The sequence below is a fragment of the Balaenoptera acutorostrata genome, chromosome 10, assembly GCF_949987535.1.
Source record: "Balaenoptera acutorostrata chromosome 10, mBalAcu1.1, whole genome shotgun sequence".
In the NCBI taxonomy this organism is placed as follows: Eukaryota; Metazoa; Chordata; class Mammalia; order Artiodactyla; family Balaenopteridae; genus Balaenoptera; species Balaenoptera acutorostrata.
The window spans coordinates 87,579,328-87,704,951 of NC_080073.1; the positions used below are offsets into that span (position 1 = coordinate 87,579,328).

The 125,624-nt window shown below is 41.1% G+C and overlaps 4 protein-coding genes across 10 annotated transcripts; 3 read left to right on the top strand and 1 right to left on the bottom strand.

The window, feature by feature from the left end:
* Positions 1-943: 943 nt before the first annotated feature.
* On the top strand, positions 944-17,831 carry C10H6orf62 (chromosome 10 C6orf62 homolog). 2 transcript variants are annotated; one of them, XM_007197129.2, is made up of 5 exons: positions 944-1,996; positions 5,098-5,274; positions 6,292-6,414; positions 10,574-10,708; positions 14,975-17,831. In XM_007197129.2, exons 1-5 carry the CDS (start codon positions 1,955-1,957, stop codon positions 15,098-15,100), a joined length of 603 nt encoding a protein of 200 aa, XP_007197191.1. In that variant the 5' UTR covers positions 944-1,954; the 3' UTR covers positions 15,101-17,831. The 2 variants fall into 2 exon arrangements, with proteins under 2 accessions (XP_007197191.1, XP_007197190.1); XM_007197128.2 differs by having other exon boundaries at positions 946-3,348.
* Positions 17,832-18,541: 710 nt separating this feature from the next.
* On the bottom strand, positions 18,542-30,588 carry ACOT13 (acyl-CoA thioesterase 13). Its single transcript, XM_007197127.3, has 3 exons — positions 30,208-30,588; positions 20,466-20,650; positions 18,542-18,791 (listed from the first exon to the last, which is right to left on the bottom strand). The coding sequence occupies exons 1-3, from the start codon at positions 30,286-30,288 to the stop codon at positions 18,635-18,637; spliced, it is 423 nt and encodes a 140-aa protein (XP_007197189.2). The 5' UTR covers positions 30,289-30,588; the 3' UTR covers positions 18,542-18,634.
* Positions 30,589-30,601: 13 nt separating this feature from the next.
* On the top strand, positions 30,602-43,923 carry TDP2 (tyrosyl-DNA phosphodiesterase 2). Of its 2 annotated transcripts, none has more exons than XM_007197126.3 (7): positions 30,602-30,763; positions 30,952-31,037; positions 35,074-35,247; positions 35,982-36,073; positions 38,666-38,784; positions 40,104-40,274; positions 42,962-43,923. In XM_007197126.3, exons 1-7 carry the CDS (start codon positions 30,701-30,703, stop codon positions 43,241-43,243), a joined length of 987 nt encoding a protein of 328 aa, XP_007197188.2. In that variant the 5' UTR covers positions 30,602-30,700; the 3' UTR covers positions 43,244-43,923. The 2 variants fall into 2 exon arrangements, with proteins under 2 accessions (XP_007197188.2, XP_007197187.2); XM_007197125.3 differs by having other exon boundaries at positions 30,603-30,865.
* A 3,063-nt stretch (positions 43,924-46,986) lies between these two features.
* KIAA0319 (KIAA0319 ortholog) lies at positions 46,987-119,911 on the top strand. Of its 5 annotated transcripts, none has more exons than XM_057555653.1 (21): positions 46,987-47,117; positions 73,092-73,251; positions 78,362-79,125; positions 81,864-82,056; positions 85,041-85,139; positions 86,323-86,420; positions 87,301-87,388; positions 88,346-88,438; positions 89,763-89,895; positions 97,053-97,281; positions 100,596-100,719; positions 101,368-101,500; positions 102,863-103,011; positions 104,459-104,610; positions 106,258-106,396; positions 107,069-107,228; positions 111,294-111,436; positions 113,126-113,248; positions 114,797-114,887; positions 116,711-116,802; positions 119,343-119,911. In XM_057555653.1, the coding sequence occupies exons 2-21, from the start codon at positions 73,197-73,199 to the stop codon at positions 119,519-119,521; spliced, it is 3,237 nt and encodes a 1,078-aa protein (XP_057411636.1). In that variant the 5' UTR covers positions 46,987-47,117; positions 73,092-73,196; the 3' UTR covers positions 119,522-119,911. The 5 variants fall into 5 exon arrangements, with proteins under 5 accessions (XP_057411636.1, XP_007197192.2, XP_057411638.1 ...); XM_007197130.3 differs by having other exon boundaries at positions 78,377-79,125; XM_057555652.1 differs by lacking the exon at positions 46,987-47,117 and having other exon boundaries at positions 73,234-73,251; positions 78,304-79,125.
* Positions 119,912-125,624: the final 5,713 nt, after the last annotated feature.

Genomic DNA, 125,624 nt, shown 5'->3' on the forward strand with positions numbered 1-125,624 from the left:
GAAAATTGATGACTAATAAGAACCTGCTGTATAAAAAAATAAAATTCAAAAACAAAACAAAAAAAAAGAAATTGTGTTCTCAAAGTAGGGTTGAAATGATCCAAGCGGCAGGTTCGGCAGTTTTTCTGCTAAGCCACAACAGCAACGCTCCAACGGCGTCTCTCACCTTCTTCGGAGCTTGAGAGCCGCCCTCCCTCCCTGCGCACGTGGCGAGGTGGGGACAGAGAGCCATGTGCGACCAACGTGAGCCACTTTCTGCTGCACGCTGTTTAAATTCCAGGTATTGGAAATGAATTCTCAGCTGCAAGATACCGCGGGGCAGACCAGAAGGACTACCAATCAGGGGTTTAGAAATAAAACCACAACGAAATGAAATGAGCGTCTTCGCCTCCTCTTCCGACACACACTTCCCTTTTCCTCTCTCACTCCGCCTCCTTCACCTTCGCTTACTCTCTGCCCACCGGCTCCGCCCCGTCCCGCGACCCGGCGGAGTCTAAGAGGCGGACGAGACCAGGGAAGAGCGAATCCATCCTGCTGCTTCGTCTGGGAGGGCATAAGGGCGTGGCTTTATGACGACAGAGGGGGAAGGGCGAGGGGCCAACTCTGGAGCCCGGGACCTCCCGACAGAGGGGGCGGAGGGAGAATGGGTCGGCCCTGTCCACGCCCTATGGAAACTCCATACTGTACAAGAGGGGAGTGTCTATTCTCAAACTTCCCTTTGAGGCGGGAATGTTAACTAAGAAGCTTAAGCTCAAAGAGTCACTCTTTTAAAAGCTTGCTCACACCCTCTGCTCCAGCTCTTCTTTCCTCCCTCCTTTGACAACCATGTAAACCTTCCCCCCTTCCAGTTTTTCCTCCCTCTTCACTTCTGCGCAGATGGTGGCGGCCCGCGGGGTGCGCAGCCGCAGAGAGTTCGGGGCGGTGCCGGTGAGGGGCGGGTGACGCAGCGGCCATCGCTGCCATTTTAAGTTGTTTGTTCTCGCTTCTCTTCTCAAACGCGACTCGGCCCCGGACCCGGGAGGCGCTGAAGTCGCTGTCGCCGCTTCCGCAGACACCGGTGGGGGGGAACCGACCTGTGCCACCGCGGAAGCCCACCCTCTGCTTCAGCATCTCCCCCCTGCTGGTCTCCTCGACCTTCTTTCCGAGAGCCGGAACTCGACCCGTGCGGAGAAGAAAGACTCCAGAGCAGATGCTTGAACTGAAATAACTTTATTTTGGGGGGTTTACTTCGCTGACAGACCCCCCCCTTAGCGCAGGGCTCCCCTCCCCTTCCTCCCTTCCCCCTCCGCCGCCAGTACAAATCCGACCCCCCTCTTCCTCCTCGTTTCTCCTCCTCTCTTTCTCTCGCCGTTGCCGCCGTACCCGCGTCCTTCCAGTCCGCCGCCGCCCGGGGCGCCGAGCCAGACTATGGGTCCCAGGTGGGGGCTGAGCGGCGGCAGCAGCGCGGGCGGCCCGGTCACAGTGCGCACTGCAGCGGGGATGGAGGGGCTCAGTTGGCTGGTGGTGTTCTCTTGACATGGCTCCTGCCCGTGCTGCGAGCAGCGCCCCCGCCGCCGCCGCCTCTTCCGCCGCCGCCACCGCTCCGCCCGCGGGCTGCGGCTAGAGGGCCCGAACCCCGCCCGAGAGTCGGTCAGTGAGTCCCGGTCTCCGCGGGGACAGGGAGGGGACTTCCCCGTCACCCACCCCCGCCCTAGCTGCCTCGAGTCCACCCTCTACCCCTTTGGGAAACCAACTAACGACCCCGCCCTAAGCAATTCAAGCTCGGGAAACATGGTCTGTTCAACGTGAGAGCGGAATCCGGGAATTTAATTTTTTTTTCTTGGGGGGGGGTGGGGTGGGCATACTTTAAAAAGTAATTAATATTAACGCAACTATTTTCTTTTCTTCTCACTGATCCTTTCCATTTACCCTCTCCCGCCTCCTCTACCCGGGCGGGGATTGTTTCCACGATGAAATGAGTGAAAACCCGAGTGATCCAGTGTCTCCCGTGGTGCGAGTGAGTCGCTGCCGCTGAAGGCAAAGGGTGGGGGTGGGACCTGGGGGGTGGAAGGCCGGTGGTCCCCGGGCACTGCCTGGGATTTGGGAGAAGAGCCCGCCACCTTTGCCTCAGCAATGCTCACAAGAAGATAAGTCGCACTCCCCACGGTCTTGCACAGGGGCAGATTCATAGGGAAGGCTCCCTTGGGGAATGTAGGACTCATTGCAGGACTGGGGGTGTTGGGATCCCGGGCATTAATCAGGTCTAACCACAGAGCCGGAGTCATTACTGTATCGTATTCTGTACCCCCTTTCCCTGTGCCATCATGATTCTCCTTGGCAGCAGCATTAGCAGCCGCCTGAGGGTGAAAATGTGGGTGATGGGGAAGTTGGTAATGACTCCGCTGTTTTTTCTTATGGCTCCTTTGGGCAACAGCTGCCCGCCCCCGGTATACACTGTAGTTGATTGCAGGGAAACCCTGTACCTCTCCCCTTCCTTCTCTACCGATTTTGCACTTTTCTCTTTGCTCACCACCAAGTGTAATCAATAACACGCACTGACAATACATAGCAATAGTGAAATCTGAAATAACTAAGAATTAATTAGGTACTACAGCCATGGATCTGGCTGGGTAAAATCCAATTGGGTATTTCAGTTTCATTCACCTACCCTGTTTTGGGGGGGTTATTTTGGTGGCTTTGTTTTTTCCTTTCCTTTTCTTTTTTCTTTTTTTTTTTTTTTGACATTCAGAAAGCAAGGATCACAGTCCCCCTCCCCATTCCTTTTCATTATCCCTTCTCTGAAAAGAGGGAAAAAAATCCGGATGGATTTTAAGGATTGGACTGATGTCAGCTGTGTTTTATTGCACACCTAAATCCTATTAATAGGCTTTTCCGTCCCCCCACCTTTATTTTGGCAGTTAAGCCAAATGTGTTTTCCAAAAAGTTAGTTCAAGTATTTTCTCCTCTTTCTTTCCTTCCTTCCCTTCCTTTTTCCCATCTGACCCCAAACGTTATTGTCCAAACATGACTGGACAGCAGCTTTTGTTTCTTGACCCTGTAATATGACAGTCTGCTAATATTGCCAGAAGGTGCAGTTTTTGGGTTACAGTCGTGATTTTAGCTATTCAATCATATTAGCAGGAAAAAAATGACTTGTTTCTGTTGTACTTGAGTCTTAAGAAAAAGTGCCCATAGTTTAGTGACAATTTCCAAAGGCTTTAGTACCACCTGTATTTCAAAATGGGGGACCCAAACTCCCGGAAGAAACAAGCTCTGAACAGACTACGTGCTCAGCTTAGAAAGAAAAAAGAATCTCTAGCTGACCAGTTTGACTTCAAGATGTATATTGCCTTTGTATTCAAGGAGAAGGTAATTTAAAGTTCTTAATGTGAATTAGCACAAGTGATTTTTGTAAGTGTATATTAGGTTAAAGAGTGGTTGACGAAAGTCTACAATTTGTGTGCTTTAACTTTGACCCTTGTGGGTAATTATCTCAAAGGAGTTGCAGTATAACTATGAATGGAAGGCTTGAGTGCTCATTGATTTGGTATTACTTAATTCTAAAGCTTCTTAGGATCCACTTTTAGTTAACACGGGGTGGGGTAGCATTGTAAAACTCATTTATGTTTTATAGTGAATTTCATTTATGTGGAGTTACATAGAGAACTTTGATAACTGAATTTAAAGATTGTTTAAAGTATACAGAATGTTTGAAAGTAGTAAATTAGAATCAAAATGTTTATATGCTGAAAGCGATGTGGTTCATCAACTCTGTTACCTTTTCTCATGGTACATTTAATGAAATAGAATGCACTTTAATTCTTAGGAGCAATTGATTACTGTAAAGGTTTGATTTGTGTTTAGAAGTGCAGTTGATTAAAATTCAAAATGACCAAGTTTAAATTTTTTTTTGTCTTAATCAGAATTAATTCCACAGTTAAATAGCAAATAATGAGTTGTGAGTAGTCAAGGAGAACATGATAAAAGCAGTATTTTTTTGCAGCTTAAAATAATTGACAGTTTCTTAGATAATCGATCTCTCTTTGACATGAGGTCAGGTTATGAATATTAAGGAAATACTACTTTGATTTTGTGCTTAAATTATGAGCTAATTTCACATCAGAAACATCATCTTAGCATGGCAGCTCTTTAATATTTGAAAGTTTCCCACGTTTTTACCCCACTATTAAAGATACTAGTATTCAATATTTAAGAATGCTTTTAGCTGCTAGAGTATAGCATTTTAAAGTGGTTTCAAAAGTGGTTTGTTTTGAAATGATATCACGGATTTACTTCTTTTTTTTTCCTTTTTTTGTTAATTGCAGAATTGATAAGATGAGATTTTAGCTGAAGCCATTATAATGTAGGTTCACTAGAAATAAATACAAGATATAAGTAGTGAGACTAGATCTTTGAATTTAACGTGTGAGATGCCCCAGATTATACCATCTAGCTCTTCTAACACCTATGAAAACCTGCTTTCATTCTTTGAGTGGACAGTATCCAGGCAGTTGTCTGAGCAGTTGATAAATTTTATAACCTAAATTGATGATGAGCCCTTGATCTTAACTACGTTTGAAGATTTGGTAGACATTTTTTTTCCCTCCTCTTGAATGTTGATGCTTGTAGTTATGTAATATCCAGAAGGAGTAATGGCAATTGACCCTTTTAAGGAGTGAAGCAGTTAATTTGTCTGAAGAACTTTGATTTTAAACTGCTGAGATTTTAATTTGGCTGTATGTATGACCAGTTAAGTGAATTTACATCAAGAGTAAATCACTGTTTTGTTTTTTTAACCTTAGGGGTATCTGGTGTTTGTTTCTCACAGCATTTAAGAAGTATTGTCTAAAATAAGTACTTGCTGTGGTTACCATAATGCTATAAAACATGCAGTTAAACATTCTGATAACAGCCTGTTTGTGTGTGGTAGAGGAGTAAGGGGGCTGGGGGAAGAACAGAAGGATCCACCTATTTGAAAATCTGTGTTTTCAGTACAAAAATTACATCAGTTAAGAATTTTGCTGAGTTAGAATAAAGGTACATGACATTGTAATATGAACTCTGGGTATTAAGACAGTGTGCTACCTGTGGGTTAATACACCTTTTTTTTTCTTTTAGAAGAAAAAATCAGCACTCTTTGAAGTGTCTGAGGTTATACCAGTCATGACAAATAATTATGAAGAAAATATCCTGAAAGGTGTGCGAGATTCCAGCTATTCCTTGGAAAGTTCCATAGAGCTTTTACAGAAGGATGTGGTACAGCTCCATGCTCCTCGATACCAGTCTATGAGAAGGGTAAATTCTGTTTTTGTCTTGGTTTTGGTAGGTTTTTGTGAGTTAAACTTGGGTTTTTCTTCCTCCTAAGAATGGGTAGTTAACTATGGTCATAAATCTCTTTAAAAGTGGAATTTAAATAAAGCATGGATAACTTATGTGTTATTATGTTGGTAATTGTGTATGTTGTTGCTGTGATTCGTGGTTTATATTACTGTTCATTGGGATTTCCTTTTTCAGGGGAGAACATCATGCCCCTTATAAGTAAGGAATTTTGCTAAACTTCTGCAGCTCATTGAAAGAAAGTTAGTCTGGGCAAACTTGAACAAGAGGTCCCCAGGATTAGTGGGCTTGTTGGGGAGGCTGGTGATAACCATATACTGGTCTGGAAGAGGTTAGTTGGCCTCAATAATCAGCATACAACAAAAATAGCATTTCACCTGTGATTAGAAGATAGTGATTCGTATTAGAAGTTCTGATTTTGAAGAGTGGAAATAATGGTACAAGGACTTAAAAAAAAAGAAAAGACAAAAAATTAGAGCTTCAGTTGGAGTTTTCACCGTGCACTGAGTTAAGATCTTAATGTGAAAAACATTGGATTGAGTGATTATATGTGGACTCTATAAGAAAAATTAGAATTACGTCATGAGCTGTTCAGATTGTATACAGACTTCTTTAAAGACATAAAATGATACATGGTTGACCCTTGAACAACACAGATTTGCACCGACTGCCAGGATCCACTTATAAGCAGATTTTTTCAACAAATACATATACAATACTACTCAATCCACAGTTGGTTGAATTCACAGATGCAGGACTGTAGATGTATGGGGGGCTGGCTGTAAAGTTGTATGCTGAAATTTCGACTCTGGTCAGTGCCCTTCATGCCCAAGCTGTTCAAGGGTCAGCTGTATAGTGGACCTTTTGCACTTGTAAAATGTTTCTGTAGTCAAACCCTGTAAGTTGTGACATTGCTTGTTACGGCTTTGTTTCTTTGAAAGTAATTTTTTTTTTTTTTTTTTTGGCGTTTTATAGGATGTAATTGGCTGTACTCAGGAGATGGATTTCATTCTTTGGCCTCGGAATGATATTGAAAAAATTGTCTGTCTCCTGTTCTCTCGGTGGAAAGAATCTGATGAGCCTTTTAGGCCTGTTCAGGTATTTTATTCTAAAATAAGTGTGGTGAACATGTAAACAAGTTGAAAACGCAGAATAGGGTCCAATTTAAGAAATTCTTTGGGAATACGCTCTAATTTACTTCATGAGTCCCTCCTCGCCTTTTGACTGTTGTAATGCAAGAATAGAAAGCGTTTGGATTATAGAATCTCTTGAGAATGAGGTGGTTCTAACTATCCACTGTGTCCTTGAAATTATGGTCAGAGAAAATCTTATAAGGTAGATATTTGTTTATTTATAGAGGAGCCCATAGATGAACTTCAGAAAATCTCTTCCCCTGCACCACACACTCTCCTAAAATACTTTATACTTAACCCTGGTTGTCAAAGGAATCTAAGAAATGAATTAAGAAACCCTTTTCTAGGAGTTGATTTGCATATAAAACTTTATAGGAGAAAAGTAAATGTAATAGTGGTTCTTAATTAACTTTCCTTGACATCTTGCTATGTTTCGACTTGTCATTTGATGTGCTTGACAATTTCTAGTGCTTTATTTCAGGGCATTTACCTGGGTGTTGATGATTTTAATTTTATTTATAGTATATATATATATGAATGGAAGGAAATAGAACAAGATCCACCAAAGTGTTAATCATGGTTAGTTTTAGGTCAGATACAGCTAACTTTTCCTTTTTTACTTAAATATATGTATGTGTTTCAGTAAATTTCTATATGAGCATACTTATTTAACAATCAGAAAAACAAAGAAATAATTACATTTATTTAAAGACTCAACTTTATATACTAAGCTAAATATTAGAAGGCTTATTTTAAGCTAATTGCTTAGGAATATGAAAATTGTCATTGAAAAAATTTTGCATTTATCCATTACTATGAAGTATCTTTATAGTGCTTTCGGGTGTGATAGGCAAATTGGTATACTCCTCCTGTCCCCATGGTAATGTTGCTACGCATTAGCTCAAATTATCATTCCTTTTTCTAAGATTCATTTGACGGTAGTAAGTTGTAAAGATAATGCATAGGCGGCTAAATAGAGGTGAACGCATCATATATTTGTGTCTTTTGATAGATGACATCTGACTAACATGAATGTACTGGAGAATTTAAGTTGAATATAAAAGGCAGGAAGACGGGAATGGAAAAGGCATGTTTACATTGCTATCAGGGCATGTCTTACACCTGAACCGTAACTGCTCTCCAGAAGCACTACTAGGATTTTTTTTTTTTTTTTAGTTCAGAATTTCCCATTGGAAAAATTTAGGTCCATTTATCACAGTATATTTTTGAATTTCTAGTACCCTGTCTTTTCCTCTGAGACCTTTTTAAAAAAATCATTGTATGAAAATAGTCTTGTCTCAAGTAACTTTTCTTTAAAATCATGGCTGTTATATTGAGTGTTGACTGTGCTAGGCTGTCTCTTAAATATATACATTGAATCTTAGTCGTTCAAATAAACTAGGTAGATAGGGACCTCCTTTTGCAAAGAAACGTGAGTCAGAGATAAGGTAAATAATCCAAGGTCATGCAGTTAAGTGGCAGTCAAGACGTTAAGTCTAGACTGACTATAAAGCTTACGCTCTTAATTCGCTACCCTGTACTGTGGAAAGCCCTCCGAATGATAAAACCTTAACTTACGGACTGAATATAAGCAGTAGGGATATAGGTAATAGCTTTATAATTTTAGAATTCTACTGCAGTAAATAAGGTAACAATGTAAAAACAAATACCCTTCTCTGAAGTAATTTAATATACATAAATATCCTGAATGAGAAGCTTTAAATAAAAATAAGTTTTTTCTCTCAAGATACATGAGAAAAGGAAAAGTAAACTTTAACTCACACACTTTTTTTTTTTTTTGACTCGAAGCAGTTTAAAATCTGAATACTTCAGTCATGAGATTTAATAGGAACCAGAGTAAAGATTGTTTTAAAATATCCAGTTCTACTGTATTCATAGTGCTGTGAAGTACAGAGAAGTACTAGTGAAGTAGATCTCTGCTTTCCTCTTCATCCCTCATGCTGTTGCTTTAGGTTAGCTCTTCATCACACTATTAAAACATTCATTACTTTTCTTCCGGGAATTATTTCTTACATGGTACCTATGAGAGTTTTCTTTTGTGGACCATTTGGACCACAAATGGACCAAAAGTGTGGACCGTTTCTTCCCAAATCTTTGGATATTCAAATAGGATAGACTTGAAGTGCCATAGAAATACAGGCAAGGCCTTTTCCAGTCTCACGCAAATCTCTCTTCAGGGTGATACTCTACTGGCCTCTTCCATCCCCCCGATATTTGCCATATTGAAACACTTGAGGCTTGCTTTCTTGAGCAGCGTCTTGATTTTGGCACTTGTGTTTGTGTAGGTTCTGTTTCCTAGAACGGCATTTTCCAAATTACTTACCATTACTATTTTCCCCAAGGAAAATTACTGTCATCTTTGAAGGCCCAATCCAAAATCACCTCCTAATATTGCACTCATTGTCTACTCTGTTAATTATTTCTTCTTTCTTCCCATACCACTTTAACAGTAAGAACCCATCTTAGGTTTTTTACAAATAACCACATCTTATTGTGGGAAAGGTTTGAAGCATGTTAGGTTTTATATTTGTATGTGCTTTTCCTCTTCAGCAGTATGTGAGTCCCTTAAGGTTGAGATAGTCTTATTCATATTTTTCAGTATCTAATAACATGCTTTTTGTATTCTGAGTTCAATAAATACTTGAATTGTGCAGAGGTACAATTCAGTATTATATTTTACATACAATAGTACATAGGGGATACCATATCATCTTTTGCGTTATGGTTTATGAGAAAAACTACTGGGTAGTAAAATCCTAGATAGCAGGAACTGATGTTTTTTCCACGTTAGTATTTTCTGCTGTCTTTGACATAATAGAATAAAGATTGTTTGAACTGAATGGACTAATAATCATTTTTACAGTTCACTATCTAAATATCAGATTAAGGTTTCCAGGTTTCTTGAATTCCCCGTTAGCCTGGTGTTTTCACCTAGCATTTGGCCTCTTCACAGACATTTTGTGGGAGGATTGTGTTAATCTTCCTCATATTAAAAGATTAAAAGAATATTATGACTGACTTGATAACTGTTCTTCATAACATAAAAAAAAGTTTTTTAATCATCTGAAAAAATACATGTAAAAACGTTTTTTAAAAATTTGAGGGGGCTTCCCTGGTGGCGCAGTGGTTGAGAATCTGCCTGCTAATGCAGGGGACACAGGTTCGAGCCCTGGTCTGGGAAGATCCCACATGCCACGGAGCAGCTGGGCCCGTGAGCCACAACTACTGAGCCTGCGCGTCTGGAGCCTGTGCCCCGCAACAGGAGGGGCTGCGATAGTGAAAGGCCCGCGCACCGCGATGAAGAGCGGTCCCTGCACCGCGATGAAGAGTGGCCCCCACTTGCCGTAACTAGAGAAAGCCCTCGCACGAACCGAAGACCCAACACAGCCAAAAATAAATAAATAAATAAATAAAGTAGCTATAAAATTAAAAAAAAAAAAAAAAATTTGAGGGGTTCCTGTATCCTCAGATGCTCATCCTTGTGAGGATTGGAAGCATATTTCAGGTGTGGGCTTTACATTTCGTTTACTCCTCCTAACTGATGGGTTAGAGCCCTGTTTTAAGTCTAAAAAAGTTAAGGGATTTGCACAGGCTGTATAAGTAGTGAGATGTGCAGCTGGGATTGGAATATAAATAGATTTCTTTCCAAGAACCATCTACAGTGTTCCTTATATGTTATAATAGGAAGAAGGGATGTGTCATTGGGCTTAAAATACTAAGGTAGGAGTCTTGAGCTGAGTGGGTTTGAAAATCTGATTTTATGATATTGGGCTTAAAATCATTGAGTATTAGGATTTAGTCAGTTTGGTGTAGTTTTTCTTGAAGGTCAAATTATGAAGTGCTATCCAATAGAACTTTCTGTGATGAAGGAAATCTGTATCTCAAGAGACTAGAATGGAGGCCACAAGCCACATGTGACTATTGATCATATTGATATGTGGCTAGTACTAAAGAACTGAATTTTAAATTGCATTAATATAAATTTAAGTAGCCTCTGTTGGTTACCATACTGAACAGCACAACTCTATGCATGAGTGCAGGTGATGTTTCAGGTGGTATAACATGTTTGTGGTTACACGTAAACATTTATATTTCTTAATTAGGCCAAATTTGAGTTTCATCACGGTGACTATGAAAAACAGTTTCTGCACGTACTGAGCCGAAAGGACAAGACTGGAATTGTTGTCAACAATCCTAACCAGTCAGTGTTTCTCTTCATTGACAGACAGCACTTGCAGGTAAGCTGTTTTTTACTTTTCCTTTTTTTTTTAAAAACCACATAAGGGCTCATATTAAAAGCTTATTGGTTAGCAAACTGTTTTCTATATGTTACTTAATTCTGTTTTGCTCCTTCAACATGGCATTAATTTTGAAGTTACTTAAAAACCAAGAAACAGACGTCCTGACCTTAACCTAGAACAATGGTTCCCAAACTTTGCTGCATATTAGAACTACCTGGGGAGCTTTTTTTTTTTTTTTAAATAAATTTATTTATTTATTTATTTATTTTTGCTGTGTTGGGTCTTCGTTTCTGTGCGAGGGCTTTCTCTTCATCGCGGTGTGCGGGCCTCTCACTGTTGCGGCCTCTCTTGTTGCGGAGCACAGGCTCCAGACGCGCAGGCTCAGTAGTTGTGGCTCACGGGCCCAGTTGCTCCGCGGCACGTGGGATCTTCCCAGACCAGGGCTCGAACCCATGTCCCCTGCATTGGCAGGCAGATTCTCAACCACTGCTCCACCAGGGAAGCCCTGGGGAGCTTTTAAAAGTCATGATTCCACTGTGCAATAATCAGAATCTTTACTTTGAATAAAATCCTCAAGTGATTGATACCACATTATGTTTTGAGAAGCACTGGCCTAGACCTTTTAAATAAATATCTGAAAGGATGAGGCACATCTGTTTTTAAAAGGTCCACGTGTGTTTTAAATAAGTACTTCCAATTTAAGTAGCAATCCAAGTATTCCAAATTGATTTTTATTCTGTAAAATGTGGTTTATTCTTACCAATCTAAGCCTAAATATCATTACTTAGAATTTATAGTAGATAATAGATACTTTGTTATTAACCTTTAAAAATGGCATCATTTTAATTTATTTAACATTCATTCAACAAATGAGCGCTAAGTGCCAGGCACTGTATGGCAATGAACAAGTTAGAAATTCCTTTTGGGTTGACATTCCATTGTGGGAGACCTAGAAGTAGATAAGTAAAATATATAGTTAGATAGTGTGATAAGTGCTAAGAGAAAAGGGGGAATTACATAAACTGTTGGGTGTGAATTCTTAGATGGTGTCACCAGAGAAGGCCTCATTGAGAAGGTGATTTAAGACTTACTTTAAAAGTACACTATTAATTGCATTGTAGAACATTTTTGTTTTTATTTAAGAGCGAGTCTATGCAAGGTACTAGAAAAATACAAATGGGAATCATACTGCTACCTTCAAGGAGCTGATAGACTACTTGGGAAGATTGTACATTTTCCACCTTGTAAAAAGTTAAGTAATTATGGTGTAGGTACAAATAAAAAAACTGGGAATTAAGAAGAAGATTAATTTCACTGGAAGCATCTGGTAAAACTGATGGAAGAACCATACAATTTAGGTGGGGTGTTTTTGGTTTTGGCCTTTTTTTGTTTGTTTGTTCTCAGTTTCTTCTTTACCTCAGCTCTCCTTTGTTGAATACTTTGTAGTTGACTCGTTTTTCCTTTTTAATTGCCTGTAGTGTACTTTCATTTGAGTTACTTGTTGAGAAAATACTGTATAGCAGGGTATTGACTTATATTGTGGAATCCACAACAGAGATTTTTAGTCATAGAAGATTTAATAATAACATACACTAGTGTAGCAACTTCATTTTCACGTGAATATATATGAGGTCAGTGATACTGTATAGAAATGACTAGTGAATTGAAGGAGTTTCTTGGCTAAATGAGTTAACAAATCATCTCTTTTTATGTATCGAGGTCAGGTGTTCTTAATGCTTTATGAAGCAAACAGCTTGAATCCTTTTAATGAAAAGAAAATTAATAATAATAAGCTCATAAGCTAAATTTGGGTTGTAGGTAGGGTGTGACCAGTAGTCTCAGTTTGTCTGGAATGTCCTGGTTTTAATACTGGAAAGTCCCAAGTCCTGGAAACCCCTCAGTCAGTCCTGGGCACACTGGGATCACTGGTGCCCCCTAGTTGTAGATGAATTTGTTCTTCAGCGCTCTTAGTCCCCTTCTTCCACTCAGGCTCTGTTCTTGATCTTCATAAGCTGGAGATGTGTTGCTGTATTTGCATTATATGGAAGAATCAACCTCCACTAGTTCATGAGGGAATTGATATAATAGTGGTGGCCACCACCTGTAGTATACAGTTGATGCTTGAACAATTCGGGAGTTAAGGGTGCCAACCCCTGTACAGTTTGCATATGACTTTTGACTCCTCATAAACTTAACTAGTCTCCTGTTGACTGGAAGCCTTACTAATAATGTAAATGGTCAATTAACACGTATTTTGTATGTTATGTGTGTTATATAGTCTTACAATAAAGCTGAACAGAAGATGTTAAAATCATAAGAGAAAATACACTTACAGTACTGTACTGTATTTATTGATACCTAAGTTTATGTATTTTATTTACAAGATGAATTGTCAGTAACTACAATATTCTTTTACACGATACAAAACACTAGGTGTTATATTAGTAACATCTACTAATTATATTAGTAACATTAGACATCAAAAAGGATGATGTGAAAAAAATTCATATTTATTTACAGGTATAATGATCCATATATTGATAATGAAGTGCAGTATGGTTGCTTTGTGGCAGCCTAGTGTAATCGATACGATTGCTTCTTGGTAGCCTAGCTGTCCGCTAACGAATGCTAATGAATGAATCGTTATGAAAGTTTTATGGCATACAGTATTATAGTCATATTCATAATACAGTATTAGAAACATTGTAACATTTTTTTAAAAGCCACTTACCTGTGATGACAGGCTATGTCATTTCTCCAGTTGTGAGAGAGGCGTACTGTATGGTAATGTAATCCTTTGAAAAGCAAAGCAATAAAACAGGTAGAAAACTAACACATTAATTATATATTAAATGTCACTCACCTTATGCCTATGTAAGGATACACTAGGGTCTGCAGTTGACCCTTGAATGACACAGGTTAGAGCTGTGCTGGTCCACTTAATACATGAAATTTTTTCAATAAATACATACTACAGTACTGCACGATCCGCAGTTGGTTGAATTCGTGGTTGGTTGAATCTGCTGATCTGGAACCGTGTATATGGAGGGAAGACTGTAAACTATATGCAGATTTTTAACTGCAGGTAGGGTCGGTGCCCCAACCCGTGTTGTTCAAGGGTCATCTGTACATATATTTTACGCATTCATGACACTTAACTTTTTTTTATATTTCTAGACTACATGGTTTGTCTATTTTTTCAAATTACCACAAATCTCCAAAATTTTTCCAATATATTTATTGGAAAAAATTTGCGTATAAGTGGACCTGAGCAGCCCAAACCCATGTTGTTCAAGAGTCAACTGTATTATGTACCAGACTCTATACTAAGAGCTTTACGTGTATGAGCTCATTTAATCCTCACGGCAGTCTTCTGAGGTGTAGATCTTACTACTCCCATTTTATAGCTAAGGAAATCAAGAAATTAAGAAATTTGGTAAAAATCATCTAGCAGAGATCTTCTGCCCTTTATATCCTAATGTAATATATATGATAAGGGCTAGAGCAAAAAAGAATTTTGAATGTGCAGTGGTATAGAGGCACATGCCTAGAATCTGAATAGTCATAGGTAGCTAGTCTGCTTCAGACATTGGCAAAGGCAGTCTTTCGCCTTTTTTTTTTAAGAGGTGCTATAGTGAAAAGATGCAAAACTTTGAAGGCAGTTCTGGGTTCAGATTTCGTCTTCCACTTACTAGCAGTGGTTATTTGTGAAAGCACCTAGCACTTGTTTATCAGATGTTAGATGTTAAAATAGTAACTGCTTTTGAAAAAATACTTAGAGTTTGATTTAACTGTTAATACTTTGGCCTTCTAGTCCTTTCCCCCAGGATACGCTTAAATCTTTTTTACCTATTTCTAATCTCTCTACCGTCTACTCTCACCACATCTGCTGTCTTTCTGTATACAGATGTGATTGCAAACCTCTATTCAAATCTGTCTCCATGAAAGACAGACTTGCTACTTTAGCAAGTAGTCTGTGTTTGACTTTCCCAACTTTCAATTTTTTATTCTGCATAAACTCTGTAAACATTTAGTTTATAATCATGTTTACTCTGTTTTCTCTATATTTTGTATGGCAAGGTTCTGTCCTAACTAGGCTAAGGTCTCTATGGATGGGAACCATAATTTCTTCCCTTACTCTATATGCTTTGTTACTGTGTCCATAAGTGCTTAATAAATTGTGGGGGATGGACTTCATGTGATAATCGGTCATTTATGTTAAAGTCTTTATTAAGAATAGTAAAAAATTTTTTCCCCTTCCAGACTCCAAAAAACAAAGCTACAATCTTCAAGTTATGCAGCATCTGCCTCTACCTGCCACAGGAGCAGCTTACCCACTGGGCAGTTGGCACCATAGAGGATCACCTCCATCCTTACATGCCAGAATAGAGTGCTGACCAGCAAAATGGAGAAGATCAGAGAGTGCAGCAGCAGTTTTTTTTCTTTTTTTCTTACCACTTTATTCTTTCAGAGTTTAAAGAAAATGGACTCATGCACAGAACACTATGCATTTTGAAACTTGTTCATCCTGGATTTTTTTTTTTTTATCATTTGTTATCTCAGAACTTAAATTAGATGTCTTCTGCACAGACTGTGTGAAAGAAGATGCTTTGCATATTTGCTGCACTGCATCAACATCTTACTAAAAATGTGAAATGAAAGGACTATTGTACACTGAAATGCTTAAATGTATCTGAAAGCACAAGGTGATACTCATTTTTGATAGTCTTTCCATTTGTGCTGGTTTTTGCCTCTTTGACATCTGTCATCAGTATTTGGAGGGTGAGAAGTGAATGTAACAGGTATAAATAACATTTTAAAAGCTTACAGCTTTGCTATAATCACATTGTTCCAGAGCACTGTCAGATTCATTCTAATGACCAGAAGTGGTTGTTTAAAAACAAAAAAAAAAAGAAAATACAACCATGGGAAAGAAATCTTAAATGAAAAAAGCATCTCATTGTAGGCATTCTTGCCTCATATATTACTGGGCCATGTTTGTTTCCTGGTACTCATAAATATATGTATTTTGTTTCCAGATCTCTTTCCCCAAGTTGCTGTTATGAAAGAGCATTCTGCTGAGTGTGGATACAGTTACACATTATTAAAGCAGATTTGGAGTCTGAAGTAGCTAAGCAGCTATAAAACTGAGAAATACATTCATAGCTGCAGAAACCATAATAGGTAGAGGACTTTCCTTTTGGTTTTTGTTCTGTTTTTTTTGGTTTTAAAAAGAGATTTTTATTATAAAGGAAAAAATTCCAGTGAATTGTGCAGAAATACTGGTTTTTACACCACCCTAAAGGAAAACTTAGGGTTTTTTGAAGTAGAAAAGTTACTAAAGTTGGGATCTTAAATTGTGAAAACATACAAAAACACCATTGAGTGTCAAAGTTCTAAAAGGAGAACTCATTTTGTGCAATGAACATAAGGAAAGACTACTGTATAGTTTTGTTTTTTGGTTTTATTTTTCTTTTAAATGAAGAAAAGCTTTGCTTAAGGGTTGCATACTTTTATCGGAGTAAATCTGAATGATCCTACTCCTTTGGAGTAAAACTTAGTGCTTACCAGTTTCCAATTGTATTTAGCTTCTGGTTGGAATTTGAATAAATGAAAACCTAAATAAAATAGGTGAAAGTTCCCTGACTATTCAGGTGAATACACAAAACTCGAAGTGGCAACTTTTCTTCTAAGTCGCTTGGGTACCCGTTATTGATGACCTTAGGAAGGTTTATAAACATGGCTAAACAGTAAACTCAGAAGAGAAGTTGGGTTTATAATTTCAACAGGTATGGGAATCAAGGACATTTTGTCAGCTTTTAACAATTATCATCTTGGCCTTAGGCCTGGCTTCATGGAAAAGAAAAAAATATTCTTAATTTCAGAATAATTGTTCACATGTTTTCTGATCAATTGAAAATTAGAATCTATTTGAAATTAACACTTTCTCATGGCTGGGTACTGTTCTAAGCTCTTATCTTAACCTAACAACCCTGAGGGGATCTAGATGCAGAGGTTTAGGAACTTGCCCACACTCATTGTGAGTAGGGGAGGATTTAAAACCTGGCTGTCTGGCTCTGTAGAGTTAAAAGTTTTTATTTTAGAATAATTTTAATTGGGAAAGTTCTAAGTAATACAGAAAGCTCCTGTATAAACTTCACCCACAAAATAACTCTTGACATTTTGACGTTTTGTCTTTCTCCATATATTTATATTTTCTGAATCGTTTGGGAGTTTGATCCCTTCCCCCTCGGTACTCCATATATCCCAAGTACAAGGATATTCTTATTACCACAGTAAAATTATCAAACTCAAATGTAACAATGATATACTTTAATTTACCATCCATATTTCAGTTTTGTTGATTGTCCTCCTATCTTCGATTATGTGGTTTTTTTTTTAATTTCCCTATAGTTAGTACAGGATCATTGCATTCAGTTGTCATGTTTCTAGTCTCCTTTAATCTTGAACAGTTCCTCAGCTTTTGTTTAATGACCTTGACAGTTTTGAAGAGTACAGGCCAATTTTTTAAAACACAGAGTGTCCTTATTTTACATTTGAGTGATGTTCCTTCATGGTTAGATTTGGATTATGTATCGTGGCCAATACCCAATGTAAGTACCTTATGCCCCCTAAAGTTAATATCCAGAAACACACTGTCAGTGTACACTGTTGATTTTCATTTTAATTGGTCAACGTGATGTCCTATTTCCCTATTTTATAGTTATTATTTTATATCTACCCCTCCACATTTACCAGCATTCTGTTACAAGGAAGAGCTCTCCTGTCTCTGCTGTTTATTCAATATTATTACCTAAACAGTATGGACTCCCTTCCTTTTCAATGCTGTATAATTTTCATGCCTCTCGTCATTTTCTTGAGCACTTCTTTACTTTCAAAGCACAAGATATGTTCATCTTGTAATTTCCCTATCTCAGCCCCCAGCTCTGAAATCAGGTATTTCTCCAAGGAGCCCAAGTTACTTTTAGTGGGAAATACTAGATCTGGGTTTCCTGTGTGCTCACTGCTACTATCAAGTCTGCTTCTGTCCTTTCAGCAGACAGATCAGCATGTATTCTAATACAACCAAAGGATAATAAACCTTTAACTGTTGACTGTGTTTCCAGTTTCCAAAGTTGCTTTGGAACTTTATGATCTTCAGTCATGAAATGTTAATTAACTAAGACCCCCTGATGGCAGAAACCAACTATTATGAATGCCATAGTCAGTAGAACTTCGAGAAATGGACTAAACAATTTGTGAACTTGGTCTTTCCAGTACTGCAGATTGGGAGATCCAAGATCTGCATGGTTTTATCCTAGGTACTAGAAAAGGGGCTAATAGTATGCTCCCCCCACCACTATAAAATATGCCAATCCTGTAATAAATTCTCAATCAGAGAAAAGCAGTGCACCCACTGGACTATTTATCACTAATGTGCTTTGCCTTAAACTTTGTTGAGGACTACAGTCTATTTTATTTTCCAATGTGGCCTGTGGTTCACCTATTTTGAAGTTCCATAATCTTCAAATTGGGTTAAAAAAAATAACATTTTAGAGCTGAGAAGGACCTACAATTTGTTAAGGATTAATCGTTAATTTGTATTTCTCCTTTATCTTAATATGAATTTTAGTTTCAAGGTAATCTTACCTCAAAATGGCCCTGCTAGCTTTGCTTTACCTGTTTTCAAAACAGTCTGAGCTAAGAATGTTTGCATCCAAGTATCATGTATGATTACAAACTAAAAGAGGCTTAGAATATAGACAACTCTATCCTATATTCCACTTGATCTCTATGGCATTTTCCCCAAAGAAAATATTTCTTAGCCACTTCTGGTTGTGCTAATTTATTTTGAAAATTATATTTGTTCAAGTCAGATTTACTCTGGACATTGTTGAGTTTCTTTAGGTCACCCTGCTGTTCTCAGTTTCCCAGGTGTTTTGTGTGTCTGCCTTGTGCTATTAATTTTCCCGTGGCCTTGTTCATCAGATCCACAGAAACAAACGCAAGTGTTTTTCCTTGCTTCAGAACATGTGCTGTAATCACTATATCTTCTCCCATTTTAGCAGGTGACATGTACCTTGAAAAGAAACATTTAAATTTAGTTAACAGCAAATAGTTTTTAAAAGAGGAAGTTGTATGCATCTCATAACAGCCTTATGTTACTTATTTACTCCTAAATAGTTTAAGAGTAATATCCTTTCTAATTTGAATGGCTGGTCCTGACCGAGTTATATCTTACTGATTCCTTATGCACACAAATTTCTTTTCCCAAAAATATAGGAAGGGGTTTTCAACTGCCCCCGCCCCCCAACACCGCCCTTTTTTTTTTTTTAGTTTCCCACTTCATATTTATTTGGGGCTAGAGACTTCCTTGAGCTTTCACTTAATTGGCTTAACTTCCTAGGTGAAGTAACACTTGGTGTTAATATCATGTCATATCAATATGCAGAATTTACTCAACTCTAAAATGACTTAATAAGAACTATAAGGAATTAATATGAGGCCCTTTTGAATCTCAGGCAGCTCTTGATGGTGGCCAATACTTTGGCAACACATACTTTGAAAGGCCAAAATTACGTTTGGCTTATTAAAAATCCTTTAGGATTGTAGCAGCAGTATCTTAGAAGATCATGAAATGCAGTGCTAGGTTGGAAGATCTCTCTGCTCGTAATAGAGGGTCTTAAGGCAAAGCAGAGTCATCAAGTGGTCTTACCCTTATCATGTGGAATAAGGTAAGGACTACTGAATAGGCTCACCAGTGCCCGAGCAGATCCTTCTTTTTGTACGTCTTAATTTCAAAACACCATTTGCATCTTGTCCTGTGATTTGCTTACTGCACTCTCAATTTATTTCCATAGTAGAGAGGGACTGAAAGTTAGCCTAAGAAAAGGTTTAGATTGTTTAAAAACCTGATAACTGACATTAATTCCATTGCCCTTGTGATAATATCACATTGGCTTTCCCACCCTAACCCCTGCCTCCCCTTCCAACAAAAATCTTTCTTCTCTTGCTTAGGTGGAAAAATCAATTGTCTTGAAACTAAATCCCCGGGCCCTGCACTCTTTAGTGAGCGGGACACTGGCAACAGTACTAGTTAATGTGGGAATTTAATTTTTTGCATCTGGAAGTGTTTGACCCCTGCGGGCATTTTCACAACAGTGAGTGACAAACCTGACATCTGGGGTTCTGCTTCCTTATCATGAGAGCATGTCTGTGCAGTTGCAGGAAAACATGAAGTATTGCAAAACTGGACATTTGTGTTCACCTTGTTACAAGGCAATGGCAATGTATACGTGAAGGTTTCCTCAACTTTTCTTTGATTTTTATTCTAGCTTTTCTCTATAGGTACTCAGTACAACCTTCATGAGACATTTGTACAAGTGGCACTTTTAAGGATTGTATGAAAAACAGTTACAAACCGTGAGTTTGTGATGATTGTTTTCCCTACCAGTATGCATATTAGAAGCTGAATGTTTGCCTTTTTGAGTGTTTAGATCATTCCCTATTTATTACTGGTTATATTACTGATTACTTATTATTACTGATATATATTGTACTTGGAAATTAATTCCTCTAGTTCTAGGTTCTAAAACCATGGAATTATTTTAAGGTAAATCTATAGCTGCATTTAAGGATGACCAGCTAAGGGCACCTCATGTTTTATTTATGTTACAAATGTGTTTAGTCTCGGTTGTTTGAAATGAGTTACCACATTGGAAAAAGTTATTTGGGGTACAGTTTGTATACATACGTTATGTTCATGTCGACACTGACTCCGGGTGCTCCCCTTTCTGTGCACAGCAGAGCATATGTTGATACGACATCCACTAAGGTGGCTGTCATGCCACCATGGAGGGTGCCCATTTTATTGGTATGCTGCTCTTCTACTTTCACTTCACAAATCACTTTCCCAGGGACAGCAGAAACAACGGTCACCTAAGTGTAAAAAAAAAAAGAATTTTGAATATTTGGTGGTATTAGAAAAGCCCAAACAGCCTAACAAGAACTATCATCAGATTAAACCAAGTCACCCCCAAAAAGTTGATTCAGAAATTGAAAATAAAGTTACCAATCTCTCTCTGATAGAAATTAACTCTGATGTAAACTGTTTTGAAATAAAAAGGAATATTTAGGGAAAAACAGGAGTAGTTCTTCTTAATCTCCACTCCTCTGCAGAAATCAAACATTCCGTCTGAGCTTTTCAGCCTTATGTACAACAACCTGGCATCTCTTAATGTCTCCTTAGAAATTTTGCACCAACAAAGCCAGCTGGTCCTTGTGATCTGTTAACCCATTATAGTTTTAATTTGGATGTTCCCTAGTTTTTGCACAAAGTAATTTTTTAGAATGACTTCATAATGAATGGTTTAAAACCATTTACTGGAAGAAACTGAGTAATTCAATGCATTACTAGAATTAATAAGCTTATACCACAAACCTATTTTAATATAAAAAATGTTTGATAGAATCCAGCAAAGTTAAATTGCTGCTTTTAAGGTCCTGCCCCATTTATAGTATCATAATGAAAAAATTATATGAAAGATAAAATGTGGAACAATGCATTTAAAATGTTATATCAAACATCTTTAGAAAGGAAACTTAAAGAAAAATAATAGAAATATGTTTCTTATATCCTATCTAAATTACTAGGAAAAAACATCATAGGTAATATTTAGAAGCTGGAACTAAACTGTGAATGGAATGTGCTGCATCCAGCAACGTAATTCTCACCGTCACTAGAAGTGTTCAGGCAGAATATGGATGAATATTTGATGTGTCTGTTTGTAGATACAGGAAAGCATGTCTCAAGCATCAAATGGTTTAATTCTAGATAACTACCATTTATTGAGCACTCTCATGTCAGGCACTGTGCCAAAGTCTTTCCATATACTATATAACAAGGAAGGGGTTATTTCCAGTTTGTGTAACTTAAATTCAGAGTGGTTTACTCTCAAGGTCACCCAGGATGTGACAGAACTGAGATTCAGATCTAGGTCTGTCCACCTCCAAGTCTCCCTAGTTGCTAACTATAGAATCTCTAGGTATTCAGCGGCCTTTATGCTCCCACCAGGAAGACATTTCGGCATTTCACAAACTATGACTTTAGTTGTTTGCTGTTGTTTATCCCCTAGAAGGCCCTGATGTAAAACAGAAACAGAACTATAAAATATGAACCAACCTAAATAATATGTCATGTTTTGCTTAATGGGTAAATCAATGGAAAAGTAAACGTTAGAACAGGATCAAGTCTATTTATACAATAAATGACCTAGCCACAAGATGTCCTCATAAACTAATAATACACACCAAGCAAGCCCAAGGTGTAAACTCACCTTATTGGGGGCATTTACCTGAGTCTATCAAGCACTGCAACCTAAAGATGAACGAGATCAAATCCCTGCTTTTAAGGGGTTTCCAGTCTAAAGGAATAGACACACATGCACACTGCAGTAGAGCGAATTACTGCAGATAGGATAAATACAGGTTGCTGGAAGTAAGGATCTTACTTATCAAAGTATGTTTTCAGGGCAGAGACATTAGGAAAGGCATCCTGGGGAATTATTTGTGGATTGAAGGACGGGCAGGAGTTAGGCAGGTGAAGACAGGAAAAAGCCAGGCAGTTCAAGAAATAGAATCGAATAGGAAAGCATCATAGTCACCAAAGGTAGTTTAGTGTAATTTTAAGGTATGGTGTGTTTAGTAGAGGTCAGTTCTTAAAGTTCCATTTTATTATCTAACTTTGGCTGGGATGACAAAAGGTAAAACAAATGTCAATTGGATTTTCTACTGCAGACTACTGATTTTGTTTTTTGTTTTTTTTGGCTGTATCAGGTATTAATTGCAGCATGCGGGATCTTCGTTGCAGCATGCGGGCTCAGTAGTTGCAGCACACGGGCTTAGTTGCCCCACAGCATGTGCAATCTTAGTTCCCTGACCAGGGATCAAACCCATGTCCCCTGCGTTGGAAGGCGGATTCTTAACCACTGGACCACCAGGGAAGTCTCCCAAAATACTGATTTTAATTCTTATCTTTTTCCACAACTTGAAAGGACAAAGGACATACTAAGATACAAAACATTGAAAATGTACATTGGAATAGAGATACTTTTGTACTGGTCAGCCAGATATGGCAGAGAAATGCTTTTATGTGTTGCCAATTCTTTTTGCTTTTTTTTGGCTGGGCTGCATGGCTTGTGGGATCCTAGATCCCTGACCAGGGACCGAACCTGGGGCCCTCAGCAGTGAAAGTGTGGAGTCCTAACCACTGGACTGCCAGGGAATTCCCTGTGTTGCCAATTCTTGTCTCCCTCAGTAAAAATAAGTAAACCAATGGAAGACAACAATGAAGGGATGTCCTACCCAACCTCCCAGAACTAAGAAACAGTCTTGGGGTGGAAGAAACCAATGGAGAGCTACCTGTCTGATGAAGAATGGGGCTGGGGGGCGGACACTATTTAAAAAAAAAAAAATAGCTCTCAGTCAAGACATAGGCTGTAGAGAGCACACGTGTTTATTTGGTTATTAACTATGGCTAAATTTGTGTGACAGACCGTGCTCAGAAATGTACATGCATTGTCTTACAGGCATTGAGACCCTGTCTCGATCCTCACAAATCTTTGAAGTAGATAGTGTTTTTATCTCCATTGGACCCAGGTGTCTCTGGCTTAACCACTATGCAAAACTGCCTCCCCTCACATCTCACCTGGACTGCTGCAGACAACTAGGACCTCATGCATCGGGAGGAAGATGGGTGTGTAGCCTTTTATGATGCCATGGGATCAGAAATATAGCTGCCATGGCCCCAGTAATCCTGCAGGTTGGATGACTGCAGTAGATCGGCAAGAACTTCTACGGCTCAGCCCAGTCTGACACAGCAGACTCCTCAGTTCAGCATAAAAGTGGTCTTAAATGGACATGCGCTCATATAATCATCTGCCCCTTTTCTGTATGGCCTGCAGTGTACTGTCTCTGCCCTGCACCTCAGGCATTCACATGAGTTTATATGACTCATGCTACCACAGCATCCCCGCCCCCCGCCACCCATGACCTGCAGGCTCAAATTCCATCACAGAGAGATATGCTTCAGGGGACAAACACAGTCTCTCCTTTCCTCACTTAGCTTTTCAGTAAAGACATTGAGAAGGGATCCCTAATAGTCAACAGCAATGAAGGAGACAGTCCCTAATAGGAAGCTCTGCCCAGAACCCAGAATTATTCTTAGGCCTTGAGGTTTCCAATCTTTCTGGTCTTTAAGAGTCACTGCCTCACTGGGACTGCTGCTGATTGCTGAGCAGCACACACAGGGCCTCTGCTAATGGATAAAGAAACATATGTCTCTGGCTCTGTAAGGGTGTCTGTAACGGGCCTCAAGGAGTGTGGCACATGGCATGAGAAAACCTGCATGTATGTAAAAACGTGAGTCAACCAAGGAGACGGAATGCGAAAGACCGTATGTATGCACAAAAGCATAGAGAACATGATATTAGTGGATGAGAATTTTGTGTATTTGTAAAGGAGGCTGTTTTCAAAGCAATTTGCCCTGATGATGGACACAGCTGATTTCATATGTGAAACAGTACAGATACCAGAGGAAGTGTGTCTGAGGATGATGTAAAAATGCACCTGCATATAAGCAGGAAAAGAGGTAAAGAGTAAGATAGAAGGTGGCAGTGTGATGGAGTGGCAACGGCAAGAAAAATAGTTGGAAATTATGTTAAGGGGCCATAAAAGGGCATAAGCTATTCAAGAATTGTGGTTCAGCCATGCTGCTGTATCAGCCCAACATTTCAGTTTTATAATAAATGTATGTTTTAGTAGCTTAATTACACAGGTGACTAGACCAATAGTTAAGAGTACTAGCTCTGGAGCCAGACTTAGGCAAGACTCTTTTTTTTTTTTTTTTTTTTAATTATTTTTGGCTGCATTGGGTCTTTGTTGCTGCGCAGGCTTTCTCTAGTTACAGGGAGCGTGAGCTACTCTTCCTTTGAGGTGCGAGGGCTTCTCATAGCAGTGGCTTCTCTTGTTGCGGAGCACGGGCTGTAGATGTGTGGGCTCAGTAGTTGTGGCTCGCGGGCTCTAGAGCACAGGCTCAGTAGTTGTGGCGCATGGGCTTAGTCACACGGGCTTAGTTGCTCCATGGCATGTGGGATCTTCCGGGACCAAGGCTCAAACCTGTGTCCCCAGCATTAGCAGACAGATTCTTAACCACTGCGGCCACCAGGGAAGCCCCTTAGGCAAGATCCTTAACTGAGGTTTCCTAAGCTGTAAAGTGGAGATGATAGCACTACCCTCCTAGAGTTTTATAAAGATTAAGATAAAACTCAAATTAAGTTAGAACGGGGCCTGGCATATCATAGGTGATTAAAACATAATTCTCATCCTTATCAAAGTTGTGACTCCAACACAACCATCAAACTGAAAGTTGGTTTGGATAGTTTCACATGGATTTGCTTAAAACTGCCCAGCTGGAATTGTTTCTGTTGCCAAGATCAAGGATGACTTAATTACTAAATTCAGTGGATGCTTTTCAGCCTGTCCCTCACTTGACCTCTCAGCATTCTGCAACATCTACAGTTTTCTGGCCTTTCCTGAACTCCCACGTTCACACCTCCGGATTCTTTTCCTCCTCCACTAGCCACTCCACATCCCCTTTGCTGGCTCGTATTCTGCAATGCCCGCCAGGAGTCAGAGGGTCAACTAATCATTCAGACTCACAAGCCCACCAAAGGCTACGCTTGGTGCCAGTTTCACTCAGGATACAGGACAGTTTCTCTAAGGTTAGGTGCTATAATACAATGTTAACACACAGGCAGGGAGCGGACAGCTGGTTTTAGATCCCCCTTACTAGCTGTGAGGCCTTAGAAAAGTTAAGCTTCTATTTTCTCATGTGTAAAATGGGGATAATAATAGTACCTGCCTCATCGGGTTGTCGTGAGGATTAAACGAAATAATGTAGGTAAAATGTTTAGTGCAGCATCTGGCTCAGAGTGCTCAATAAATGTTAGTTATTACTGAAAATGCCAGAACTATGAAGATGACTCCAGCCCGCTTGCTTCTCAGAACTTTCACTCGGCTTATTTTTAGAGGCCTGAACAATCCTGAAGGTGCTTTTCTGAAGGTGAATATGATCCTATCAGATCCCCTGCCTTCTACTCTGCAGTTCAGTTCCTTTCTGAGCATGCCCCAATGTACCTGACTGATTGTAAAAGTCCCAGCTACCAGATAAACGGCAAAGTCCCCTGATATGAGTGCTCAAGATGTATGTAGCAACTCTACAGGAGGGGAATAGTGATAAATCTAATGAGTGATGTAAGCCATGACCAATTTAAGGTAGTTAGATAAAAGGCCTTCTCAGGGCAAATACCCCAGTATATAGAACTGCCCCAAACCCTGGAGTCATCACTCCTCTTTCCCTCCTATCTCACTATCCAACTCATCAGCAAAGCCTGTCAGCTCTAGCTTCAAACAAATCCAGAATGCCAATCACCTTCCCAGCCCCCATCACCTACTCATACTTCCACTTGAATCCAAGCCGTCATTTCTCTCCAGTTGTTACAGAAGCCTCCCAAATTATCTCCCTACTTCTGCCCTTGCCCGCCTTTTGTCCATTCTCAGTCTTAGCAACAAGAGTGCTCCTTTTAAAATGCAAGTCAGGTTATATGACTCTTCTGTTCAAAACTCTCTAATGGAACTCCATTCCACTCAGAGTAAAAACCAAAGTCCTTACACAGTGAAGCCATACATGGTTAGCTCATCTCCAAATCGTCCCTTCCTAGTCTCCTTGAGAATCCTCTTGAAACACTGCAAGCAGACAGTGTGGTAAAGTCCCAGGGCCTTTATATTTGCTGTTCCCCTGCCTGGATCAATCTTCCCCTTGGAGTATCTATTACGTGCTCAGATCTTTACTATTTCGGTGACATCTTCCAAGATGACAGTATTTAAAACTGAACTTTCAAAAAAATAATTCCACAGGAATACATATTTCAGGGAAAAATACTCTCCTGTCCCAATATTGCCTATCATTGCTCTCTGCTTTATTTTCTTTTATAGCACTTATTACCATCTAACAAACTATATATTTTATTTACTTATTTTGTTCAGTGTTTGATTTACCACAATACAACATAAGTTTCACGAGTGGTAGGGTTTTTGTCAGTTTTGTTCACTGGTATATCCCTGGTGCCGAGAATGGTGCCCGGCACATAGTAGATACTCAAATGTTTGTTGAATGAATGAATACATTCAAATCTGAAGGTCAACTAAGAGCATTCTACAACAATATGCCCAACATTTAGTAGCTTCAGCAACTGATTGAACAAACCATAGGGAGTATCTTCTATGTGAAAGACATTCTTACTAGGCACCGACAAATGCTTATTAAGCATCTGCTATGGACTTGCTCCCAAAGAGCTCTCAGTGAGGAGAGGGAAGACAAAAAAAGCAACAGATATTTTCAATAATGAATAGTAAGTCCTATGATAAAAGTTATCATAGGAAGGTTCTGGAGATGGATGGTGGTGATGGTTGTAAACCATGTGAATGCAATAATTACTATTGAATACTTGAATATGGTTAAGATGGTGAACTTTATGTGTATTTTACTACAATTTTAAAAAGGGGGTATACAACATCAATGTTTTCTGAAATTATTTATTCATAGGACTCTTTTTTCTCAGGGCACATCTGATGGGGCTGTTCCTTGGAACCCACTTTTTCTCCTCTCCCAGACGATAAACTCCTAGAGGGCGAGGAATTGTGATTGGCATTTATTTATAACCTAGAGTACTTAGTTTGTTGACTGATTTAAAAGTGATCTTATAGCAAGAACAGGACACTTTCTTTTTCTGGCTTAAAACAAAGTCATTTATTAGATTTTGATTCTGTCAGTTGGCAATTTAGGCTGGGCTCAGCCAGCCCGTTCTCCTTTCGGGCTTGCCTGGACTCACTCTTGTTTCTACAGGCAGCTGGCAGATTGCTAGGAGCTGGTTGACTTAGATGACGTAATTCACATGTATGGTGCTTGGTGCTGGCAGTTGGCTGGAGTGATGGGAGTGACAGACCACATGTAGGACATTTATTTTGCGTGTTGGTTTTTCTGTATCAGTGTTTTATAAAAGATAGGTTTTGTGGGTATTTATAAACACTGATAAAACAGAGGTTTTAAAAAAGAGAACAGGCTTAAATAAACAAGTTCTAATGTATGATCTCATGCACTGACTTGACATCTGTACCAGGACTAATTTTGCAATTTGCCTTTTTCAACAGATCATTTTTAGAGGAACAGAAAGTCACCATCATTTATCAGATTCTATATGCCAGGTCAAAACATCTGTCCAAAAAACAAAATCCCCACTGGAATATTATCAGCCAAATTTTCAAGTGTTATTCTACTTGATTCATTGACTTTGTGGGAGTGGGTGATGGAGCAAACTTGACACAATAGTACTGTACATCTCACTTGCTTCTTACACCCAGAAACATTATTCCTTCTCACCTTTGCAAAAGGAATGAGGTATAGAGGACAAGTGTGTCTGAGAGACCATATACCACATACATCTTTACTCCAATTTAGTTTTAACAATATTCTTGCATTTTAAAATCCTGCACTTAAAAGTGAGCATTTCTTGCCTTGAAAAATCTCTGGTGTCATATTTAAATCACCAAAGGGACAATTCTTTGACATAAAATAATTTTGTCAGTCAAGGTCCAGTGAGGCACAAAAACCACACTAGTTATATTAAGAGACTTTAAAGAATTGTTAGGACTTCCCTGGTGGCGCAGTGGTTAAGAATCCGCCTGCCAAAGCAGGGGACAAGGGTTCGAGCCCTGGTCCGGGAAGATCCCACATGCCGCGGAGCAACTAAGCCCATGCGCCACAATTACTGAGCCTGCGCTCTAGAGCCTGCGAGCCACAACTACTGAGCCCGCGTGCCACAACTACTGAAGCCCGCGCGCCTAGAGCCCGTGCTCTGCAACAAGAGAAGCCACTGCAATGAGAAACCCGTGCACCGCAAAACGAAGAGTAGCCCCCACTCGCCGCAACTAGAGACCCAGTGCAGCCAAAAAATAAACTAATTAAAAAAGAAGAATTATTAACCAGAGATTTAGAGAAAGACCACATTCTGTTCCATGCCAACACATGTAGAAATCGCATGATTTGAACAACCAACTCAAACTTCAGTGCAAAGACATGGTTTATATATTCTTATAAAGAACAAGAAAGTAGCAATTTATCTAGTTTTGACCTAGGACAAAATGAATAAGAGGATGGTTTAAGTCAAGTGTTCAAAACCTCAGCACTGTTGACGTTTGGAGTGGGTGATTCGCTGTCGTGGGGACGGGGGAGGGAACCTGTGCAGTGTGGGATGTTCAGCAGCATCCCTGGCCTCTAGCCACTAGATGCCAGTCCCACCCCTCCCACCACACTCCAGCTGTGATGATCAAAAATGTCTCCAGACACTGTCAAATGTCCCATGGGGAGCAAAACCACCCTCAAATGAGAACCACTGGTCTAGATCACGTTCCCTTAAAATTTACGGTGAAAGAAACGATGTTCACGACTGGATTTATAGATCACTAAGCATAAACCCGTACTTTAGCCTGAGCAACTCTTCCCACACGAAAAGTAGACAACTACAAAATCCATTTTTGATAAAATTAACAAATACAGAGCACCTACTATGATACTGACCTGTGCAGTTAACATGGTAGCCACTAGTCACCTGTCAGTATTGAGCACTTGAAACATGGCTAGTATGAATTGAGATGTGCTGTAAGTGTAAAATTCACACGGGATTTCAAAGATTAAGTACAAAAAGTCAGTACTCTTTTCTACTGATTACATGTTAAATATTTTGGATATAATGAGTTACTTAAAATATTTTACTAAAATTTCACTTCTTTTTAAAATGTTTATAATATTGTAATAACAACTATATAATGTTACGATTATAAAATTATTATTATAAAATACCTCATTCAAAATGGAGTTGGGAAGCCCTGAAGGGGGTACTTTCCCCCACTTACCACTCCTCCTAGCTTACTTTATAAACCCCAGCGGGAAAAAGGAAGATTTTCTCCCCGTCCAGCAACAACCCAGCTGCTGAGAAACCTCCGCAACTCAACCAATGAGACGACCACAGCCCCGCCTCTCCTCTCCTCCAGCGAACTTGTTCAAGACGGCTCCTCTCCTCGCTATAAAAGAACAGTTGAGGACTTGCCTATGGTTGGCCACAGTTTGCATGTCCCAAAGTGCAATTCCTCTGCTATTTTTGCTGGCTAAGCCACTTACGTTTTCGTTTTAAAGACAGATCAATGTAGGCACACCTAGCACATAACTGTGCTCCATTAAAGTAGTAATTATTATTACTAAGGTGAATTTAGGGACGCAGTCCAACAGAATCTAGCCAGAGACAATTTATTCAGCGCTCACCACGAGCCAAGCATGGTGCTTTCTTTCCCCTCATTAGAAACCGCGCCTTCGCCTCTAATACCTTTTCCAAACTTCTGTCAAAACCGAGAGCCTTGCCTGAGAACTTTATCGCCTCCAGCAGGCTCTTTGCCTTATAGCTCATCGTGGACCGTTCGCCGGCTCCCAGGCCCCACTCAAGAATGATTCTTGGAAGAGCAGGGAAGCCCGGAAGTTCGCAAAAGAACAAGGACAGAAAGGGCGAAGGGTTTGCAGCCTTCTGGGCCCGCGACGCGCTCCAAGTCCGCACTCGCGCGCACCCGCGGCCACGGTGCCACCGCAGCTCGCGCACTGACGTTCCGCGCCTCGTTGTGACCTCGCGCGCACGCGCTGTTTAGCCTTCGCCAGCCCGGGCCCGCTTTCCTGCTGCGCAGGCGCGCTATCGTCCTCCGAAAGCGGAGCGCGTTTCCGCAAGAGGCGGTTGATGCGCGAGCGCTGGGGCGCTGGGCGCCTGCGCAGAGCTCCAGGCGTCTCCCTGCTAGGCCCGGGTTAGAGGGAGGTGAGCTGGCGGCGGTCCCATGGAGCGGAAGGGTGGTCCGGACGGTGCCCCGGAGGCTGAGCGGGAGGAGGGAGAGCCCGAGGTGAAGAAGCGGAGACTTTTGTGTGTGGAGTTTGCCTCGGTCGCGAGTTGCGACGCCGCCGTGGCTCAGTGCTACCTGGCCGAGAACGACTGGGAGATAGAAGTACGCTTTCGCTGCTTCTCTCTTTCCCGCTCTTTACTTTGGTCCGTGCAGCGCACACGTTCCATCTCTGTGTCTTTGTTTTGCAGAGAGCGCTGGACTCCTACTTCGAGCCGGCCGTGGAGGAGAGCGCTTTAAAAAGCCATCTTGAAACCACCTGGGAGCCCGAGTTCTGGTGAGTGATGACGGGGCGGGGACCACTCCGGGCGGAGTCAGTTTGTACCGGGTTGCGTTGGGCATCCTGGGACCTGCAGTCGAGTTGGACGGGCGGGTTTGAGTAGAGGCACGTCTCGCCTCTGAATAGCCGGAGGCGGAGGGGTTTTGTTGGTGCGTGGGATGGAGACGCGTCCCAGCAGCGGGGCTGACGCTTCTCTCCCGAAGTCCAGGCTGTCACTTCGAAGGTACTTTGGAGTCGGGGGGTGGGGGAATATCTGAAATGTAATTTTTTGAGTACAATTTTAGGCAATATGTAAGCAAGGGTTTCGAAACAGATGAATGAGGCAAAATCCTCTACTGAGGAATGGTAACTTGGAAGTCTTCTTGCTGCTTATATTGTTGTTGTTTATTCTCTGCCGCCCGGCCAGGATAATAGTTTTTATAAACTGCACATCCGCCCCTATTATTCCAGTGCTCCCTCCCCAATTCATGCACTTCTCCTCTTAAAGTCCAAGTGCCTTACAGGTCCCTCCACGGTTTGACCATATTTCTGGGTTCGTTTCTTTTCACACTCTCTTTCCTACCCTACAAAACTTCCAGGCATACCAAACTTTCCCTTTCTCCAGTGGGCCATTTTTTCTTGCCTTTCAACCTTTGTAAAGATATTTATCATCTCTGCCTAGAACCCTTTTCTTCCTCCTTCCTTGCTAAGTAACATTTATCTTAAAAGTCCAGCTTAGACATGACTTGTCTTCAAGAAGCTTTCCCTGATTTCCCAAGTCTGGGTAAGGTTCTCCTCTTAAGTAATTCTATATAGCATCATGCATGACAACTTAGTTCATATTATAATCGCTATTTAGTATTTTATATCTCCCACTAGACTACACATTTGGTGAAGACAGTATCTGTTTCATACATTGTTGATTTCCCAAAGTCTCAAACAATATTTGTCATGTAATAAGCTCTCAATAAGTATGAATTGAATATATAAAGTTCTCCCAGCTGTCTGGGCAGCCTCTACAGTTAACTGTTCATAGTAGATACTTTTTTCTCCCTGTGAGCTTTTCAGCTGCACTGTCTTATAGATGTGATAAGATCATTTCATTAGGCTCCTTTCTCCGTCTGCCTGGCCTGTTGTTGGGGAATTGTCTACCCATCCACAGTGACATATCTCTGGCTCCCATGTTGTATTAGCTAGAGCCAGTTATATTAGTAGGTGTTCATCTAGCCCGCGCTGGCCAGTCAGATCCTCTCTCCTGGGATTAGGACCATGAGTGTTTAGTGAATCTTCCTGTCAAGCTGGGACTGTACATGTTAACTCAGTACCTGTGGGGGACCTATACCCATACTCTTGTGCATGGGGAAGCTGAGAATGCTAGTCTGCAGAGAGACAGTGAAACCGAGGGAAGTTGAGTAAGATTGAGAGAGAGCCTTGATCGAACTTCCGTAGGCATAGCTGTGTTCCTGTACTTGGCTCTGGGACATGATTCTGTTTCCTTGTGAATCCTTTTGTTTTACTCAGACTAGCCTGTGTTAGTGTCTGTTAGTTGTATCCTAAATTGTAGTCAGTAAAGAAGTTGGAACAAAGGAGGTAGAGTCCCTGAAATCGTCCCTCAAAAAAAATGTGGGTGGAGCTGAGTAATGGTGGGGTTGGGGTAGAGGACCATTAGGAGTCCCCTAGCCCAGAATCACGAATTGGCAGAAAACAAGCAAAGTGATTGATGAGGCTGTGGTCTGTTGTCTCTTGGAACTCAGATTAGATGCCAGTGAGAGTGAGGCTTTATCTATAGAGTAGAATAAGAATCCACACTGATATAAATACATTTGTCCAGGAGTGAAGGGAACACTTTCCCTCACAGTAGAATTCCAACTACTAAATGTTGAAGGCATGTTAGAGTTAGAAAAAAAATCACCATTTGGGAACTATCTTGATAGTAATTATCTCAGACAGGAATCATCAATGGGCACTAAAACTAAGGGACTTCCCTGGTGGCGCAGTGGTTAAGAATCCGCGTGCCAATGCAGGGGACACGGGTTTGATCCCTGGTCCGGGAAGATGCCACATCCCACCGAGCAACTAATCCCGTGCGCCGCAACTACTGAACCCACTTGCTGCAACTACTGAGCCCGTGTGCTGCAACTACTGAAGCCCGCACACCTAGAGCCCGTGCTCCACAACAAGAGAAGCCATTGCAATGAGAAGCCTGCGCACCACAACAAAGAGTAGCCCCCGCTCGCCCCAACTAGAGAAAGCCTGCATGCAGCAATGAAGACCCAACGCAGCCAAAAATAAAAATAAAAAAAACCAAACTAATAGGTAAAAGTTGATGAGAAACAAGACATTTACAAAGTCTCAAAGTACCTACCTGCAAAATACTTGTTACATGGGGGGAAATCATAACTGTGCAGTGCAGAAACCAAGGCATCAAAGTTAACGTGACCAGTACTGGGGACAAATCCAATACTGTTGGATCAGGCCTCCTGACCGGATGCACTGAGGAGGACACCCTATCACTTCTGTGTCATTCCTGCCAAAAAATACACATTCTCAGAAAACATCAGACAAACCCAACCTGAAGGACATTCTACAAAATAAATGGGCTGTATTCTTCAAAAACATCAAGGTCAGGAGAGACAAAGACTGAAGAACTATTCTGGATCAAAGGAGCTTGAAAGAGACATGCCACCTCAATGCAACATGTGATCCTGGATTAGGACATTACTGGCACAATTGGCAAAGTTTGAATAGATCTTTAAATTATAACATTGTATCAATGATAATTTTCTGATTTTTGATAATTGTACTAAGGGATGTATGTCCTTATTTTTAGGAAATGCATTCAAAAGTATTTATGCAAATGTTTCAGAATAAAAAGTAAAGCAAGTAAATGTTAAATAAGTAAAATGTTAACATTTATCTGTATGAGTGGTGAGTAGAATTCTTTTTATTGTTTTTCGAGAGTCTGAAATTATTTCATAAGAAGTTTAAAAATTAACTAGACTTATCATGGTGATCATTTTGCAATGTATACAAATATTGAATCATTATATTGTGTACCTGAAACTAGTATAATAACATTATCTGTTAATTATACCTCAATAAAAAAAATTTTCCAGGAGTTCCCTGGCAGGCCAGTGGTTAGGACTTGGCGCTTTCACTGCTGTGGCCCGGGTTCATTTCCTGGTTAGGGAACTAAGATCCCAAAAGCTGCGTGGCCTGGCCAAAAAAAATTTTTTTAATTAAAAAATAAAATTTTTTTACAGAAGTTAAAATATTGGTATTACATTTATTAAAATTATAAATGTAAAATCCTAGTTCTTAAATTTATGTATATTTTATAAATGCTTAGCAGTCGCGTTTTAATAACGTTTGTCCCTCCACTCAAGTGTCTGGGCCTTGGTGGGAAAGGTGGGGTCAGGCAGACCTGTGGGCTGGAGCCCATACACATGGTCTCTCCAGCATGGCAGTCTCAGAGTAGTCAGATTTCTCATGTAGCAGCTCAGGGTTCTTGTTGGACAGAGTGTTCCAAAAGGCTTGAGTGAAAGCTACAAGGCTTCTTATGGCCAAGCCTCAGAAATCCCAGAGTAATCCTTTTCACTATATTCTATTGGTCAAGCAAGTCACTAAGGTCCAGATTCAAGGGGAAGGGTATTAGTTGGACTTCACCTCTCAGTGAGGGGAATAACAAAGAATTGCAGTCATTATTTATGTGGCACAATGAGATCTTATTTCAAATGTGATTTAAAATGAATCCAGATAAATGTGGAAATCTTACATTACTCAGTCTGATTTGGGGTCATAGTTTATCAAATCATTTTAGTGACCTATGTCATTGAAGGATATTGAGTTGGTTCTAAGTAAGCAGACATTTGGATAACACAGAATCAATTTTTCCTCACTCATCAGACTTTTGCTGTTCTATAGGCAGATACTTTTAGGACTCTTAAAATTTATTTACCTGTAAAATGAGGGCTACAGAGACTCACAAAATAATTTTTAAATTAATCAGTTTATAGATTATTTGCAAAGTTGTGTTTCATTCTTATCTTGCCAGTGTTGACCTAACCAAGGAAGAAACAAGTGATTCCATTAGTTCTAAAACCAGCACATCTGAAAATGTTCAGCAAGAAGATGGCAGCATGTTCTCTTTCATTACCTGGAATATTGATGGATTGGACCTAAACAATCTGCCAGAGAGGGCTCGAGGGGTGTGTTCCTATTTAACTTTGTAAGTATTATTACATCTGTTTCATGGTAACGTGATAATGTGTCTTACCTGCCTACAAGGAGGGTAACAGTTAAAGGTTATGGGCTTTGGAATCGGTCCTGACTTCAGAGTCCAGCTCTCAGAGGAAACGTGTGAAAGAATTGGGAGTGACTGCCTCTGGGAGCAGGATTGTGGCTTGGGGTACAGAGGGAACACTAATTTTTGTTCACAGCCTTCTAGTACTATTTTATTTACTAAACTTTGTGTATAATTATTGCTATGAAAAGAAAATTACCAAAATGATCCGTATCTGCCACACACTAGCTCTGTGACCTTGTGGAACCACTTGTAAGCCACTTCAGTTCTCCAGAGCTCAGTTTTCTTCATCATGGATAATAACTGTCTCAAGAGGATTGAAGAAGACAATAACACTTAAGGCATCTGTTAAGAGTGAGGACCATTGTAGCCTCTTAATATTATTGGTTTCTAGTGTCAATGATTCCTGTTCTTCTAACTTTGAAAGGTTGTCATGTATATGTTTTTTTTTTTAATTTTATCTTTACAGTGTTATGTGTTAAATAGCACAGGTCTTTCTCATTTTATAGTTATCAAAGGTCAGCATAAATATTGAATATTAGGTGTCCTAGAGGACTATAATTTTGTGTTTCTTTTATGCTGTGGCATTTTCCTAATCTAGGTAGCTGCAAATGAAATGGTATACCTCATATTTTTCATAAATTGATGTGTTTAATTAGGTACAGCCCAGATGTGGTATTTCTACAGGAAGTTATTCCCCCATATTCTGCCTACCTAAAGAAGAAAGCAAGTAGTTACGAGATAATTACAGGTAACAGTTTTCCTGTTATTTAACTTGTCTTTTTCTTTGAAAAACAAGGTGAGAGATAAACCAAAGTTAGACAGTTGGAACATAGACAGGAAAAAGCACAAATAAAGTAAGTTTGAGAAAAAGAAGTCAGACACAGGATGTGGTGGCCCCCAAGCTGTAAGCTTATTCAGCTTTCTGCTTTCCGGAGAACTGCTTGTCTCTTTCTTGGTATGCACTCCTGACACTGCGGTATTGAGCGTAAAAAAGGAAGATGGCTTGCGGCCAGTTTCGTTCCAGGTGCCTGCTCTGCATCTAAGAGCCCCTGGTTGTTCCCCAGAAGAAGGAAGTGCTGCCCTGAGGGGGAAGTCTGTATCTCCAAAGAATGGCCCATAAGGCATGCTGACGCATAGATAGTGGCGCATAGATAGTGGCGACAGAATTATGTGGAAATACAAGGTTTACTGATTTATTGTCTGATAGTCATACAAGGTTTACTGATTTATTGTCTGATATTCGTTCCGTACTAAACCTATATATACATTCATGCTCTTTGAATAAACTTGCCTTGCAACCATCAGTTGTCTTGGCCCTTCTGATCCCATACTGGTGCTTTTCAGTTCCTTACCCCTCACCGACAGGAACTTCTAGCTTTCTGCAGCCGGTCTGCGGCAACAGGATACTAAAAAAATCATAGGAGGATATGTTACATATGTGGAAAAATGGTTGAAATGGATCATTTTTCAGGAAAATATAAATTGCCAAAATTTGAGGCACTAAGTAGCTTTTTGGTGAAATCAAATTGTTAGAAAATGTTTAAGTGTGGTGATTGCATTGTGGTTATGCTTTTTCAAAAAGTGTTTATTTCTTTTTATTTATTTTGTTCTTTTTCTACCTTTTTGCCCTGAATATTTTAGTTTTTGATTTTTCATCTATTTTGTTTTTACTAAGTGCATTTAATATACCACTTTGGCTTCATTTCATGACTTTTGGCTAAATCTCATGTTTTCTTTGACTTTCACTTTTACCTAGTGTATGATTTTAATTTTGATTTACTTTTTTTTTTTTTTAATTTTTTTAAAAAATTTATTTATTTATTTATTTTTGGCTGTGTTGGGTCTTCGTTTCTGTGCGAGGGCTTTCTCCAGTTGTGGCAAGTGGGGACCACTCTTCAGCGCGGTGCGCGGGCCTCTCACTATCGCGGCCTCTCTTGTTGCGGAGCACAGGCTCCAGACGCGCAGGCTCAGTAATTGTGGCTCACGGGCCCAGCTGCTCCGCGGCATGTGGGATCTTCCCAGACCAGGGCTCGAACCCGTGTCCCCTGCATTAGCAGGCAGATTCTCAACCACTGCGCCACCAGGGAAGCCCTGATTTACTTTTTAATCCAAAATTGCTGAAGAGAGAGTTCTCTCTGTCTGCCTTTCTCTCTCTCTCTCTCTCTGCGGGACAACTTTTCTGCATTCTCTTGGGGATTCCTTTTGCCTGTCTTCTGTTTTGGTTATCTTGTTTTCTGAATCCCATGCTTTCTTCCTTGGTTTACTTCCTCATTTTATTGGAGCACATTCTCTAGTCACTTTCTAAGAAGTAGCACATGGGGAGTGAAGTTTTTGAATCCCAGCCTATTTGGAAATGCCAATGTTTTATTCTCATAGTTCCTTGATAGTTTGGCTGGACAAAGATTTCTAGGTAGAAAGTCATTTTCCCACAGAATTTTGAAGGCATGATTTCAGTGTTTTCTAGTTTCCATTATTGATGATTAGAAGTCTGATGCCATTCTAATTCTTGATCTTTCTTCCCCCCCCTTCCCCCTCTGAAAGCTTTGAGGCTCTTCTTTTTAACTCCAGTGTTTTGGGGGTCTTTTTTTCATTTATTATGCCAAACATTTGATAGGACCTTTCAATCTGGAGGTTTGTGACCTTCAGTTCTGGAAAATTCTTTTTTCTGTCTCTCCTTTCCTCCCTCCCTCTCCGCCTCCTTTCCTCCTGCTGGACTCCCCACCTGCCATCTTTCTAGTCTGCTGCCCTCCTCCCTGCCCCTCCGTTTCTTCCTCCCTTCTCTTCCTGTTCCTCTTTTCCTGGTTCCCCTCCGTTCTGATAAACCAGTTACCACTTCTCCACCTACTTTGTTCTCTTAAAAACTTGGAAGCTTTCATTCATTGCCCCTCCATTTCTGTTCTCTTTTCTTCTTGCAAGTTTATACCTTTCTAAATTTTTTATTCACTTACTGTGATTTTTCTGGTGCTTCCCGAGTGAAAAGTAACTGCATGCCAAGTTGCCTCAGTTTAAGTCTCATCTACTCTGCCTTTCAGAAATTTTTCAAATTTTTATGTTTGGTATTAGCACTGTTAACTGTTTTGGGCACTTATGTAAATTCATTATTATTTTTGTATTTCTTCCATACTTCCAGTTACACTTTTATATTTCTTCCATGCTTACAGTTACAGAGGGACTTGGTTGACCATCTTCAACTATTTTGAAATAATAGTTTACTTTTAAGATTTATATCCATTTAAATATCTATACCTGCTTGTTATAAAATTTTCAGTAGGGGAGCTTGGGATAAACTTCAGATACCCCTGATCTCTCAGCCTAAATTCTTTTCCGCAAACATTTGAAGGTCATGAAAAAGGATATTTCACAGCTATAATGTTGAAGAAATCGAGATTGAAATTTAAAAGCCAAGAGATTATTCCTTTTCCAGATACAAAAATGATGAGAAACCTTTTGTGTGTGCATGTAAGTAATTTTTTTAAATTGTTTTTTTAAAAAAAAGAATGAACTATTTTTTTCATAGTTCCATGATGGTGTCCTTTTTAAAAAAGCATTGTCTTTAGAAAAATATTTACTCCTCACTTATAGGTTCTTTTAAATAGTCTTAAAGAACTTTATAAATTAAATTTTTACATACATTTCAAATATAGACAAATTGTAAAAATAAAATCCTTGATTCATTAGATGTTTTCTTAATATATGAGTTGGCTAACATTCCACAGTTGCTTCCTAAAGTAGTTTTTTTTTTCTTATTAAATGCACTATACTTGGTACTTTATTGTACTCTGTGAGTCTTACAAAAATGAGTCAAATAGATCTTGGTCTCATAGAGCTCATAGATTAGCAGGGGAGAGATTGTATGTATAGTACCTAAAATAAACGAAGGGCATAAATGCCATGGGAGAGGTATAATGATATGCCATGGAAGTTTAGAGAAAGGAAAGATGATTTTCAGCTACATTGTTTAGTGAAAGTTTCATGATGGAAGTTGTGTTTGAATTGGGCCCTGAAAAATATGTAAAATGTAGACATTAAGAACAGTGCAGGTGGCAGAACCACCATGAGCAGACTTTTGCAAATTGCAAATAGCAGGGTATGTATATATGAAAGAGAGCACGTATAGCTATAAACGAGCCTTCTATTCAGTTGGATGTAGAGGGCACAAAGGGGGTAGTGTGACGACAGGTTTGGTAAAGTAGGTTGGATCCAGATTATAGGAGATCATGAATGCCCAATGTGAAAGAATTTGAACTGGACCCTGCAGGCAATTAGTTTAAATAATGACAGATCTTACATTGCTGGTATCTTAATTGCAAATGGTAAGTGATTCTCATTCATTCATTTAACTGACATTATTTTGAGTTACCTATGTGCCAGGCTCTCGGTAACAGTAATAAATAAAAGAGCCATCTTTGCTTTCAAATGACTCAGGGCTTTGTAGGAGAGAGATAATTGTGCTGCAGATCGATCTAGGGGACTTTATAAACAGTCTACACGGCGCTGTAGGAGGATAGGGGAGGGAGCCACTGATGCCTGGGATGCTGGGGAAGGACTCACAGTGGAGTTGACATTCGAGGGAGGTTTTGAAGTATTAGTGGGTACTTGCTCAGTATTCTTTGGGAGTATTCTTTGACCTTTAAGGATAAGCACGGTGCTGATTATATAGTTTCACTTTAGTAAATATTGATATATACCCATCAGTTGAATAGTTACTGATTCTGTGAACAAAGTTCAGTGTTAATTGTTAGTGGATCATTTTAACAACTCTATTTATCTTGTTGCAGGTGAGTGTGTCAGGAAATGAACTTTGCCTTATGACTTCTCATTTGGAGAGCACCAGAGGGCATGCTAAGGAACGAATGAATCAGTTGAAAATAGTTTTAAAGAAAATGCAAGAGGTTCCAGAGTCAGCTACAGTTATATTTGCAGGAGATACAAATTTAAGGGATCAAGAAGTGAGTGATGAAGTCATTTCATTGTTTATGGGCAGATTAATGCTGTGGAAACTAATTTAGGTTTCTTTTGACTAAAGCTATTAAAACTAGGACTTTCATCTGTTCATAATGTATAAGTGACCTTGCACATGCAATTCAGCAAATGATTATTTAGCCTGTGCTACTTGCCTAGCACAGGGGAAGCAGAGGCAGAAGGGGCTGTTACATTATTGGGTGAAAACATATATATGGTATATGAAACAGACAACACAAAACAATATATATTGATTAACAAGAGGGGTATAGAGAAAATAATGATTACAAGAATTTAGAAAAGGTCATTTATTTGCAGTTTCTTAGTTGTAAGGTAAGAAGAACAGAAAGATTTGACCAACATAGTTGTCCCTAACTCTTTTCCTTCTGGATTTTCTTTTTTCAACCTTTTTTACCTTCATGACATTGGTTTTGGCAGTGATTTCTTGGATATGACACCAAAAGCACAGACAACAAAAGAAAAAATAGATAAGGTAGACTTCATCAAAATTAAAAACTTTTGTGCATCAAAGGGTATTATCAATGGAGTGAAAAGGCAACCCATGGAATGGTAGAAAATATTCACAAATCATATATCTGATGAGATATTCAGAATATTCAGAATATACAAAGACCTCCTACAATTTAAAAAAAAACACACAGAAAAAAAAAAAAAACCTCATTAAAAACTGGGCACGGGACTTCCCTGGTGGTCCAGTGGTTAAGAATCTGCCTTCCAATGCAGGGGACACAGGTTCCATCCCTGGTCGGGGAACTAAGATCCCACATGCAGCAGGGCAACTAAGCCCACATGCCGCAACTACTGAGCCCACGTGCTGTGGAGCCCACACACCACAACTAGAGAGCCCGTACGCCACAACTAGAGTGCCCACGTGCCACAGCTTTGGTGCCCACATGCTCTGGAGCCCATGCACCACAACTAGAGAGAAGCCAGCATGCCTCAATGGAGGATCCCGTGTGCCACAACTAAGACTCGACGCAGCCAAAAATAAATAAATAGAATTAAAAAAAAAAAATGGGCAAAAGATTTAGACATTTCTTGAAAGAAGATATACAAATGGCCAGTTAGTTCATGAAAAGATGTTAAACATCATTGGTCATGAGAGAAATGCAAATCAAAACCATGATGAGATACCACTTCATATCCATTAGTATGACTATTACAAAAAAACAAAACAACAGAAAATAACAAGTGTTGCAAGGATATGGAGAAATTGGAACCCCTGTGCACTGCTTCTGGGAATGTAAAATGGTGCAGCTGCTGTGGAACATGGTGTAAGGATTCCTCCAGAAATTAAACAGACTTTCCATATTATCCAGCAAGTCCACTTCTGGGTGAATACAAGCAAGCAAAAGCAGAGCCTCAAAGAGATAGGTGTACACTTGGGTTGGTAGCATTATTCTCAGTAGCTAAAATATGGAAGCAACCTAAGTGTAGGTGTCCATTGACAGATGAATAAACAAAATGCATATATTGATACATGAAATGGAATTTTTTTTTTTTTTTTTTTTTGTAACTTATGGCTGTGTTGGGTCTTCGTTTCTGTGCGAGGGCTTCCTCTAGTTGCGGCACGTGGGGGCCACTCTTCATCGCGATGCGCAGGCCTCTCACTATCGCGGCCTCTCTCGTTGCGGAGCACAGGCTCCAGACGCGCAGGCTCAGTAATTGTGGCTCACGGGCCTAGTTGCTCCGCGGCATGTGGGATCTTCCCAGACCAGGGCTCGAACCCATGTTCCCTGCATTGGCAGGCAGACTCTCAACCACTGCGCCACCAGGGAAGCCCTGAAATAGAATATTATTCAGCCTTAAAAACGAAGGCAATATTGACACATGCTATAACGTGAATGAACCCTGAAGACATTATGCTAAGTGAAATAAGCCAGTAACAAAAGGACAAATGTTCATGATTCCTCTTACATGAGTTTCCTAAAGTAGTCAAATTCATACAGACAGGAAGGAGAGTGGTGGTTGCCAGGGGCTGGGGGGAGGGTGGAATGGGGAGTTCGTGTTCAATGGGTGGAGTTTCAGTTTGGGACATTGAAAAGGTTCTGGAGGTGGATGGTGGCGATGGTTGCACAATCATGTGAATGTACTTAATGCCACAGAACTGTAATGTTAAAGTTGAAATTTTATGTGTACTTTACCACGATAAAAAAAATTTTTAAATCCTAGAGTGTGAATGGGAGGAAAAGTTAATGTTGTTAGTAAATTTCAAATAAAACTGAAGGCATTTGACATTATTGGATCATATAAATGGTATACTTCTAAATTTATAGATTAGAGTAACAGTTTTGCCTTCTTTACACTTAATGTTCATTTTTTTAAACTACTAATAGCAATAACTGAGACCATGGATTTTCAGTCTTCTGAGTTTCATCTGACTCCCAAAGTTAGGAAGCTACTTGTGGCAGAAGCGAAGGGGCAAATTTCAGACCTCTCTGTCTCTCTTGATATTTTTATATTACCTACTTATTACCATGCAGTAAAATAATTTTATAATATATCTAGTTGTATCTAGTTTTGCATTTGTGCATTAATAAATAATCTGTGGCATTCTGATTTGAAAAGTTGCACCTAGTTGTGGTAATGGTAAAGACCTTTTTAATAAAAGGGAAAAAAGACTGAAAAGAGTTTTCTTTCTTTTTCTTTGTAGGTTACCAAATGTGGTGGTTTACCCAACAACATTGTGGATGTCTGGGAGTTTTTGGGCAAACCTAAGCATTGCCAGTATACATGGGATACACAAGTGAACTCTAATCTTGGAATAGCTGCTACTTGTAAGCTTCGTTTTGATCGAATATTTTTTAGAGCAGCAGCAGAAGGCGGCCACATCGTTCCCCGAAGTTTGGACCTCCTTGGGTTGGAAAAGCTGCACTGTGGTAGATTTCCTAGTGATCACTGGGGGCTTCTGTGCAACTTAGATGTAATATTGTGAACGGCTTTTCAAATACGAGTTTTAAATGTTCGGAGCAATTTTGTTCTGTGTTTTTGCAAATGTAATTGCTACCTGTGTGGAAAGGTAGTTTAATATGGAGGAATTAATATACTGGATCATTGTAACAAAAGAAAAAAACGCCTGTGATTTTATTTTGTGAATTGTGTCCTCAGATTTCAGAACTAAATCTTAATGTTTATTTCAATAAAAGCATACCTGTGTTCAGAACATGAGGCTCTTAATGAAAGGTCACAAAGGCTATCAGCTATTACAAGCTCTGGCTCCTAAGAGTGCTCACAGCTGCTGGCTGGATCTGCATTTAAATAGATTGCAGCTGTCCTACATCAGCCTTTTTGTCAGCTAACAGTGACTAATTGGTAAGCTAGAAATGAACTCATGATTTAAAATCCCTTAATTTTTAAAAAATTCATGTTTGTAGTTATGTCACCAACAGAGGCAAAGTTAGGCTTGATAATGATTAAAGTCACTTTTATAGAGGCATTGGACTTTTTTTCTAAGACAAGTAAATGTGTAAAAAGAATTAGCCTTTTAGTTTTGCTACTTGTAAAACTGAATTTTTTTCAAGACGTGAATGAGGAGCACTTCTACATGTGCTTTAAGGAAAGATTTTTTTCCCCATAAGAGAATGTACTTTAAATAAAGAATTCTGCTTGCTTATAGTTTGTTTTAGTATGTTTTTGTGCTCATGATGGGATTGAAGTTTTTACCTGCTTCCTGTTTCTGGCTCTACTGCTACTGTTTCACCTTTGTGTGGAGAAAACAGCTTTCCACGTTGCTTCTCACTCTGCCAAGTATTGCCAAGAATATATTGACTTCCTCAGTATACAAAAATGAAAGCTGGCGGTAATAATTAGAATGAGAAGTGGCAGAAACTTATTTTCATCAGGGGTGTCAAAATTAACAACTGAAACACCTAAAAAAAGACAAGCTGTATTTATATATAACATATGCTTTGTCATAATGGAAAAGTTTTATATGTTAATCATAATTTTAATCATTAAAAATGAGTATTAATGCTAATATTTTAGCATGTATTACGGAAGCAATAGTTCATTTTTGTGGGAAAAGGATGTTTTCGGCATAAATTGCTTATTCACTTGGAAGCATAATTAAGTTAGAACTCTACCACACTTCAAATTACAAAAAAAAAAATCTAGATGAGTGAAAGGCTAAATATAAAAAAATATGTAGTAGTGTGTATTAGATTAAATAATTATCAAATTGTTTTAAAACTGGAAGGAGTATCGTTTTCTTTTTATGACTCAGAGCATCCAAGTGAAATACCTTACCATTTACTCCTTATAGTGACAAAATCTAAGAAACAAGTTATAAGTGAAGTGAATAGGAACAAAACTACTTTTGGTCTGCTTTCGATGGGCAATAGTTCTCAATGCAAGAATTAAGAAACTACTAATATGCAGTATCTTGAACTTTTTACTTTGAATCTCAAGTTTTCTCAGTATAGTAGCTTTGTGTACCTTACCCCCCTTCTTGGTGAAATTCCAACTCAGAATGTTATATATCAATATGCTAAGTACCATCTTTGCCACTGATAGGGAATGTACTTGAATCTTGCTAGGCCTGTTTCTCCCACCTTCAAAAAAAGATAGTTCCTTGTCTTTTATCGTGCGGTTTAGTAAGAACAAATATCCCAACCAACAACATATAAAAAGCAGACGAGGGCTTCCCTGGTGGAGCAGTGGTTGAGAGTCTGCCTGCCAATGCAGGGGACACGGGTTCGAGCCCTGGTCTGGGAAGATCCCACATGCCACAGGGCAGCTAGGCCCGTGAGCCACAATTACTGAGCCTGCGCATCTGGAGCTTGTGCTCCACAACAAGAGAGGCCGCGATAGTGAGAGGCCCACGCACCGTGATGAAGAGTGGCCCCCGCTTGCCACAACTAGAGAAAGCCCTCGCACAGAAACGAAGACCCAACACAGCCATAAATAAATAAATAAATAAGTAAATAAATGGATCATCACGTTTTAAAAAAAAAACAGACGAAGTCAGAAAAGCTGTACTAAAAATACACCATTTTATCCTTAGTATTTACTATAGTGTCTGGCATGTAGCAGGAGCTCAATAAATGCTGAAATGAAATGAAAGACAGTGCCTTCACATTTGTGTCCTAGGGAGGCAGACTAACATTTTCATAAGTCAGTACCAAAATAGATATTATATGTATTATATATATCAAAATAGATATTCATTGTAATGGCTCTGAGTTTAGAAGTCTAGGCTAAGCTTATATATATGTAAGTATGTATATATGTAAAGACTTTAAGCCCATATATTAATGACTTAATTTTTATTTAAAGACTGCTGGGAATGGGCTTGTTGTCTGAGTACACCAGATTTATTGATGTGGTGAGAAAGGTCACTCTGGGGGTACAGTGGAATGCCACTGTGAGAAGAGAAAGGATGGAAGTGTCTCGTAAGGTTTGGGTTCCCTTTGAAGGAGGGTCTTGGAATCAGATTGGTACTGTTGCTTACTCTTTCAGAGGCAGGTTAGGAGAAGCAGGGACTAACTATGGACTGGGTGCTGTCATGAGGCAAGGAGAATTCAGCAATGGGGTATCACCAGTTACGGATGGAAATAGCAAAGCAAAGGGGGCGTCTGTGGTAGGAAAGCAGTAGTCATTCAAAGAGGGGGTTGTTACGTCATTTTACAGCAGCTGCATGACTTTGGGGGAAATATTTCCTGTTAATTTTGCTTCCGGCTTAATCTGTGCCTGTCCTCCAAGGCCGATAATTGGCAGGGTTGCCTTTTTCTTTTTAGTCCAAACTGATTTTGACTCTTTCAGTCCCAAGCAGTTTTTATTCTTTAAACGTGCATTTTCTTTTAATCCCCACAATCATCCTAAAGGAATGCTATTACCATCTCTATTTTATAACTGACAAAACAGGTTTAGCAAGTAACTCATCCAAGGCCCAGCCATAGCCAGGGAGTAGCCTAGTAGGGGCTTGTTCATCAGGTCTAAGCACCGTACTGTAGTCATGGGGATGTGCAAGGAATGCTTCAGGAATGCCCTGGCTTCCTTTTGTGCCCTATGTTACCATGCCTAGATGCATGAATCTTTCTTACAAGAAAACAGTATAAATACAAGGAAGAGTCTTCCACAGGAGTTTTCTATTGTTCAGATGATCACCCTCCCATAGATGCAAATGTAATCTAAATACTTTGGACACCTGGTTAACCTATAAAGCGTGGGGTTGATCTGGGCCCCTCCTAATACCTGTTTTCACCCTCATTCAGAAAGCAACACGTGCTCAAAACATAGTAGGGCCTAAAGAGGCTCCCGCTGGAGGAGTGGGACTTGTGCGTGTGGGGTGACTTTGCTTCGGGGGAGACATTTGCAAAGGGTTTTTGACCCAAGTAATGTGCTCGCGCCTCCCTAGAGCCACCCTGGCCCGCGGCATTTGGAAAAGGCTCTCATCCCCCAGGCCGTTTAGGACCACGGTGTCCGTCAAAGTGTTGGTGAAGGAAAGGAGGTGGGGCATGCAGGCCGCCCCTCTGCCCGAAAGCCTTCTGCTTGGTCGCCTGCGGGGTGGGAGTCCGTCGCCTGGGTACCCATCTTTAGAGCCCGAGCTGGGAGTCGGGAACTAGGCGAGGACTGCTGCCCGCCCATCCCTGGGGGCGCGTGTGCGCGTGCGCGCGCGTCGCCGTGGTAACGGCGCAGCGGAAAGGCGCTGAATCACGGGCGCGCGCTTTCCCAGCTCTAGAAGAAGCTGATGCGGGGGGCGGGCTGGGGTGCCCTCCTGGTTGCATCCTGACTAGACCGGGGCTGACCCCGGCGGGCCTGGCTGGCCTGGCGCAGAGGAGCGGTGGCCAGGATCTCTGTCACTATTGGAGGTAAGAGCGCAGCAGTAGCCTGCCTCATCCTGTCTCCGGTTTGGGCAAGAGTCTCTCCTCGGGGGCTATATCCTGGGGAAGAGAAAGCGAGGGTTTGGCTTGGATGGGGCGGTACCTCCTCCCTGACAACAGATGCGCGTGCCAGTGTGTAAAAGTGTGTGTGTGTGTGTAGGGCCGGGAGACGAAGAAGAAGAGGAGCAGGTGGGACGGCAGGTGATGCTCTTAGCCAGCTGCACCGAATAGGGCTAGCTTTAGTGCGGCCAGCAGCGCCTCGATGCAGTATCCCACTTCCCAACCCGTCTGGCGATTGATGGGAAGGGAGGGCAGCAAGTACGCAGGTTATGCCAAAGAAAAATAAAATCAAGAGGCCCTGAGTTAGGTGACTTTCTTAAGGTTCTTCTGAACATCTAGGAAAGGGCTTTTCTTGATTGCTGCACCGATTGATTGTTTCTTAGTAGGGTGGAGTCGCGGAAATTTGCATCTCTTCCCAATCTCATGAATTGCATTTCTTAGACCTGTAGAATCGGTTTTCTTTAAACTTCGTTTGGTAATAGATATGTGATCTTTGCTATTATTTGCTAAATTCATTTTGTCTCTGTATCTTACCATAATCTGAAGCTTGAAACCTTTGAATGGCTTTTTTTCTCTTTCCCTTTGAACTTCCTCCACAGAATGGATATGAATCACGATATTATTAATCAAGAGCATAAACCTAAGATTATGAAAGTCATCATTCTTTCGATCATTCATTCTCTTAAGTATATGGAGAGAAAAAAGAATATGATATACCCACTCATATACATTTTTATTGTTAGATTTCTCATCTAAACATTTTTTGTTTATGGGTTAAATGTTAGTGGTTTTTCCAGTGCTTAAATAGAAAAATTGAATGATATTTTTGATGATAATAATAGAAAAAGTAAATTTTAGACAACCCCCCCAAAAAGAACAAGAATTTTTGTTAGTGTTTATTTCTTTATTCCTGAAATGCATGTTCAATGTCCATATGTTTCAAATTGTTTATTATAAGAAGACCACAATCATTGAGACTCCCGAGATTATGCCAAAGGTAAAATTTTATTTTGTGCTTATCATTTTACATAACTTTTCGTACAGATGAGGAAATCTGGAAATATCAGTTCAGCTGTAGACTTAGGCGTCATACAGAAAGCTGAATTCCTCTGTAATTTGAAAAAGAAAAATATAATTATATATTAAGACTTTTTAGAACCACAGGTGATAGAAAGGTTCATCACACCTTTGCCATATAAAATGCCAAGTCAGGGAATTAATTTCCTTTCAGAATAACAAAAATAATTCAGCCAAACTCTTTATGTATTAAAAATATTCAAAAGAGAGCTTCAGTAATTTATCAATGTACAAGAATGGATTTGCTGTTAAATTTTCTTGACTTAATTTTTTTTCTAGCCAAACAGATAAGCAGCATTCTCTTTAAATAAATCTGTAGGACCAGGCATGACTGTTTCTGGGGCCGTGATGTATTAATAGATTGCCAGGTCAGATGGCCTGGGTTTGGTCATGGCTCTGCCACTTAGTGGCTGCGTCACATTTGGCAAATTCCTTAATTCCTCTTAGCCTCAGTTTTTTCATCTGTAAAATAGGGATAATAATAGGACCAACTTAATGAAATTCCTATAAGAACTGAATAAAATAATATGTATAAGAGCTCTTTACTCATTGCCTGGTATGCAACTAAGTTCAATAAAAGTTAGTTGTTATTGTTACTCTTTTTTTTATAAATTTATTTATTTATTGGCTGCATTTGGTCTTCATTGCTGCAGGGGCTACTCTTCGTTCCCGTGGGCAGGCTTCTCATTGCAGTGGCTTCTCTTATTGAGGAGCACGGGCTCTAGGCGCGTGCACTTCAGTAGTTGTGGCACACGGGCTCAGTAGTTGTGTCTCGTGGGCTCTAGAGCACAGGCTCGGTAGTTGTGGTGCACGGGCTTAGTTGCTCCACAGCATGTGGGATCTTCCTTGACCAGGGATGGAAACCCGTGTCCTTTGAATTGGCAGGCGGATTCTTAACCACTGCGCCACCAGAGAAGTCCCATTATTGTTATTCTTGACATAAGTTTTCTTTTCAGGAAATATTTTCTATGTCTTCAAAATAATTTCTCACTAAAAATACAATTATTTTGATGTGACCAAAACTTGTTCTGGTTTATAATGTCAAATCATCATAAAATGCATAAATTTTTCCTTGCAGCACCTTTGCAACAACAATAATAAATATACTAATTACAATCTTAGAGGCACGTCAATTCCAGGTAATTATATTTGATACCCTAAGGAAGGAGCTTTGCTTTAGTAGGCCTGGAATAATTGCTGGGTTATATTGTTTCATTTGTTTTTTAAAATCTGTATTTTTAGATACTATTTATGTGAATTCCATAGTGAGAAACTTTCTTATTTATTAAGCGGTAAATATGGTTGGACCAAAATAACATCTATTTTTGCATCATTTGACAGAGTCTTTTAACCAGAGGTGTTTGAATTTCAAAGTAAGTCTTTTTTTTTTTTTTAAAGGAATTCCTTTATTTTTAAATTATTTATTTATTTTTATTTTTGGCCGCGTTGGGTCTTCGTTTCTGCGCAAGGGCTTTTCTCTAGTTGTGGCAAGCGGGGGCCACTCCTCATCGCGGTGCGCGGGCCTCTCACCATCGCGGCCTGTCTCGTTGAGGAGCACGAGCTCCAGACGCGCAGGCTCAGTAATTGTGGCTCACCGGCCTAGCCGCTCCGCGGCATGTGGGATCCTCCCAGACCAGGGCTCGAACCCGTGTGCCCTGCATCGGCAGGCGGACTCTCAACCACTGCGCCACCAGGGAAGCCCCAAAGTAAGTCTTCTTAAATGACGCACAGGTAGATAAAGATATGGTATTGGAGTTTTAACGCTAATCCCTTCCAAATAACCTTGGAAGAATATGTTACCTGTTGGAAAGTGTTACTATGTCCAACCTGCTGTGCAATCTTTTCCTTAAGTTCAAATAAGCAAGGGATTCTAGTAAACATCTGTTTAAGCAATGTAGCTAGAGTAACAGGATAACTCCAACCTCAAAGTGAATTTTCAAAGTTGGTTTTATTGCATGCTATAATGTAAAGCACCAGAATTATTAAGTATCGAGGGCAAATTAACTCCAGTGTTGCCACCTACAAATTTTACCACTTTTTTGTTTTATATAAATTTATTTATTTATTTTTGGCTGTGTTGGGTCTTCATTGCTGTGTGCGGGCTTTCTCTAGTTGCGGCGAGCGGGGGCTACTCTTTGTTGTGGTGCATGGGCTTCTCATTGCGTTGGCTTCTCTTGTTGTGGAGCATGGGCTCTAGGCACACGGGCTTCAGTAGTTGTGGCGCACGGGCTCTCTAGAGCGCAGGCTCAGTAGTTGTGGCGCACGGGCTTAGTTGCTCCGCAGCATGTGGGATCTTCCCAGACCAGGGCTCGAGCCTGTGTCCCCTGCATTGGCAGGCAGATTCTCAACCACTGCGCCACCAGGGAAGTCCCGCCACATACAAATTTTAAATGTTACAGTGTGTAGAATGTTTTTTCATGTGGTAGTGGGGAAGTAGGGCTTGCTCCTCTCTAGGATAACAATCCTGTTATTCTAACATTGTGATTATCAGCATATCTTACCATTTTTTTTTCTATCCTCCTCATTAAAATGAAGTGTAGAATGTCTTCTGGTCAATATAACATAGTTGCCTGTCTTCAAAATTTTTTCAAAAGAATCTCTTAAGATGACTTATCTTCAATAAAATTATTGGCTTTACCATCTCTCTCGGTATATTTGTACTTATCAGGAGGTTGAAATATTTTATTAATTTAGTATCTTCAGCCTCCTTGTCTTAAAGCTTCAAGACATTCAAATTCTAGGTGCCAAATGCTCAACACTTTATTGTTGCGTGGGAAAAGCTTCTTTGCAGACACATATGTGTTTAGGAGTATGCTACTAGCAGCTAACTAGTCTTCACTCGTTTATATCAGGCTTTCCTAACTACTCCTATGCCGCAACTGCTCCTCCCCAAATCAGGAGAAACTTTTTCTGACCTCATTGTACTAGACCTCTTCCACCCAGTTGACCATTCTCACTTTCTTGAAACAAGAACCTCTCTTGGTTCACAAATTCCATCCTTCAGTCCCCTCCTAGGGTTACTCTCTAAAGCAGATATATGAACATGTCACACCTCTGCTTCAAAATCTTCAATGTCATGTCCATCAGTGGATGAATGGATAAACAAAATGTGGTCCTTACATGCAATGGAATATTATTCAGTCTGGAAAAGGAAGGACATTGTAACACATGCTACAACATGAATGAATCTTGAAGATGTTATGCTAAGTGACATAAGCCAAATACAAAAGGACAGTATTGTATGACTCCACTTATATGAAGCATCTATAATAGTCAAATTCATAAAGATAGAAAGTAGAATAGTGATTACCAGGAACTGCCAGAGCAGGTAATGTTATGGTTCAATGGGTCCAGAGTTTCAGTTTGGAATGATGAAAAGTTCTGGAGATAAACAGTGGTGGTGATGGTTGCGCAAGAATGAATGTACTGAATGCCACTGAATTATACACTTAAACATGGTTAAAGTGGCAGATTTTATGTCATATATATTTTATCACAATAACAAAAAAAATTTTTTTAATCTTCAGTGTCTCCCCACTGCCTACTAAATGAAGTGCCGACCTCTTAGTGTGACCTGGACAGTATTTACTTTTTCTTCTTGGTTTACGTTTTCATCCTCTTATCACATCATTTCCTGCACATGGTCTACATTCCAGCCATATGGAGCCGCTCAAACTATGCCATCCCTTGCAGGATCCCACGCTTTCTCTGTGTAGTCCGTCCCTACAGCCTAGAATGCCTTTCTTTCTTCGAGAAGCAACCACTCATCCCTCAGGATAGAGCTTACATGTAACGTTTCTGAAGTCTTCCCTCGAGTCCTCAGTTCCTCTTGCTTTGATGGTAGTCTAGCTCGTGGCTGTGCCTCCACAATGTCCCTTATCCCGTTACTGTATCCTATGAGCTTCTATAGAGCAGGGACGTTTTATTTTAAAAATGCTTATTTTCTTTCAAAAAAAAAAAACAACTGAAGTTAATGTTTCCATTCTTCTCCAGAACTACATAAGACCCTAGTATACTTTAATCTGCCCCTCATCTTTCACTTCACTATTGTTTAGCTTTTTTTTTTTTTGGATAACATTTTTATTATTATTTCCAACGCTGTTAGTCAATTTCTACCTTACTGATGCTTCTTCTGTCCATCTGTGCAGTTTTCCTTTCATAGCTCTTTTAGTGAGGATCTATAGGTAGGTATACTCTGTGTTTATGTAAAAAACGAACAAACAAAGAAAAACCCTTATTTTATTGCTACTCTTGAATGACAGTTTAGTGAGTATAAAGTTCCAGGTTGGCAGTTTTTGTCCTTCAGGACTTTTGAAGATGCTATTTCTATTATCTTCTGGCATCTACTTTTTGCTGATAAGTCATGTTGTCAGTCTAATTCTTGCCCCTGTTAAGATAATCTGTCTCTTGTCTCTGGTTCTTTATAAAATGTAATCTTTGTCTTTGGAATTCTGCAGTTTCATTTCAGTGAGAATAGGAATAGAATTATTTTAACCTCAGTACTTCTTGTACTTCCTGGATATGAAGATTTTTGTCTTTCATTGGTTCTGGAAACTTCTTGGCCATTATCTCTTTACATTTTGTCTCTTCCCAGTTCTTTTTATTCTTTCCTTTTGGAGTCATCAGAAGATGTATATTGGACCAGTTTTTACTTCAGGACTCTTATTCTTGCCTTTGTATTTTCAATTTTTTATTTCTTTGAATTGCATTTTGGGTTACTTCCTCATACAATATAGCTTTCATTTCAGTTCACTGAATTTTTTTTTTCAAGTTCATTGAATTTTAAAATCCAGTGGCTTTATTTCTAACAACACAACTTCTGATTTGGATCTTTTAAACTATGCCCTTAAAAAACATCTTACTAGGGCTTCCCTGGTGGCACAGTGGTTAAGGATCCACCTGCCAATGCAGGGGACACGGGTTCGAGCCCTGGTCCGGGAAGATCTCACGTGCCGCAGAGCAACTAAGCCCATGAGCCACAACTGCTGAGCCTGCGCTCTAGAGCTTGCGAGCCGCAACTACTGAGCCCACGCGCCACAACTACTGAAGCCCGCGCGCCTAGAGCCCGTGCTCCGCCGCAAGAGCAGCCACCGCAATGAGAAGCCCTGCAACAAAGAGTAGCCCCTGCTCACCGCAACTAGAGAAAGCCCGCATGCAGCAACGAAGACCCAACACAGCCGTAAATAAATAAACAAACAAATAAATAGCTTACTGTACTGTTACTTTATTATGATTTTTGTCTCCTCTCTTCACCTTAATGTGTTTCACCACTTCAAACATACTTACTTTGTAGTGTCTCTTAGGTGTACTTCTACTTCTTTTTCTTGCTCCAGTTTGTTACGTCTGCCACCTCTCCTTTGTACTGGTTTGCTCCCTAGCTTGTATTACTTTTGTCCTTAGGGTGGTTCATCTTCAGTGGGGATTGTTTTTTCTGGTGGAGTTCTATGTGCTCTGTGTTGAGGACTGTTCTAGACAGATTTTGCATTGCTTCTGCATAGGAGCTTAGCTATGTGTTAATAAAAAAAAGTTTTGTTGTCGTTGTTATATATACATATGCTCCATTTAGCCTGGAAATGGAAGTTATAAATTGGTTCTCTAAGGGTTGTTAAAAGAAAGTCCCCGTTGGGCTTCCCTGGTGGCGCAGTGGTTGAGAATCTGCCTGCCAATGCAGAGAACGCGGGTTCGAGCCCTGGTCCGGGAAGATCCCACATGCCGCGGAGCGACTCGGCCCGTGAGCCACAATTACTGAGCCTGCGCGTCTGGAGCCTGTGCTCCGCAACAAGAGAGGCCGCGATAGTGAGAGGCCCACGCACCGCGATGAAGAGTGGCCCCCGCTTGCCACAACTAGAGAAAGCCCTCGCACAGAAACGAAGACCCAACACAGCCATACATACATACATACATACATACATACATACATACATAAAAAGAATGTAAGCAGACAAGAATATCATTAAAAAAAAAAAAAAAAAAAAAGAAAGTCCCCGTAAAGAGGCACATCTTGGCAGTCCTTCCTCTTTTTGCTTTCAGTCTCATCATGACATGCCTCTGGTTTCTTCTAGCCCCTATCTAGGACGCATTAGTCCTCCTAGGCTGCAGTGGTCTTTGTGAGGCTCCTCATAATATTTTATAATGTCAATAGATGTTCAGCTACTTTCCTGCTGCATTAGTCTTTGATAATATCTAATTCCTTAATTGACCCAAATTATTTTTGTCCCTGCGTTTGAAACTAATATTGTATTTTCCCTCCTTCTCTTTCTTTTTTATGACTGTTCCCATTTGGTTTTTGCTTGTCTTTTGAACATTCAAGTAGATTTTCCTTCTAGTTAGGAATATATAGTTATCATAATGGCATTTCTTAAAAAGTAATTCCCATCCCTTTGTTTTGTTACTCCTAGTTTGTTACAGAGTAAGTCCTAACAGAAAGTCAATTTGTTACCGAGTCCAAGCTCACTCTGCTCGTTTGTGGCAAGACAGGCCAATAAATCGGAGACAAGGTGCTGAAGCAAGGAATACGACTTTATTCGGAAAGTGGGCAGACCCAGAAATGGCCGACTAAAGTCTCAAAATAGCCATCTTATCGGGGTTTGGATGCCAGTTACTTTTATAGCACAGAGATGGGGAGGAGATGAGGAAGTAAAGTAAAAAGGCCATAAGTTTTGCAGATATCTCCTGGAATGGCCAGGCTCCTGGAGGGGATGTGTTAATTTCTTCTTTCTTGTAGCCATCCACTGGTGGACAGGGTCCGGATATTTCCCTGAACAAAGGCACTTTGGTTTAACCTTCAGGCAGAGGGGCGGGGTTCCCCGAGGCAGGCCATTATGTACAGACAGTATCCTTTCAGTGAACAAAAGCAGCGGAAAGCAAGTTAAAGTAAAAGAAACAGATCCAACATGTAGTCAGATTTGGTTCTTCCCTGTTACAATTTTAGTTTACATATTTTAGATGATTTTTGCTTTATAATGAGTATGAGAATCTACCATTGTCTTTTCTTCTCATTCCCCAAATATCCTTGCATATTTTTGCCTGTTTATTTTTTGCAAATGGATTTTGTTAAGTACTTTAAAGCATTCTGTTGAGTTTTAATTCATTTTGTTTCTTTGTTAACCTAATATATTGTGATCTTTAATACCTATTGTCTTTCCAGGTTTTACAAGGTTTCCCTCCCCAATTATTGATATCTCCCATTATCTCTCCCAGTACAGTTTTATTATTGTATTTAAAGATATTCTCTGTCACACTGTAAGTCTTTTTGCATTTTTGTAATGCTTCTGGCCATGCCTAGGAATGGGATCTCTCTCATTAGTGCTCTTTCTATCTGTATATTTGTCTGTTTTATACAGAGATCTTGTTGCTTCAAAGAACTTTGCTGATCTTCACCAGCCTGCTTGTATTAATCCTAGTGCTGATGTTTCTTTCATTAATGTGATGAGTTTAATGATAAGGAAACATCTTGTGTTACTCTTTCCACCATCTCCTTAATAATCTGATTATTTTATTTTATTTTATTTATTTTTTGGCTGCGCCATGCAACACGTGGGAATCTTAGTTCCCTGACCGGGGATCGAACCCATGCCCCCTGCATTGGAAGCGCGGAGTCTTAACCACTGGACCGCAAGGGAAATCCGATATAATCTGATTCTTAGAACATTATTAAAGGAGGGATTTGACACTTTTTTTTTTCTTTTTTTTTTTTGGCTTGTATTTTCTCCTGTTTGTTCCCTGGTCCGCCCTTTGGAGCTTCACAGAATCTGTTCACTCCCCATTCCACATGAATGCCCTTCCTGTGTTTAAAAACCAATGCTGGATCATGTTTCCCTTAATTCTGCTTGATCTCCTAATGGGAAGTCATCTTATACTGTAATTGTAAAGCATTATCTCTGTTGCCAGTAAATTCCTGGGTAATCCTCTGTGTTGATTAGCACAGGTTTTCTAGAACTTATTTTACTTTATCAGCTTTCAGTGGAGAAATTCAGAGCACAGATTTCACTACTGAAAAATTGCCAAGTTTTTACCTTCTTGGCGAGGCACCTAACTACATGTATTTTCTGAGTTTCCTCTGCCTTACCTCCTTGTTTTGTTGGTGAGGATTTGGGGGCTTGAGAGCCCGTTGTAGATGCAGGAGCAGTGGGTCTACACCTCTTCTCCAGGTACTTTCTGAGCTGCTTTCTTTTCAAGACTACTCTCCAGGCTCAGGCAGGTCAGGGGTGAAGGAGTGTGACTCATGAAGAGTTTATCAATTGCCTTGGCAAGGGAAAGTGCTGAAAGTGAGAAAGATCAGGAGGAAGCAATCCTGACTCAGTTTCATCCTTCATATTCCTTACCCACTGAAACTTAGAGGCTTGTTTTGGAGAAACCGGAAACTAACTTCTGATTAGTGAGCCGCAGGATTTCAACTGATTCACCCAGAATATTCTATGTACCTGTTGGGGATGACACATATCTATCTTACCTCTCTCAGATTCTTAATGGGAGCTTCAGATAATATGAAGTATGTAAAATTGCCTTGTGAATAAAAGGACTATTATAAATGTCTATTATGTTGATGATGGTGATGATGATTATTACAAACCATTTTTAAAATGTTCTTGTTACTAATAGGATAGATTATTAACTGACAATATTCTACCTTCTTTCATTTTGTCCCTTTTCTTTCATAGGGAATAAGTGAATAATTATTTCCTTAATGCCAGTAAGTTTAATTCTAAAGGCGAACTCTTTTTTTTTTAATTGAAGTATAGTTGATTTACAATATTGTGTTAGTTTAAGGTGTACAGCAAAGTGGTTCAGATCTTTTTTTTTTCAGTTCTTTTCCATTATAGTTTAATACAAGATATTGAATATAGTTCTCTGTGCTATACAGTAAATCTTTGTTGTTTAAAGGAGAACTCTTTGACCAGCTAATCATAGGCCTGCTGATAAATGGAATTGAAAGACTGAACAGTCTCAGAATTGATGAACAGTTTGCCTGATTCAGAAGTTTGGTAATCACCAGGTGTCTTCAGAATTTGATGCGAAGCAGATTCACTGTCATTGACATACAGGACATCTGGCATCTGAACTTGGACATCACAGAGCACAAACTGGGTTTTCCCCCAACGTCTCTGGCAGACGGTGTCTGCACTCTCTCTGGCCTTTCCCTGTGCATGTTTTCTAAAGGTGATGATTTAGTTATTAGAGCACAGGACAAAGCATTTATTTAGGTAGCAGTGTTGACCCCATTAGTAAGAATTAAATTTAAGGAGAAGGAAAAGTGCTGAGCCAATTGAAAGCTAAGCTATTCCCATAATTAGGGAGACTGTTTAAAACCCCATGATGTACACTTACGGTTTCACCTTCTGACATTTTTCCTCTTAGTTTAGGAACAGTATCTCCAGGAATATAAAACTCTGGTGTTATTTATAATACAAGGACCGTGAGACAGTGTGTTCATTTGCAGCAGTTTAGAAAAGATGGTAAAATGTATACCCTAGGAATCAGTACATAAAGAAAATAAATATAAATGTCTCTTAGCTTTTCTTCCTCCTCACATACAACCTTTCACTGAATGCTATCCACCCGACCTTTGAGTTGTTCTCTTACCTGTTTCATCCGGTTACTTCCAGGAAATCACCACTTCCTTTCTAACATTGCTTTGACTCTCGTTGAGTGCAGGATGCTCACATGGTAACCCATGGCCTGCCGTCACCCCTGCGGTTAAAGGCTGCCTCGGCAAAGACAGTTTTTGTCACAGTAGTGGCTGATAAAGCAAGGAATGAAGAATAATAAAAGACAAGAGAACATCTCCGGCAGCCCCCAGGGGCTAAGCTGAAATAGCACGATACAGCTCACCTTGTTTGAGTTCACTGGCTCTGAAAAGCAGGAGTTTACCAACCAAGTTTTTTTAGCCAGTAAACCACAAACAGGACAAATTATAAACACAGTCTGTTCTGAGTAGCCTGCAGGAAAATGCTGTCCAGAAGATCCATTGGGATCTTTGAAATTAGGCCCCCTTTGAGCTGTTTTCATTTACCTCAGACAGGCAAGCTGCAACTTGCTTTTTTTTCTGAGCCTGTAGAAGCATTTCACTGCAGCATTATTGATAAAAGCCAAATATCAGAAACAACCTAATGGCCTAGCAATTAGGAAATGGTGAAGTCAGTTATAATAATCACCTCAATGGGATGTTGCAAAATAACAAGAAAGAATAATGAAGAAGAAAGTATCAATAGCAATGAAGGATACTTTTGTGATAGAATGTTAAATGAAAATGAGACCGTGTTTCTCTAAGAGTGTAGCTTTGCTGAAGTATACTGGCTGGTTTACTGGCTAACAAAACTTGGTTGGTGAACTCCTGCTTTTCAGAGCCAGTGAACATGCTTTATAGCATGTTCCCACTAGCTATCTAGTATGATTTGATCATACTGTTTTTAGTGTACATTTTTGTCATTCTAGTTAAAGAACAAGTTATTTCATTCACTCAACCTCCATCCGGCCAGTGTGCCAGAGCTTGGGGCACAGACAACAGCCAATAAAAGGCAGTTCTTCTGGGGCTTCCCTGGTGGCGCAGTGGTTGGGAATCTGCCTGCCAGTGCAGGGGACACGGGTTCGAGCCCTGGTCTGGGAGGATCCCACATGCCGCGGAGCAACTGGGCCCGTGAGCCACAACTGCTGAGCCTGCGCGTCTGGAGCTTGTGCTCCGCAACAAGAGAGGCCGCGGCAGTGAGAGGCCCGCGCACCGCGATGAAGAGTGGCCCCCGCTTGCCGCAACTGGAGAAAGCCCTCGCACAGAAACGAAGACCCAACACAGCCAAAAATAAATAAACAAATAAATAAATAAAATTAAAAAAAAAAAAAAAAGGCAGTTCTTCTGGGGTTTTGCACTATATCATTTTAAAAATCATACTTTTCCCCTTGATCAGAAATGTTATCGCAGAAATAATGCAGCACCTGAGGAACAGCAGAGTTTCACCACGAAGTTCATCTTTCATAGCTCATTCTGGCTTTTCATTTCAAAAACTAGCAGCAGCCACCATAAACCACCACCATTCAACGTCTATAACCTCTGGCTACAACGTACCTTGTTCTGGATTGGAGGTTTCAAATATTCTGAAGTCCTTTGTCACTAATTCTACCTTGGTTCTGGCTTGGCTGGTTTCCTTTGGACAGAGATGAAAGAAAATCCCCAGTGTCTGAAGACCTGAGTTATTCTTTCTTCTCACTGTAAAATGGTTGGCTTTTTTTTTTTTTTTTTTCCATCCTTAAACTTTGAGAATGCTCTCTGTTTTAGGTACTCCACGGAGTCAATAATGGGACAAGGCGGGAAAATTTCAGAAAGCCCTTCTGTTGAAAAATATAAAGGATGGTGTTATGGGTTGCATGTGTCCTCCCCAAAAGATATGGTGAAGTCCTAGCTCCTGGTACCAGTGAATGGGACATTATTTGGAAATAGGGTCTTTGCAGGTGTAATTGAGTTAAGCTGAGGCCTTTAATCCAATATGACCAGTGTCCTCATAAGAAGAGGGAAATTTGGACACAGAGGCAGCCAGGGAGAATGTCACGTGACAACAGAGGCAGAGGTTGGAGTGATGCAGCTGCAAGCCAAGGAATGCCAATGACCGAGGCAAAGAAGGATCCTACCCGGAGTTTCAGGGGGAGCCTAACCCTGCTGACACCTTGACTTCAGACATCTATCCTCTAGAACTGGGAGAGAATAAATTTCTAATGTTTTAAGCTACCCAGTTTGCTGTGCTTTGTTATAGCAGCCCTAGGAAACTAACACAGATGGTAAAAGCAAGGATTATATTCCATATTTTTTTAAATTTATTTTTATTTTTTAAGCTATTTCTATTTATTTATTTGGCTGCATCGGGTCTTAGTTGCAGCATGCAGGCACTTCGTTGTGGTGCACAGGCTTCTCTCTCGTCATGCGGCTCGGGCTCCAGAACGCTGGGCTCTTTAGTTTGCAGCACACAGGCTCAGTAGTTGTGGCGTGCGGGCTTAGTTGCCCAGCGGCATGTGGGATCTTAGTTCCCCGACCAGGGATCAAACCCACGTCCTCTGCATTGGAAGGCGGATTCTTCACCCCTGGACCATCAGGGAAGTCCCAGGATTATATTCAATAGGAAAGCACTTTGATGAGCACCTGAGGGAGCACAGAAATGGATAAGGCATCGTGGACCTGTTCAGGCTTTTAAGACCCTAGAGGACAATGATGCTTCAGAGCTTTTGTATGAGTCAAACGCAACATATTAAAATTAAAACAATTTAAAGAAGAGAACTTACAGGCTAGAAAATAGGAACACATAAGGTTACTTAGAAAACTTTTTGCATTGAAAGCAAAAGAATTTAAAAGTGGGAAAATTCAGAAAAGATTTGATAATTGAGTATGTTTGTACATTTTTTTTAAAGTATTATTTATTTTTGGCTGTGTTGGGTCTTCGTTTCTGTGCGAGGGCTTTCTCTAGTTGCGGCGAGCGGGGGCCACTCTTCATCGCGGTGCGCGGGCCTCTCACTATCGCGGCCTCTCTTGTTGCGGAGCACAGGCTCCAGACGCGCAGGCTCAGTAGTTGTGGCTCACGGGCCTAGTTGCTCCGCGGCATGTGGGATCTTCCCAGACCAGGGCTCGAACCCGTGTCCCCTGCATTGGCAGGCAGACTCTCAACCACTGCGCCACCAGGGAAGCTCTGTTTGTACATTTTAAGTGCTAAGAACAACCTGGGCCTGGCACATAGGAAGCACTCAATATATATTACCTGCTAGTATCATCAGCTGTTATTTCACCTGTTCATTCAGTTTTTATTTTAGCAATCCTATCTGAACTTCCAAGAACTTTCTCTTCTTCTCTGATTTTTTTTCTCCTCTTTTGTAGCAACTATTTTTATTTTATGGAGGATGTACCCTCTTAAGTCTTTCTGAGGATATTACTTACCATGTTTAAAGTTTTTCTTTGTCCTTTTCACTGACCTCCTGTTTGTTTATCATGGTCCTTCTCTTCAATGCATTGTTCTTCTGTTTCTCAAATGTAGGGCATTGTTTGATTGCCTGGTCTTGTTGATTCCTGAAGACTCTACTGGGGAGGGTGTGGCTGCTTTCCTCCCGAGCTGTCCATTCACCGCCTGCGTGGGGGGTTAACTATGGTGTCCGAGTCTGTGGGTAGGCAGGGTCCGGGCAGGTTTCCCTCTGGTGTGGGTGGGTAGGGACGCCCCAGGTGGCCACAGGGAGGAGAGCTCTGCTCTAGAGGTGCAGTGCTTTGGAATGGAGTGTGTTTCCTTCCAGGACAGTCTTCAGATGCTCTTGGCGCTCCTTTTTTTCAGAGGCCCGCTGCTGCCACTGAAGCCCCATGAGGACAAATCTCTATCTCTTGAGAGAGAAGTTTTCCAGCACAAGCTTGAGATCTGTCTTTTAGTGCATCACCCAAAGTGCTGTACGTTGGCCCCTCCTGTTTCTGCATTCCTGGGCTCAGGGCTTAAAGCTTCTCCAGTGTCCCCTGAAGGTCCTGTGCTTTCTCAGTTTCTAGGGAGTGGGTTTCCTCTCTCTCCATCAGTTCCATGCCCTCTGTTTTCTATCTTCCAGGGAGATTTTTGGAATTTCTGGTCTCTCAGTAGTTCTCATTCTTATTTTTCTGCCGTTGTGTTGTATTTTCTTCCATCTGTTCATATGTCCTGCCTAGCTTTCTCCTTTATTTATTTATTTAATTTATTTATTTTTAATATTTATTTATTTATTTATTCGGTTGCACCAGGTCTTAGTTGAGGCACGCGGGCTCTTTAGTTGTGGCATGCAAACTCTTAGTTGCAGCATGCATGTGGGATCTAGTTCCCTGACCAGGGATCGAACCCAGGACCCCTGAATTAGGAGCATGGAGTCTTATCCACTGCACCACCAGGGAAGTCCCTCCCCTTTATTTTTATTTTTTATTTTTCAATGGGAACATAGGAAAGAGGGGAAATAGATGTATGGATATGTCCAGTCTGCCATCTTGAACTAGAAAGTTTTCTTTTTATTCTCAGCTTGCCAAAGTCCTATTAATGAAGCTCATTTCCCCCCAGGAAGATTAATGTGAATATATTTGCTGTGCAGGCTGGGTCTCTGGACAGTCCTTGGAATAATGGTGACCCTTGTCTCCAGGATCTGCCTGTTCAGAGAACTCAACCGCTTCGAACAGCAAGGGTGGAACCATCCCTCTTTAAGGAACACCTAGGGACTTGGTCTATTACTATAGCATCCTGCTTGTCTCAAGCTTTGAGGATAAAGTAGGTGTGTTAAGTAGCTATGATTAGAGAACCATAAGACAAGCACCTACCCCAAAATATCTCCTATACTGCCATCTGTCAAAAGTACCTAAAATAGCCTCTGGTCATCAGGAATCTCTGTGTGACAATGCTAGCATCCTCATAAAGAATACGAACTTAAGACTTAAACAAGTAATAACAGCCAACATCTTTGCCTGGAAGCTTGGGTTTATAGAAACCTGAAGGGAGGGGATTGATGGACGGGAAGGGGAGAACCTGATCAAGACTCCCTAAAAGGGGAGAGAGGCATAATTATGTGCTTCTTCGTTGTCCTGTGTGCCCACGCTGGCTGATATCATGTTGCTTCTGTTTCTTGCTTTGAAATGAAATACTAAAGAGAATTGGCAGCAGGAAGGTAAGACCTTTGCCTGCACAGGCACAAGGGATAGCAGTTCTTTAGGGATAGGTTGAGGATAGAAAAACACAATTATAGATTGTCAGCATTCCCTTCAGGGCAAAAACCGAAGAGGCCCTCATGTATGGAATCTTCCTAGCTAAGATTAAAGCCAAGCTCTGAAGGGCTGCAGCCCTGCTTACAAAAATTGACTTTTAAAAAAGTTCTGAAGTAAAATTGCATATTTTTTCGTGTCTCAATGTCAAGTTCAAGAAGCCTGATTCTCCTACTCCCCTCCAATGTTGATAAAATATATTGAAAATAAATTTCTAATTTTTCCCCCCAGTGGTAAATTATTAACCAAGGATATACAGAACAGGATTTTAAATCAATTAATCTGGTAGTGTTCGAATTAGCAGCAATCAGAATCCACTTAATTACAGTTTTTGTCAGTTGAGCGTTTTAATCAGCCCAGAGCTATATTTGGTTTGCCCTGGCTGAAGCAGCCAGGGAGTTGCTACCTTGTGATTTGCACCCCTGCTGACAGCAAAATGCGGCACTGTCAAGATCAGAAGGCCTCCCTGTGGGTCCATCTGACTAGATGAGAGCTGTTGTTTATGGAACCGTTTGAAGATGGGCCAGTCCCTTCACATACACACGTCTCCCTTCTCCTACTCAAGTTCACCACTCAGGCAATTCTCACCCCTCTTCTCTTTCCTTTCCTTTCCTTTATACTTCCTCCCTTGGTGTTTAAGCAGTTCTGTGGCTTTCAATACCAACTCTATGGCTCCCCATTTATACCTCCAGCTCCTCTCTCCTGTGAACTCCAGACATGTTTATCTGGTGCCCTGTTCAACACTCCACTTGGATGTCTTGGGTTGGTGCCCATTTCAGGTCATGGCAACCCCATTCTTCCGGTTGCTCAGTCATCCTGATCACTTGTCTTTGTCTCATACCCTACATCCCATCCAACAGCAAATCCTCAGGCTCTCCCTGCAAAATAAATCAGGAATCTGACTCCTTCTCAAGACCCTCACTGTTACCACCTCGGGGCAAGACGCCATGCCCCCACCCAGATAACTGCACGGGCTTCTAATGTAGCTCTCTGCCTTCTACACGCTCTTCAACATAGAAGCCAGCAGCCGAGGGAGCTAATCCTGCAACACTTCCCATCTCAGAGGCAAAGCCAAAGATCCCTTGTATTGACCTACAAACCAGCGTGGCCTCCATTGCCTCCATTACATTGCCTCCTGGTGCCTTCCCATTTTCTAGCCATGCTGACCTTCTTGCTGTTCCTGGAATACAGGGCACGTTCCCTCCTCCAAGCCTTTGCATTTCGTGTCCCCTCTGCCTGGAACTCTTCTTTCAGACATCCACATGTTTCATTCTCTCATCTCTTTTAAGACTTGGCTCAAACAGGACCTTCTAAGCTCATGAATTCTTCAGCAGTGTCTCATCTGCTCTTTAACACATCTGTTGAGCTTTTGATAAGCAAAAAATGTTATCTTGTTAGTTTTACACCTGTGCTTGGTTATTTTTCAAATCTGCCAGGGTCTTTGTGTGTGTGTGTGTGCAAATCTCATACATTACTTTTTCTTTTCTTTCTTTAAATATTTTAAGCATCTTATTTTATATTTGTATGCCATGATTTCATTATTTGAAAAGCTCGGGGACCTGATTCTCTTATCTTTCTTTTCTATTACCTTTCTTCATGGTGCCTGGGTATTTTGTAATTTGGAATTCTAAGCTCATGTTTGTCTGGGTTCTCTCCGGGGGTTGAGGAGAGTTCTTCCAGAAAGGATTTATCATTGCTTCTGCCAGGTATGTGTGGGAATTACCAACCCAGGACCACTTAAAGGTAATTTCTCCCCTTGGGATTAATTGGACTAAACTTGTAATGAAAAATGGAGCAAACCTGTGGTTGTCAATTCTCAAAGGAGAATTATTTCTTTCCACAGAGCACAGTGGCCAGATTTTTTTTTTTTTTTTCTAGTTCATCCTTTCACCCACAAGGACACATCTCTTAAAGGTTCCTGGTTTTATGAGGCACCTTAGTTCCAACACCTCATCTCGAATGCACCCAAGGCTCTAACTTCTGTCTGTGTTGTAGCCATGAAACTCGCATCTCTAGGTTCTAGAGATCAGCAGATATCTCATGCAGCTGCTGCCTCAGCATCAGCTTTCCAGCTTTCTGTATGTTTTCAGCCTTGGGGGATTTCGCTTATATTCTTGTGAATGCACTTATATATTTATAAGGTGTTTGTTATATTTTCCCCAGTAATTTCAGTATTTTGCTGTGTTGCCATTTTGCTAGACACAGAAATCCAGACTTTCCCCATGCATGTGTAATACTGTTTTCTTTTTAAAATCTGCATCTTTCATGTAGTACTGGACCATAGACTTCATAGTAATAATACATGGATGTTATACATCCACGGGATATACAATAATATTTAATTATACCCTAATATTGGATATTATTGCTTTTATAAATTAGAAGAAAACCCAATTAGCTTTTTTTCTTTCTTTTAATGGAGAGAGACACATAAGGCAGTACAGAACAGTGGAAAGAACATGTTCTCTGGTGTCAGACATACCTGGATTGGGTTCCAGTTCTTGGACATTTTAGCTTTTCTGAGCCTCAGTTTCATAATTTATAAAATGGGATAATAATATGCAATTGGAGGGGTTACAGAGGATTAAAATGAGTGCATGTAAAGTGCCAGGGACATTATGAAATAAATGGAATTTTTACAAATGTTAATGTACTTTTCATACAATGTTATATTTGTGGTGATAATGTAGCCTTGGGATGTGTCCCGAGGGGACGGAGCAATGACTGAAGCTTGGAGGTTGTGTTTGGGAAGCTGAGGAGGGCTTCTTAGAACTGGCTTTTGAGCTGGCTACAGGCAGGGTAGGGGAGGCTGGTCGATGCTGGAAAGAAGACTGGGAAGAGGGGGACATGGAGAGTCGCGTGATGAGTTTGCTCTCCTTTCTCAAGGTGTCTGTTCTGGCATATTTCAGGGATTTGTAATACTGTCTCCAGTCGTCATCTGAACCGTCTGTGTAAGATGCACGCAGTCACCGTAGTCCCAGGAGGCCTGCCTGGGGCCACGGGATGCTTCCTACTTGGTTGACCTGAGTTTATTGGTCACAGCTACTACAGTGACTTTTTCTTTTTTTTTTTTTAAATAAATTTATTTTTTTTATTTTTGGCTGCATTGGGTCTTCGTTGCTGTGCGCGGGCTTTCTCTAGCTGCGGTGAGCGGGGGCTACTCTTCGTTGTGGTGCGCAGCTTTCTCATTGCGGTGGCTTCTTTTGTTGTGGAGCACGGGCTCTAGGCGCGCGGGCTCAATAATTGTGGCTCACGGGCTCTAGAGCACAGGCTCAGTAGCTATGGCGCACAGGCTTAGTCGCTCCTCAGCATGTGGGATCTTCCCGAACTTAACCACATGACCCCACTATGCTGCAGGGGGTGTTGGGAAATGTAGTCTTTTAGCTAAGTACCCTGGTGCCCCAAATAATTATCTGAATCTTATTACTAAGGTATAAGGGGAGGACACGCACTGAATAGACACCAGCAGTCTTTGAGCCTCACTTTTCCTGCATCCTTGACCCTCATCCCTTTCTTGTCCAGGACAAGATGTGCGCCATCATTCATTGTTGAATACATTTCTGTGCTGTGCTCGTCTCGGAGCTCAGCCCATTCCTAGGGCTCATTCGCTCTCTAACACCATCCCTGAGCCTTACGTCATCTCTGAGTCAGTGATGTCATCACCATCATCCAAAGAGAGAGAACAGTTGGGGTGAGGCTTCCAGGATGGTCACGGATGACAGGAAGCTCAGAGATGGGGTGATGTTCAAGAACAAGATTAGGCCAGAAATATCAGCAATCAGAAATAACCGTTTTACATACAGCTTGGTGATTTATTTATTTATTTTTTTTTTTTAGTAAATTTATTTATTTATTTATTTATTTTTGGCTGTGCTGGGTCTTCGCTTCTGTGCGAGGGCTTTCTCTGGTTGCGGCGAGCGGGGGCCACCCTTCATCGCGGTGCGCGGGCCTCTCACCGTCGCGGCCTCTCTCCAGACGCACAGGCTCAGTAGTTGTGGCGCACGGGCCCAGTTGCTCCGCGGCACGTGGGATCTTCCCAGACCAGGGCTTGAACCCGTGTCCCCTGTATTGGCAGGCAGATTCTCAACCACTGCGCCACCAGGGAAGCCGCGGTAATTATTTATTTATTTATTTATTTTAATGCTATGTTAGAACAACCATGGCAAAATACCTAAGCCTTCTTTAAAAATGAAAATATAATTGTATTTTATTAATACAAAGGTAAGATGTATTCATTGTATTAAAAAAATAGAAAATACAGATAAGAGAGGAAGGAAAAAAGGAAGAGAAAAAATCATCAGAAGGGAGAAAAAAATTACTTTCACCTTGGGAGGGGCATTTCTTTCAGATCTTCACGTGTATAAAGTTGATCCATGAAGAGTTTATGTAAGGATCTATGCATCTGTACTATTTATAACGTTTTGAACTTGTTAAGCCTTATTTTAAAAGCCCTATTTTACCGCTCAGATTCAGCTCTATCTTTGATTGAAATTTTTAGGAAGCTAGTGAGGCTTTCTATGTGAATTCTTTAATATTTTTCTTTCCCTTTAATGAGAACATGAAACAATGGGAAGGTAGGCAGAGGCAAGCAGCAGGAGAGGGCATGATTCTGTGAAGAGAATCAGGCAATTCAGAGATTGAATAATAAGGAAAGAGGGGAGGTGTTCTTAAGTAACCCAGAGCAGAATGCTCTTACTTCCGAGAACCATAGAGGAGGACTGGGGCAGCTACAGGGCAAGTCTGAGGCCCAGAGTCTCAAGACTGACTCTAAAACTCCGTTTCCTTTTGTGTAGAATGGGAATAATAAGAACTCCTACCTCAGAGAGAGTTATTATCAGGATCAGAAGGGAAAATATATGTCAAAACATGATTTAACTCATGAGGTACTCTATATCAGCGATACCCAACCTTTTCGGCACCAGGGACTGGTTTTGTGGAAGACGGTTTTTCCATGGATGGGGGGGAGGGTGGTGGATGGTTCAGGTGGTAATGTGAGCGATGGGGAGTGATGGGCAGCAGCAGATGAAGCTTCCCTCGCTCGCCCGCCGCTCACCTCCTGCCGTGCGGCCCGGTACCTAACAGGCTGTGGACCTGTACCAGTCCACGGCCTGGGGTTTGGGGACCCCTGCTCTATATGTATTTAAAAAACCACAAAACCTAGGGACTTCCCTGGCAGTCCTGTGGGTGGGACTTCACCTTCCAATGCAGGGGGTGTGGGTTAGACCCCTGGTCAGGGAGCTGGGATCCCACGTGCCTCGCGGCCAAAGAGCCAAAACATAAAGCAGAGACAATGTTGTGACAAATTCGATAAACACTCGAAACATGGTCCACATCAAAAAAATCTTTAAAAAAAAAAAAGCCCCTGTAAACTTAGAGCTAAAAAGATTTTTGATAACATGAAGTCCATACGCCTTTTAATGTTGAGGAAATGGAGATCCATTGTTTGCTTATATTAATGTACTGAATAAAGGAGCCTTACAGATGATGTTGAGAATAGGAAATGCTTTTGTTGCTGAGCACTGTAAGTTTGCACTAAGATAATTGCTTTCCAGAGCTTTCCAGGTACAATATGTTTGTGAAGGTACATTGCACAAGGGCGTCTGCCAAAGGGTCAAGGGTTTGGAAACCTGGCCCACAGCCCATTTACCGGGCTGTGTGCCTTTGGAGCAGTGTCTGCCCAGAGACGCACTTTTTATTAATTCGGCTGAAGGTACCCTGTGGTATGGCAGGGGCCCAGTCTTTATCCGTGGGGTTCCTGACCAACTGCCCCCGACTGACAGCACCTTTGCTACTGTGGGCAGCGTCTTGGCAGCTGGCTGAAAGCCATCACGGGAGGGCCAGTTGCTCTTCTGCCTTTTAGGTAGGGTGTGGTCAATTACTGCAGACAGGAGATGGCCAATCTTTTCTTCTATCCACTTCCCATCCCAAACCACACTTTTCTTGCTGCAGGGCAAGGAAGTTATTAGTGGCAAACTGTTTGCACCAGCAGGCGGTCCCTCTCTGGGTTGTTAGGCATGAAGCTTATGGGACGCTTACTGAACGTTCACATTCTCCCCTTTACCTTATTGGAAACTCGTGTTCTGATGGCCCCTGTTATCCTGACACAGAGAAATGTTATACCCGCCTCCTGAATTTACCTTCTGTCACCTTCACTCTGGTTCCTTTCCAGTCTCTTGACCTAACTCGGCTCAATAACACAGAACCCCCTGGAGGCCTCTTTTGACCTCCCCCGGGCACTGATGCTTGCAGGCTGGGCGGCAACCTTGTTCCAAGTGGTCAACCACAGAGCCACCAGCGCAGTTCAGTGGGAGGCCTTCTTGGGATTTGAGTTGTTTCTTGAGGAAGACTCAAAGCAAGGTCCAGCGGTTCCCAAGCCCTCCTCATAGGATGCTGGGTTTGACTGTTTTAATAGGCTCCTTGTTCTTTCTGGTTGCCTCTGATAAAGCTAATTCACCTGTCAGGGCCTACAAAGTGGAAGCTGCCCCGGTGACCCGGTCCACATCACACATCTAAACCACAGTCAGCCTGATCTCAGGCGGCCTTGGCCAGCAGCGGCTTGAAGCAGGATCTCAGTTCCCTGACCAGAGACTGAAGCCAGGCTGTGGCAGTGAGAGCACTGAATGCTCACTACTAGACCGTGAGGGCCAGTGACAAGGCCCTGGCTTGTCTACTTTGTAGAAATGAATTTCAACAAAGAGATGGAAAGTAGTGAAACAAGTAAGGTGTTTATTAGGAGGAAAAAAAAAAGTACATGTGAATAGACACACATGGGCGGGCTCAGAGAGACAGTTGTGCCTTCGTGGTAGTTTAAATCACTTATATGGGGCATTTCTTCTGGGTTTCCTCTGGCCAGTTATCTTGCTTTGCCTGGCTCTGAGTCCGTATTTGGTTATAACTCAGGGTCCTCCCCTGTGTGTGTCTGCATCTCTTAGCCAAGATGGATTCCAGCTCAGAGGCCTGTGGAAAGGTTGACATCACCTATTATGGGGTGGCGACCCCTCCCTTTTGGCCCCCGAGGAGCCTTTCTGCACAGGTGTTGTCGGGAAGGTCTTCTGGACCTCCAGAATGAGGAATATGTAGTCTCTTTATCTCTTATCTGGGCAGGACTCAGCTCCTCTTCTGCTCCTGCTATCATCTCCAGCTGCTCAGCCTGGGGCCCATCTATCTCCTGCCTCAAGCTGCACTTATGGGAAACGCCAGTCAAGGAACCCTCAGATACACCAATCACAATCCTGCAGCTCCGCTTAGCTAGCTCACCTTACCCTCGAAAATAGGACCTGCTTGCCTTGTAAGGAAATCCCCGACCTCCTAGCCAGTCATGCCCTGTTTCCACGTTGCCACTTCTAATGTTCTATAAAACTCACTCTTGCCCAAAATCCCTCAGGAGGAGTGGTCCACTGCTTATGACATCCTGTACTCTCCCAATCTGTGGATTGTTTTCCCTTGAATAAAGGACAGCCAACTCATCACTAAATTGTTTGTTCTGTCATTTGATACCCCTCACCTCCCCTAGATTACCACATCATTTTTTCCCCCAAATTTTGTGTATTTTAATAACATATATATGGAAAAATACACAATATATTGGTAAAGAGGAAAAAAAATCACCCGAACTTCAATGTATGAACCTAAGTACTGTTCAGTGTGTGAACCCAAGACTGAGTTCCTTCCATTCTTTCTCCAGTGATCATAGCTTTTCTGGTTGTAACCATAGCAAAATGGAAATTTGTGTCTCTGGTGGATCTTTTGTCATTGTGTTTGAACACAGGTTATCCAAAAAAAAAAAACTCTGGCTAATTTCTGCAATATAAGGAATTTATTTAAACAACATTAGTTTCTGGGGAACTGGGAAAACAAGGCTGGAAACTACACAGCCAGGAATGTGACACACCTAGGCCAAGGAAGATGCTACGCTGTTGTCACTGGGCACCGACATCTCACCTGCAGGGCCGGCGGTGCTAATGCTGGGGTCTCAACACAAGCCTGGAATCACCTCTGCTGCTCCTCTGGAAATTAAATGTTACTGTGTGACACTTCCACCACCACGCCACTGGGTGGAATCTTGCACTCCCTGTAACCTCAAGTCACCAGTTTCTGAGGGCGTCTGGTTGTTCCAGGACAGCACTTTGGGTGCAGAGGATGTCATGAAAGCGAGGATATGGCATTTTCAGCTACTATAACGGGAGGAAGACCCTGTCTGTTATGGAATTCTCCACGTCATTCTTAAATGACTAGCTGGGAGGCCTCTGCTGGGGTTTCCCACTCCTTGTCAGCCCTAGTTCACGTGTGAATTCCTAAATGTACTGAGGTGTTTCTGGAAAGGGGGCGGGAAGAGGGAAGGTGATGAGTCTTGTTCTCTCCTAAAAGAACAAGTGTAAGCTGTGTGGGTGGGGAGGGAACAAGGAATGGGCGGAGAGAGAGTGGTGTGCACTGGGACTAAACTCTAGTTCACCGTAACATACCAACTTGTAACTCACAGCAAGGTTCTGGCACATTCACTAGGAAGCCCTTATCTAGGTGTGCTTACTCCTGGAAGCCTTGTTACGTATCTGAAATAACAAATACTTGGAGTCCAGACCTCCTCGTACTGGTTCTTCTTCAGCCTTGAGCAAATCAGTGAACTTTTTTGAGCGTCAATTTCATCATCTTGATGCTATCGAAAGCATAGATTATAATATTGCCTGGGTTGTTGTGAAGATCACATTGAAGAAAATGCCAGGCAAAAATAAAATGCAAATATTACTCAAGTTCATTGAACCTAAGAGGCTAATGATTGGAAGAGCCATCATTATTTTAAACACCATGAAGGAAGAAAGAAATCCTGTCAGTTATACCATAGCACATCACTTTCTTATCCTGTAAACTATTTCTACACATTGAAAGAGATTTTGGGGGGTTGCTTCGGCAGATTTTTATCCTGAGTCTTTCTTGTGCATATATAAAAAGGAAATATAAGTGAATATACATTAAGGTATGTTTAAATTTCCTGACAATATTTGTCCATTTCTGCTGAATCACTTGTCAAGGCATTTAGTGAGGTCTGTGTATTTTCTGCACAATTTTGCCTCTGTGTCGTCATGAGCATTGGGGATGCAGCAGTTCTGAAAGGAGTGCTTCACATTGCCTTCTTTCAAGCCTCTGACACCAGTTCTGCATAGTCCACATGTGTGTACAAGCAATGGCATTATCTTCTGCCCAGTGTTTGGCCAACTTAAGACATCCCAGTTTCAGAGATGGTAAAGCATGAAAATATTTACATGTTAGAATTGATGAAATATAGTAGTATGATTGATTCTATTTCATTCCCTAGGTTTGGCTTATAACCGGAGAAAGCATGAGAAACCCTTTGCCCCTTCTTAGGGACTGTACTTGCTATTTGAACAAACTTCAGTGGATGGTTTGCCTGAGACATGGTTGTCAGGGTGGGGGAAATTTCCCCCTTCCCCTCTTGGTCCTTTTGGCTGGTCAAATAATTAAAATGACATAAGGCAGATTAAGAAGAGAAAACCAAATTTAATTGCTTACGTACAGGAAATCCACATAATGTGAGAGATTCCAGGTAAAATGAGAGTCAGTAAAATGAGGTATATATGTCATCCTGGACCAAGGAGAAGGGGGTAAGGGTCTGGGACTTCAAAGGGAAAGAAGGCAATTCACAGGAAGATGAAAAAGAGCACATGTTTGGTAAACAAATGTTTGCTGCATCATACAGAGACAGAAGAACACAGAGAGGAATTTTAACAAACAGACTTTGCTAGGTTCCTCCCTGTCTACCACACCTAGTTCACATTATACTGTATTTATTTATAGTGAGAGGTCCCTTCCTGGAACAGGTCTTCTATCTAAATCCTTTTGGGCAGTTAGGGGGAAGGTCAAAGATTCTTCCTGAATCCTTTAGACCTTGACTGGTTCCAGCTTGAAATAATCCACATGCCAAAGTGGCACATGTTGGCGTGTCCCGCCCTGAGCCCCACTATGGCCCTGGGATGTAAACAAGACAGGCTTCCCATTGCCATGAATAGATAATAGAAATAACTTTGTATGTTTCTGCATTTACCTGTTCTTTTCTTCCTTCCTGTCTCTTTTCTGTTTTTCCTTTGAAGTTCTTGAGGCCGAATCTGGCTCCTAAGAAACATCAAAGGAAGCCTGCGCCAAAGACCTCTCAGGGCCATCTCAGAAGCCTGCTTCCACCCACCGTGTGAGGCCAAATGGCTCCCCCCACAGGTGCGCTCTCTTCATTGCTGCTGCTGGTGACCCTTACAGGTAGGAAACCGTTACCTTGGAGACACCATCACACTTGGACTTCCTATCTTTGGCTTAAGTAACTCAGATCAACCTGAGGAGATGAAGGTGCTGTGTGTTTGCTTTCCAATAGACTTATTTCACGTATAAAAAGGCAGAACTCATGCATAAGTGGTTTCTGGAAACAGGCATTTAAATTTTTTATCATGACTATTTCGGGGAAAATAAAATCACATTTCATATATACTAGGAAAACTTCATGTATTTATTTAAAAGAATTGCATAGTAGATCTTTCTTGGAAAGCAAATGACAGACTTTTTTTTTATCGTAAATCTTTATTTTCATATAGTCTGTTTGCTTACTGTGGACACACCATGGCATAAAATCATTGGTGAGCATCAATTCTGATGATTCATGCCCCAACTAGGCCAGCCAGGCCAGCCAAGCCAGCCAAGCCCCTCTGAACTTACCAGAGATTGAGGATGGAGATATGGCCAGGGAAACTGGTTTTATATCTGGGGTTTGTCCAAGTATGGTAAAACCATGCTGAGGCTTCCCTGAGAGTGACCCTTGTTAAAATGTGGTTTCCTGGGCCCCGTCCAGACCTACTGAATCAGAACTTCTAGTGGGTGTGACTCAGGAGTCTGAAGCATCTAAATTTTTATAAGCACAGTTTTAGATCATACAAGGGCCACTTCAGGAAATAACTACAATCGGGAAAGCCCTATCATTTCCTGCAGATTACTCTCCCCACGCCATCCGTCCATCTATTAAACTCACCACTGCTTAGCATGCAAGGCAAGATGTTCCTTTATTCCACACTTAGTGTACTCTATACTCTGGAAAATGCTGTCGTTAATGTTTGAGCCCTCTTTTCTCTCTCTCTGTCTCTCAAATCCCCACTTTTTCACTGCTTTTTGTCTTTTTCTTATGAGGTGTTTTTCATTAATTCAAAGTTCCTGAGTTACTGAGCCCAAATAATGTTATTTAGGGTTTGTCTGTCTTTTCTCTCTATCCTCTTTACCTTTCACAAGATGCTAACCGATGATTTTATTGATTTGTCAACAATCATGGAGTGCTTACTGTGTTCATGGATTGGGCTGGGAATTTGTAGAGGGGACAAACATGTGAGTGTTTCCGGTCTCTTCAAGAATGTTCTTGAGTGAGTCTAATAGATTCTAAAGTAATTATGGCAACTTGGCCCAAAGGGAGAATGGTTTAGTTGTTGGGAAACCCACCATTTCAAACTTCTTTATTTAGTGTTCAGATCTCTGCTTATGGTATGTATATCTAAACAGCCCATTCAGGTGATTTTTTTTTTTAATAAATTTATTTATTTATTTTTGGCTGCATTGGGTCTTTGTTGCTGTGTGCGGGCTTTTCTCTAGTTGCAGCGAGCGGGGGCTACTCATCGTTGCGGTGCACGGGCTTCTCGTTGCGGTGGCTTCTCTTGTTGCAGAGCACAGGCTCTAGGCACACGGGCTTCTGTAGTTGTGGCACATGTGCTCAGTAGTTGTGGCTCACAGGCTCTAGAGCACAGGCTCAGTAGTTGTGGCTCATGGGCTTAGTTGCTCCGCGGCATGTGGGATCTTCCCAGACCAGGGCTCGAACCTGTGTCCCCTGCATTGGCAGGCAGATTCTTAACCACTGCGCCACCAGGGAAGTCCTCAGGTGATTTTTTGCAGAACAAAATGATGATCTGTCCCAGAAGTATTGGGTTGGCCAAAAAGTTCCTTTGGGTTTTAAGTAAAAATAAAAGACACATTTTTCATTTTCACCAAGAACTTTATTGAACAACGTATTCACCATTTTGTTCCACTACCTTTTGCCATTTTCAGGCAACTTCATAATTCCATCTTCCCAAAACTTTTTATTTTTTTGAGCAAAGAACTGTTCCAGGTGCCTTTTACAGTCTTCCAGGGAATTGAAATTTTTTCTGTTAAGAGAATTTTGTAAAGAATGAAATAAATGGAAATCCGAAGTTGCAATGTCTGGTGAATATGGTGGGTGAATCAGAACTTCCCAGGTAAGCTGTAACAGTTTTTGCCTGGTCATCCAAGAAACATGTGGTCTTGCGTTATCCTCATGGAAGATTATGCGTTTTCTGTTGACTAATTCCAGACTCTTTCATGGAGTGCTGCTTTCAGTTGGTCTAATTGGGAGCAGTACTTGTTGGAATTAATCGTTTGGTTTTCTGGAAGGAGCTCGTAATAGAGGACTCCCTTCCAATCCCACCATATACACAACATCACCTACTTTGGATGAAGACCAGTGTTTGGTGGGGTTGGCGGTGGTTCATTTCGCTTGCCCCACGATCTCTTCTGTTCCACATTAGTGTACAGTATCCACTTCTCATCGTCCGTCACAATTTGTTTTAAAAATGGAACGTTTTCGTTACGTTTTAGTAGAGAATCACCTGCAGAAATACGGTCAAGAAGGTTTCTTTCACTTAACTTCTGTGGAACCCAAACATCAAAGCAATGAACATAACCAAGCTGGTACAAATGATTTTCAACGCTTGATTTGGATATTTTGAGTATGTCAGCTATCTCCTGCGTGGTATAACATTGATTGTTCTCAATTAATGTCTTAATTTGATTGCTATCAACTTCAACTGGTCTACTGGACCATGGAGCATTGTCCATTGAGAAATCTCCAGCACAAAACTTAGCAAACCACTTTTGACATGTTCAGTCAGTCACAGCACCTTCTCCATGCACTGCACAAATCTTTTTATGTGTTTCAGTTGCATTTTTACCTTTCTTGAAATAATAAAGCATAATATGCCAAAAATGTTGCTTTTTTCTTCCATCTTCAATATTAAAATGGCTACACAAAAATTCACCAATTTTGATAAGATTTTTTAAAATGCACGCTGATATGACAGCTGTCACAACTGAATCTAACAAAATTGTTTCAAATGAAGTTAAAGACAACTAAGTGCTACTACAGCCATCTTATGGAAAAAAACCAAACAAACTTTTTGGCCAACCCAATAAGTGGCGATCTCCACCTTCCACCTGATGGAAAACTGCTTTAAGCTTTGTGTTGAAGGTTCCTGCCATGCTTCTCACCCACGTGTAACAATTTGCTTATTCCAGGATCACAGCCTTTTCCCTGTATAATGGTTTCTGTGACACAGTTTTATAAGTTGGCTTTTAAGCTTCTGGTGGCCAGAGCCAGAAATGAAACATGATAGTTCTTATGAATCATATTGCCCAAAAGGAGAGGACCCAACAGTTGTTCAAGGGAAATAAAATATATCCTGCCATTTGTGTTTGAAAGAAATTTCTAGTTTGAGTCTTCATTTAAAGGCCCCTTCATTTAAAGGAATGTAGTGATAGCTTTACAAATAAGGACACTATTTTTGAGAGTAGAGCTGGGAGTTGGAGATTACCTGCCTATTTTATATGCTTCATCGTCTCTTGACCTCAATTAGAAATGCTATTTTGTTATGTTCAGCAGAATTATTTTTTTTCCCTGTCTCCGTATCTGAGACTAAGCGTTTCTTTAGAAAATAAAAGGCTAAAACTATTAAGGTGATTTTTTTAAAAAGTAGATTTGGTTTGAGAAAATGTCATTTCAATTGAATTAAAGTGGTTTGTTGCTAGCTTATTCATTGGGAAAGATGTATATTTATTATATCTAATTCTTATTGAATTGGACCAATTAGACTTTCCTGTAGAGTCAGTGTTAGTCATTGAATGATTCTTAAAAATTTATAACAATGATGATATGTATACAGGTAAAAAAAAGATGATTCTTATACTGTATTTAACCATTTCTCTTACCTCCAGTTAGAAGTAATCTCTGACTGTCATTATGAAAAATGTAACAGTTATTAAGAGAATGATCAGTGATGAGCCCTCACTAGAAAAGAGATCCTTTGCTGTTCTGAGTTCTGCAGCAGAACAGTGCTTATCAAACTATATGTGAAGAGGGACCGATTTGTTTTTATTTCCAATCTACCACCAACAGATTCTTTGGTAAAAAATCAACAAACAATTTCTACTGAAAGCAAAATGCACAGTGTAAAAGTTGTGGGTTTCAGTTTTATTCAGGGACCTTCCTGAAGACTATAGCCCAGGAAACAGTCTCTCAGTAGCTCTAAGGGAACTGTTCTGAAGAGATAGGAGGAGAAGCCCATATATATATGATTTGGGGCTAGAGAATATGTGCAGTCAAGCACACATTTTAGTAAACAATTACTGCTAGTCACAAGGAACAGATATCTCAGCTGGTGATTTTAGTGCTTTTCTATGTATGGGAAGATACGAGAATCTGGGCTCATTAAAATTCTTCCTAAGATATGCATGTAACTATCTATGGGGCCTGTTTTTCCAAAGCACAGAGCGCCTTATCCTGTTTCTCATCCTGAGTTCATTCCTGGGTGTACTGTCAGTGACTGCGGTGGGTAATGACTTCATCCTTGTAGAACTGGAGGGTGGGTAGCATTCTTTGTTTTACAAAATAAACAAAAAAGCAGAAAAGTGATTTTTGTCCTTGGATGTCAGGGAATGACACATTGCTACAGAGGTTTCTAAGAGCCCCAGGTGCCCTTATTCTTTATGGACTGGTCCCAGAGTTTGCGGCCTGCTCCACTGTGTCTGCAGATCACACTTCCGTAGCACTACTCTCCTGCCTGCTGTATTTGCCAATGGGCAACATTTGTAGTTCATGGTTTAGAATGCGCTTAAAGCTAGTTGTTATAGACCTATATTTAGGACAAGTTTTTCTCTCATTTGATATGTCATCAGAATTGATCTATCATCAGAATAACCTGAGATGTTTAAAAATTCAATTAACAACAACATGACATTGTTCCTAAAGTAAACCTTTATAGCTGGGTTTTGGGTGAGGAGCAAAATATTATAGTGTAAAAGCAATACACACGTAGGAAAGAATGCCTCTCTTCGCTAAGTGGAGTAACATTATATAAAGAGAGAGGATGGACGGTTAGTTGGACGGGTGGAAGAATCTATGGATGGATGGATGGGGGTGAAAGGATGGGAGGACAGATGTATGGATGGGTCTGTTGATGGATGGGCTCTAAAGCAGTGGACTTTCTATAGGAGATGCTGGTGGTTTATTTGCTTGCCAGAAGTGATATGCCTCGCTTCCTCATTGGAGACTGCGTGTTTGTAGGTTGTGCCTGTACGCAGTGCAGTGAGGGGAGGACGTATTCCAATGCCATCATTTCTCCTAACTTGGAAACTAGCAAAATCATGCCAGTGCCTCAAACCACCCCCGTGGTAGACTGCACATCTGCCTGCTGTGACCTGTACAGCTGTGACCTGGCCTGGTGGTTTGAGGGCCGCTGCTACCTGGTGAGCTGCCCTCACAAAGAGAACTGCGAGCCCAAAAAGGTGGGCTCCATCAGGTCTTACCTGACCTTTGTGCTCAGGCCTGCCCAGAGGCCCGCACAGCTGCTGGACTACGGGGAGGTGATGCTGAACAGGGGTGCCCCGTCAGGAATCTGGGGGGACTCACCTGAGGATATCAGAAAGGACTTGGCCTTCCTGGGCAAAGATCGGGGCCTGGAGGAGACGTCTGAGTACTCAGATGACTACAGAGAGCTGGAGCAGAGCCTCTTGCAGCCCATCAGCAAGCAGGAGCCCCGAGGGAGCGCCGAGTACACGGACTGGGGCTTGCCGGCCGGTGGCAAGGGAGGTTTCAACTCCTCTGCTGGAGACAGCCCAGCAACACCAGCGGAGAAGCAGCAGGAGGGCCCAGAGCTCCACAAGCTGAATGAGTCGGCATGGACCCCGGGCCCAAAACCCTCCCCCGGGGGAAGATTTTTGCTTCCCTTGGTCACTACTCCACCTTCAGGAAAGGAACTGGAGGAAGAGACTTTTCAGCTCCAGGAGCAATCCAGCAACAGCTCTGGAAAAGAGGTGGGTGTGGCTGGTGTGTGTAGGAGAGGGTGGGAGGGGCTGAGTTCGCTTTCAGAGCCCGGCCCTCATTAGGACGCACATCACACGAAGCTTCCTTTTGGGGGCACCTGTTAAGGTATCATCTAAAAAGATGACTCTCAGAACCTTCCAAACCAAACACCCTCTTCCTCTGTTGTGCGCTCATGACCAGACTGTTTACAAGAGCAACTATTTCTTCTGCCTTCGCAAGTCAGCCACCTAATGATGATTTAGTGCTTCTCCTTAGAGATGCCTCTACCGGTATCGCAGATGAATGAGGTTTTATAGAAGTTTCTGGAGCCAGCCCATATACACAGTGCGTGTAGCCAGAGGCTTTGCAAATCTCTCGTGGTAGGTTTTGTAGGAGCAGAAAAAAATTTCCTCCTTTCCTTCTAAGTTTTTTGGTTGGGGTAATAATTAAATTGACGTAAGATAGATTAACAGGAGAAAAACAAATTTACTTTTGTATGTATTGGAGACCCCATAAAAATATGAGAGGTGACCAAAGCAGGAAGGCTTTGTATCTTTTAAACAAAGAAGCAATCAGTCTGGGAAGAATTGACAAGCCAGAGAGGATTAGGCTTGGGGTAATAAATTGGTGACAAAGTATCTGTTAAAGATAAGTATCTGTTAAAAAATAAACTGAAGCATATTAACATTTTTAAGAGTTTGAGCAAAAATGCATTCAAATCAGGCAGCATCCAGTATAGCAGATATAAAGGAGCTCTGAGGAGCTGTACAAAATGAAAAACTTTTTTAGGCAGGAGTGGAAACAAGGAATATAAGGCAAAAAAGTGGGTTGGTTATTACAAGGTTACTTTCCTTTAAGGGATAGTAGGGGTTTATCAAGCAGATTACCTCAAAATTATTCCTGATTGACTGGTTTAAGATTCCATTTCTGGGAGAGCTGAAACTGTAATTAAGTCTTGGTTTGGGGGCTTAACATAAACGACTCTATTTGGGGCCTGTTGCTTTAACATGAGGTTTGTTTCCACAGCCTTCTCAGCCCTAAATTTCCTCTCTATGGTGATAAGGATACCTTCTATCCTCCTGGTACAGTGTTTTATTTTCCACGAAAGTACATATTTTCCCCTATAGTCACAATTAAATTTTTTTGAGCTGCATTAAGTTGTAGATAATCCTTGAAAGGAAGGGTACCTTTTGCATGGGAGATTTGTCTCTTGCTTTCAGGGGGGACAAAGGAGGGTCAGAGTGTCCTTCTTGCACTGGCTGTTTCTCAAGTACCTTTCATTCAGAATAATCAGCATGCCAAAGTGCTATATTTTAGAGTGACATTCTGACCCCCTACAGTTTCCTCAAGACCCAACAGGTTCTGAGGTTGCTAGAAACTCACCAGTGATAAGAATCAGTTGGATAGGAGGAGCAAGATACTAAGGAGAGAACATAAGCTGTACAGAACTTTCCATGAAAAACACGGGTGGAAAGAATGGGCACCTTTGGGAGAGCAGACACACCCAAAACAGAGGGAAGTTTCAAGTGCTAACAGCAGAAGGTCAGGGAGATAGAGAAGGAGGCTTCGCTGTGGGGAGAGTAGTTGGGAGCTCAGAGACTGCTCATTTGGGAAACACCAGGACAAGGTGAGGATGTAGTGAGTGCGTTGGTCAGGAGAAGCCGAATGCAGGTGGCAGTAAAGTGACAAAAGGACAGGTCATGGGAGAATTTAATGTATTTCAAGATACAAGAGAGCAAATCAGAATGTAAAGGGACATAAACCAATTAAGATTTTTTTTTTTTAAAAAAGGAAAATATTATTTAAGATATCAGTGCTTAGGTTAGAATAAGTGAAGAAAGCTGGATTGAATTGACTAGACATTATAATCTCAACCATTAAAACTTGCCAAACATTCTTTTAAGCAGTGAGATTATCAGTTTTTTTCCTGCTTTGATGTATTTTTCATTTCAAAGTTTTCATATTTTTCTGTCCTTGTACTTGTCTTAAACATTCTTAAGACTTACAATTAAAAAATAAAGTATCAAAGATTAACGGTGTTCTTTTCCCCCATCCCTGAGTATTAACACATTTTACCTTCTTTTATGTGGCTAAGTGAACTGCAAGAAAGAGTAGCTGTGTTTTCAGTAAATACCAACGCCCCCCTCTCCAGTTAACATTTGAGTTACAGCTTTTCTTTCTGTGGATTTCACAGTTCAGCTTCCCCTTTGGGTCTCCTATCTTCTTAGCCTGAGTTTTACTTATCTGGCTTCAACTCCAGTCACTGGCAGTTGAAGCTCAGAAGAGCATTTTATTATCATGTTGTGAGATTTTCCCCTGGCACATAATATTTAATTTAAAACTTTAAGTTGGATAACCCTATAACCATAATCTTAAATGATAAATTATATACAGTGGATAATATGAATAGAGATCATTTACTCTAGAAACCTGTTCATTGTTGAATTATCTGATTGTCTTCAATTATTGCTACTCTAAGTATTTTCTCTCTTTTTATCTTGAATGTTTTCTGTATGTGTATGTTTGCCTATAATAATTCTCCAACCCAGAGTTGCCTTACATTTTTAGCAGGTAGCAGAGAATATTTAAAAGAGATGATCTAGAGTTCCAGTGGTTTGCAATGTTAGACATGGTATTTCAAATGCTACTGAATCTAATTTTTGAAAAAGTCAATGACATGGTGGTGTCTTGAAGAGTTCAACCTTTGTTTTTCCCTCATAACAACTTATCCTTGTAATTGATCTCCTAGGTCCTAATGCCTTCCCATAATCCTTCTGCAACCAGCCTGGAGTTCAGCCCAGCCACCGTGGAGAAAAGCCCAGCTCTCACAGTCACCCCATGGAGCACAGAGCATAGCATTTCAACCCTTCCCACTAGCACCCTCCCCACTGAGTCCACCCCGTCTCAGCAACCTGTATCTGCTCCTACTCCTCCCAGGACAGGTAATTTAAAAAATATAACTGGAAGACATGTGCTGAAGACACGCTGTAGAATATAGTAGTGACAACTTCGAAAGTTTACTCATTCCCTCCAGGCACTTTATTTTGTTTGTTTGTTTGTTTGTTTTAATTTATTTATTTTGGCTGTGTTGGGTCTTCGTTTCTGTGCGAGGGCTTTCTCTAGTTGCGGCAAGCGGCAACTCTTCATCGCGGTGTGTGGGCTTCTCACTATCGCGGCCTCTCTTGTTGCGGAGCACAGGCTCCAGACGCGCAGGCTCAGTAATTGTGGCTCACGGGCCTAGTTGCTCCGCGGCATGTGGGATCTTCCCAGACCAGGGCTCGAACCCGTGTGCCCTGCATTGGCAGGCAGATTCTCAACCACTGTGCCACCAGGGAAGCCCCGGGCACATTTTTGAGCATCTATCGTGTGCCAGAAATGATGCTAGGCGCTGGGAATAAAAAGATGAATAGGTATTGTCTTTTCCCTCCTTGACTCTATAGTCTAGAGGATGAGGCTGACAGACAAATAGATGGTTTGATACAGTACAGTAAGTGCTTTGAGAGGCTGCTGTGGGAGCAGAGAAGGAGCAGCCCGGTTGACCGGCTCGGAGGGGCCACAGAAGCCTTTCCAGAGGTGGTAACGCTAGGACAGATGAGCCAGCAGAAATGGAGTCAGCATGCTGTTCGGGTCGAGGGAGCGACATGTGTAATAACAGTCATGAGAATTACATTTACTGAGCACTTACCCAGGGCCAGGCACCGCGCTTGGCACTTCCCGCCCATCCTTTCATTCACTGCCTGTGCTGGGGAACAGAGGGACAAGAGCTCAAGGGGCATTTTGGGAAGAACGATAAAGAGTTCAGTATGGCTGCCACTGATCATGTAAACGGAGTGGAAATGGCAAGGTCTGAGTCTAGAGTGGTGAGCAGGGCAGTATTTTGAAGGATCCTGAGTTCTGTGCTAAGGAATTTGTGCTTTACTGGATGAGTAGAGAGAATCCCTGAATGATTTGAAGCAGGAAAGTGAAATGATCAGATTGATATCAAGAAAATAGTATGGGGTTGACCTGAGGCAAGAGGATCCATTAAAAAAACTGTAGTGAGTGGTTGCAGGGATGGAGGGAAGGAACCTGAGTGGTTGCAGGGATGGAGGGAAGGAACCAGATTCAAGCGATATTAGAAGGGCAGAATCATTAGAATTTGGTAAGTGGTTGAAGGTCACAATGAAGGTAAAAGGACTCTAAGATATTTGGACACATGGAACTGAAAATTAGATGAGTGGTTGGGCTGAAGATAAAGGACTAGGTGTCATCCGTGTAGAGGTGATAGTTGAAGGCCCTCCAGGGAGAGCCGCAGGGTGGGCTGGGGAGAGGCCTGAGGGGTGGAACTTTGGAGCTGTCATTGTATTAGGAGCCGGGAGAGCCGAAGGAGCCTATAGAGCTGACTGAGTGGCCGTGACAGGTAGAGAAGGAGGAGAGCGCGGACTGAGAGGAGGAGAGAGGCGAGGGTTCCACGTTGGAAGAAGTGATGAAGGGGCCGTGTGTTACAGGAGGATTGAAAAGCTCCCATTAGGTTTAATCCTAAAGAAGTTACTAGAGACTTTTGTCATGTTTCCTGAGCCTTTCTGTGGGTAATGTACTTTGAGGATTACCCTCTCTTCTTTGGTTATTTACTTTGATCCTGAGCCTCAGTAGAGAGAAGGACAATGGTGGAGGAGCTGTATAGTATATGGAAAAGGAAACTGGCCTGGGAATTAGCATCCTTGAGTTCTAGTAGCACCTATTGCATAAAGTAGTTAGAGGATGAAATGAATTGATAATCTTCAAGTCCTTGGAACAGAGCCTATCAGAGTTTAATCTTGTAGATAAGTGGCTGTTGAAATAAATACGTTTATTTATTTAATAAACTATTTAAATTTAAAACTGTTTAAATTAGTTAGATATTGGTGGATCTATTGCTAATGATCCACATAGCCTCAAGCAACTTACATTGCCTCTCCAGGGCTCAATTTCTTTATCTGTAAAATGATGGGTTTGGACCAATATCCCTTTTAGGTCCACAACTGCTGATTTTTCTTGAAAAGAGTCAGTGAAAGTGACAGGGAAGAAGAGCCAGAGAGGGCAGCCAAGCCTCTGCAGCCGGTCTAGGAAGGCACTCGAGGGACTGAGTACAGACTGAGAGAAGTAGATTTAAATGAGCCACATCTCCATCTAACATCTCCAAGCAGCTGGGACCTCTAGAGAGCACGCAGCTTTTATTTTAAATCTTTGCTTTTCTCTATGTGATATCTTGACGTATCTCAATTGTATTTTACAAGAGAGACTAATGTCCAGTTGAGTCAAGCCAGTTGAACGTATCAATATAATCCTGGTTATAGAGCAAGGAAGCAAGCATTGTTCTGAATGCTGATTTAGTGACTAGGTGCTTCTGATGAGAGTGGATGTGCCTGCTGCTTGAGTTAAAATAGCCTTTTTATATTGAGGTTGACTGGCTTTTCTCTTGGGAAGGTTCCAAGAGCAAGACCATTGCAGTAATTCATGGGGTTACTATCAGAACTGAGTGGCGTGTGATTATGGTACAGAAACACTTATGATTACACTCCATCTTTTTAAGACTAAAAATAGCACATACCAGGGGGTCAAGCAAAGCTGGAAGCATGAGAGAAAATAGACCCAATCCGCAGTACGCTACCTGTTTTCACGCAACTCTTGTCACCGACACCTTGCTCAGTGAAGCATTATTTTCTCCACAGTGCCTACTCACGTTGACAGTTTTAAATTTATGAAATCTACCCTGCAACATAATGTAGGGCACAGTTCAGTTACTCGCCAGAGGGAAAAAAGTATCTTAGATAAAATTGCATGAAGAACTATTACAAAAATATGTGTTATTTTATTTTATGGATACTAAAAACAAATCTATCATAGGGCAGTAACTTAACATCATTGAAGTATATGATGAAATGTACTATTTCTAATTAACTTTTAGTGAAGGAACTCATGGTGTCTGCTGGTGATAACCTAATAATAACTTTGCCGGAAAATGAAGTTGAACTGAAGGCGTCTGTTGTGCCAGCGCCACCTGCAGGTGAGAGTTTGACTTTCCTCTGGGACCAGTAGGGGCCCATTAGCTGGTGTGTCCTTAAGGTGTCTTTACTGGTTATTTACAACTTGGATTCATTTTCACAACATAGTGAATGTCGCTCTCGAGTGGATGACAGGGCTTTGATGATCATAAGCTTTAAAGTTTATTGAAATAGTTTAAAATGGAGTGAGGGGATAGGAATTAAATACAGAACATTTCCTTTAATTGGTCAGGATAAAAAGTCATACATTTCTGATGATGCAAAGCAGAGTGATATCTTAGAACAGGAGAGGTTTCCATATACCAGCTTTTGACTTGTAATGACCCACAGAGCCTGGGAAAATTCCACTGTCAGGTGAGGGAGGTGGCACGTGCACAAAGGTTTGTTTGCAGATATTGTGGTGGCAACACGTCTCTCGGGTTCTCAGGATCCTCACACCAGTTGTTCAAAAAATGTTGTTTCAAATGCTCTTTCTTCTGCTCATCCAGCGCTCTGCTCTTCAGCAAACATTTGACCTCTTCCTGTGACCTGTCAAATGCATTCTTTCTTAAAGTATATTCATTTTTAAGGTGTTTGAATATTTCTCATTCAGGTTAGTTCCTTTATTCATTTTTCCCTATCACACATGGATCAACATTTAAGCATAGATGATAATATTTGGCATTTGTCATTTACTCCTTTCAGCTGAGGTAACTCGTGCTTTAACTCTTACTAGAATCACAAGGTGGAAGACAGCTTCATCTTAATATAAAGAGACTTAATCCGTTCTTATGGCCTTGTATAAACCCCTATGACAGATGGAATGAATTTAAATCTCCTTGCCTTTTATTAAAAGGAGAAAAGTACAATGGATTATACTGTGTTAAAATTTATTTGTATAGTCAGGTGTAGCAGTCTGGAAGGAAAGTCATCAAATGCTAACAATGAAATTAGGGCAATTTTTTTAAAACTTTCTATATTTTCTAAATTTTTATAAGTTGTATGTTCTTATAATAACGAAGAAATTTTACATTAAAAAGATATAGATACCTTGTTGTTCCTTACTTGGATGATAGTTGAAAGTTGAGTGCAGTATATCTAAATTAATTTCTGCTAGTAGATTGAAGACTGTCATTTTCCTCCCTCTGCCCAGATTATAGGGACTTCTAAGAGTTTATAACTACTCATATTTTTCTTTGCTCTCAGAAACAACCTACAACTATGAATGGAGTTTAATAAGCCACCCTGAAGACTACCAAGGTGAAATAAAACAAAGACACACACAAACTCTTAATGTCTCTCAGGTAAGTAACTGGTAACCGGTAGTAACTGACAGCGTACCTTAGAATTCAGGTAACACCGTCTTAGCTGTTGAACCTAGAAGTCTCTCTTACGATTAAGATTAAAAGAAGAATATAAATGAATCAAGTTTCAAGCATGTAGGTAGACAGGTAGATTTAAAGAAAGGGGCTCTCGGGATCTTTTCTTTATTTGACTTACTTGGCATAGCAGCCCAGGGAAGAGAGGCTGGCCCAGGCTGGTATGGGTCTCTGTAGTGAGGTTAAAGCCTGTGTTCCAACTCTTGCTCCCTTTGCAGTGTTAGAGACGTTTTGGTCATCTCTGATTCTTAGGCACATTTCTAGGATTGCCAAAAATTCCTTTCCAGTTCTCATATGGTTTGACTACCAAATATTTCTCCAAGATATAAGCCCTCACAAAAAGAAATGTTCCCTCTTCTTGGCCCATAGATGATCATGTTCTCGTCATTTCTGATACTGCACAGCTACTGGTGCAACATGAATTAGCATCTCCCCTATGCCACTGAGTGCTGTTTCTCAAAGTCTGGTACCCAGACCATTGACAGCTGACCCACCAGAGCTACTTGGTAAAAATGCATGATTCCCATACACTCAAGTTTGAGAACTGCCGCCCTCGGTTGGTCCATGTCACATATGCCTCTGTAAGCCCCGTGAACATCTGTAACTAAGCTGAAGGCCTTCCTGGGTGATCTTCAGTGTTCCAGAGTATAGGCTTCAGACATGTGGCAGTGTGTCCACAGGTCCCGAGCCCCTTCTCTATGCTGATTCCAGGAGAACGGCTTCTGGAATATTTAAGGATTTTCTAGGCAGTGGACCCATCCTGTTGTTTGCATGTTTATCAGTATAACTTTTCTTTATCTTACAGTTGTCAGTAGGACTTTATGCCTTCAAAGTAGCAGTTTCTAGTGAAAATGCCTTTGGAGAGGGATTTGTAAATGTCACCGTTAAGCCAGGTAAGCCTGTGTAAGAGGACAGCCTCCTGTTGTACAGGTTTATCTCAATTTTTGGTGCCTGAATAGCATGGTAATATATTTTTTTAGTTTTACATTAGGCTCCATTGTAGAGAAAACATGCAGAGTATATGGTTTTTGTCTTTCTTCTTTCTGTATAATTCTTAGTACTTGCGTGACACTGCTGTGTAAGGTTGCAAGGTTATTGCCTGCTGTCCTTAGGTGTGCCAGTACCCTCCTCCGTCTGACATTTGCTGCGTTCACCCTGCCACCTCCATTCCCCGTGACTCAGCTTGTCCTTAGGTGAAGGGAGCAACTCAGGGCTCAGGGGAAATGTATGCCATGGGCTTTCAAGCCCCCTGGTCCTTTCAGGCCACCGCCAGTCCACAGGTCGGTGCACTGGTGTGAATTAGAAATAGTGGCCCTTTGTCTGGGTGGGCACAGCCCTGGCTCAGTGCATGGAGCATGGGCCTTGAGCCTCTGCCACCCCCTCCTCTGGGCACAAGGGATGTGGACCAGCTCAGTGCCAACCTCACCTCCAGCCTCTTCCCCAGGGGCTGACAGCTCCCCGTTTTGCACATTCTGCCTGGTTATTCTTAGAGCTAAACGTGGTTGGCGGGGGCGGGGCTTCAAAGAGTCAAGAGCCAGCTAATCGTAGGAGCTGGAACCATACTCCGTTGCTCCTCTTTCGCAGTTGCTGCTCAGGTTCTGGGACCAACCCCTTGCTTGTTATTACATGTGTTCATTGAGCCTGGGCTTTCATACAAAAATCTAAACCTGCAGACATGCTCCTAAAGTGTATAGGGAGGTTCCAAAACATTAAAAGTACTTTCCATAGTTGAGGCCTGCAGGATAAACACCTTCTGGACAGGATATTTATAACCAATTTTTGAAAATCAGATGGTTTATTTGGGTGGTGACAACTTGGGCTCAGCCCGTGTCCTTTTTTCTGTCACACAGCCGGAAGAGTCAACCTGCCTCCCGTGGCAGTTGTTTCTCCCGAGAGACAGGAGCTCACTCTGCCTCTGACGTCGGCCCTCATCGATGGCAGCCGTGGGTATCCTGCCATACTCCAGGGGGTTTTGCCCTCTGCACTATGAGACGTAATGGGAGGTCTCTATTGAGGCTGTGAGGACTTATGGGCTAACTCACCAATAGATGAGCATCTATCTGTATCTTCAAGTCCTTCAGCTCCTTTAGCACAACTTCTCTGTCTTAGGCTGAATTTCCCTTCAGTTATGTCTCATTTGTCTATGAAAAAATTCTTTAGGGTCTAGCTATTTGATCGGAATTAAAGCAATTATTAAAGAATCTCCTTTCGATGTAGTATATGTGATAAGCAGTTGGAACTCACTTTTTTAAAAATATTATTATTTATTTTATCTATTTATTTATTTTGGCTGTGTTGGGTCTTTGTTGCTGTGCATGGACTTTCTCTAGTTGTGGCGAGCGGGGGCTACTCTTCGTTGCAGTGCGCGGGCTTCTCATTGAGGTGGCTTCTCTTGTTGTGGAGGCGTGCAGGCTTCAGTAGTTGTGGCACGAGGGCTCAGTAGTTGTGGCTCACGGGCTCTAGAGCGCAGGCTCAGTAGTTGTGGCACACGGGCTTAGTTACTCTGCAGCATGTGGGATCTTCTTGGACCATGTCTCCTGCACTGGCAGGTGGATTCTTAACCACTGCACCACCAGGAAAGTCCCTGAAGCATGTTTTAAATGAAAATATTTACATGAGAAAATACATTACATTTTGATTCCTCTAATTCAGTGTGGTTTAGTTACAGGAAACTGTTCAGGATTATTCATCTGTTGCATGAACTTTTCTTTCCTTAAATGAATTAGATGAAACTGGCTCCCTTCCAGGTCTAAACTTCTGTGATTCTACTTAGTACATTTTGTTTGCTGTCTTTTAAAGTAGAAATAGGAGGTTTTCATGTAGGGTACTACCTTTCTCTGGATTTACACTTAATGATTAGGGTAGTAAAAGGTGTTTTATAATTATATAGAAACATCTCAATTCTTTATGAATCTGTCAGTTCAAATACCTATTTGAATTATCAGTAAGATATCGTGTGCTGTAGTTGAAGGGAGTTAAAAAAAAAACAAAAAACAGTAGTGTCTGTCACTTTGCTTTTTAAATTCACAACTGAGTGGAAACACCCTCACTCAAATCTGGTGGAAATCCAGGAGAAAAATCATGATGATAATTTAGAGAGAAGAAGTAATCCTCCTTCTAACACATAGTATATGGCCATTGAAATCTGTGCAATTATATAATTTCATATAAAGTCAAATGTAAACCCCAATAATATAAATTACAAAATTTATGTTTTAATATTCTTGTATTTGATTCTAGTTTTCATTTATTTGTCAATCTTTCTAGACAGTACAGATGATACTAAAATAGTGAGTTATCACTGGGAAGAAGTTAATGGGCCCTTCCAAGAAGAGAAGACCTCAGCTGATACCCCCATCTTACATCTGTCTAACCTTGTTCCTGGAAACTATACTTTCAGGCAAGTGGGTTCGCTTTCCAGCACTGATAATTTGACTATTTCCGATAGATGCCAATAGAGCATTGTGCTTCTTTTCATTTTGATCAGGAGGCAGATTTGGTTTCCTCTGGGGTTTTGGTTGTCAGCCACTTTATACTCTGATACCATCATCAATAATATAAATTACAAGTGTGTATTTATTGGAAACCTTTGGATTTGGTTGTCAGGAATAGTATGGGACGGCATCTCTTTTGCTGTGTTGAGATATGTGAAAGAAAGTTTCTATCTTCAGAGTCAAAGTGAGGTAGATTTATATGATTTACCTGTTTATCTTTTTACAACTTTTAAAGATATAACTGAAATATAATAAACTGAACATACTTAAGGTATAAAATTTGATGAGTTTTGACATTTGCATACACCTGTCAGACCATTGTCACAGTCAAGATAATAAACATTTCCATCATCCCCAAAAGTTTTCTCATGCCCCTTTGCAATCCATCCCTCTCTCCATTCCTGTCCTTGGGCAACCACTGACCTGCTTTCCGCCACTTTAAATTATCTTGCACTTTCAAGAATTTCATATAAATGGAATTGTACAGTATGTGCTCCTTTGTGCCTGGCTTCTTTCACTCAGCAAATGATTTTTGAGATTCATTCATGGTGTTGTCTCTATTGATAGTGTGTTCCTTTTTGTTGCTGAGTACTATTCCAATGTATGGATATACCACAATTTATCCTTTTATCTAGTATGGACACTGGGTTGTTTACAACTTTGAACTATTACAAATAAAGCTGCCATGAACATTTGTGTATAAGTCTGTGTGGACATGTATTTTCATTTTTGTGGAGTAAATACCCAAGAGTGGAAAGGCTAGGTTCTACGGTGAGCTTATGTTTAACATTTTAGGAAATTGCCAAACTCTTTCCCAAAGTAGGTGTATTATTTTATTTTCCAACCTGTAGTGAATGAGAGTTCCAGAATCCACATCCTCACCAACACTTGGTGTAATCAGTATTTTTAATTGTATCTAATTTGATGGGTGGTTGTATCTCATTACGGTTTTGACTTGCATTTTCCTGTTGACTAATGATATTAAGCATATTTTAGGTGTTTACTGGCCATTCATATAACTTCTTTTGTGAAGTCTCCATTCGGATCTTTTTCCTGTTTTAAAAATTACATCTTACTTAGTTGTAAGATTTTTATACATTCTGAAACAAGTTCTTTATTTTATATATGTGTTGTGGATATTTCCCAGTATATGATGTTTTGTTCTCTTAATGGTATCTTTTAAAGAGCAAAAGTTTTACATTTTGATTGTCTAATTTATCAATTGTTTCTTTTATGTTTCATGCTTTTTGTGTTCTATCTAAGTAACCTTTGTTTAATCCCAAGATTGCAAAGATCCTGTTTTTTTTCTCTAAGTTTTATAGGTCTAGGTTTTATTTTTAGATCTGTGATCTATTCTGAGTTATTTTTATGTATTGTGTGAGACTTTTGAATGTTAAATCAACCTTGCATTCATAGGATAAACCCTATTTGATCATGATATTCTTTTTATGTAGCATGGGATTCAACTTGATAATATTTTTGTAAGGATTTTTATGTCTGTCTTTATGAAAGATTTGGCCTGTGCCTTCTCTCTTTCTGTCTCTCTGTCTCTCTCTCTGCGTTGTCACAAGGTTTTGATATGAGGATTATACTGGCCTAATAAAACAAGTTGACCAGTGATCCATCCTCCTTTATTTTCTGAAATACTTATGAACAACTGGTGGTATTTCTTCCTTGAAAGTTTTATAGAATTCACCAGTAAAATCATCTGGGCCTGGAATTTTCTTTTGGGGAAAGTTTTGATAACAAATTCAATTTCTTTAATAGATGTAAGCCTATTTAGATTTTCTGGGTTTTTAAAATTTTTTTCTTTTTTCTTTTATTTTCTTTAATTTTTATTTTATATTGGAGTATAGTTGATTAACAATGATGTGTTATCTGTTTTTTTCTTGTGTCAGTTTTTAGTAAGTTGTATTTTTCAAAAAATTCATCCATTCCTTCTAAATTATCATATTTTTTGGCATAAAGTTGTTCATAGTATTTTCATATTATCCTTTCATGTCTGTAGGATCTGTACTGATAACCCCTTTTTCATTTCCAATATTGGTGATTTGTGTTCTTTTTCTCTTGATAAGTCTAATTAAGGGGTTTGTTAATTTTGTTTATCTTCTCAAGGAACACTAACTAGAACTGTTTTAATTATATTTGCCTGTTTTCTAATTTGTTCTTTTCTGCTCTTTACTATTTCCTTACTTCTATTTGCTTTTGATTTACTTTGTTCTTTTTCTTCTAACTTCTTAGAGTAGCATCTTGGTTCATTCATATTAGAGCTTCCTTAAAAGCTTATAAATCTTTCACAGGTATAATTTTCCTCTAAGTGCTGCTTAGCTGCACCCCACACATTTTAGCTTATTATATTTTTAAGACCTCATATACTACTTTAAGAATCTGATGATTTCAGAGAAGGAGCCCATACATATGTATTTATGAATCCTCAGAAGTCTAGCCAGGTTAAGAAACTCAAGCATCTGACTGGATTCATCTTTGACTAAAAAGTCCACAGAGGTGCTCTAAAGTGCTTTAGATTTTACACATGTTGTAAAAACTTCTGTTTTGGTTTATTGGAAATCTCAGCTTAAGAAGCAGTTTACTCCATTAGGATAGCTATTATTTAAAAAATGGAAAATAACAAGTGTTGGTGAGGCCGTGGAGAAATGGGAATCCTTGTGCATTGCTGGTAGGGATGGAAAATGGTAGAGCTGCTGTGGAAAACAGTTTGGCAATTCCTCAAAAAGTTAAACATAGAATTGCCATATCTGCAATCTCACTTTAGATATATACCTCAAAGAACTGACAGCAGAGACTCAAATAGATGCTCGTACACTATCTTCGTACATTCAGGCTACTATAACAAAAATAACCATAGACTGGGTGGCTTTTAAATGACAGAAATTTATTTCTCATACTTCTGGAAGCTGGGAAGTCCAAGATCAAGGTGCTGGTCGATTTGGTGTCTGGTGAAGGCCCTCTTCACATGGTTTATAGACAGCCATCTTTTCACTGTGTCCTCACATGGCAGAAGGGGTAAGGGAGCTCTCTGAGGTCTCTTTTATAAGAGTACTAATCCCATTCAGGAGGCCTCTGCCCTCATGACCTAATCACCGGCGGAAGTCCCCACCTCCAAATACCAGTCGCATTAGGGATTAGGTTTCAACATATGAGTTTTGGGGGAACAGAAAACATTCAGTCTATGGCATACTCCAGTGTTAATAGAACAACACAAATGTCCATCAACCGACGAATGAGTAAACAAAATGAGGTATGTACATACAGAGAAATATTATTCAGCCTTAAAAAAATGAACTTCTGAGGCATGCTACAGCATGGATGAACTTTGAAGACATTTGGTTAATTGAATGAAGCCACTCACAAAAGGTCAAATATTGTATGATTCCACTTAGTTAAGGTGCCTAGAGTAGTCAAATTCATAGAGATAGAAAGCAGAATAGTGATTGCCATGGGGTGGTGGCAGGGGAGAAATGGGGAGTTAGTGTTTAATGGGTACAAAGTTTCCGTTTGGGATAATGAAAAAGTTCTGGAGATGGATAGTGGTAATGGTTATACAATAATGTGAATGTACTTAATGCCACTGAATTGTGCACTTAAAAATGGTTAAAATGGTAAGTTATATATACTTTACCCCAATAAAAAAAAAAGAAATTTACCCAGCTCTGAAAGCGTATTTTATTATTGAGTGGATTTCCGGGAATCTATAGGCCTTGTAGGGGTAGAGTGGTCAGCTACATGGGGCATCCAGTGCTCGTGTGTGGGTTTTTCTTTTTAAACTTTATTTTTTTAAGAGCAGTTTTAGGTTTACAATAAAATTGAAAGATACAGAAATTTCCCATATGTCCCCAGCTCCCCACATGCTCAGTCTCCCTGTTAATCAACATCACTCACCAGAATGGTTCATTTTTTACCAAGGATTAACCTACATTGACACATCATAACCACCAAAAGTCTATAGTTTACCTTAGTGTTCATTCTTGGTGTACATTCTATATGTTTGGGCAAATGTATCCTGATATCCATCATTATAGTATCATACAGAGTATTTTCACTGCCCTAAAAATCCTCTGTGCTCTGCCTATTCATTCTTCTCCTTTTCCCGCTCCTCTGGTAACAACTGACCTTTTTACTGTCTTCATAGTTTTGCCTCTTTCAGAATATCATACAGTTGGAAGTATATAGTAAGTGGCCTTCTCAGATTGGCTTCTTTCATGTAGTAATATGCATGTAAGATTTTTTCCGTGTTTTTTATGGCTTGATAGCTCATTTCTTTATAGTGGTGAGTAATATTTCATTGTCTGGATGCACCACAGTTTATTTATTCATTCACCTACTGAGAGACATCTTGCTTGCTTCCAAGTTTTGGCAATTGTCAATAAAGCTGCCATAAACATTCATGTGCAGATTTTTGTGTGGACAGAAGTTATCAACCCCTTTGGGTAAATACCAAGAAGCATGATTGTATGGTAAGAGTATGCTTGGTTTTTTTTTTTTTTTTGGTGGCCTGTTTTGTGGCTTATTAAACATACATTGTACATTTGGTTTGGCCATTGAGGAGGAGAATGCATTTAAAAGTCAAAATAAAGTAGCTTTTGTTTGTTTATCCAAGGTAAAACTAGGTGGCCATTGTGGATGTGATTTCAGACATGTTTGTGTATTGCTGAGAACTTACTTGAATTTTCTGAACTGTATGGGATTTAAGGACACCACCAGTCATCCTCAAAACAATATCTGCTAGTAGCTTCCAGCTGCAACCTTATTGTCTGAAAGTCACCTCTTATAGAGTATGTTTAGTTTTGTAAGAAATTGCCAAACTGTCTTCCAAAGTGGCTGTACCATTTTGCATTCCCACCAGTAATGAATGAGAGTTCCTGTTGTTCCACATCCTCACCAGCATTTGGTGTTGCCAGAGTTTCAGATTTTGGCCATAGTATAGGTGTGTAGTGGTATCTCATTGTTGTTTTAATTTGCATTTCCCTGATACTGTATGATGTGGAGCATCTTTTCATATGCTTATCTGCCATATTCTTTGCTGAGTTGTCATGTATTTATTTTTAGTTTGCCACACTGGCCGCCACAGCTTGATCCAGAAGAAATATAGGTTTCAAGAGACAAGTAACAATGCAGGTGTTTAAAAAAATGATATTTTCTTCTTATAAAAAGAATAATGCATGTTTGCTATAAAAATAAAAAACAGAATGTATCTAGAAGCAGAAAGAAGGAAATTAAATACCTCCCATAATTCCACTACCGAGGAATAAACATCCTTAAGAGTATAGTACTTATATTTATGGGCCTTTTTCTATACGCATAAACTTAAAACTTTTTTCTTACTTGGATCAAAATGTATAAGATGTTTTACAAGCTACCTTCTATATTTTCTTCTAAAGTTTAAAAATTTTGTCTTTCATGTTTAAATTTTATCCATCTAGAATTGATTGCATGTCTACCGTGGTTAGATCCAATTTTATTTGTTCCCACATGGATAATCAGCCTATTGTCCCATTACTATTTATTGTCTAGTCTGTCCTTTCCCAATCTGCAAGACCACATCTCTTCTATATCAAATTGTCATGTATGAGTGGATCTGACTTTGGATTCCCATTAATTATGGATATCTGTGTCATTAAATATTCTTCAACATCATGTTTGATGCTGTGCTGATACATTTTAGAAAATTAATTTAGCCCCATTATTCAGTGTTTGGGGGAACATACTTATAGTTAAATTTTGGAGTGCAAGTAAAATTTCTGGGTCAGAGGCCTGTATGTTTTTAAGGAGTTTGATATATGTTGCCAAATTATTGTCTACTTCTTATCTGAGGGTTTTGCTAAGGTAAACTTGTGGAAACTTTATGACATAAAAGTCTAAGGGGACTTCAGAAAAGTTATTTTTAAAAGTCTTTCTATAGCACTTTACTTATTTATTGGGGTAAAATTTATATACAGTGAAATGCCACTTTATGAGGTTCTTTTGATTAATTTTAATTTAATGACTCTTTACCCGTCTCATTGAGACAGGCCTACTTTGTTTTTTTGTCGTTGTTTGTTTGTTTTTTTTAGTTCCCCAACCAGGGATCAAACCTGTGCCCCCTGCACTGGGAGCATGGAATCTTAACCACTGGACCGCCAGGGAAGTCCCAAGGCAGGCCTACTGCTAACCCCATTTTACTAGGAAGAAATTCCCTTAGAGGCCCAGAATGTGTCCTGACTCTGCCCGGTTGAGGAGGAAGGACCTTAGGTGTTTGGTTTGCTGTCAGAGTGAGAACTGGAGTTTGGACCTTGGTTGTATGGAGTATGTGGGATAGAGGCCCAGAATAGGGGGCCCCCTGTACAGGTACCTTACCTACAAATAAGGCCTGTGTTCTTTCCAGAGCTTCATTCTCATATTCCTATTTACACCTGTTACACATGCATTGCTGCTCCAAACTAAATCTTGGCCCCAGAAGAATGAAGTGACCTTATTTCACTGATCCAGTTGCCACGTCACCAATGAGTTTACTACAGGAGGGTCAGTGCAGCTCTCTGTGTTGTTTGTGTAGGCAGAGTATCATTTGTATTTCAAAGTGCTTAATCCTAAAATTGCTTTGCAAGGAGTGTCCTGAAAACACTTAATATTAAGTCCTCTAGAAAAGAATGAGAAAATTAAAAAGCTTTGTAGCTGAAAATTCAGGAGTGATTTGCTGTCTCTACATGCTCAGGCCTGAAGGCAGGACTTAAAGCTGATACATTTTGAGTCTCAGGTGGTAGAGAGAGGCTTCTGTGTTGGCTGAGGATGGTTTCTTCATCCAGCATCTCAAAGAATAATGAGAAACCCATATAAAATAAAACTCTATCATGTGAATATATTACTAGCTAAAAATAAAGAAAATCAACAGCAACAAAGACAAAATATAGCCTCAGGTCTCTGTTCTTTCCTCAGCTTCATCCTCAAATTTCTATTTACACCTGCTCTCAGTTGTTCTGAGAAATGTACCATAGGCAGACTAAATTGACCACTTGCCTTGAGATTTGGCATGTTCATGCAGTGTAATAGCTTCCTCTCCTTTTCATAGATTGACTGTTACAGACTCAGATGGAGCCATTAGCTCCACAACAGCAGCCCTAATAGTCAACAGTGCTGTGGACCATCCACCAGTTGCCAATGCGGGACCAAATCAGACCATAACTTTGCCCCAAAACTCCATCACTTTGAATGGAAACCAGAGCAGTGATGATCACCAGATTGTCCTCTATGAGTGGTCCCTGGGGCCCGGGAGTGAGAGCAAAGAGCTGGCCATGCAGGTGAGTTCTCCATCCTGCCTTCAGACTTTTATTTGTCTATCTATGTGTTCATCTGTCCATCCATCCATACAACTCTCTATCTATCTAAAATATTGGTACAAGGGGGCAGCTAAATTCAGAAAATATGTTTTATAAAGTTGTCTGATATATTACAACTATTAGAAGAACAGCTAAACTCACAAATCTTCCAAATTTATGTCACTTTCCTTCCCCCACTCTATATAAGCCCAGGATAGCAACTACGCAGCTCCTATACAGACAACTTGACCTTGAGGTTAGTTTGGGAAAAGTCTGACCCAACATTTGCTACAGAAGTATTATTTTAGTATTAGGATAAACCTTAGGAATAATCTAATCTAAACCTCATTATCAGAAAATTCCTTTTTATTTTGTTTCCCCTATTTTTAGAAACTGCATGTTACCTTTTCTGGATCCAGTGGTCTCTTGTTAAGATCTTTTTGTATTTACCTTTTGATTTGTTCAGATTGCGAATATATCTGTCTAAAGACATAATAACCTTGAAACATTGCTGTACTTGTATGCATGAGTATGTGTGAGCTGTTTGCTTATTCTACTTCTGGTGATGGCCAGAACTAACCAGCTTGGTATTTTTGAAGTTATGTTATTATTTAAGAGTTGAATGGAAGAAAGATAATACCTTACATTACCACCTTCCTCTTCTCCTTCAAACTCCGTCTCACCAGTCCAAGACAAATTTCTCATTAGTGTTTATGGTGAAGTCAGACATTCCATGAAAACTGACCTACTTTACTTTTCGATATTTCTGGAAAGTGCTTTGTGATTATGATGAATTAAAAATGACTGGTTGGATGCATGGGTCTTGAAAGAGCCGTGAGTCCTCTAGATACCCTTGGAGAGCACTTGGTATAGAGTTCGTCTCTACCTAAGAGTTGTGGCAAATGCTATGTTTGCTTCTGTTGGGTTAAGAATTCGCATTTGGTGGGGTTTGGATACAAACAGGAAGATGGGTATTTTGTATTTTCTCAGTTAAAAAATATTCCAAATTTTCTTTCCCTAATTACTGGGAAGTATGTGCCCAGAGCTAATGCCCCAGTACATCCAAGTCTAATGGACATGTATCCAAAGGAAGTCACTAGTGCTGGGCTGCAGACCTAGCCTCGCTGCTCTGAACACCTGCCCATCTGCTGCAGACACTCTCAGATTATCCACAGTAACAATGTCCCTGCCTTGTGATTGATTGATAAGATGTCAAAAGGGGTGATGCTTTTTATGAATTGGGGCAATTGCAAAGATCAGCTCTTAAACCAGCCTCTCTTACACTGGTCTAAAAATCATCAAGGCAAGCTGCAGAGGCTATGCTCTGTGCTGGGGAGGTCACTGCAGGTCACTGAAGCCTGTGCAGCTACCTGAATCATATGGCTGTTTTGAGGCTCTCAGTGAATTAATCTGCTCAGTTCGCATTTGCCACAAGATTCCTTTTTATTGTGTGCATAAGCATTCATATAACCATATTAATTCTGAGGCACATATTACTAGGAAATTATACTTTATAGAGCTCTTCAGAAAAAAAGTACTTTGCTCTATTGAGTCATAGTAGGGAAAAGCCCTTTTTTTAAGTTCTTAATAGAATGCATTTCAAATTTCAGAAGTTCCCCTTGTTATAACACATTTGATTTTCTATCCATTTTTTTTCAATTTTTCCACTAAAACTCTAAAACACACACACAGGGACTTCCCAGGTGACACAGTGGTTAAGAATCCACCTGCCAATGCAGGGGACATGGGTTCAAGCCCTGGCCTGGGAAGATCCCACATGCCGCGGAGCAACTAAGCCCGTGAGCCACAACTACTGAGCCTGTGCTCTGGAGCCCACGTGCCACAACTACTGAGCCCGCATGCCACAACTACTGAAACCCGTGCGCCTAGAGCCCGTGCTCCGCAACAAGAGAAGCCACCGCAATGAGAAGCCCGCACACGGCAACGAAGAGTAGCCCCCGCTCACCACAACTAGAGAAAGCCTGCGCGCAGCAACAAAGACCCAACGCAGCCAAAAATAAATAAATAAATAAATAAAACACAGATACATTTATCTTTAGACAATCTTGGGATCTGTGAAAGTAAATAAATTATAATAGGACTTAAAGTTAAAAATCCTTTTCAGGATGCCATGAACTTCAAACATAGGCAATAACTGGAAATATTACCAACAACACAGCAGCAACAAAATGAAAGGGTATTAACCTGTAGGCAATAAGTAGCTAACTACTATATACTCAATTGAAAAAATGCCTTATTGAAAAGTTTTGTTGTCCTAGCATTTAAAAAATTTATTTTTACAGCAAGGACTTACTGTATAGCACAGGTAACTATATTCAATATCTTGTAATAACCTATAATGGAAAAGAATCTGAAAAAGAATATATATATATACAAATATATATATAACTTAATCACTTTGCTATATACCTGAAACATTTTAAATCAACAATACTTCAGTAAAAATTTTTAAAAAAGAAATACATGCAAAAAATTCAATTCAAAAGATAACAATAAATGGAGAAAAATAACAAAATTTATTTTTGATTATAAAAGTAATACATTAATTACTTCCTGTGGTTAAAAACAAACTCAAATTCTGATAAAGTGAAAATACACCTTGACCTCATCCAAGTCCCTTTACTCAAGATAATTACTTTTCTGAGTTTAATGTGTGTGCATACAGAATCTCCTCTATGTGTTTGCATACGTGTATATGTGCATGTAGCAAATATCTATCATGCTGTATCCATTGTTTCACAGATTTCTTTTTTTGCTTCATAATATGTCTGTGACATCTTTCCACTTTATTCTTTATAAATCTACTTTATTCTTTTAAACTTCTTTTTTTTCAGCTAGCATCCCACAGTGTATTGTGGTGGGTTTGGCCATTCCCCTGTTGATGATTGTTTAGATTGTTTCCATTATTTTTTGGTGTTATAGGCAATGCCTCAGTCAGCACCTATGGGCGAGTCTCCATAATTACACATGTGGGCATTTCTCTAGTGTAGATACTCAATAGAAATGCTGGGTTGAAGAGCATGTTCTTTTAACATTTGAATGAATGCTGCCACATTGGCTTCCAAAAAGGCCATATTAATTTATATTCTTTCAAGAGCATCTGAGGATATACAATGGACTTTAGATCCCATTTTCCTGGGACATGCACTTTTTTTTTTTTAAAACAGGATCTCCACATTTAGTAAAATCACTAGTTTTTCATTATGTCATGCTAATTACTTGTGCTTCTTTAATATTATTTTTTCTTTTTCATTTTTGTATTTGCTGTTACTTAGGGAGTAGAGACACCGTACCTTCATTTGTCTGCAATGAAGGAAGGAGATTATACATTTCAGCTGATGGTAACAGATTCTTCAAGGCAGCAATCCACAGCTGTGGTCACTGTGATTGTCCAGCCTGGTAGGTGAGATGGGAAAGGGATTTAGCCCCAGAGATTAAAACAGAAATGACAGCTGGGCTTCTGGGCTTCAGACCAGCCAAATTTGGTACAAATTCTCTAAATCTTTGAACTATCAAGAAATCAGGGCTGCAGGAGCTGAATCTTAATATCGAGGCAATTTGCTTTTATGGTTCTGAATTATGTCCTGGCTGTGTCTCCAAACCATGGCATGAGGGACAAAATGAGAGCTATCTCCAGAGTCACTTTGGGCTCTGATGCCATGCCCCACTCTGCTGCAAAGCTCTAGGGCATTCTTGAAGAGGCTGATAGTTATGTGTGGCTTGATACTCAGATGGCTTGTGGCCAGACATTGGGGAATTAACTACAGTTCCACTCCATGACTTTTAAGGTCTTTTAAAGGAACCAAAGGTGTACATATTAGGGAATAGTATTTCTTGCTGCCTGTAACCCCCATCTCAAACTTAGAATTTTTAACTCCTGGGTTAGCCAGGAGACTGCAGCGTTTCACCCCAGTATTCCCAAAGGACAGGGCATGCTCTAGTAGCTGCCTGAGCTGAATATGAGTAATTGGCTTAAATCAAGAAATCAGGGCATGGCAGACTGAATGCAAAGAGATAATATTTCTTCACACCGTTCTATAATTCTAGAAAACAACAGGCCTCCGATGGCTGTCGCCGGCCCGGATCAGGAGCTGGTCTTCCCAGTGGAAAGCACCACCCTGGATGGGAGCAGGAGCAGTGATGACCATGGCATTGTTTTCTACCACTGGGAGCATGTCAGGTAGTGAGCCCATCTCATCACTGAGTGCTGGGTTCACACCCTGGATGAGTGCTAATATTACCTCTGCTCTGGAGGGTCTACATTAAACAATCAGCTTGAGATTGTTGAGGAGTCAATATTTAAGCACATTTCTAGAAGTGGCCAGGGGACTATTGATTGGATTCTGTATCAGGTGTGGATGGACAAGATGGATGTTCCTTGACAGTGGAGAGGGGTGGAGCTGGGGCAGGTGGACAGGGCAGTCTTGGTGTGAGGTGAGCTTCATGACAGAAGAGGTGCAGGGGAACCTGGGTGGGGTCCTCACGAGGCCCCCCCAGTCTACGCTCACTGAAACCACGTGCAGTGACTGTAGACAACAGAAGTGCAGAGTTCAAGGGGATTCCTTTATCCTCCGACATTTTCTGTGCTATACATGCTTAATCTCATGGAATCCTAGGTCAGTTCTTAAGAGGTAAATGATAATATTATTCCCATTTTAAAGGTGAAGAAACTGAGGCTTGCAGAGATGAGTGAGTCACAGGGTCTCCGGTTGCCCAGATAGTAAGAGCAAGAGCTGAGGCTCAATCCTGGGTCTTCCTGACTACAAAGCCCACGATCTTCACAACTCCGCTGTATTGAATAATTCCTCTTTTAGGAGATCAATTACCTGGCTCATTCTCTCCTCCTCCACACTCTCTCGAAAGATAACTGAAGATTTCAGCTGATTTTATTCAAAGGAGAAACAGGAATAGTTTATAAGGCTACATTCTGATCATTTCACTGACAGTTCAATTTTAAAAAACCGAAGACTCCAAAATCCTCTTCCCAGGAATCCAGCAGCCTCTGTCTGAAATAGGCTTTAACTTGTGACTCTTACATAGAACTAGAGAATCTAAATGAATAAAAAATTATCTTAGGGGCTTCCCTGGTGGCGCAGTGGTTGAGAATCTGCCTGCTAATGCAGGAGACACGGGTTCGAGCCCTGGTCTGGGAGGATCCCACATGCCGCGGAGCGGCTGGGCCCGTGAGCCACGGCTGCTGAGCCTGCGCTTCTGGAGCCTGTGCCCCGCGACGGGAGGGGCCGCGATAGTGAAAGGCCCGCGCACCGCGATGAAGAGCGGTCCCCGCACCGCGATGAAGAGTGGCCCCCACTTGCCGCAACTGGAGAAAGCCCTCGCACGAACCAAAGACCCAGCACAGCCAAAAATAAATAAATAAATAAATAAATTAAAAAAAAAAAAAAAAAAAAATTATCTTAGAATTCTCTAGATGGTATATATTATTGCTGTGAAAAGAAGCATATATAAGGACACAAACAACATACCTGCCGTCGTCAGAATCCCATGCCCCCTGCCTTTTGTTAATGACTGTCCTGTTTCATAGAGGCCCCAGCGCAGTGGAGATGGAAAACATCGACAAAGCTATAGCCAAAGTAAGCGGTCTTCAGGTGGGTACCTACCACTTCCGTTTAGCGGTGAAAGACCAGCAGGGACTAAGCAGCACGACCACCCTCAGCGTGACCGTGAGGAAGGGTGAGTTAAGGCAGAGGGCAGGTGGATCTGCCGGTGGAGGAGGTTGGGCCCCTTCTTCTCAGTCTCACAGGCCATGGTTATCCGGAAACATTAGTGTTTGCTTATTGGCTATAGCAGATACCGAACTCTGCTTGGCCAAGCAAAGGTCACTCTTCTTCCGTCCACGTCCACAGCATTTCCTTTCATTTGTGGAGTGTGTGTCCTAATAGCTTCATTCTCCTTCTGTGACTACTGGCAACTAAAGCCCCATGTCCTAGTGACCACGTGATGCTTTGCTTTCTCTCTTCCTTGGAAATCTAAGAGCAGAGATGGTTTCAAATTCCATGTTGTTTCTTAATATGAAATGTGTGGTCCAGTCTTATGACATCCTGCTTTATGTACTTGTCTCTTTTTTCTTTTGCATTTGACCGTGAGCTGGTTAAAGACCTTTGTTTCAGATATTTCTGTCTCTTCCATTGGCACAGTGCTAGACTCATGGCAAATCAAAGATGTTGGTTACTTCAGTGAATGAATAAATGATTATGATGTATTGAAGATCAGAGGTGTAAAAGAGCATGGCTGGATGGGAAAATCCATTCCCCAGTATTACGGACCAGCAAGAGTGTCAGTTCATTGGGGAGGGTGGCTGAGACAAAGGCAGAAGCTCAGCCTTGAGGGATTGTATGTGTCATGTGTCATGCTGAGGAGTTTGGACTTTATTTGCTGGGCAGTTGGGAAAGGATGAAACAATTTTATCAGCACAGTGACATCGATTTGAGTTTTTTTCAAACGTTTTATTATGGAAGTTTTCAGCCATATATAATAGTAGAGAGAGTATGGGGACACGTGCATAAAAGGGGGTGGTTGTCTTAAGTTCCAGTTTTGAAGCTTGATAGGATCTAGATATTGTTTTTTATAGCAGGATTTTTGGACTTACTCAATTTACTGCCAGTCTATTTCTATTCTTTCTAACCTTTCCCTGTATCGACAATGGAATTAAGCCTCCTCAGTGCCAGATTCTCCCCACTGCCCTGAATCTTCCTTCTTCAATTTACTTAGACAAGCAAGATTTGGCACTGTTAGAAACAAAAATATTTCTGTGGCCAGATAGTGTGGACCAGTACAAAATAATCCATAACATATTCTAAACCAAAATATTTTCATTTTCCAGACCCCAAACATAAGTAAGATCATGATTTCTCTTTTTTAAAAAGAGAAAAAACTGTAATGATAATAGAAAACTGTCCAGCATATAGGCTGCCAAATTACAACTAGCTAAATGCAAAAAGAACTTTAAGAAAGTCTGTATAGTATCTAATGGGTATTTGGGGCAGGAAATGATGCTTTCTGGATATTTTAAATCTACATATCTGCAAGGTGGAATAGTCATGGATAGTTTGTGATACACTTCTATCACAAGTGTTTTAAATCAATTTCTTTGCTTTCATTTCTGCTATATTTGACTTAGAAAATAATAGTCCTCCCAGAGCCCAGGCTGGTGGCAGACATGTTCTTGTGCTTCCCAATAACTCCATTACTTTGGATGGTTCAAGGTCTACTGATGACCAAGGAATTGTGTCCTATCTGTGGATCCGGGACGGCCAGAGTCCAGCAGCTGGAGTGAGTACTTGAAGAGAATTGCCCCTGGACCACTAATCATTACGTCTGTATTAGTTTGCTAGGGCTGCATAGCAAAATAGCATAGACGGGGTGGCTTAAACAACAGATATTTGTGTTCTTCCAGTTCTGGAGACTGCGAAGTCCAAGATCAAGGGGCTAGCCAGTTTGGTTCCAGATGAGAGCTCTCTTCATGGTTCTCAGACAGCTGCCTTCTTGCTGTGTCCTCACAGGGGTGGGGCGGGGGTTGGGGGCGGCGGGAGAGAGAGAGGAGAGAGGGGACGGGAGGGGGAGAGAGAGGGCTCTTGGGTGTTTCTTCTTATAAGGACACTAATCCTATGGGATCAGGACCCCACCCTATGACCTCATTTTAACCTTAATTACCTCTTAATAGACCTTATCTCAAACATTGGGGGATTAGGGCTTCAACAGATGTGGGAACACAGCTAACTCCATAGCAATGTCTCTGTTATGACCTCATCTCCCTTTCCGTGGTCCCCACTAAGGTGTTTATGCTTCTAGGTTTCTTCTGAGGGCTGGAGGCAGCAGGCTGCTCTTCAGTTTAAACAAATCTGAAGTCCCTTCCAACTTTTTCCTTGCCCAGACTTTGCATAGGGTCAGAAACCATAGCCTGGAGGGACTTTGAAGCCACGTCTTCTCACGGGACTCATTCTGCTCCTTAGCTCCCCCGTTGTTCCTATTTTGGTCCAAATGAATTCTTTCCTTTTCCTCAACATTGTACCAGATAGGTCAATAGATCGAGGATTGCTATTCCCATCTCCTAAGTACAGAGAATGAGATGCAGGGATGGAAAGTGACTTGGCCAAGGTCAACTAACTCATCCTTAGTCAAACCAGATAGACCTAGGTTTTTAGCTCCTGGCAGGCCTTTTTCCCCATTAGATCACTCTGCCTCTTAGGCTGTAAATTTAGGTACATCTTCATTCCTGCTGTTGCTAAGGACTTGAGAGATGCAGATTTACTCTTGGAGATGTACTGAAGGAGTGGTCCCAGGGAAAGAACTGAAAATGCTTTATAATTTCTAAAGTAAGTCTGGAATGAATACTGTTCAGCCAGATGGTGGGTTAGCTTCTAAGTGTAATTATAACAGCTCTCTGATCAGAGCCCTTGTTACCATTTGTTACCACCCTTTAGCAAGTTCAGAGAGAGGGTCGGTCTGGGAGATTCTTCTCGAATTCTTTGAGCAGAGATGTTGCTACTTAGGCTCTTGGGTCATTTGAGAAGGTGAACCTGATACACCATGAGGAAACCCAAGATGAGAGCACTGTAAAACTATCTTTGAAAATAAGACCCAGAAAACTCTTCAAAGAGAGTGCTTCACCCTCCGGGTCTCTGCCCTAATTTCAGTGGTTTCCCCCTCTTGTCAGGTGGAATTTGGTAATTCCTAGAGAACCCTTGGGAAGCAGCTCAGCTCACAAAGTCCTGTCTGAGGATTGTGCCTCCTGGTGCTTTAAAAGTGGAAGCGACGCTGAGGATTACCCGGACCTTCACTAACCCACCACCTTGCTTCCTCTTCAGCCTGCCCCTTAGAATCATGCATGTGTGACAAAGACGGGACCCCGAGGTTTGGGATCAACAGAGGCCCAGGTTGGGAGCTGACTACTGAATCATGAACTGGGTTATTTCTCAGGATGTCATGGATGGCTCTGATCACAGCACGGCCCTGCAGCTCACCAACCTGGTGGAAGGGGTCTACACTTTCCACTTGCGAGTTGCTGACGGTCAGGGCGCCTCGGACATGGACACTGCCACCGTTGAAGTGCGGCCAGGTGCGCTCACAGGCTTCCGGGCCTGGGTTTGTGGGGCTGGTCTCTGAGCGGGGGTGGGGGGGAGGGGTCAGCCTTTGGGGCTCCTTGCAGGTGACAGTGTGGGAAGCTGGGCCCACTTTGAGGTTTTCTCTGCCTGTGGTTGTCGATCCCCAAACAGATCCAGCCTCCTAACTCATTAGGGAGAATTGGATCTGGCAGCAGGACTCCCTGGTCACTTTGGTTTTCCTGCCAGAAGACAAAGACCTAACGTGAGGTGGACACGAGGCCTTCATTCCTGGGAGCGCGAAGAGGGCAGCTCCAGCAAGGTGGCCACACCGACCCCCGGCATAAACTGGGCCGAGCCCGCAGCGCCCGGAGACATAGTTCTCTTACCAGGCCCGAGGAGGTGTGTGAGGTCCCAGAATTTCACGTGAGCCCAGAGGCAGATTAGGCACACCTCCTTATCATCTGGAGAAAAATTAATAGACAGCAAGCTGATATAAAAGAAGGAAGAAGTACTCTCAGATAGTGGCCCCTGTGGTACTTGGAAGAATTGACCTGAGCCCTAGAACCTAAGCGTAGAAATTACACAGGGGTCATTTAAAGCTCTTTAACTATTGTGCAGGCCTTGCTCCTCCTATTATCAAGCCTGGGGTTTCCAGGTGGAAAGCCCATGTCTTCTCATTTCCCCAGACCCGAAGAAGAGCGGCCTGGTGGAGCTGATCCTGCAGGTTGGCGTTGGGCAGCTGACGGAACAGCAGAAGGAGACCCTTGTGAGGCAGCTGGCGGTGCTGCTGAATGTGCTGGACTCCGACATCAAGGTTCAGAAGATTCAGGCCCACTCGGATCTCAGGTAAGAACTGCACAGTCCAGCCTGAAGCTCGTCATTTCCTCTCTTGTTCTGTGTCTTTGCACGCATGTTTATCCCATTCATATTCTTTTTTTTTCTCCAAGGGAAGCAGTAAGGACAACATCATTATAGGTACCTTCCCACATGTCTTGGTAAATGTTTGTTGATTGAGAATGTTCTGAATGAAGGTATAGGGAACATCAGAGAGAGCTGGGTTTTAGTTCTGGTATCATCAGAGGGCGTGTGCATGGTCTGGGGCACGCACGGGGGATGCTTCACAGCCAGACTTCATCCCTGCCCCGTGTTTGGGGGCTGAGACTTCTCTCAGTGTGAGAGGATTATGCGTTACCATTGCTGTCTTCTGAGGGTCTATAAGGTTCAACCTCTTCCTTGCTTTCTTATAAGGTTTACAATTTTAATTGAGTTTTTAAAAAACTCTCATCCAACCTATGAACAGTGAGTGAAGTGGGATGGGGAGAGAGAGAGAGACAGAGAGACAGAATATGGGAATAAAAACCTACTATTCACAGTAAATCCACCTGCCACTTATTGTCAGCTATTCTGTTTAGGTTTGCTTTTCAGATAACTGAAATTTACTTAGAAAAATAATAAATTAAAAATACTAGTTATGTTTTTATGGAACTCTTTCTAAAATGGATCATACATTGCCCTTTCTTATATCAAACACTGAACCAAACACATCTGAAAATCAATAAAACCAAAAGTTGTTTCTTTGAAAGATCCACAAAATCGATAAAGCTTTAGCTAGAATGACCAAGAAAAAGAGAGAAGACTCAAACTGCTGACATCTGGAATGAAAAGGGATATCACTACCAGCCTTATAGAAATGAAAAGGCTTATACTATGAACAATTATATGTCAACAAATTAGTTAACCTAAATTAAATGGACAAAGTTCTAGAAAGTCACAACTGTAAAAACTGACTCAAGAAGAAATAATACATTTTAATAGACCTATAATAAGTGAAGAGATTGAATCAAAAAACTTCCCACAAAAACTAGGACCAGATGACTTCACTAGTGAATTCTACAAAATGTTTAAAGATTTAGCACCACGGTCACAAACTCTTCCAAAACATAGAAGAGGAGGGAATACTTCCCAACTCATTCTGTGAGGCCAGTTTTACTCTGATAGCAAAACTAGACAAAGATATCTCTCTCTCTCTCTCTCCCTCTCCCACACACACACACACACACACACACACACACACACATACACACACACACACAATTACAGACCAATATGCCTTATGAATATAGAAGCAAAAAAATTCAACAAAATATTATCTGCATCCAGCAACATATTATTTTATTTATTTATTTTACTGAGCTATAATTGACATATAACATTGTGTAAATTTAAGGTGTACAACATGTTGATTTTGTACATTTATATATTGCAGTTGATTACCACCTAGAGTTAGCTAACACCTCTATCGTGTCACAAAATTATCATTTCTTTTTTGTGGTGGGATCTAGTGCGTGTGCAAGAGATCTAGTCTCTTAGCAACTTTGACTTTATAATACAATATTGTTGTCTATAATCACTATGCTGTGCATTAGATCTCCAGGACTTATTTATCTATTGGTTGCAAGTTTCTACCCTTAAACATTTCCCCAATTCCTCACCCCCTACCCTCAACCCTGGTAACCACCATTCTACTCTCTGTTTTTATGAGTTCGGCTTATTTAGATTCCACATGTAACTGATATATAGTGTTTGTCTTTCTCTGTCTGGCTTATCTCACTTAGCATAATGCCCTCAAGGTCCATTCATGTTGTTGCAAATGGCAGGATTTCCTTCTTTCTCATGGCTGAATAATATTCCATTATATATATGCCACATTTTCCTTATCCATTCATCCACTGATGGACACTTAGGTTACTTCCATATCTTGGCTATTGTGAATAATGCTGCACTAAACATGGGAGTGCATATATCTCTTCGATATCCTGTTTTCATTTCCTTTGGACGTATGCCCAGGAGTGGAATTGCTGGATCCATCCAGAAATATTTAAAAGGATTATACACTATGGCCAAGTGGGATTTATCCCAGCAATGCAAGGGTGAGTAAACACATGAAAATCAGTACATATAGTAAACCATATTAATAAAGGACAAACACCATATGATCATCCTAATAGACATGAAAAAGCATTTGACAAAATTTTTTTGATAAAAACACTTGTAGGTTGAATGGTGTCTCCCCAAAAGATATGTTCTGCCCTAACCCCTAGGACCTGTGAATGTGTCCTTATATGAAATAGTCGTTGCAGATGGAATTAGTTAAGATGAGGTCATACTGGAGTAGGGTGGACCCTTAATCCAATGTGACTGTGTCCTTATAAGAAAAGAGACACAGAGACAGACACACAGGGAGCCTGCCATGTGACACTGGAGGTAGAGATTGCAGTGATGTGTCTACAAGCCACAGAATGCCAAGGATTGCCGGCAACAGCAGAAGCTAAGAGAAAGGCATGGAGCAGATTCTCCCCTGGAGCCTTCAGAGAGGATGGTCCTACCAACACCTTGATTTTGGAATTCTAGCCTCTAACACTGTGGGAGAATAAATTTCTGTTGTGTTAAGCCACCCAGTTTGTGGTACATTTTTATGGCAACATTTGGAAACTCATACAGATTTGAATAAGATCTCTCCAAAGAAAATATACAAATGCCAATAAGCACATGAAAAGATGCTCAGCATCACTAGCTATTAGGGAAATGCAAAATCACATTGAGATACCACTTCACACCCACCAGGATGGCTGTAATCCAGAAGACAGACCGTAACAAATGTGGGCAAGTATATGGAAAAACTGGAACACTCATACGTAGCTGGTGGGAATGTAAATGGTGTAGCCACTGGGGAAAACAGTTTGTCAGTTCCTCAAAATGCTAAATGTAGAGCTACCATACGACCCAGTAATTCTGCTCCTGGGTATATAACCAAGAGAAATGATAAACATATGTCCATACGAAATCTGGCACGTGGGAGACTCAAGAGGGAGGAGATATGGGGATATATGTATATGTATAGCTGATTCACTTTGTTATAAAGCAGAAACTAACACACCATTGTAAAGCAATTACACTCCATAAAGATGTTAAAAAAAAAAAAAAAAGAAATCTGGCACGTGAACATTCACAGTGGTGTTATTCATATAGCCAAAAAGTAGATACAATCCAAATGTCATCGACTGATGAGTGGATAAATAAAATGAGATATAGTCGTACAATGGAATAATATTTGGCAATTCAAAGGAGGAGGAAATACTGATATATGCTACAACTTGGATGAGCTTTGAAAACATTATGCTAAGTGAAAGAAGCCAGATGCAAAATGCCTCATATATATTCCATTTATATCAAAAGCCCAGAATAATTAAACCTACAGAGACAGAAAGTAGATTAGTGGTTGGCAGGAGCTGGGGGGCGGCATGGGGGTGGCTATTAATGGGTGTGGAGTTTCTGTGATGATGGAAATGTTCTGGAATTAGATGGTGGTGATGGTTGCACAACTTTATGAATATACTAAAGGCCACTGAATTGTATGCTTCAGAAGGGTGACTTTTGGGAGTTCCCTGGTGGCCTAGTGGTTAGGATTCTGGGCTTTCACTGCCTTGGCCCCAGGTTCAATCACTGGTCTGGGAACTGAGATCCTGCAAGCTGCACAGCATTGCCAAAAAAAAAAAAAAGGTGACTTTTTATTGTAAGTGTATTATATCTCAACAAAAAGGTAAAAATGAAGATGTGTCTGAAAGTTCTCATTCTGTGTGTGGTTATGTCTGTTTGCGCACACATATACATTGCTCCTTTTATCCAAAGGTCTATCTATCATCCGCTGAACTCTGGGACCAAAGAGCCTTTATTTGTGAATAGAAACTGATCAATCCCTTGGCCCTCAGAATACACCCCTATGTCCTTGCCAAGCGGCAGAGCTGTGGCCGTCTGTCTTCTCAGCCCCACAGGTCAGATGGCTGGAGTGGATGTGTCACATTGGTCACTGAGTAACCGTGTGGCTGGCCTCTCTCTCTGTCTCCTCTGCAGCACCGTGATTGTGTTTTATGTACAGACTGGGCCACCTTTCAAGGTCCTCAAAGCTGCGGAAGTGGCCCGAAATCTGCACAGGCGGCTCTCAAAGGAAAAGGCTGATTTCTTGCTTTTCAAAGTCTTGAGGATTGACACAGCAGGTATGTCCCCTATCAGAAATATTCTTTTTTATTTTTATTTTTAAAGTTCAAGTAATGTAAATACCTAATTGTTGTATATTCAGAATTGGATTCCACTGGACTAGACATCCCATCCAATTAAATGCAATGGGAGTCTTATAGAAACATAAGTAACTACCCAGGTTAAAGGAAAAGATTTTTCGGAGGAGGTGAAATATGATTTGGTTCCTATATGGCGGGACAGTAGCCAGGTCTCATAGTCTTTTTTGACTTAAGTAGGAATGACGTTCAATATTTCATTATCTTTCCAATTTCTCCATGTCAACCCCTACGGGAATATTCTAAAAGAATCAGATTTGCTGATCGTGGCTGTGTTTTACTGGCACAGAAAGAGGACATGTGGACATCTTTGCTTTAGCATCCAGGGATTTGTTTTGCATTTATTTCTCCAGCTGGTTTCCTGCAACATACATTTGCCAACTATGCTTTGTCTTTGAGAGAAACTGGAGAAAAACAACAGTTATGGTCTGTTTTTAAAACCATACTCTTTCATACTGGTCATTGTCAGAGATTTCATACTTAGATGGTCAGAACAGTATTAAAAGACAGATAAGTGTTATTGGTTGGAAAAGCCATGTTTATATAACTTATTGACCTGGGACATCGTGCCTTAGGTTGTGAACATGGTGTTATGTAGACTCTTGGAAATTTAAGATAGCTTTTAAGTGCCTTGCAGTGGTACCTCTTTTCTTAGTGGCTTGCCTGCCGCCTCTTCCTGGCACCAAACTCATTCATATGTGTGGAAGGAAATGTGGTCTTTATCCCAGGTCTCTGTCCCCACCTTCCAAGGAACATGAATCCCTTATTATGTTAAAGGGGTCATTTCAATAGACACTGGGGCCTGTGATACCATTTGGGGAATAAAATTTAATTTGTTTCAGATGTATATCTATCCACAATTGACTTTCTTTGTAATATGCAGTAAATTAGTTGTTTAAGAACTCCTTCTTTTCTAGCTACAAAAGTAATATTTGTTTATTGTAGGAAATTTGGAATATCCAAGAAGACAAAAAAATTGGAATAATCCTTTAGATGCTAGAGTCTAGAATTCCCACCATCCGAAGATAACTTTTGTTAATATTTTGATGTTTTTCCTTCTAGTTTCCCTGTCTCTAGAAACACGTAATACAATCAGGATAATTTGATATATAATTTTTTAATCTGGTATTTAACTTCAAATCATATTATGATCATTTTCTTGAATCTTTTAAAATTCATCCCTCAATAACATATTCATGACTTCACAGTACTCCATCCGAGATATGTTCCACAACTTATACAACCAATCCTCTACTCACAGACCATCAGGTTGATTTTAAATAATGCTGCAATGTAGATAAATCTTTATGCGCATCCCCAGTCATTTTCACTGGATAAATTCTTAGAATTTCTCTTTCTTAAGCCAAAGGGTGCTATGTTTCTGCTATATGATTAAGGCTTTTGTTTCACAGTGCAGGTCAACACCTGCCATTTGCTTCCAGATGAGATTGTCGATTCGAGAGACTTTCCCTGGGACCCCTGTTCATAGTGTAGGAGTCTCTTGATTCAACGAGATGCCTCTGTTCAGGGTCTATGCTATGAAAAGACACAGCTGAAGCCAGGGAGCCCCTTTTCTCCATGGTGACCTCTGCCCCACTCGCCTCCTTGCAGGGTGCCTCCTGAAGTGTTCTGGCCATGGCCACTGTGACCCCATCACAAAGCGCTGCATTTGCTCTCAGTTGTGGATGGAGAACCTGATCCAGCGTTATATCCAGGATGGGGAAAGCAACTGTGGTGAGTCCTGGTGTAGTGGTGGCTTTGGGTGAGGAGCCTTCAGACAAATCATTCTGAACTGTCAGAAAGATCTGCCTAGCTTTGCAGCTGTAAATTCAACCCTTTTCTCACCCGAAGCCAAGCGAACGAGCTCACGTGGTGATGGGTTAAGATCCCCCCACAGTTCACCTTGGTGGTGTGTTTAAGGCTTTTCGTAAAACTTCCCGATGAGGAGATTCACCTTGGCAGAGCAGATTTGGCTAACCATCGCTGGCATTGCTGAGAAGGTTGCTTTGGGCTACCTGGTCCCCATTTCCAGATTGCACCTGCCTTGGCTTGAGCTGAGTGTGACCTTCTGGTGAAGTGGTCCCTGGTGTGGACCTGGCTGGAATCAGATGAACAAGAAAACTGGCCGATTCTTCCAGGCTGTCTGCCCAAGCAGGCACCAGAAATTGGAACCACCTCCTCAGCTGGCCAAGCTGGTGCCCTTAAGTCTCTTCTGAGGAGGGAACTGTATTTCAACGCCAGTCTATTCCTAAGAGTAACTTTGTTTTCTTGGGGATGTAGATGGACATAATTGGCCGAAAAATTAGGACGAGCTGACTGCCAAATTATGTTCCCACTCTTTACTACATAAAAATTTGAAAATAGGGCTTCCCTGGTGGCGCAGTGGTTGAGAATCTGCCTGCCAATGCAGGGGACACGGGTTCGAGCCCTGGTCTGGGAGGATCCCACATGCCGCAGAGCAACTGGGCCCGTGAGCCACAACTACTGAGCCTGCGCGTCTGGAGCCTGTGCTCCGCAACTAGAGAGGCCGCGATAGTGAGAGGCCCGCGCACCGCGATGAAGAGTGGCCCCCACTCACCGCAACTGGAGAAAGCCCTCGCACAGAAACGAAGACCCAACACAGCCAAAAATAAATAAAATTAATTAATTAAAAAAAAAAAATTGAAAATAGCCAGCCCTTGGATTGTTATTCCAAGGAGCATGTATAACATTTAATAGAGGTAAACCTTTTGTCTTTGCTCCATTGGTTTCTCTCTTCCTGAGTTGCTGGTGCAGCACTTTTTACCTTGGATTTCCACAAGGTGTGGGGGAAGTGAAGATCAGGTAGCTTCTGAGCGGCTGTCTGGCTCTGTGAAAAGCATCTTCATGTCATAGGCGACCATACAAATACTTTACTTGCTTTATTCAAACCAGGCCAGAGCTAGTTTTGAGGTTCTGTGATTCTGGAATGAATATTTTGATGTGACTTTCATGGGTGTTTAAGAGGCCTTACTTCTTAACTGATGAATTTATTTTTTCAGATTATTCTGTTCTCAGGTCAGTGTGAAATATGTGCTCCATGAGGTCCCTGAACCAGTTGGATGAAAGTCGGGTGGTTTTAAGTTGTTCTTGATTTATTTGTATTTCACCCTGCTTAAGCCCTCGACCAGCCTGGCGAGGTGGTAGCAGCACCACAGATGGCTTTGCTTGTAAGGACTCAGAAATATTCATTGTGAGTCATTGAAATAAAGCTGTTTTGCAAATGGTATGTAACATGTCCACTCTGGTTTTCTTGTTTTTCAGAGTGGAATGTATTCTATGTGACAACATTGGCTCTAACTCTTGTCGTGCTAACAGGGGGTTTAACTTGGCTTTGCATCTGCTGCTGCAAGAGGTACCTGGCACACTTACTTATGTCTTTGAAATAAAGACGCAACATTGAAGGTGATATGACAGTTTTAGCGGCTTTTGCTCGGGTTTGTGAAGCTGCTGAACTGTTTGACAGTCACTCTTTTTATGAAGAGAAACTCGACTTTAGAAGTACTTTATCATGCATTCTCCCCCACGAGGCTTATGTGCCTAGTTAAATAGAATAATACTAGAGACAGCTTTTTTTCATTGCAGCTCTCATATTTTCTAGAAGATTCAGTGATTCTGTATCAAATCTAATGCTCTTTTCTGTCAGTGTCACATTATGTTCACTAGAACAGTACCTAAGTGGCCTGACTAATCCGCCCTCGGTAGAGAAAGGAGTTGTAGAAGTAGACTGATCCGAATGGTAGATTTACATTATTTTACGTATGTGAAGCAACAATCTAATTTACCTTAATTCTATTTCATAAATGCAAAACTTTAAGCGAAGTGAATACTATCACCAAAGAGAGGTTTTGCTTTAGATTTTTCCTTCTTCTTTTTTCCCATGGAGCTGACCGCTGAGAAGCCCCAGAGCTGCCTAGTTGTCCGAACCTTCCATAACCACATGCTTGACCCTCTATAAGGAGATTTGTAGGAACAGTGATTACTCAAGTCCTTAGAAAACAGCATTGGGTCCACTTTTCCTATATGGAACTCTATAAATGCTCTCCAAAGAAGACATGATAAAAAGAAATAATGGTTATACTACAATAATAGTTATTTTTCAGAGATCACTTATCAATTTTTTTAGTTTTATTTGCGGTTATTTTCCCAAAGGTAGGCCTGGTGAAATGGAGCACAGACATTTAGAGGCCTCCATCCCATTAAGTTTTCCCAGAACCATCTGGGATGATGGTCACCTTGCTGTGCTTGGCTTTAAAAATTCTGCAGCTTTGTGACATTTGTATCCAGTAGATGAGGATGATGATGATGAGAGTGATTGACTGTGAGCATTTATTAAGTATCTGCCATTGTGATGAATGGTTCTAAGTGCTTTCTGTGTATTATCTTATTTAGTCCTCCTATCTACCATATGAGAAAGGGACTATTCTTACTCCCATTTTACAGGTGGGAACATGGAATCACAGAGGTAACAAAAAAATGATCTCAAAGTCACCCCGAGAGTAAACCCATGGTTAGAGGCCCATGCTGTTAATCACCAAGCTGTCAGAAAATTGCCTTTGTTTGTTCTCTACATATCTTACCGTAGTGTTGATGTGTATTTTCAAATTATCCCCTGAAGCATAGGATGAGGTACATAGGATCAGCCCAGTTGTTTTCATGTGTTGACTGAGTTATTGCTTATTCCTTTGGGGGAATTTATTATAATTTCTGTTGGGTTTTTTTTCTGATTGCCAGTTACATCATCTTTTCATTCCTGCCTCTTTGGACATCTCAGGATAGTATAGGTTCAGGGGAAAACTTGCTAATCCAGGTTTTTATGAGGAAGGAATGACTCATGGAGAAAAGCTTGCTAGGCCAACACACAGGTATTGAGAGTTTCTGGGAAGGTCCCTGGCACCTCAGCCTGAGGATTAGGTGAGAGCCTGCAGTTAGGAGGGTGATAGCAGTAGGGCCATTCTTACTCTGACATATGTTTCTTCAAGATGCATGATGTACCCCAGACTCACCAAACTCAGATCTGGCTGTGTATGCATATCCTTAATAAAAGATGCCAATTCATAGAACATAATAAATTCTAAAGGCAAAACATTTCCTTTGGTGTCCTCCACGTGTTTTAAATCCTGGATCCTAGTTACCCTTTCTGAGAATCTGAGTTGACCTTTTCTTTGTTCTTTTCAGACGAAAAAGGACTAAAATAAGGAAAAAAACAAAGTACACAATCCTGGATAACATGGATGACCAGGAAAGAATGGAGCTGAGGCCCAAATATGGTAAGGCAGCCTCCAAGATGATTTCCTGGTGCCTTTCCATTATTTGATCCAGGTGTCTGAGAGTCACCGTAGGTGAAGGGAGAACAGCAGGCTGGAGTGGGCGCTTTAACCGGGGAGGAAGAGCGAGGCTGGGATTCTGTGAAGAAAATCAATCTACTTCGATCCTGGAGATATGCTACCTGGGAGGCGATAGTTGTATTATACATGCAATGAAATCTTGGCAAAGTGCTTTGAGGCATGAATGGGTGAGGGATAGGAAATGCCTATTATTGGTCGAACCAAATGACCCCAGGAATAAGACTGCTTTTCAAACAGGTGTCCCCAGTGCCTGGCTTTTCTCTACTCATGGTTGGAGGGTGGGGCCTGTGATGCTGTTTCACCCCGGCTCATCTCTGACCGCTGTTCCCTTTAGGTCTGCCACACACAAAATGCCGCAAAATAACATTTGGACTTCAAAACCAAACATTTTTCAGCATCTGCATTAGCTAATCAGCCATGTGTATAGATGGACACAAAAGCTTTTACAAAAAATTGACTTTGTTCACAGCATGAGTTGATCCCCATGCTGAGAGCTACCTCTTGCCCACCTCAGTTAACTCTCTGATTCTCACTTATTAACTCTTGGAGATTAAAGGAACCTTCTCTGGCCCTCTGAGGCTGCTTAGCACTGATTCTATGGACTTGTCATAATTCTGGATTGATGACTAAACTGATTCTTACAGAGGGCCGTAGTCACTTTCGAAGTTGTGAGATGCAGACCGTTGTCCACGGCAAATGTCACGTATCTACCCTCTGCACAGACCCTGAGTTAGGCCCTGGAGATGGGGAGGAGAATGAAGCACAGGGCCTGCCTTGGGGCGCTCAGAGCCCAGGGGAGGATAATTACACCAGGGTCAGGGTCCTACAGAAGCCGGACGATGCCCTGTAGGAACATAGGGGCCAGAATGACTGAGCATGTATGGAGAGTGTGGTTCGGGCCTTTGGCAGGGGAAGCTTCTCAGGAAATCCACATAATAGCGTGCATTTATCAAGTGCTCACCATCTGTATTACATAATTAATATCAGAGGTGTTATAAAGAGACTTTGTACCTAAGAGCTCAAAGTGCTTTTGGGTGCATTGTCTCACCCACCTGCCTCCTAAAATACACTCCCCGCTTCTGACAGTCTTGTTTCTACTCACAGTGCCCCCGTGCTCCTCATTACCAGGCTCTAAACCTCAGACACTGGTGCTTGGTCCAGGATGCCTTGTCCCCACTCCAGCCACTCCGTCTTGCCTAATCTCTTGCCGTCTTTCCTCATCGTTCTCACCACCACCCTAGTTCAGACCCTTGTGATCTCACCTGTGGACTAATAGTAACAACAGTAATAGTTAGCAGGTACTTAACGTTTACTATGTAGGAGGTACCATTCTATGCACTTTACCACTGAATTCCGATCCTGCCAACAGCTCTATGATTATACCCATTTTACAGAAAGGGAAACTGAGGCACAGAAAAGTTTAGCAACTTGCCCAAGTAGCAGAGCTAGTAGGCGCCAAAGGCAGGTGGGACAGGCCGTCTGCTCCAGAGCCTGGGCTCCCTTCCTCCATGCTGTGCTGCTCCGTGTGTGTGGCTGGCTCTCCAGTTACTCCTCTTTCTTCCTTCTGTCCTGCCACTGGGTTTTAGTAATATCTTAAAACAACATTTTAATCGTGTCACTCTTTTGATAGTAGGACAAAATCCAAACTTCATGGCTTCCCTTGGATTCATGTGCTTTTCTATGAGGTCCCAGCCTCTTTGGTTTTTTTTTGCATTTCCTACGTGAATCGTTTGCTGCAGACTGCTTTCTGCAAATATTTCTGGATGCCTCCGCATACTCCATGCTCCTCCACTGTCCTCCTGTCCAAACCCGTCACTCTCTTCAAATCCCATCCTGTGTGAACCATCCCTGAAGCTTATAAGTGTGCGCTTATCTCTTCTTGATTCCTGTAAAATTTATTTTTAAAACTTTCTTGCCTGTCATGAACCCTCATCTCGTCTTTGTCTTACATCCTTAGCTAGACACTATAAATTCTTTGAGAGCAGGGGTCACATACCTGTCCCTTCTCTTACTTTAACTCCCAGCAATCAAATATTCTACTGAAAATATTTGATGGGAACAAGTGGTAAAATCATAATGGTTTTTATTTACTGAGTGCTTACTAAGTGATAAATGCCGGCAAGAGCTTTACATGCAGGAGTTCACTTAGCCCTCACCATAAACCCGTGGAGTCGATGCTTTGTTATCTCCTAATTTAATAGATGAGGAGACTGAAAGCCCAGAGATGTTAGGTACCTTGCCCAGGGTCACACAGCTGGTGAGTGACAAAGCTTGGGCTCAAGCTCAGCAGTGATTCCAAAGCCCCTGTTAATACTCACTAGGAAACCCCAACCGCCTGCTGCGTTGTGAGTGATCGTTTTGCATGTGCAGCGCGCATGGCTCCGTGCATGGGACCAGAATGATGGACAGCTGAGAGGGAAAATGCCCTTCCCCCCAAGATGCATCTGTCTGCTTCTCCCTAGGTATTAAGCACCGAAGCACAGAACACAACTCCAGCCTGATGGTGTCTGAGTCTGAGTTTGACAGTGATCAGGACACAATCTTCAGCCGAGAGAGGATGGAGCGAGGGAATCCAAAGGTTTGCATGAATGGATCCATCAGAAACGGAGCTTGCTTCAGCTATTGCTCAAAGGACAGATAATGGAGCGGTTGTGAAATGGAAGGACGCCCACAGGAATCCTTTAATCCAGGACAGTCAATGGGAGTTAAAAACAAAACTAACTCTTGTTAGAATAGCGTGTTCCCATCCTTTCACACTGGGCTGGAGGTGTGTCCCCGTATTTTAAAAGACCTGTCTTCCTGGGGTTTTTGAGACACAAACCAAAACAAAAACATTGCTCTTTTAACTGAGATGCTTGTCAATGGGAATAAAGGTTGGGTAAGACGCTAAGGTATATACTTAAAAGAGTTTTGTGTTTTTGTAGCTGGCACAGTGTTATGTTCCTATGTTAAGAGAAGGATTAACCTGTTTCTATCTGCAGACCCTTGCGGAGGATGAGTTCAACATGATGTAAAGAGGGCCAATTTCTCTTAGGAGCTGTGATTGCCTTTAAAGATGACTTTCCAAGTGTGGTTTCTGTCGTAGGACCCTTGGAGTCTGAGGGCTGTGTGTCTATATATATATATATGAGATACTTTATCTGAGGAATGGCTTGTCCTCTGTCCAGCAAGTTTTCTGTGCTGAAGAGACACCCATACAGAGCCCACCTCTCCTGTTTTCGCTCCTTCGCTACGGCCAACCGCCATTTCTGTGCTCTCTCTAGAGAGCAGCTCTTGGAAGTTCGAGAGCTAAATAAGAATTGTATTCTGAGGACTGGAGGCAACAGAGAGGGAGGTGGGGTTTGCTGACTTGTAGGTTGAAGGTTGAAGGTAGCATTTTAGCATGTTTCACCTTTTCTTTCTCTGAGAAAAACGAGCCACACCGAGGACTCTCTCAGCCCCAGTTTACATGAAACACAGGAAAAATGATTAATTCCTTAGACATTTATTGAGTATGTGCTATAGGCCATGCATTTGGACCTCTATCAGTAGGAATAAAGACTCAGCAACTTTGTAATATATACAGTCGGGCCTCCGTGTCCACGGATGCAGGACCCATAGGGATGTGGGCCCCATGGATGCAGAGGTGGGAGGGTGGGGGAGGACCGACTGTATTCCCAGACTCTGAAATACAATCAGTCTTAATGAGGATGGTGTGCTTATGATACTCGGCCCCTACAGGTACTTTCCCGAATAATTTGACATAGATATCCACTTCATATGTTCAAAAATATATTTATTAAACCATTTTCTACGAAATATCTTATTTTAAATATATGAAAAATAAATTAAAGCATAAAGCATCCCCAACTACAGAGCAGCACCCCAGAGCAAGGACTTGGAGTTAATTGTAGCCTGACTAGTTGGTTAGCTGATGATCGTTCCCCATCTGCCCATGGTCCTGAGGCTGGAGGCCTGGGTGATACCCTTGGCATTCTCTGAGGAGAGATTAGAATGAGAGGTGGGGCCCGTCACAGACAAGCGTGACCACACCTAAGCAATATTCTGTTGCACAAGCTTCTGTCACACGAGGGGAAAACTAGGATTGCTTTGCTATGACTAAGTGGAGAAGCAAAGTGATTAAACTGTCAGGTTTAAATCATCAGGACAGGACAATAGAGAAAACAGTTCCCATGGGCCTTTGAAAAAAATTAAGCTTTCTGGTGCTTTTGTTCTTGCTGCTAATATTCATCCTCATGAGACCGTCTTATTTTTAATTATTCTACTTTATAGGGAATGGCAAAAAAAAAAGTAAAAAGCACAGGAGTGTGATTTTATTTTTAAAATAATTTCTCTGCTTATGTCTACACTATCTGTATAGCCAGCCAGTTCAATACTATTGATGGTGTTAGAAGGAAAATGTGATGCTTTTTACGTGAATATTTAGCTTCATACACTTAAAATCTGCCCTACCCAGTGGCCAGGGTTATGTTATTTTTGTGCACAACTGGAAATTTCTGGCACAGAGAATGGCAGCCTCAATATGAGGTCAGTAGAGCACAATGATGGAGAAGGGAGTGATCATCTGTTACGTGCTATGTACATAATACACGTATTTTACATACTCCATTAATCCTTACAGTCATCCTGGAAAAGTAGATGTTATTCTCATGTTGCACATAATGAAGGCCCAGAGAGTTCAGTAACTTGCTCAAGGTCACGGCCAATTAGTGGTGGATCTAGGAATCGAATGCAAATTTTGTAAGCTGCAAAGTCCGTGCTTTCCACCCTCCTCCCCTACACAAAGAACTCCCACCTCCAAGTGTTGGAGGGCAAATTCTGGTGGACCTTTTGGGCCACTTGGAAGTTCTGTTCCTAGGACCAAGGATTCCCTTTGTGAAGAAAGCAAAAGACAAAGGGAGAGAAGCCTGCCTCATCTCTTCTGTTGGATCACCCCCAGGGCCACCCCTCCAGGTCACTCCTCCTTTTCTGTCTCCAGCCCGGCTGGTCTGATCTTTCCACCACAGATGGATCTTGAATCTATGGTGGAGTGGAAATAAAGACCACACCAGTGATCAGAAAGTGGGTCCTCTCTTGTCATCAGAGGAGCAGAGCGCGAGGTGGAATGGCAGCCAACATTCTTCTCTTGTGCACTTTGCATTAAGGGCCTTGGGAAGATGAAGCTCACTAGGAGCTCAGGATAGATGAGAAAAGCGGGGCCCGAGAATGTGGGAGAGGGCATTGGTAGGGCTCACAGGCTGACAAGATTCTTAGCTGCTTTGGCTGAAGTCTTGGTTTTAGTTTTTTTAATGTTATCTTTTTCCCATGTATGGACAACGTATCATTTCCAATATAACACTATTAAACATATATGCTAATCTGAATAAAGGTGTCTGTATTCTCTGTAACGCCTCCTTGTTGTTGTGGAGGATGGGAATACTTATTCTTTATGCTTCTGTGTGGAGGGATTTCCCTGGAGTAGGAGGCAGCAGGCTGGCCCACGACCTGTTTTTGTGCAGCCGGTGAGCTAAGAATGGTGTTTATATTTTCAAATGGTTGAAAAAAAATATCATATTCTGTGACATGTGAAACTCACACGGAATTCAGATGTCAGTGTCCATAAATAAAGTCTTACTGGAACACAGGCACACTCATTCATTCCTTTGTGCTACAACAATAGAGGCGAGTAGTTTCAACAGAGACTGTGTCCCAAGCCTAAAATATCTACTCTCTGAACCCTTACAGAAAAAATTTGCTGGAGCCTAGAGTAGCACCCCTGGCCCCCTCCTCCCCATGGGGGACACGATTTGGGGAGGCACTGAGAGTGCTCAGTGCTGCCTGTCTTCGCTCCCCTGCTTAGATTCGGCTGCCTGCCGGCTGCCAAAACAGTACATTCCCCTGGTTTCTCTGACATTAATGGTTAGTCTACCCTTTGCTGGAAAATGCCTTCAGCTGGGAGAGGTGCAAGTTAGATTAAGGGGTGCGTGTGCTTAAACTACAGCCCCTAATCTAGTTTCCATCATCCGTGTGACTCTTGCATAGAAAAATTGGTGAAATTGGTATAAAGATCGTATGAACGGTATGTAATTCCTGGTTTTGATACTGTGTTAGTTATGTAAGATGTTAAGCTCTGGGGGAAGCTAGGTGAAGGGTACACAGGAATCTATTACTTTTGCAACTTCCTGTGAACTTATAATTACACTGTGCCCTCTGTGTCCGCAGATGCAGAACTGCGGATTCGAAGGGCCAACTGTACAGTGCTATCTTACACTAGGGACTTAAGCATGGGTGGATTTTGGGATCCATGGGGGTACTGGAACCAATCTCCCACGGATACTGAGGGACAACTGTATTTAAAAATAAAAAGTCAAAAGATTTTGAGGGGAAACATACAGATTCATGATTAATCGCGAAACACTAGAAGCGTTTCCATTAGTCGGGAACAAGTTTTTTAAAGAGGCAAAACCATCATTTCTCCTACTAAATGGTCCATAGAGCTTCCCTTTTTGAGATGAGCTTAGCGAACAGCCAAGCTTCCTTTATTTGAAGCCTACATGGTGAGAGTTACTACCTCTGTTCTCCTGAAGATGAGCCCAGAGTTGCAGTGGTGAGTCTTAGCATAACAGGAAAAAGCACATAGCCTTATATAATCTGACAGAACATCTGAAAAACGTCCTTGTCCACTAAACCACCGGGACAGTGGTGTTGTCTGTGGTCTAAATTGTGGCTACTCCTTCCCGGTTAGCTGATAAAATGGATGGATTATAGGTAAATTTACAGACCACCAATTTCCAAATCCATTTCCACTCATTTATAAATAGCGCACAAATAGAATATCCCTGTAGTCTTTCAACACTCAGACCATGCAGGACCTGTTCTTTTTCCAGACAGGTATCCCACACTTGATAAATGAAAACCACACTAATTTGCTTTTTAAATTTGTTGCAAGCTAAATCAGAGATAAAGCAGCTGTAACAGGTGAAAATTTCCTGTTAGAAATAGTAGGAAGATGAAAATACACTTGCTTCTAAGCAGAGGCCTAGGCCAAGCATTGAACAAACCCACAAACTGAGAGTATAAAAAATGAACAGAGACTTCAATTAAATAGAGTCGGGCGACCAGAAGGGGGAGCTCTCACACCCTGTGATGATAGTAAAGCCCAACAGGAAGAAGGAAGACTTCTCTTTCCTGGTAAGGACTCAGCCAATGAAAAGTCATGAAGTTTTTAATTATAACCCTCCCAACGTCCCTTTCCTCCCTATAAAAGTGTTCTCCTTCCCTTTCTGGGCGGGGGTTTGCAAGCGGCTTGCCGTGGCTGCAGGCACTGTTTTGCAATTCTCTGCCGATACCGAATAAACCCATCTTTGCTGGAGAAATATTTGGGAGTCTGTTTGTTTCAGGTCAACAAGAGGTAAGTGGATCGTTTCTCCTGGTAACAAAGTAAGTTTAAAAATCAAAAGCAGGTTAAGAGAAATGCATGCAATAAGTGGAATGACAAAGGGAGATGTGTATTCTTTTTTCCAGAGAAAACCTTACCTTTGTTCAAGGCTTACTGATACAATTTGGATTCAATGAGGCCACGTGAAACTTCTTAGAATATAAATGAACACTGGATGAAAATATAAGATATGCTGTTTAAATAATTAACAGTGATTATATCTGAATGGCAGGGTTTCAGAAATGTCTTCCTCATACATTTCTGTATCCAAAAAAAGCCAGCCTTTGAAAAAAGTACATAATGGATAACAGTAGCACATGTAGAGGAGAGAAGCTGGTGAATTTGAGAAAGCTGGAGGCTACTCCTTTCTTAGGCAACCACACCTGCAAACCAGGTAAATTCTCAATTTAGTTCAGTAAACATTTAATGAGTGCGAACCATACGACAGGCCTGTTACCAAGTCTAAGCTTGTACTGCTCACTGCACAACAGGCCAATAATCAAGAGACAAGGAATAACGACTTTATTCGGAAAGCCAGCAAACTGAGAAGAACATGCCCTAAAGAACCATCTTGCCTGAGTTAGAATGCAGGCTTCTTTTATACTAAAAGGGGAGGGAGTAAAGTCAAACATTTCCTGGTTCGGGTCGGCCTCTGTAGGGGATATGTTCATTTCTTCCTCCCTGCAGTCATTCACAGGTGGGCCTGGTCAGGATGTTTCCTGTGAGCTAAACAAAGGTATTTTAGCTTAATGCTCATTACCTGGGAAGCAGGGTTCCCAGAGATGGGCCGTTATGTATAGTTTAAGCTCATAGGCAACATCCCTTTAGTGATTAACTTGTAACAGAATGCAAAACGTTCTTCCCTGTTACAGGCCGTCCTGTAGGAAGGTGCTAGGGTACCAAATTTCACAGGCAGGTTCCCTGCCCAAGAGATTCACAGACTAGTAAAGGGAGCACCATTTATACATGTAGGAGAGGAAAAATAATTTTCCCTCTACCTTTCTGAGTTCTTGGCTGAGACCACTGCAATGAAAGATTAACAAGAGAAAGACAAACAGAAGTTTATTAACATGTATATCTCATGTAAACATGGGGCACACTCAGGGAGAAATGAGTAACTCGAAGAGGTGGCTTAAAACTTCAGCTGACAGAGCATTTCAACAAAGAACAATAAATCTCTGGAGAAATGACAGGACAGAGGAAAGCAGCTGTAGGCTTTCAAGGGCGGAGATAAAGGCTAGTTAGTAAAATTTGTTATTTAGATTCCAGGCTGATTGGGCCTGAAGTTGTCTCTGGGAATTAACCTTTGTCCTTCCCTCCTGATGCG

Excerpts from the sequence above, each read along its gene's own strand:
- TDP2 (XM_007197125.3), top strand. The coding sequence starts at position 30,701 with ATGGAGCGGAAGGGTGGTCCGGACGGTGCCCCGGAGGCTGAGCGGGAG. Across the intron at positions 35,248-35,981 it reads GTGTGTTCCTATTTAACTTT|GTACAGCCCAGATGTGGTAT; the intron begins GTAAGTATTATT and ends GTGTTTAATTAG. Across the intron at positions 36,074-38,665 it reads TAGTTACGAGATAATTACAG|GTCATGAAAAAGGATATTTC; the intron begins GTAACAGTTTTC and ends AAACATTTGAAG.
- KIAA0319 (XM_057555653.1), top strand. The coding sequence starts at position 73,197 with ATGGCTCCCCCCACAGGTGCGCTCTCTTCATTGCTGCTGCTGGTGACC. Across the intron at positions 87,389-88,345 it reads AAATGTCACCGTTAAGCCAG|CCGGAAGAGTCAACCTGCCT; the intron begins GTAAGCCTGTGT and ends TCTGTCACACAG. Across the intron at positions 103,012-104,458 it reads CAGCGTGACCGTGAGGAAGG|AAAATAATAGTCCTCCCAGA; the intron begins GTGAGTTAAGGC and ends TATTTGACTTAG.
- C10H6orf62 (XM_007197128.2), top strand. The coding sequence starts at position 3,220 with ATGGGGGACCCAAACTCCCGGAAGAAACAAGCTCTGAACAGACTACGT. Across the intron at positions 5,275-6,291 it reads GATACCAGTCTATGAGAAGG|GATGTAATTGGCTGTACTCA; the intron begins GTAAATTCTGTT and ends GGCGTTTTATAG. Across the intron at positions 10,709-14,974 it reads TTGACAGACAGCACTTGCAG|ACTCCAAAAAACAAAGCTAC; the intron begins GTAAGCTGTTTT and ends TTCCCCTTCCAG.
- ACOT13 (XM_007197127.3), bottom strand. The coding sequence starts at position 30,288 with ATGAGCTATAAGGCAAAGAGCCTGCTGGAGGCGATAAAGTTCTCAGGC. Across the intron at positions 20,651-30,207 it reads TTGACAGAAGTTTGGAAAAG|GTGACCGTTGTTTCTGCTGT; the intron begins GTATTAGAGGCG and ends TTTTACACTTAG. Across the intron at positions 18,792-20,465 it reads AGTGTCGACATGAACATAAC|GTACATGTCACCTGCTAAAA; the intron begins GTATGTATACAA and ends TTTCTTTTCAAG.